This window comes from Alosa sapidissima, chromosome 1 (assembly GCF_018492685.1).
Source record: "Alosa sapidissima isolate fAloSap1 chromosome 1, fAloSap1.pri, whole genome shotgun sequence".
Taxonomy (NCBI): Eukaryota; Metazoa; Chordata; class Actinopteri; order Clupeiformes; family Clupeidae; genus Alosa; species Alosa sapidissima.
In genome coordinates, this window is record NC_055957.1 from 51,839,246 (window position 1) to 51,963,128 (window position 123,883).

Sequence of the window (123,883 nt, forward strand, 5' to 3'; positions counted from 1 at the left end):
ATTGGTTGGTCCACATTGATACATGCACACCAACCTTACTCAAAGGGCCGGGCCTGAAGACCTGATACTCCCTGTGGACATGCGCCTCAGCTGGTCAGCTCTAGACTGCGTAAAGATGGAGGATGGGCAGCTCAAGTTACAGCCTCTCCAAAATGGACTCCTAGTAGTTTTGTGAGTAGGACTCTATAAATAAATACAGGCTAGTGGGTTAGCTGATTGCCAGAGACAGCTGAAGAGTGCATTCACTCTGACACATTCTGGCATGGTCTGTGCAGTTGGTCTCTCTCTCTTTTTTTCTCTCTCTCACTCCCTCATTTGCTATCACTCCCTCTTTCCCTCCCCCTTTCTCTCTCTCTCTCTCTCTCTCTCTCTTTCTTTCTCCTTTCCTCTGCCATTTTCTGAGTTGAGCTGTTAAGTCTGTTCTGCTGTGGGAAGTGACCAGGACACTCTCCTGTTCAAGCGTACGCTCACAGTGCCAGAAGTCTGTACCAACATGGCGGTGGCGGGAGTGGACCCGGTGGAGCAGCCACGCATGTACCAGCAGACCCTGTTGCAGGATGGCCTCTGCGACCTGTTGGAGAACGACAAGTTTGTAGACTGTGTGCTGAAAGTCAAGGATCAGGAGTTCCGCTGTCATCGGCTGGTGCTGGCCGCCAGTAGCCCCTACTTTAAGGCCATGTTCCTGTCCAACCTGGAGGAGAGCAAGAAAAGGGAGATCGTCTTGAAGGACGTGGACCCCAGTGTCATGGGCATGGTGTTGAGGTACCTCTACACATCTGATATCAATCTGACGGAGCAAAACGTTCAGGATATCTTCATGGTGGCCAACATGTACCAGATCCCCTCCATCTTCAGCGTTTGTGTGTCCTACCTTCAGAGCAAGTTGGTGCTAAGTAACTGCTTGGCAATCTTCAGACTAGGGCTTCTACTGGACTGTCCACGTTTAGCCTCTGATGCCCGGGATTTCATCTGTGAGCGTTACGATCTGATTGTGCGAGACCAGGACTTCCACCAGCTGGGCCCAGGCGAGTTGGCGGCCATCATCACCTGCGACTCGCTCAATGTGGAGAAGGAGGAGGTGGTCTTTGAGTCTCTTATGGACTGGGTGAGCTACGACAAGCAGGAGAGGCTGAAAGACCTGCCTGACCTCCTGCACTGTGTGCGCTTCCGGCTGATGTCGGAGGACTATTTCACCAATAAAGTGGAGGGACACAAACTGATCAAGCCCAACACGGAGCTCAAAAAACAGCTTCAGCTCATCAGGGATGCTCAAAGAGGAATATTCCCGAAGCCCATGAAGTCGGAGAAGGGACAGGAAGATGAAGAAGAGGAAGAGGATGGTTTACTCCCTGGGATTCTAAATGACAACCTGCGCTTCGGCATGTTCCTGACAGAGCTCATTCTGATGGTCAGTGACACTGGGACGATAGCGTACGACCCGGTGGGAAATATATGTTACGTCGCATCCACATCTACTGAGGTCCCAAAGAATCACTCCAGCCTGGTGACCAAAGAGAACCAGATCTTTGTGGCAGGGGGTCTTTTCATCGATAAGCAAGACAAGGAGGAGGCCTTGACGTCCTACTTCCTGCAGGTGAGAAAGCTTTCAGATTCAGAGTGGCTTTCAAATTCAGAGTGTCTGTTTTAGGCTTTAAATAAAAATGTCTCAAACAAAAGAATGTATCATACAATGACAAATCAAGACTTGAAGAATGTATTATACAGCGACAAGTCATTCAGGACGTAAATAATGAAAATGGGTGTAGGCAGATAGACAGATAAACAGACAGACAGAAAGACAGAGAAGACAGACATTATATTGCTTTTGATATCCAGCTATGTCCAAAGCCAGCTGAAAGCTGTCTCTGTAGTACCTCAGCTGAATATCAACAACATGAGTGGTTACATGAGAAAAGAACCTTTGGTAATAACAATGTTTGGTAATTGCTCAGACTTGTTTTTGTTCTGTGACTCAGTTTGACCCGGTGAGTCGTGACTGGCTGGGGATGCCCTCCATCCCTGACGCCCGCTGCCTGTTTGGCCTAGCAGAGGCCGAGAACTCCATCTTTGTTGTGGGAGGAAAAGAGCTGAAAGAGGGAGAACATGCTCTGGACTCTGTCCTGATCTACGACCGTCAGTGAGTAAAGAGCTGTCCTGATCTGAACTGTCCCGAACATACCTGAACATTCCATTGTGAATCCATATTTATTTTACATCATCAGTTTGTGTGCTATAAGCTTTATTGGAGTATTTTGTTTTTCTTTTGTGCAGATCTTTCAAGTGGGGAGAGTCGGATCCTCTTCCCTACACAGTGTATGCTCATGGAACGGTGTCGCACAACGGAATGGTCTATGTCATTGGGGGCAAGTCTGAGAGCAAGTAAGTGTCCTTAGAACGGCCCTGGATTCAACAATTAGGGATGAATATGGAAACATTAAAAAAAGATCACATAACAGCTAGGATTTAGAGATGGGATCTTGACAAATATTCTGATATTGTGTCAACTGTGTAAGTACACAACATAACAAAAGAGCACAAGTGGGGTTCACTTACAGGCTTTGGAAAAGGAACTCTTTGCATCAATTCATAATTTTCTTCATCATTTATGACAGGAAGTGTTTGAAACGGGTCTGTGTATATGACCCTACGAAGTTTGAGTGGAAGGAACTGGCCCCAATGAAGACCCCTCGTTCTCTGTTCGGCGCCGCTGTGCACAACGACAAGATCTATGTAGTGACTGGTGTTACTGATGACGGCTTGACCAGTAGCGTTGAGGTCTACGATATCGCCACTAACAAGTGAGTGACAATCCCTTGTGTCAATAAAAAAAAACACAACATAAGGAAGGGAAATTTCAGACTTGCTGATCATGAAAGCTAAAAAGAATGAATCTGTTGTCCCAGAATGGTAAATAAGCACTGCTCCACTTGTTCTCAGGTGGTCGGAGGGCGTAGAGTTCCCGCAGGAGAGGAGCTCCCTCAACCTCACCACCCTGGGCGGCGCACTCTACGCTGTGGGCGGTTTTGCCATGATGCCCAGCGAGGACAGCGAGAAGCTCACTCCCACTGAGATGTACGACATCTGGAGGTGAGTGACTTAATTTTCCTTCTGAGATTCATTCTAAAATACATACACACATAAACACGGAGGAGCTATAACAGATGAGGTTAAACAGGTTTAAACATAAACATTCGCAAGCAAGTCATCAAAGGTAATTCAATGTGTAGACATCAATTTGGATTAGGCATGTTGACACTATAGCAGAATTTAAACTGAACGGCAACTCCTTGAATCAGTTATCCAAAATGTTAAGTGTGGAGAGCTAATGGACTGTTGATGTAACCGTGGTAACCTTTCGCCTCTGGCAGGTTTGATGAGGAGGAGAGGTGCTGGAATGGCATGCTGAGGGAGATCAAGTACGCTGAGGGCGCCACGATTCTTGGGGTGCGACTCAACGTTCTGCGTCTTGACAAGCTGTGATCACCATGCCGTTGACTTCAGGGTGGTTGCAACATGTCAGGAACACAAAAGAACAACAGCAGTAATGGAGCGCGCAGGAGAGTCCACAGTCACAAGAGGCTGTGGAAATTTGGACTAGCATTATATTGTGCCTTGGCTTGAGTGGTAAAATGGCTTCCTAAATGTGCTCATCCACTTGTTTTAAACACATAACACTGGGGCAACATTTTATTGCATGGGGCTGTTTAAATGATTCGTGAAACAAAAGGTTTGGAATATGAAGCTGCAGAAAGCATGATCTTCATGCTGGAGCTCCCTGTTAATGTTGTTCCCAGGTTCTAACAGCAGAGGGAGAGAAATAGTCAAGTCATGTGGATTTGACAGGTTCTCTCTTGAAAATCATCTAATTTCTGCTACACAAATAAAATTGAAATTTGTGAAGGGAAATTACTTTTCATATGTATTTTCAAAACAATAAAAATGTGTATGTGTGTATGAGTGGGTCTTTGCTATTTGCTTACTAAGTGATATGAATATTTGGATAATGTGAAAATGAATATGTTGTGATTCTTAATTACTGTAAGTACACATTTTACTACCATGACAACATTGCATTAAACAAGACAAGACCATATTTTAAAAAAACATGTTGTGTGTGTGTTTCTTCTTCACTGTTTACTCTTGATGTGCCAGCACATCATATGTATGACTGACCAGCAATGCAGCACTCCAAGTCCGATTCAAATCATGACGGAAAGCCTATAAACGCTACACCAGTAATACTACTACTACTACTTCTACTACTACTACTACACACAGATACACATAAACACAAAGTAAACAGGGAAAATTATACATAATGAGAAATATCATATTTAATTTGCATCTATGAAACAGTGGGAAGAACACTTATTTCAAAATTACATGGTATATTTTGTAATACAGTATACTTCTATTTTTCCTCTCTTGAACATATAGTTTACAAATGAACACACATATGCCAGAATATATCGACCAATATTATTAGCACCTCTAGACATTACACACGTGGTGTTTCCAAACTCTAACACTTCTGTTAATATAACAAATTAACCACTTATTGAAACAAAAATATATGCACGGTCATAAACAAGATTATGGTTGTTGAAAAACAAACAAGTATAGGCCTACAAACACACAATGTTAGCTGACTGAAATATTACTGGACTTGTGGAGTCATTGCAACAGGTAAAATAAAGAAGAAAAGAAACAAAGATTTATTTGCATGTGATCTTCCAAATGATGCTAACACACTTTGGCCTCTCAACTTAAACAAAACTGCACGAGACTATTTGTGTAATTTCCTTATAGCCTCCATGCTTACAGTATGTGTCATGTTTTACTTTTGGTCAGAAGACTCATAGCAATCTGCTCCACCTAGCATCAACAGCCCCACTCCTCATCATAATGTTTAGGGTATCTTGGAGTTACAGTATCCTCAGACAGAGTAACATACATATTGTTTGATGTGATTCAAATTTTGTCAAGATTGAATTTGTTTGGGAAAGGAGCTGTTCCACATTCTCTACATAAATACAACTGCCACCATAAATGTAAAGCACAACCACAATGTGTTGTCTTAAATGTAATCCTCTAAATATCTTTTGGGTTTATACAGTAACTGGTTTAGTAAGCTTTTTTTCTCAATTTACAAATGAGAGCTACATACATATGAATATTATGTGCAACATTATTAAAAAGAACACAAGATCAAATGGCAATAATTGGCATATTAAAGTGCTTATGGGCTGGAAATTCCTCAAACACAAAATATAGTTTCCTTCAAATATAATCCTAATCGAATCATTCATTTATGAATAAAATTATGTTAAAATGCAAAAAAAAAATCCAAATTCATATTCATAATATCGGTATTCCAAAGTAAGATTCCAAAACTCTGTAATGTGGATGATTAAACCTCCACACAGCTACACATACAGTAGCTGAGGATGAGTTCACACTGCATAATCTGCTTTTGCTAAATGAGCTGTGAATTCTGATACATCAGTGATTTGTCCATGATGCTTTGAGACCAAATATCAACTGTGTTTTTGTAAAAAACTTCACCGGCAAGCAGTTTCCAAATCCTCATAACATAAAAGCACTGGAAGTTGACAGTTAGCAATCTCTTCACTCAAGTCCACTTGACAGCACCAATCATTCTTTTGAGATTCTAAAATTAAGGTGTTCCCTAAAACAATCATACTTTTCTGCAATTGGAATTTGCCAGCAGCTGCAATATCAATAGTGTCCTTCATCTCTATTACTTAACCACAGGCTTCTGTCAGGCCTATCTCCAATAAATAGCACACATTGTCCTATTGCACAAAGTTAGCCTAATGTCTGTGCATTACAAATTTTGCAAAGCAACAAATTACAATTGCAGACTTAGTCATTATGCATCATGCTTTCTGACTTCACTAAATTTCAAGCAAAGTGCCATTACTAAAAGGCCAATTCGCTACTTTTGAGATGTGTTCATTTCATCTGAGTGCACCGCTTCAGCTTCACCATTACATGGCCTAAACTGTAAAAACAACTGTATGACAGCAAATGTAATGCTCCAAAAGATTCCATCTAGATCAATTTACAGACTAAACAATCATATAAAACTAACTGAAGGAGATGTGTATGGGTAAGTAACAAACCTAAAACAAAAAATAGTTTTAAATGCTTAACATAAGCACTGCCATAACATAGCATACTGATTTCAGAAACTTGCCAACTTTCTGCTTATAGGCTCCCACATGCTTCATAGATGACACTGATCTACTGTTGCCAAAGTGAAAGCTCCGTGTAACAACCTTATAGTTTGGTACTGCTCTAAGGAAAATACACTCTTTAAAGCTGTTAACGGTTAAACAAGATTTAAGCCTGATAGACTTTTTAAGTCTAAAAGAGCATCTAAACTGCCAACAAAGGCATTGCATGCCATTCAATAACAAAATCAAAACAAGCAATACATGCCATTCAGTAACGATTTCCAATTGCTCTGCACTGCAACAATCTCTTTTACATTCAAAACCCTGTGAATTTTACATTTGTCCTGAACATATGAAATGCAGATAGGAAATGTTTAAGATCTCACGATAAAACTGATTTGTGTGCTGACATACTTCATAATAACCACCATATTGGAATATCTGTGGTAAATCTGCATCTACCATGTGTGACCTTCACCAAGCCTGTGCTGTGCTCTGTAATTAACACAGATCTTATCGAGACGGAATGTCAAATTCTGGTTAAAGTGCCATCTAGATATCTCTAATGCTGATGCCAGTGCCAGTGAGTATAAGCATTTGAATTTGCCAATGAGTAAATGAATTACATTAACACTACGCAGTAACAAAACAAACAAACCAGCAGAAGTAACTTGGACTAATCAATGATATGAGTAGCAAGGATATCAACAGTATAACCAATAAGCTCCTATGAGAATCATTAGGTAATGGGCTTATCATATTGGCTTCACATGGGCATGGCGTTGCCCTGAGGAGTCTCTGGACTGGTAAAGTGCCACTGCTGATTGTACGAGGAAAGGGGTGAGGGTTGCAAAATCCTACATTTGGATATCAGTCTTACTGAAAAGCAATTAACAACACATACAAATAAACTCAATTAACATCAACTCATCATCAACAGACCTTAGAGGAACTATTGTAAAATCCCTAGAAGATGAAAATGAGTGTAATGAAACAGAAAAAGTGCTTAGTATCTAGGGTTTTGCTACATACATTTCTATGACATCAATGCAACACGCAGGGAACATAAAGTCACAGACTAGCTTGTAAATACTACAGACTGACATAGTATATTTGGATTCACGGTATAAAATATAGAGCTGTTAATCACTTGATTGTTCTCAATAGATGCTATACTTTCCTATATAGAGTTTGACTAGAAGTACCTTATAGAGTTCCAGGGCTACAAAACGGAGAGTGGAGTGGTCAGTGGTCCTCAGCGTGGAGCCGTCCGGAGGAGAACATGGAGAGAGACGGCAACCCCAAACTCCGATCAGCTGGCGGCAGCAGCGGAGATGGAAACGCCGCTGTGCTGTGATTAGAGGACCCCAATCCATCTTCAGTCAGGGGAGTCATTTCATTGGCCGAGGCCCTAGGGCCAGAGGCAGGCGCCCAATCGGCCTCTGTGGCGGTGGGGTTGGTCACTCGGAAGCACTTCTCCTTGTGCGCCTTGAGCATGTTGGAGAAGCGGAAGCGCTGGCCACACAGGTCGCAGGGGTACGGCTTCTCGCCGGTGTGCGTGCGCCGGTGCCGCTTCATGTTGGGCCGGCTGGTGAAGCTCTTTCCACACATCTCACAGATGTATGGCTTCTCTCCTGTAGAGCAAAGACACATGCAACCACTAAACCAGTCGAAAGGCCTACACATGTATGCACCTATCTCTTTTTTTTTTTTAAGTATTTTTTTGGCCTTTTTGCCTTTATTTGGAAAGGACAATGAGTGAGTGGGAGAGAGAGAGATGGGGTGGGATAGGGACATGACCACAGGTTGGACTCCAACTCGTGAGTGCTTTGACCCGTTCATGGTATGGGCACTCTAGCCTGCTGCACCACAGTGCCCCCCCCCCATGCATGCACCTATCTCCTTTATGCCAACTTCTAAAAGTCATGGATAAGAATCAGGTGAGAGAGAGAGAGTGTGTATGTGTGTGTGTGTGCAAGTGTGACTCACCTGTGTGTGTTTTCATGTGCTCATCAAAGTACTGCTTCATGTTGAAGTCCTTGCCGCACCACTGGCACATGAACTGCTTATGGCCTAAGTGGATGCTCATGTGGGAGCGCAGCTGGTATTTGTACTGGAAGCGCTCACTACAGTTCTGCAACAAGAGATGCTTTTCAACATGTGCACTTGTAGACCTTTCAGTGCCAATTTCAGTCAATTTCCTTCCATTTGGCAGAGAGTGGGATGCTGCAGTAGGAGCATTGTTCTTACCTCACATTTAAAGGGTTTCTCGCCTGAATGCTGGAGGGAGTGGACTTTCAGAGACATGCTCCGTTTGAAGGACTTTCCACATGTCTCACAAGTAAATGGCATTTCTTTTGTGTGTGCTGTCAGTAGGAACATAATGGCAAGGCTATTGTGAGCCATATGATAAAGATTGTATCTTAGGAGAGAATGCTAAAGAATGACTTTCACTTTCACAATCTCTATTGCGCTAAGTGACTGCATGAAAAATCTAGTTTTGAGTAATTCTCAATTCTCAAAAGTTGACAGAAAGGACAAACCGTTTTGCACGCCACTAGAGGGCCACCATATTTCACCAACATGCTTGAAGAAGTATCCAGTTAACTGCAATTCAGCGACCTCACCACTAGAGGCTACTGTGGCATTCAGAAAAAGAAGAGCCATCAGTATACTCACCAACCATGTGTTTGCGAACATGGGCCATGGTGTAGAACTTTTTCTCACAAATCTCACAGGAAAATCTCTTTTCGGCATAACCATGGACAATCTTGTTGTGTTCCTGCAGTGACCACAGCTTCTTGAAGGCCTTTCCACAAGTACCACACTACAAACAACAATGCCAACCACAACACATCAACACCAAAGGTTACATAATACACTCCCTAAAGTATTGGATTAAAGAACCTTCTCTTCCACACCTCCTGTGGCTTGGCTTCATATTCTGATAGTACATGTAGATGCATGTGATAGTGTGTATGTGTGTGTGCGCATGTGCATGTGTGTAAGTGTGCGTAATGTTTGTGCGAGGCCCCTGTGTGTGCTCACACACCTGTATGCTCCTCTCACAGTTGGTCTGCTGATGGAGCTGCAGCTCGCTCTCCAACAGGAAGCGCTTGCCACACTTGTCGCACACCTGCATGCGGTGGTGCGTGGCGCTCACATGCTTTTCCAGGTACCAGTGATTGTTGAAGCTGCGTGGGCAGCGAACGCAGGGGAAGGTCTGCCTCTCCTCCAGCCGCACCTTCAGGCCCTGGCCCTCCGGCTCCTCGGATCGGACGCCGCCACTGATCAGCTTGCCCTGCTGGCCCGCCAGACGGCTCCTCAGGGGAGATGCTCCGACAAACATGGCCGCCACCCTGGTTTGTCGCTGGGGTGGACGTGGGGTGAAATCTGCTATGGCTTGATCGCTGTTGTGTCCGTCCTCCTCTTCGCTGGACCCTCCTTGGTCGTCCTCCTCTTCCTCGGTTTGCGCCGCTTTCCCTTCTTCCATGTTCACGTCTTCGTTGTCGTCGTCGTCATCGTCGTCATCTTCCTCGGCCTCTTTGTTGTCTTTCTCCTCGTCACGTCCAGCTTGGTCCGTTCCTGGCTGTCTGTGTGCAGAGGGCAGCAGCACTGGGGAGGGCTGCTCTTCCAGGCCTTTGGACACATTGAGGGTCTGATTGTTCAGGTTCAACTCCACGATGATCTGCTGCGTGTCTCCAGGGACGCTCAAAGCCCCCTGCACCGCTGCGTCCTCCCCTTCCTTTTTGAGGAACTGCACAGGCTTGGCGTTGCCCGGGTGTTCGCTTTTCAGCGGGCCGTCCTCCACATGCAGGGTGAACTGGGTCCCTCCGCCCTCCCGTCCGTAGATTTTTGCGCTGGCTGACTCCATTTCCTGCTTGACGTCCGCGCGGTAGGCAGCCACAGCAGCGGCCCTCCCGCCGTCCCCACCACCGTTGGTCCACAGCTGTGCGCCCTGCTTGGCCTCCTCGTCCCCCGCCGCACTGGGCACCCCGGCCAGGGACCCGTGGCTGAGCAGCTCCCGGCAGGAGGCGGCGATGTCGGTCATCTGCAGCACGGTGGCGGCCCGCAGCACATCCTGCACGTTGCCGCTGGTCAGCAGCAGCTTGGAGGTGTATATGAAGTCCAGGATCTGCTGTAGGCCCTGGGGCTGCAGGGCCTCGAGCGCCAGCTCCACGCGCTGGAGCTCCTTGCTGTGGCCGAACAGCGAGTGGAAGAAGGGGCTGTACGCCGCCAGCACGCCCTTGTGGGCCTGGAAGGTGGCCTGGTGCCGCAGCAGCACGATGTCCACGTCGCACAGGTCCGGCTGGAAGAGGCGCTGGTCATTGAGCCGGTCCATCAGGAAGGTAAAGTGCAGGGCCACATCCTCCAGCAGCGAGAACTCTGCAGTCGGGTGGTCAGCTGTTTTCTCCACTATGAGCTAAATCAAAACAAGACATCAAAAAAAGACCAACAACCAATCCAAGGGAATTATTCCATGATGCACATATTACTGCCATTATCACTAACAAACTGTTTTAATCTTACAGACTGCAATTACACATTTATAGGTGAGTAGTTACAACAGTGAAGAGTGTCAAAAAAACAACAACTTTAGATTTTGCATTTATTGTGTGTTTGTTATGCATTTTAATAAGATGCTTGCTTCAAACTATTAACAAAGAGAAGTCAAGATTAGGAGTGTTTGATATTTATTTCGTACATTACAATAGAAGATCCCATGCTACAGTAAGTCATACCACTTTCTCAGTTTTGCCTTTTGGAATGGCACATTATGAGGATTTTCCTTCACAGGTGATTAAAATGTCATTAAATAAATGTTTGCTTGTTGAGCGAGGAGAATGTTCAGTTTACATATTGAATCCAGTTTTGACTTTTGGAAACATGCCAATGTTCAGGGAAGCCAGAGCTGACCTAGATATTAACCCATTCCTCCAGATGTGAGGGCTGTGTAGAGGTTACGCAACCCCACAATGTCACTCAGCTGCAAAAACATTCAGTGTCCCTGAATGCCTACAGATGTATCATCCATGTCACCTATCAAGGCTGAGGACAGGCTATCGAACGAGAAGAGTGAAGAGGAAGCGTCAGTGTCTGACCCAATCACAGAGAACCATCAGAAGCCTGATGCACCAGTATTCCACCCACACACTCCTGATTTCTTGTCACCCTCCCATTCCACCCTACTAGAGGCTACTGTGGCATTCAGAAAAAAAACCTTTAAGAAGAGCCAACGGTCAACATTCAGTGTCCCTGCAAGTATGCAGAGGCTGCTTCTGACTGGCTTTTTCTATCCCCAGACATTCAGCATTCTACCCTCTATTCATCCACAGCCAATTGCTACTGTAGGCTGTCCTTTTCTAGCTTGAGACCTTCAGCTATTTTTCTAGCTATTGCACAGCACCCAAAAAGCACAGGGCACTCCCTGACCATGGCCCTTCAAAAGGATCTCTTAAAGGCACCTCAATATTGTCCACAACAACCTTGTACTTCATACTCCCAGTGAGAACATAGCACGGAATGTGCAATGAGTGTCAAACAGCTATCAACTTTCAGTCAGGTTTTAGATATGCCTCGGGACAGATGCCGGTACTGTTAGTGCAGACACTGTTGATCACAATATGATCAGAACTACACAGACTATAATATTGGGTTGGACTTTCAGGCATAGTCATGGCAAAAATCATGTAACCATTTGTTCAAGAAAGGTAGAAAATGAAAAATGATTTCCAATCCAAGCTTGATTGTTGCCTAATGACTATGGTCTCCTTTAAGCTCTGTCAATGTATTGGCCAAATTAACACCTGGATGTCTACATTTTTTAAAACTGTAAATAACTGTAAGTAAAAACGGTAAGTAATTCTGTTTGCAGAAAAAAATGTGCAAACCGCTAAGACTGCCCACTGTGAACTATATGTATGCATTTAGCGGGCGCTTTTATCCAAAGCAACTTAAAAAAAGAGAACTAGCACATAGGCTCCATTCTGCTGCTTGCGCCATATGCAGATATATGGGTGCAGATGAACAGATCAGTGCTTGCTTACCATTTTCACACTACCCTTGCTCACCATAAAAGTGTGTAAACCTACTTCTACAACTAATCAAGCATATGTTTAATAACAAGTTGCAAGTGACACTGGCATTGCATTGCCAGTCCTGGGTGTTTTGGTAGTGGAAGAAAGAAAGAGGCTGAGGAGAAAAAAAGTGAAACTGTGTTATCAGATCCAGTCATCCAGAGACAAAAGTACCAGAATGGTATCTACTTACTACTTAAGGCAGTGGTGCTCAAACTTTTTATGTCATACCCCATTTTGGAGGTGGGGAATTTTCAAACCCTACCTGATCCCATCACAGCACAATGGAAACGTTAATATGATTTTTGCATTGTGCTTCCACATCACATTTCCCATCTTGGTCTGCTGGATCTGATGTCGTTTTAATTCATATGTCGGCCTGTCTATGACTCCTATGTTTGTATGTGGCTATTTTGTTTTAATTTATATGTAGGCCTGTCTATGACTCCTATGTTTGTGTGTGGCTATTTTTTTTTTGAATGTATGATCTTCATTGTCAAAAAGGAAAGGCATTTATAAAGCATTAATAAAGATAGGCACAACTAAGACATTCTCTCGGTTGTTGGTTGCAACCCCCTGTTCGTCACACCCGACCTGACATGTCTCTATTCCCCATTAGTGGGGCCTGCCTCACACTCACTTCAAGAACCACTGACTTAAGGGAACGTCTGATATCTACACTATCCTTTTTAGCAACAGGTAGGCAAGCTGAATCAGAGCAACCCTTCTCCCGACCTCTCCGATGCCTACATGTTGAATCAGCTGCAAACAAGCTAAATTAGGTCTGTCACACTGATTGGAGCCACAGATTGACTGTCCTCCAACGTTATCAGACGTCGGACCGCCGGCTGGGTCTGCAGTACCCACTTAGGGGATGCAAAATGCAGCAGCTATGTGAATTTGTTATGTTAAATCAACTGATTACATGACTCCAATACTCCCTACACTGGCTTCCAGTAAATCACAGAATTGACTTCAAAGCACTGCGATTTGTTTAGAAATCAGATTAGATGCACACTGTGGTTTTATGTCTTTTGATTATGATATGATATTCTTGCTTTTATTTATGTAAAGCACATTGAATTGCCTCTGTGTATGAAAAATATAAACTTGCCTTTGCCTTGCCTTGGATGGTCCATACTGCCACAAAAGCCTATCACTGAAGATGATCACCTGTAGCTTTCAGGGCACCTTACTGTCAGCTTTTTGTCCTCCTCCGCCAAAAACGTTGCCCATTCGACAGTTTAGGTAATCCAAACCCAGATGATATCACTGCTCTCCATTTCCTCAACTCTATCACATACATACACACACGCTGACCCCCCCCCTCACATACAACAGCCCAGCAGAAGTGTTAAGTTCCCTTGGTTGAGGTCTAAACGTTTCTCTGGGTCAACTTTTGCATCCATGCTATAGTCTGGACTGTGATGAAAACATCATTCACAGTTTCATCTTTCTATACATGATAAGATTGTGCAATGATAATGCCAGTTTAGTCAAATTAAATAAGCCTACAAAGCACATTAAAGTCTGAATCGGATATTCCCTCTTTTGGCTGCAGCATAGCCATCACATTGCAAGTTGTTAAATGTCATATTTTTTTCTGTCATCACATAGTCTACTGTACAATATTTTCACTAACGTCCCTTTCTACCACATTCACGATAATCCAAACAGCATAATTTATGGAATATTTTGCGGGTAGATCAGGGTTGTTACATGCATATTACTATTATTAACCTCATTATCAAGTTTTATAGGCCTACAACATTCCAAACATTTGTAAGACATGATATACCCAGCATGCTGAGAGCCAAATGGATCCCCTACCATTGTGATCAACTGTTTGATATGCCACAGGAGTTCCGTTTACCCTCCTTTTTAACACGATTACGCTTCTCCATGAAAACATCTGTCCTTCACATCGCTACTGTACGTCAAGCCGCAGACATATGTCCTCTTTCGCCATGTTTGCAAAAAACGACAAATTCGCCGTCTGCCTCTCACCGAAGTAACTGATGATTGGAGCACCAAAATCATATGGGGCGTTTTGTCTGGAACGTTAAAGCGACAGGGACTCGATAATCAAAGGGTTTCCTGACAGATGTAAGCTACGGTATGTATTTTATTTGGCCATTCGTCAGCAAAGCTTATCTTTTGAATTAGCCTAAGTGCATTCCGATACGTAGCCTAAGGTTTGATTATTGGTGCACGAACGAGACTACCACCCAATCGCCCATGTTACCGCGGAGGTAAACAGTATTGCAGACAGAAGCGCGCAAGGTCATCGAGTCCATGTTGGAGTGACTCGGTTCAACACAGCGGTGAACGCAATGAACTGGAGCCTGTGTTGTATCGTGAGAACTAACCTGTTTATGTCACAGGGGGGCGCTAGCATACAACCGTTATCCATCCAAGGCTCACACAGATCTGACCTCTATGAACAATTGCTCGGCGCATGAGAAACAGACAAACACCATTCGTCTTTAACGGCAACGATAGTTTTTATAGCCTAATAGCCTACTGTAAGTTTAGCCAACCATAAAGATAAAATCAACAATATTAGCTGAGGGAGAACAACTGACAAAGACATGCTAGCCTATAACAAGAGGCTTAACATTAGTCTAAAAACAAAGTCAATAATCCAGACAACAATTAGTCACATTTGTCAGATCAGAAAGGTAATTCTCAAAACTGTTCAAACTCCATATCATCTTATCACTTGTGCACATCATTTTAGCAGTTGCTTCCCATTTTGAACAAATAGCAATGCTTTCGTACATCCATGCAACTGATTTTGTACAAATGTCTGCTGTTTTTATTTTTAATTGCTAATGTAATTAGTCAAAATGCACTATATAGTAGGGGGGCCTATGTGTCAAATTTGGGGGCTTGTGGGATTCGCATGTTAATTTTTGGAGAGTATTATATCTTTGTTCTAGGGGTTCTTAAGAGTAAAACGGTTGAAGGTTTTGAAGGACCCAAATCAAAGGTCAAATTCAGAAAAGGTCAAATTTGGTGTTTTGTCCATAAACCTCACATTGCTGGTATTATAGCATAGGGTTTGGTGCCAAAAAGCAAAGATATTCTACAAGGTAGTGTGCAAAGGTGGACCACATAAACAATACAACATTATAAAACATTTTTTCAGAGCACAAAGTGCAGAGATCTCTGTTAAATCAAGTTTAATAGACTTTTACATAGTACCAGCTGAAGTCTGTAAGGCCTTCCTAAGCCTAAGTGTGAAGAAAAGAAAGGGTAAAGGATCAGCTAGACAAACAGACAGGTGTGTGTGTGTGTGTGTGTAAGAGAGAGAAAGTGAGACACTACCAGCATGGACGGATTATGAACTTTCAGGCCCCTGGGCCCAGATGTATTAAGGGATTAAATTGTTGCACGGGACATTTTTTAAATTTATTTGATGTGATTTCCTGTATTCTGGTGCATTTTGGGGATGGCCAATACTTTATTTCAATCAGATTCATAGCCTATGTGTTGATATGATGTGTTGATATTGAGGCAATGATTCCATGCAATGGCTTGGGCCCTCTGACTCCTTGGGCCTCTGGGTTTGGGCCCGGTAGGCCCGTGCAGTAATCCATCCCTGACTACCAGTGACAGTTGGCTGTTGATAGCTGGCAGTGATAGAATTTAGAATATCGAATAACTTGAAGCACATAGTGTTCTGTTCTTCATGGTTGGTGATATTAGTGACCTTCTAGCCTTCTACATTTGAGCAAGCACATTTTCATAGTTCATGGTGGCACAGTCTAGTTTCTGAGGTGTGTCTTTCTGTTAGTCAGGTGATGGCACACATATTCTAAAAGAAACAGATTTTGGGCTATGTATCCAGTGGCAGATATGTGTGGACTGGTGAATGACCCATCACTAGAGACAGATGCCAAATTTCTTGTTTTTGTCCATGAGAGAGTATGGAGATAGGTATCACAGATCAGCCAACGATTACATTGTTACAGTGCAGTTATTTTACAACAGAACAAAGCAGTTTGGCACAGGAACTGCTACAAATCCACCTGTAACAGTGAGCATTTGCAGCATGCTAAGATTCGCTACTAGAAATCATGTGAAGCAGGCAGGACTCAGTGTCTTCAGAAAAGACGCGGTAGACCATCTTCTGAACCTGCAGCAACACCTGCAACTGCATCAGGTCCATCTAGAGGGACACTTGTTCAGCAGCAGCTGCTGCCAGCATAGACAAGTGCTTCTTCTGTCAGAAGCAGACAAAAGAGCGTTTTCATGAGGTGTCCTCTTTCAATGCAGGCAACCAACCAAGAACTATAAGTAATATTTTGAAGTCAATGACTTTTAACAGGTAGCCAGTGTAAAGATGCTAGGATGGGGGAAATATGTTCATATTTTTTGTGTGTGAGCAGCTGCATTTTGTATAAGCTGTAAGCTCTTTAGACAGGTATTATTACAGCCAGCATAATAGCATTGCAATAGCATTGCAATAGTCTATCCTTGAGATGACAAAACATTAATTTCTCGGCATCTGGTAAGGATAAGTTGTTCCTTAAATGGTAAAATTAAGTTTTGGTGATCTGTTTTATGTGATTACTTGCTAGGTCCTGGTCAATTATAACTCCTAGGTTTTTAACACTTGTAGATGAGGTCAGTGGAAGATCACTATATGTAGCCTGTGATGTGGATAGGATATCCCTCATCTTTTTAGAACCTAAAACCATGACTTCTGTTTTATCTGAGTTCAAAAGCAGGAAATTATTCGTCATCCATGTCTTTATATCTGTTATACATGTGTCAAGTTTGACGGTGTTAATTCATCAGGTTTTATGGAAAGGTATAGTTATGTATCATCTGCTAAACAACAGGGGCCTCAGTACTGAGCCTTGAGGCACTCCACATTTGACGATAATCTGGGTAGATGGTTTATTATGGACCTGTACAAATTGTTGACGGTTAGGAAGGTATGATCTAAACCAGTGTTTTTCAACCTTTTTTGTGCCACGGCACACTTTTGACACTTAAAATGTCCCACGGCACACTAACACACTAATCCTGTGTGAAGAAAAAATAAACATACCATAGCCTAAAATTTCAAATAATACACAGATATGGCCTATGGCTTCTATGCAAGACCTGCTCAATATAACAAGCGCCCTCTGTTTAATTTGTAGGTGACTATATCTAATTTAATTGTTGTTTTGAACTGGATATGTGATGATTCTGTGAATACTGGATATGGGCCCCCCATTGTACAATGCCTGCATACCACAAATAGTGCAATCATACAATCAATGAGAGTATGTGGTTATAAATTATTTGATGCAACAGTTGCTTTTCTAGACCAGTAAGTGACATTTGGGTAATTTTCTGCGGCACACCTGATGATCTCTCACGGCACACTAGTGTGCCCCGGCACAGTGGTTGAAAAACACTGATCTAAACCAAGCGAGTGCTGAGTCTTTGATGCCTATCAAATTTTCAAGCCTAAGTAGTATGTCATTGTCTATGGTGTCAAAGGCAGCGCTGAGGTCCAGGAAGACCAGTATCGATACAAGGCTAGGTTTTTTGAGGGAGGGCTTAATAACAGATGTCTTAAACGACTGCGGTACATGCCCTGATAGCATTGAATTATTTATAATCTAGAGCAAAACATTATCCAGGAAGGGGAGAGCAGTCTTAAGAAGGGGAGTAGGAATAAGGTTTAGTAGACTAGTTGTAGATTTTGATGAGGAAATTGTGGAGGTGAGATCTAATATGTTGTGTATATTTAAATGAAGTAAATGTTGTTTGAGGTCTCATCTATGATTTTGTTATCTTTCAGCAATGGAGTATATGTATTTGGTGAAACTGAAACTGGTTATTGATCTTATCTCTAATTGTTTGACATACAATCATAATACTGACATACAATCATACTGTTAAAAATAAGAAAATAACTGTTTTGTGAACTTTATTCAACATAGCCAGTGATTTCAGCTAAATGTATGGTGTTAATTATAGTGAAATATACAAATTCACAAAAATAGGGTTAAAACAGGTAAAAAAAAATGGAGACTCCATTTCTCCATGTTCAATGACCTCTAAAGACAGTCCAACCACTCTCCAAAAATTAACATTTCAATCCCACAGAAACCACATAGGCCCCCTGACTAATAGGCCTACTGGTAAATCACACACAGCATTTCATCACCCCACACACACCCCTTTACTCCCCCCTCAACACCTCCCCGCTCCCCTCACACACACACACACACACACACACACACACACACACACACACACACACACACACACACACACACACACAGGTATCAGGTGTGGAGAACATAGTATAGTATATATCTCTAGTATGAGAAACGTTATATCATCATTGCTCACATAAATTCAGTTCTGCATTCTTCTGCATGTCTTTTTTTTCAGATTATGATGGGCCTTGAAGCAGTTGGGGAGGACTACCATAAACAACAAGCTGCGCCGTCGTCAGCCAGATATTAGTAATATAATGGACAGGATGAGGCGAGGTGATGGAGATGTTCCCTTTTCTTCAGGTGCCAGAGCTTGTGAGTAGCAAAGCCGTATAGTAGTATATTACTATAATGTGATTTCAGTGCTGTTCAGGTGTAAGTTCTATAACAATTTATTGGTAACCACAATTTTCTCTGTTTTGTTTTGTTTGTTTATTTGTAGATGCATCATGAAATGAAGTTGTGGATGGACTGGACTTAGAGCTAAGCCTGAAAAACACCCTCAGTATTGACCCCTAAGGGCAAGGTATTTGATATTTTTAACATTACAATTAACATTGCTTTATGCTGTCAATTCACATCTTAGACTCTTACTTAGACTCTTACTAATTCACATCTTAGACTCTCTCTTATTTCTCATTTATATGGAACCACTGAGCGTGTTTCCAACCAACATTCCAACATAAAGATGGATGGCATCACAATAGCAAGTGGAGAGATGGATGTGCCACATGCCCTTGCCACATGGAGTACCCCAGGCAGATTAAGCACACGCTGGCTTTTGCAGAGCATTATTTGTTCATGATACCAAGTCAAAAAAGAGTCTCCTGTATTGAGACTTTACAATCAAATTAGCTAGTCTTTGTTAATATTACCTTTTATTGTATTATACATTTAATACATTTGCTTGATTATTTCTAAATCTGGCCTTCCTGTTCATGTTTTATGCATAGAGCCAGGCACAATTCTTTCATAGTATTACAGGGCTTACAGCATGTAAACAAAGGTTTGTGTAGGTTTCATTTAAAGTAAAAACATCCCTCTTTCCTAAACAATTTTACAAGTATTATTGATAATCACTATACAATAGGCTATTCATCAGTGATCACTAGTAATAATAATAAATACTACTAATAATAATACATTTTATTTAAAAAACACCTTTCAGGACACCCAAGGTCGCTTCACAGATAAAACAAATGGAAGAAAAAAAATATATATCAAAAAAGGAGTAAAATTATATATATATATATATAAAATATATATGAAGAGTTCAGATGCAAAACCCTCTAAATCCGTCTGACCACTTTTCTTTTAAATGAGCATTTAAATTCAGGCCCCTATAGGATATTTCAGACCAGGAAGAGAGTGGTATTTAGTGGGTTTAGAAGTTAAATTATTTGATTAGTGTATACTATGTGTGGAGAGCATCCCCTCACCATCTTTATCTCATTTTTGACATAGGTGGCATTTAGAGGCTTTTGCATCTGAACCCTTCATATATAAAGTCCATTTAGCCATATCACAGTCCATAGGCTAGTCTAAAGAGATATGTTTTCAGTTCCTTTTTAAACTGGGCAGTGGATTCACACTGCCTGATGTCGTTTGGAGGTGAGTTCCATAGCTTTGGGGCTGTGTGGGAGAACGCTCTCTCTCCCATGGTGCTGAGGTTCATCTTGGGCACCTTGAGCAGACTAGCTGATGAGGATCGCAGCGAGCGGGAAGGGGTGTAGCTCTCCAAGAGGTCGGTGATATAATTGGGAGCAAGGTTATGCAGGGCCTTATATGTCAACAGTAGGATCTTAAACTGAACTCTCTGGGTAACTGGTAACCAGTGTAGCTGCAACAGTACAGGTGTTATGTGGCTTGTGGACTTTCCTGGCTACTATCCTGGCTGCAGAGTTCTGAATTATTTGGAGGCGGTGGAGTGATTTCTGTGGAATGCCAGAGAAGATGGAATTGCAGTAATCAATGCGGGATGTAGCATAGGCGTTTACAAGTACCTCTGCACTCTGCTGACTGAGGGAGGGGCGCAGTCTTGCGATGGTGCGCAGATGGAAAAAGGCGTTGCGAGACACACTGTTAATATGGGCAGTGAATGAAAGTGTTCCGTCTAGTATAACACCAAGACTCTTCACCTTGGTGGAGCAGGGAATGTTGGAGCCATCTACAGATAGGGAGAGTCTGTTTTCCATCTTTGCCAGCAGTGTTTTTGAGCCAACAACAAGGATTTCAGTCTTGTTACTGTTCAGTTTTAGGTAGTTTTTAGTCATCCGCAGATTTATATCATGCAGACAGGCAGTCATCGCAGCAGGAGGAAGGGAGGCAGTCGGTTTGGTGGACATATAAAGCTGGGTGTCATCAGCATAGCAGTGAAACTGAACACCATGTTGCCTCATATATATTTCCCAGTGGGAGGAGGTAGATGATGAAGAGCAGGGGCCCCAGAACAGACCCCTGTGGCACTCCCTTCGTGACAGCAGCACTCTCCGACTTGTGGTCCAAAATCTGGACAAGCTGTGTCCTGCCAGAGAGATAGGAGGTGAACCATTGATGAACACTGCCCTGCACTCCAATGCTGGTAAGACGCTCCAGAAGCAGCTGATGGGATATGGTGTCAAAAGCTGCACTCAGGTCAAGGAGGATTAGGATGGAAATGAGTCCAGCATCAGCTGTGCAGAGGAAGTCATTTGTTACCTTCACCAAGGCAGTCATTATCATCATTTATGGTTAAACATTAAAATATGATTAACAAGTAATAAAAGGTTTTGGGGGAATGATTGAACCTCTTGGATTCTATTTAGAACCCTTTTATAAAAATGAAAGAACCCCTAAGGGTTTTTTTTTATATTGAACCCTCTGGAATGGTTCTATATGGAACCTTTTGAGGGTGCCATATGTACCAAGTTATAGAACCCTTAAAGGTTCCATTTAGAACCCTTTGTTTTAAGAGTGTAGTGACTTCACACAGAGGCTTGAGCTTCAGGGCCCCCTGAGCCCTTGGGCCCGGTAGGCCCATTCGCTAATCCATCCCTGGTCTTGTTATGATCTCTTTGTACACAATACTTTGGTTTGTCTGTAGAGACCCTCACCACACTACCACAGAAGTGTAATTCTATTTTGAACATTGTTAGTGGTATAAAAAAGCAACGTGACACCTTGCCGCGTGCGCATCACTCAGCATCATTAACATCACTCAGTGATAATGCAAATAAACGTTAACATAATTTTGCTCTCAATCAAAAGTTTGAAGTTGTTAACTACCGTAAATAGACCCTAGGTTGTTTTTACTCCAGATTTCCACTTTAATTACCTATCCGTTTTATCCCTGCTTCATAAGCTACTTGTACTCAAGTGAGCTGAGAAAGGCTTGGTGAAGGGTTTGATGGTGAGTCAGACCAAAGAAATTGCAAATAATCCTTTGGGGAAATCAGTGATAGGCTACAGCTCCTTGCTCTCTCTTGCTCTCTCCCCAAGCATGGCCTTTTTATTCAGTCTGTTATTTCCAAATTGTCTTCCAAATGATGAGACCCTAATAGGCCTACTGTAGCCTTTTTTATTAGAAAGTTGTTGTTATGAACGCAGAATTCAGCGGTGCATTGATTAGTTGCTTGAGTGGACAGTTTACAGGAGAAATTATATGCCAATAAAAAAATGGAGGTAGGCGTTGAGGGTTCAGTTCCCGGCTACCACCATTTCCTTGAACAAGCCACTAACCCCAAGTTGTTCTGGAGAAACTGGCCCTTTTAAGAATTGACGTATAGAAGTTGCTTTGGATAAAGTGAAGTGAAAGACTGACATTCTGCATATGATGAACCAGCTATAAAGAGGATTTCTAGAAAGCACACAAATCAACAGAGGCTAGATCTTGCACAAGAATTATAGTGAAGACTCCAAGCTAGAGTTTGTTCTAAAATGTAGGCTACAAAAATATGAGTATATGCAGATGTTCCTGTAGCCTAGTTGTGCCCATAGCTCTGAGAATGTCTGCAGCCTGCAGGGTCAGTGCTCAGTGCCCAGTGCCAGCGATGGTGTAGATAACCGATAGGATATGACAGAGACACAAGATAAACAAAACCAGGATCTTTCTCAATATCTCCCTCTCACTCCCGCTCAAGTTTTGAGTGTTATAACAAAGATGTTGGCAAGAGTTTACAAGAAACATCAAAATGTTCTTGTTGATATCAAAAGACTCTCTGCTGTCTAAGCTAGGAGAATGTAATTCTGATAGGGAAGATTCTGTTTTTGTTAAGAAAAGAAAAGCATCTTAAATCTCTTTCTGTCACGTCCTTGCCTGGCTGCTCGGTGACCACTCCCCCTGTTCCTAATGAACCTCCACTTCCTCGTTCTCACTCCCCAGAGTACTAATTGTGCACACCTGTTCGGACTCCCATATAAACATCCTCTCTGCCACAGTTGGTCACCAGGCGTCGTCGAAAGTGGCTTCTAGTTTCTCTGCGCCTGCGGTTTCTCAAGTGCGCTCCTGGGTGAACCTTTTCCCTGTTGTTTCTTGGACTATTTTTGAAAGTTTCTCAGTTTTCCTTGGACTCTGTTTTGGACTCTGGTGGATACAACTCCCTATTTAAGTTGAGTACTCTCTGTTTTTTTATCATTGAGTTGTTACTTTATATTTCTGTTGCACTTTGTGTACTTGAGAGTTTTGACATCTTTTATTTGTACTTTGTGATTCCTCTGAGCTTTTTTAGCTACAAACGTAGCTCTGAACGTTTGAATTTTTGTATTCTTTTGTGACTTTGATTCTGAACTCTGGTCTACTGCTACGACTTCTGTGTGGATCTGCCTTCGTCAACCCTGTGCAAATAAAGCCTGGTCCTTGCAACTAATTCCCTGTTCGCCTTTCTCTCCCGAGTGATTCCCTGACACTTTCCATAATTTTATGAAACAGCAGTGTATATATAAACACAGAATATCGATGAAAATAAAGGAGGGTCTTTAAACAGTGTATTCTGCATTACATATGTATTTGGTGCACATTTCAACTACCAAAATATTTACATGCCATTTACATCACAGAAGGAATGTGTAATGTGTGCATCTATTGACTAACTTTCCTAATTTCCATTATGGAAAATACTGTACATATTGACTTATGAGGTATAAGGTTTTTTTTATGTGCATGCATGCACCCACGTGTACACATCATTACTCTATGATAGAAAATACAGATCATGGACACCCACATTATTTTTTAGCTTAATCTTAACCACAGCAATTGATGACACAAGCGAGAGAAATTACATCACACATTATCACATCTATCACACAGCAAGAGAATTGACAGAGTCTAGATCTATAAAACACTATTATTGTATAATCCACATTCTGCAATCTGCGCCACCAATAACTATATACACATGTTCATGCACTATAAAGTTGTAGGCCTACACAGAACAGTCCAAATTCATACAAACAACCATACAAATACAACCACATCGCGTAAGTCTGTGGGACAAACATACATCTGCTAATTCACATTTGGTTACAGGGTGGAGCTGGCCATGAAACCTAAGAATGTACGGGTCTATTGTGTCATTTACATGTTATTTACACATACAAAATAGGTGAAGCGATGCCTAAAATAGTACTACCATTGTACTTGACATTTCTATTAGCACTGACTAATCAACTCATCTCCAATGACCACATTATGGAGAAAAAGGTTAACCAGAGGTGTTCAACCGGAAGGCATCTGTGGTAGCTAAATCCTGTAATAATTTGAACAGACAGCATTTCTTACTCATAATTGTCAACCGGTCTGTGTGTGTAGAATTGATCAATGGTGTGCTCAGCTTACAATCTCTTTTTAGACGTTTAATTAGTCTAGTTCTAGTGAACCCAGACAAACTCGGTCAGGTCTGTATTTCCATTGAAGCTGATTTCCAAAAGACCAAAAACAAAGCAACCACTTATCCGGTATGGGGCGGGCTTTATGACAGACAGAGGGGCGGGCTTTATGACACAGTCAGCAGCACTGTTCAACAAAACCAGTGGCTGCAGCAATGGTGTCAGTGTTAAACAATACTGACATGTATTTTCTTTGGAATTTGGAAATAAACAACTGTATTTAAATTAACCTTCATTTACAAGAAAAATGTACAGCAAACACATAAGAGTTTAATGTACCAACTTAATTTCACTGCTGGTTATGGCCCTAGGAATTCGGAAGTGAATGAAGGGTCCCCAGACTGATTATCAATTAAGATTAGAAAATCGGTCTGATATCAGACAGGCTAACAGTTAATCCCTAACTGTGGAAAACACCACTGTTTTTCATGTTTGTGATAATCATGTTAAATCCCCTCTCTAAATTCTCAGCTATACGTACAGTTCACAGGGGCACATGATGGCCCTGAATGGAAATGGCTGAGAGCTGGTGTGCTGGTGTCACAGTGTCGTACATGGCATACCCTCTGACACAACGCACCTTGCTTGCACTGCAAATTACATTGCTGCCCCACTTAGTGATAATGTCAATGTGTGTGCCACAGTAATCAGATATGTCACACAGGATGGAGTGAGTGACACTCTACAGAGAGGAGGAAGAGGATGCGTAAGCCATACGCCCGTGTGGGGCACTTCTCCAACCACATGCGGTTTCCTGTCGCAAGAGCCCGGTGTCAGACAGCTGAGAGGTCGTCCGGGCCTTCGCTAGCTCGCCACGTGGTCGGACTGCATTTGGTCATCATGGTGATCTGGGTGCTGTTGTTCCCATTGCTGCCTAGGGACGGCTGCTGGTACTGGTACTTGGTGCCGTTTCCAAGAAACCTTTGCATGTGCCATCTCCTCCATTTGCGTTTGATCTCTGCCTGCACCTGAGATGGGAGGAGAGGAGAACAGGGGAGAGCATTAATAGAGGGGGGGGGGGCACCCTCTGAGGGCTAAGGACTGAGGAGGTCGAATATGGATTATGTCTGTCATGACACTGACAAAAGTAATTAGTGTTATATAATAATAAGATCAAGGTGATTTTGTATTACCTCTCCATTTAGGAAACAGTACAGAACAGCTACCACAAAACCCTGAGACAAAGAGAGATAGTGAGTAACAAAACACATATAATACAATTAAACAGCATCTGTTCATAAATTCACAAATAGCCATTTTGTAAATAGGCTTTGGATCACATAAGCACTTGCTAGTGAAACATATTTGTTAGTAATTTTGTGTTGTTACGTCTGGTCTGGTTTGTTATCTGTATTTATTGGTAGAGGACACATCATGAGTGTGTGTGTGTGTGTGGGGGGGGGGGGGGGGGGGGAGTGAGTCTGGGACGCCAGATACCACTGTTGAGCCACCTGGAGGTGTTGTGGGCCTAATTCAATGAAATGCCTATGAAGGAAGGTGCCTGCGATAACCCCAGTGAAATGCTCTTGAAGGCTGTTCTGTTGGTTGTTTTTGTTAGTGATTTTGGTTTTGACTGTAAATAGGCTTGCTTGTGGACTGGCCGCAGTGTGAAATCCCGTACCTATAGCACAAGGAATTTAACATCTCTGCTGTTTATATATTTGAAAAAAATAAAGAGACCATCTCCCTGGGACAGAATGGTCTGTATCAATTACGAAAGTGACAAATGAGAGGGACTGAGGGCTGAGGCTATAATCAGAGGTCCAGGAAAATGTAAAGCACCAAGATGACATTTAGCATATATCCAGAAATAAATGGAGACTTGTGTACAAAAATCCTACACAGATATTTACTAAGGTAGATAAATATTATCAGTGGACAGTAACTAAGTGGTGCAAAACCACAAGTGTGATCAAATGTGTGGGTTTTAGTTGCAGATTATTTTGTCCCGGGTCAGCAGTTTGGAAAAATATTGGAAATATAAGCAGTGGAAAAATATTGGAATATATTTCTTGGATGGATAAGTGACTAAGACGAATAACACAAACCCCACATTGTATTTATCACACTGATGATTAGACAAGCCGACATTTCAAGAATCTAGACCAAGTCTGCACCCGGCGGGAGGAGTCCCTGAGGCCTTCAAAAGAATGACACATTTGTTTCCATGATGAGGAAGAGAGAAGATGCTGTGCATGCTGTAGTGATTTACCTGAAATGACCCCAAGACCAGGTCGAACACAGGCCTAATAACAGGGGCTAGATTTTCAGGAATGACTGCAAATACTATGTAGTTAATCCCAAACAGAGGAATCAACAGCAATGTTGATTTAGCCAACCTCCTGTGACACAAATAACACTGGAATGAATATTAATGGTTGCAATAAAAATGTAATGATTAGACAGAAACATACAACAAGCGACAAAAAGGCTTATAATAGCCTACTATCGTAACACCCCCAATTATCACCACTTTTGTTCAGAAATTCTAAAACAACAATGTTTTTTAACACTACAAAATCTGGTTTGGTTCTTAACGGGAGCATTTACTGCCTGAAATATCCGGTTTTGTTTACCATGCTCGGAGTTATAGTGCTGGCCTGATGGGTCACCTATTTACGCCGTTTCAACGGCACATGAACGGTTAGACAGAGAATTCTCGTCATGAAATTAAAATTCCACTGGAGCTCCAAGCGGTACATAGCTAATTTAGATACACCTGTGATTGCGTTTTTTTAGGAGTCCGCCGTCTTGGTTTGTATAGAAATGGATATTAAGTGACACATACACGCAAGACGGCGGCAATACGGGACCATAGGTAATAGGGGGAGTTCCGATACCAATGTCATATTGGTGGCACCCACAAAGCTTACCATACTAATGTGTTCAGTAGTATCACATAAAAAAACATCTAGAGTAGGGAAAACTCACAAGTATTGGTTGGACTCATGTCGTCCGATATCTCTGCAATTGATCTTCTGCCGAAGTATCCGTATGATACAGATGAAGAGAATGAAAGTTACCTGCATGGATCAAACACACTGTATGAAAATGTCTGTTTCTCACCCCAACAGGCAGTATGGCCCATGTCAAACTGATACATTACCAGTATAGTAAATATGATGGGTACTCGGATGATCAGCCAAAGATGGTCATCAATCAAATCCCAGCATCTATAACACATGAGTAAAGCTACATGAAATAATGAATAGGCTACATTGCAAATGGATCTGCACCTTAAATTGGATACTATACTTTGATGCAATCATTCCTATTCTGCTGCACACAATATACACTGACATTTTCTGACACTTCTTGCATTATTGCCAGGTTTTGAAGAAATATAGAGTATAATTACTAACAGTCTCTTGATGTCATAAATCTTGAGAATGATCATGACATGATACAATTCTTTATGAAATTCTACAGTAGTAACCACCTCAAGGGTGCCCTGCACTTGCTAAAAATAGCCTTTTGGTGACCTCCTTGTGGAGCCATCGTCCATCACTTCTCAGAGGAAACAGCCTTGAGAGAAACATGCTGAAATTGCATTTACAATGTCATTTGAATCACCGCCAATGGCTGCATTTGTAGAGTAATACATGTTCCTGGCCACATGAAGTGTATTGAATCCTAAAATCTCTAATCTCTAACAAGTGTCATGGGCCTCCTGAGCACTATGGAGCCTCAGGGTTATTTCTTTTTCATCACTCCTTTGTAATACACTTAAGTCTTTAGAGACACACCGATTCAAGTGACACACCACAACGTTGGGTTTCCATGGAGCTGTCTTTGTGGAAATTGAATTTATCAATAGAACAAGAACACCTTATTCCAATTCTGCAAATTATGTTTCTCCAATGAAAGACATCAAGGTCAAACCTACCCAACATCAGTCTGGTGAGCCATTGTGATGCTCCACGCCATGATGAACACTGCAGGAACTCCTGGTCGCAGCCAAGAGAATAGAGAGAGTACACGGGTATACTTCAACAATGGGGGAATTATGCATGCATTCAATATTGTAAACAATACACTGGGAAGAAAAGATGGTTGCTGAACCATGAAATGGAAAATTACAGAACCGATAAGCCACCGACACCGACAAGTGTTTCAGGACTATATTACTTTCAACAATGCGTAGAGTAATTCTCATTCATGAATGTCCCTAGTACAATGAGATTCAAAATCCACTCCACCTACCCCAGCCAATGAGAATGTACCACCAGAAGTATTTTCTCTCGGAGAAGAACGACACCGCTAGAAGGGCATGAAGATACAGTACTTCCACCAGTAACCAAAAGTAACTGGCCATGACTCCATACTGGAAGAACACCACTGCAGCCCTACACCCCACCTGTCACACAAAACACAAGTCAGTGATCAAGTTAATGCAGCAGCGGAAAAATACACTAGTAGCTATTTTCATGACAATATACTGGAGGGAGGTAGATGTCTATGAACAGAGGAATATAAGATCTCTAAAAAATAACGGTGTTTGACTGACAGCTAAACCCAACCCAGACTGAAAGAGGTTCAAAATATTTCTGACACCTGGTACTGACCATTAACATGCAATTCAAAACTTTTGGAGCTTTTCCTGACTGACGCACTGCAATGATTGATATATTTATTCACTTCACACCTTCATCCAAAAAGATAACAAAAAGTTCTGATGCATAAAATAGCCTTAAGTGTTTTCTTAATATAATAAATCTGCCAAGAAGCATGACATCTGCAAACGATCAGCAATTATTACCGGATATACAGTAAATCAATTGCTTTAAATTTCAACCTGTCATACAAAGACAAAGACAAGAGGAGCAGAAAGTGCACTCTCTGCATTTCATTCCTGTTAAAACAAATACTTGAAGAAGATCCCCTGTGTCTGAACATGGTACCCAAGTGAATTTGGAGTCAGACAGACAGACTCCTGTGAGAATATTTATGTTGATGGAAGGTAAAGCAGCTGAAGTGTTTGACCATCAGCAGAGCAGTGGACACCATTATCTTAAACCAGCAGCTGCGGCTAAGCTGCTTACACCATTATCGAGGCATCATTTACACAAATGTCTAAACAAATATCCAAACAGCCACCAACTCTCTGAGTGGAGACATAAAGAGGGAAATATGCATTTCCATGTTATATAGGGTGGCTTTCCAAGGCCAGTCTCCATGCTCTATACACAAACTGCCATTGCTCAATGTTCTTAAGTGTTTAACAAACACCACAGCTCCCCATATCCGGATGTATGTATGCCAGTGTTTTATTAGCAAGCCTTTCTTAAAAGGGATCGAGGACTCGACAAACATAGCTACACCCTCCAAAGCAGCCGCTGTGAAGGAGCACTTGAACCTGTTCCACATATACAGTTAAGCTGGGGACAAAACATTCCCAGGTGGGCTTGTCAGATGCACTGATTTAGAGTGGTGTGACTTGCTGGTGAGACTGTTGATAAAGCATCTTTGGTATAGGTTAATTTCAGGAAAGGGCATGGAACTGTTCTGATATGACTGATACAACAAACAAAACGTAATATCTGAAATGAATCTTGCTTGGCTTTGTTAGGCAGTCTACAGGTCAACTGCACAGGTGTGTGTGTGTGTGTGTTTGTTTGTTTGTGCCTGTATTGAGACTCACTTACTGATTCAGAGGGACACTCCTGGTCATCAAACAGAACCACATCCTTAACAAGCACTGCGACAGCCTTTAGTATGAAGGACATAAACAGGTTGATGTGGATGTAGTTTCTCGTGCAATGTAGTTTCCTGGGGAAACAACAAGATGGGACATTCATCAGAAGTGTCAACTGAAGCATAGTTAACAACACTGAACTACATGTATCCTGAGATGGATTGATGGATTTGTTCTGCATAATCTAGTCTAGACTACAGAGTCCTCCTAGTTTGAGGTAACCACTTTGACAATTTTCCCAACGTCTCGCTTAATTTGATCCGACCTCTTAATGGGCGTGGAAGAGCAGCGGTTTGCTGTCTGCCTCGGGTACGAGTCCTGAATGTTGTGAGTCCCAGTCGCCTTGGATACCAAAGTCTGTTGCTTACCTTTAAATTCCTGTCTGTCCAGTTTCCTGCTGGCCCACCCAGAGTCCCTGCACTACATGATACCCTGGACTTGCTGTTACTGACCACAGTTTGCTAGTCGAGGCCTACTGGTTAGCGCTTCGGACTTGTATCCGGAGGGTTGCCGGTTCAATCCCTGACCAGTAGGAATGGCTGAAGTGCCCTTGAGCAAGGCACCTAACCCCTCACTGCTCCCCAAGCGCCGCTGTCGTTGCAGGCAGCTCACTGCGCCGGGATTAGTGTGTTCACTGTGTGTTCACTGTGTGCTGAGTGTGTTTCACTAATTCACGGATTGGGATCAATGCAGAGACCAAATTTCCCTCACGGGATCAAAATAGTACATATACTTATACTTGATTCCACTTCCTACTCTATCAACCTCTGATTAATGATGGGGGACAAAATCTCAGAACCAGAAGTGGTGCATTTGCACCACACTAAGGGGCTGAAATAGGGACATGCAGGAGGGGGACAGAAACACACTTTACATAGATCAGATCATAGACATCCAACAGTTGTTTCTATTCCTCTTTCCATGTTGATTACATAACGTAACATGTGCAGCCAGTGCAGAAGTTAAGTTTAGGAGCAGCCAAATGTTCTGTGTGAGTGATTAGTTCTGTCCAACTTCACTGAATATGACACAACTGTTTTGCTGTTAGAGAGGCCTGTCTAAACACAGTGTGCTTCATGCATCCCATTTCCACAGTCAAAAGTCTAGACCCTCGCTGAACCCTGTTATTTCTTAGTAATGTTATTGCAGGACTGTGCAATGTAAACATCTCACTCTCTTTATTTACTAGAATATAGACACACATACACCCATAAACAGAAACACAGAGACATCACCACCCGCCCACCCACCCTCCAACCTACCCACAGACACACACACACACACACACACACACACACACACACACACACACACACTTCATGAGAGAGAGGAAGACCCAGACCCAGAAAGTGACAGAGAGAGAGGGGGAAGTGGTGGTTGCGGTTTAATAGTGTGTGTAATGTTTTAAAAGCTAGGAGAGGAAGCTGCAGTGCTTAAGCCATGATTAACAACACGTGCTAAGCCATCACGTCGCTGCAGCTGCCTGCTCTTACAGGTGTCGGCCGCTCTGTGAGGTGCAGCTCCACTAAGTGTTTGATTTTATAGGCAGTCATCTTCACTCTGAGACCGCACTGTGCTTGTGACGGGGGTTGTAACATTAGGGAAAATGTCACGATGTGTTTGGTTTGCTCAAGAAAAGAACAATTCTTACTATGGGAATTATAGACAGCAATTTACTGGGAACAGCAACGCCTTCCTAGTACGTCGTAATTTCTTCACAATTATAGTAGGTCATTTTATTTTATTTTTACAGCATTGTGGTATAAAAACATATGGTCTGGTTTAACAACACCTTACCTAAAGATGCACAGTATGACTATGGCCGCAGTCAGGGATATTAGGGAGACTATATGACCAATGGTGTAGCCAATCCTCACTGATGAGTAGAAATTGCCCTGTAAGACATAAACAGCCATCATATGCAGGGAGACAGTGCACTTGCTGACAAAGCCCATGGAAACCCATTTTGATACCTGCTCAACACCAGGATAAAGAATTGCCATAGAGATGGCCAAGAACACATGGATACAACATAGTGTGGGTGTCAGAGGTACTTACCAGACTCACCACTTCATCACTGAAGGTGCTGTTGGGGTTGTAACCACACGTCTGAGCAATGGCCAAAGTGTTGATCTCTGTCCAGCCTTCCGAGGTGCAGTTCCTTGATATATTTCCTGGAGGCAGAGGAAGCGATACAGTTTTCAGGAATAGGTAGTTTGCAACAAAGGAAACCATACAACTTTTGAGGGACACTTTTGTGGAAATATGTAGTGATTTAAGCCATGGCTTCCCGTGGCTTTTACTCTCTAATGTTCACATGCCAACTAAGAGAGAGAGACATATCCATAACCAATAACACATCTAAATGTTCCTTACTGGAAGTACCTTGACAAATGATTAAACTGACCCACTGTGCCGGGTTTTTCCAGCACTTATCACCACTTGTTACTAAGAAAACACACTGCATCCTCTGTAATGAATGTACACACACTTGTCCTTATAACCTTCCAGCAACCTGAACCTTTCAGAGTGCAAGAGCATTGTACCACTACACTAGCCCTACAGTTCCTCAGTGGCAGCTCAGCAGTGGAAAGTTGACCTCTATAAAGGGGTATATTTCAAGTGCCCATTGAAGCTAAACATAAAGGCATGCAGCAAAGTGCAACAGGTACCATTTTAAACCTGTACTACAAAAAGGCAGGTGGCGTGGAACTGACCGACCATCTGCCTGTCAGACTGTAAGCTGTAGTAAAACAGAATACAATTCATGATCTTTATCATATGCTATAACACATTGTTAAAATCATAAAAATATTTATGCCATTATTATTTTTATAGCCTTATCTTGTTACACATTTACTAATTACAAAACAAATAAAATGCAAATAATGCCCAGCTGTGGTAATATATACAGTATCAGGACATAGACACTATGTCTTGATAAAGCAGGTTGATGGATTCATTCCCAGTTTAGCATGATCAGTCATCTTCATCCATTTTCACCTGATCATACCAACTACACAACAGGGGAATATTTCTTTTTATGTTTGTTCAACTTCAAGCTTACTTGTCTGAAACACAATAATAAGATCCCTATAGGCTATGGCGCCTCATCTCAAAGGACATCTATAAATCATTAGATACTACAATTAGAGAGATTGGAAATGAATAAAACACCAGTAAATGTACCCCATGCCATGGTTGCTCTCATTACGAAAGCATGCTCCCCTCCAGACATGTGTTGCACATCCATATTTCTGTGAGCCATAAACAAGTCAAATGGCACTGATTGAAGCAGTCTTCTTATGAAGGCAAACTACAGCTTTAAATGCACACATATATGCCTTCATGGATCAACTACAATTACCTATATGATGATTTCTTGCATGATCTAACATGAGCATGTTGTAAGATCAGGATGCCTCTTTTTTGCATCACTACTCATAAACAAAGAAAAGTCCTGAGGCTTTGTTGCAGTTCAAGAAAAACTAACAAAAAATAGTCTGTAGTGTTCTAGTCATGTCAGTAAATGGTAGAAACACAAAAATATTCCTGTTATCCAAGGATTTAGGATGACTGTATCTTCAACATATCTGATATTAAAACGGTGAGAACAAAGCCTTTAATCTTGATCAGTGACTACAGGCTTTGGCTTCCTAATAAACACACTTTCAGTCAAAATCATCCTCAATCCACTCATCCAGATCTCGGAATGACATACGCCAAAGACAATTGTGTGGATAATCTCAGGGCAGGGAGGCTAAGATAGGTGAGATCAGCTGCTGCTGTTTCAGTGCACAGCACAGAGAGATTTGTTTTGAATGAAGGCTTGCCAAAAGAATGCTTTCATCATCCCAAGAAACAAGAGGGGGAGGATTTTCAACGACATGCGTGACGCCTCCGTGTGTTTGGCGGGAGGTAATCAACCAGCATGCTGTTGTTGCAGCGCAGCCTTTGAAGGGGCCTCATCACAACACTGCAAAGCATGCTGGGCTGTGGATCTGGGCAAGGTCTTACCACACACGCACACACACACACACACACACACACACACACACACACACACACACAAACACACACACACGTGTACTGTATGTGTGTGAGAGAGAGTATGTGAGTGTGCGTGTGTGAGCAAATGAGTGAAAGGCCAAGAGTGTACAGTATATGTGTGTGTATGTGTGTTTGTGTGTGTGTGTGTGTGTGTGTGTGTGTGTGTGTGTGAGAGAGAGAGAGAGAGAGAGAGAGAGAGAGAGAATGAATGTGTAGGTCCCAAAGATCCCCTAATGAGTCCACAGTTGACCCATGTTAAGGGTACAGATAGCCATGACCATGCTCTCATGAGGTTTGCTGATGAAAGAATAAGACTGCAGTCATTTCTCATTTGTGTACTGTATTTGATCAGAGCTGTTGTACACTGCATCATCATGCATGAGATGTCAAAGCTGCACATCCTGGTTTGTGGTTGACAAGTAAATGACCAACCCAATTTTACAGGTAATTTTTATCAGTACTATGAATACGTAGGAGAAACACCTACAACACACACACCCCAGTCATAAAGTTTTGGCCTTGACAACGGCATATATCAAATACAGTATTTACCCACATGACGATGGACAGAAATCAATCCTCACAATCACCTCACAAAGTCAAACAAACTAGAAGAGAGACAGTAAAGAAGATGGATGACTAGAAACGTTTCCCGTATGAGCTCCTGGCGAAAAAGTTCAAATGTGTTGGGACATGGGAGTCTCCACCCAGGCTGAATTTATGGCATGTCCCTCGACCTGCGTGGCGCCAAGTTGCGTAACACATGTTTTCGTTTCCAGAGCTGCATAAAAAGACATTACCACTCAATTTGAACATGTGTCAAGACCCAGACTTTTCTCTGGAGTCTGTAATACTATAATGAGCAAAGGAGGATTTTGTAGGATTTTCCTCACTGTACAATGATAGTAATGTCTCACCTCTATTACAGGTAAGAAACTTAATTAAACTATTTGTGGAAGGGGGGAATTGATCATTGTACACCTAAGTAGGTGAAAATGTTGGTACACAATCCAAATACAATTACAACCATAAGTTCCAGCTTGAGCACAGAAACCCGTTTGAATGTATTTGGTGATGGATTAAAGACTGAGTTTTGTGTTGCACCTGCTGGATTGGTATTGATACCAGCCAGTGGAAATGTACAATCATCCAGGCATTCAAAACTCATGGGTGTCTTGACGGCACATTTGAGGTTTTATTGGACATCCTCCATCAACCCTATGATTGACAGGAGCTCCCTCTTGCCCTGGTTTTCACTGACATGGAGAGCTCTGTGAAATACACCCCACTCCCCACAGCATCAGCCTCCACATTCCTACAACAACCCGTGTCTGCCTCCTCTGTCCAAGGCTTCAGGAGTCCTGAGCCTACAATAGGGAAACTTTATCCTATGCATAGAAGGGATATATATCTATAGGCATTTAAACAGATACACACACATACATACACACACACACACACACACACACACACACACACACACACACACACACACACACACACACACACACACACACACAGTTATGTGCACACTCATGCATTGCACACACACATGGATCTACAAGTTCATGGATACACTGTGGCTGCATCTCCCTCTAGCACATCTGGGTTGCATCACTGATCTCCAGAGGCTATCTTTACGGTGAACTCCTGGCCCACGTGAAGAAGATAAATCCACCACATTTCACCCCCACAGCATCTAAATCCTTCAGGCCTTGTTCTGGAAGTGCTCCAAAAGCTACTCTCCCAAAGCAAGAATATAAAACTCCATAAAAATGCTAACTCTATCCAAGACTTTGAACTGGCCTGACATCGAAAATGATTAATTTTCCCCCTTACACCCCCCATCATCACAACAGATCAAGTGAGAGCCCAACTAAAGAAAGTGCGCATCAATAAAGCAGTGGGGCCTGACAGACTGTGTCCAAGGCTACCAGGAGAAAGTGGGCGTGGACGATGCCATCACTTATCTTCTACACAGGACACATTCTCACCTGGACAAGGGGAAAAGTGCTGTGAGAATCATGTTCTTTGATTTCTCAAGTGCTTTTAACACCATCCAACCCCTCAGACTGGGAGACAAGCTCTTGCAGATGGGTGTAGACGCTCACCTGGTAACCTGGATTACTGGCTCTGTAGTGGGAGCTGAACTGGAGTGCATCACTTCAATATCTGACAAAAGGACCCTGAACAAACTGATCAACATCTTGGACAATGAGTGTCACCCACTCCACAGCACTATTGTTAAGCAGAAGAGCCTGATGAGCTGGAGACTTCGCTCACTGCCTTGCACAACAGACAGACTGAGGAAGTAATTTGTCCCTAGGGCCATTGAGATAGACTTCTCTGCATAGTCTGTCTGCCTCTTCACCCCCTCCATGTTTGATACTGTCTGTCCACTAGCCACTTGTACCACTGTCTTTCTGCCTCACTGTTTGCGTGCTATATTAGCACATTAGCACATATGCATAACCCCTCCCTCCATGCCACAGCCGAACTGTGGCCACACTTATACCTTTTCTTAAAATAGTTATATATATATATATATATAGATATATATATATACTTATTCTTGCACTGTTGCACTTACTCATTTGCACTATCACCATGACCACTATCACCATTGCACTATCACCGCGACACTCACTCACACAGAGCACCTTACCTTACCTTACTATGCACAGAGAATCACAGGCTCAGTCCCTGCCTCAGTCATTGCAAGCACCTCTTGATTGATTATTCGCCACTATGTGGATACTGTTTTTAGAATTGATTTAGATTAAGTGTTAGTTAGTATAATTTGTATTTTAGTATGTTTAGTATATTCTTTATCTCCTACTGTCCTTTTTGCTTAGTTGTGTTTTTATATTATATACTTTTAATTACTTTTTCTGCTGTTAGTGAATGTGTGTGTGTTGTCTGTATGCTACTGAGACCTTGAATTTGTCAGTCAGTCAGTCAGTATGTAGGTATGTATGTATGTATGTATGTATGTATGTATGTATCTATCTATCTATCTATCTATCTATCTATCTATCTATCTATCTATTGCTTTAAAGCTTTGGCAGGTTTTGATTTTAAATTATGGACTTCTGATGAATTTTGAACAGATACTAATAATTGTAAAACACTTTCATTCAAATTATGCAATGACAAAACACTACCCAATGACTAAAGTATGAAACAAGAAACTTTTAATTAATTTATTTTTTCACATAGTGTTTTTTTTCACATGTTGTTTTGACATTCATGCAGACCTGCCTACACTACACTGTAAACAAACTCTTTTTATCTTCTTCATCTTCAGTTTCACCATACTTAGTCCTAGTCTGCACACACACACACACACACACACACACACACACACACACAGTATGCATAGTATGCACACACATGCATGCACACACACACACACACACACACACACACACACACACACACACACACACACATTTGCCTAGTTAAATAGCGCAGACATAACCATAACAGCCTAGAGACATGCCACTCTGGGGGCAGATACAGAAACAGAAATAGTCATGTACTGGTCCATCTCAGAACTCCCACGCTGGTTGCCATGTATGTTTTCAGACACTGGCCCTTTTCCAGCTAGCAAGGCCCTCCAGCCTCATGAGAGCAGCCCATCAAATTAGCCAGGACGTCTTTCTCCACTCAGGCACCCTGCTGAGCTGCCGAGACTCTCTAATTAATAAACAAGTTAAAAGTTTCACAACACCAGGACAAACACAAACATGCATTCGGCCCATCTCAACATCTCAGCAACCTCCTCAGGTCAGAGTGAGAGTTAATGATCTGCCTGCCAAGGATGTTGGGAAAAACGTACAAACACAAAAAGTCTGCTTCTCCATGCATTGCCCCCACAGCCATCAGGGGCTTGGCCTGAGCTTCTTCTTATTTACTGGCAACGGTTCAAACAAGTAGACACCCCTACCCCTAACCCGCTTTTCACAAAATATCACTGCCAAGAAATGATAATGATGATGCAGATCTTTCTCACTCCCTAAATGCCCTGTATGTGTGTGTGTTTGTGTTTGTGTGTGTGTGTGTGTGTGTGTGTGTGTGTGTGTGTGTGTGTATGTGTGTGTGTGTGTGTATGTGTGTGTGCGTGTGCGTATGCGTGTGTGCACATTTGTCTGAGGCAAAGAGTTTAAACATGAACACTACAGTTTTCATACATGTTCTGTATATTACACCTTTTCCCCATTTAGACCCCCATTCAACTTCCTCTTGTGCCTTATCTTCCGCATTATAGATTGTGACAAAGATGCAACCACATGGGTTCATAAACATGTCAGTATGAGTCACGTATCACAGAAACTGCTCATGTTTTCAAGTTTTCCTGTCACATATCTAACTTCCTGTTCTCAATTTAAGCTGCAAGTCAGCATTTGCAACCAACATGTGCATGTATGGGGGAGGGAGAAAACAACATCAAGCAGTACATCAGTATGACTGCAAATGAAAATGCTTCAGTATCTAGTAGTAACTGCATTATATCCTTTTAATAACCCTTAGATGTGTGAGACACATTCAGGGGACTGTACCAAAATGACAACATTAACACAATCAGTTGCATCACATGTCTTCAATCCTCCAAGGGGGTCTGTTCACTATTTTAAGAGGAAACAATGTGTTCTACCATGCTCTATAGAATTGGTTCTTAACTGGTCTGGCTTTGGGTTCCACAATTTCCCATGTTCATCAAGTCGCGACCCATATTTTGTTTTTAGCGTTCAAGACAACAGATATGGTGAGTTACATGCTAAGACACGCAAAGTGCCTGTAGGCCTATTTGTTTGGAACATGCTGATGTTTGGCATTACATTTGTGAAGTCTTCAACTCCTGATGCACCTTTCAAAGTAGGCTACACGACAGGTTTATCTTTGACAGGGGTGCTTGGTTTCCATGTAACATTTTAATTTTGATGGTTTCATGCTCTCGTGCGAGCAATGCACTGCACACCACACACTTGGGTTTCTGTCCCATTTAGTCCTCAATTTAAGAGAATCCATTTACTACTTCAAATATTCAGGGTCGCAGCCTACTTGTTTACCGCTAAAATTATGTCTAACATGACCTTGCTGCCACATAAACATTGTCTATCTATGTCCATAGCAATGACATATATGAATACAGTTTTTTACAATTGTTTACGCACGTTTTCAAAACTCTGTGTCTATTTTTCAAAACTCCACACACAAAACCCACAACTGCTCACACAAAATGCAAAATGCCTCACATCTCCAGCAAAATGACACACAACATTCAAAATGTCAAAAACACATCTTTAAAGCAAACATTCGCCTCACATTACAAACACTTTTGTCATAATATGACATTTTGGATACATCATGTACACACTGTTGCTCAAAACCTAAAGCTCTTCTGTCTTATGCTTTCTATATATATTTTCATACAAGAGTGAAAGTTATGGTATCAACAAAGAGAAGTTGAAATACACAGTAAAAATGCAAGCAATATTGAAACCAAAAACAGTGATTTTTCCCAAATAATTTGCTGTTGCGTATACAGTATTTTACAGCAAACAAGAAAAAAAGCAAAAAAGAATACAGTGACCACCAGATGTACATGGAGTTTTGAAAACACTGATTTTGTTTTTTTCCAAAGACAAGTGTGTGTGTGTGTGTGGGGGGGGGGGGGGGGGAGGTTCGTGTACAGTATGTATTCATAGGCCTATAGACCCTTTCAACTGCAGAAACAAACAATTCTACAGTAAGCGTTCCTAAGGCATTTCTGGAGGCACAGAAAAATGTATTGAGCTAATGGTACTGTAACATGGGGACAAACAAAAATAGAGTAAAAAGACAAATTTTACATAAAGTCAACTTTTTGTAGAACATTACTGTAAGCTAAAGTCCGATTACTGTAATTTTCAAGTATCTGCATTGGTTCTGAATATTTCAACCGGAAATCCTCTAGGAGCAGATTGAAAGGGTCTATACCTATATAGAAAGTATATCTATTCATAGACCTATACTAAGGCAATGATTGGATGGTGTTCAGTAAAGTAAAGAGTGTTTACACATGTGAAGAGAAAGAGTGACGCACTGGTGATTTAGTGTGGCATTTTGATGGGTTGTGTTTGAAGAACGAAATCAAGTTACTTCCTGTTAGATTTTTGTGTGTTAGGTAGAAAATTGTGTGTGGTGTTTTGCAAAATGTGTTTTAGTCAATTGAAAACTGAGTCAAACACTGAGAATTAGTGTATGGTTTTGCAGATTTGGTGTCGGGTTATGATGTTTGGAGGACATGTTTAGAAAATTGTGTGACAAGCAAAGATTTAGTGTGTAAGCAGTTGAAAAAAACTGTAAAATCTATGAAAATAAAGGTCCAATATTAGATCTGATAATGTAGCATTTTAAATGAGCGATTTCTTCTTTTTTAACACAAGCTCAGCGACCCACCCAGAACAGTTCCACGACCCACTTTTGGGTCACGACCCACCAGTTAAGAAACACTGCACTATAGGGTTTATGATCTATACAAAAAGAAAACAAGGACTCAGAACAGCTAAACGTCTATGTTATTATACCCTCTGATAATTAGAATCCAATCTGAACATTGTTCACCAGCCTGAAAAAGACCTGTTGTGGTTCTGTAATGCAAGCACACAGGCATGACCCAGACTACCCTATTCCATTTCAGTGGGAGAGAAAGAACACCATCTTCAGTGTGTTTTACCTTTGGGGTGGCCAGACACAAAGCTGAAATAATCTGGGCAGGGTATAGTGACCACCTCTTCTACACGAGCTGATGGCCAACAGGCAATCGTGTCCCACGACCCCAGGCAACCTGACAAGAGAAAATTGACATGTCAGAGGATGGGGAGAACACAACAGACACAGGTTGGCAGGAGTTGAGTCTTATCAGTGCAGTTAAAAAGAAATATAATAGACCCATATCAAATCTGATACAAGGATACTGTGGCACTGCCTCCCATATCAAATCTGATACAAGGATACTGTGGCACTTCCTCCAAAAATGTTTAAATGCCCTGGCTATGATTCCAAACCCCCAGCACAGGGTTTAGATGCAGGTGATGCAGGTGAATTTTTGTACAGTACATAGGCTTATGAAACATGTTTGTTGAAACAGGCATTTTTGTGACAGCTTACACAACTGAACACAGACCACCAACACTGAAAAGTGCTCCACTGTTTATCTCATTAGACAACATCACTGCTTGAAGTTTTTCTTTACCACCAGAAAGCACACAATAGAGGGCACTAGTACCTTCACAAGGCTGACTGCATACTAAAAGCTTTTGCTCTTAAAAATCTTATGACAGGCGGCTCTCACTGACTGAGAACCAACTCCTTTGTGGTTGTTTTAGGACAACACCCAACGGCAAACAATCGGGGACATACCACAGAAGAGACTATGAAATCTCAGCTCATTTCATCACAAGCAAAACTAATCTGTGTATCAGCAACATTACTCCTGGGACGAGTCGATGTTGTAATTGACAGCGCATGGTCTCACTGGCGCTGCACTGTCCGTCAGATCTCAACTTGAACTGTGTCCAGTAACTGCTCTGTCAATTATAATCTTAATTACAGTAATATCACACTTGCGCTACTGAGCATGGGAATCACAACACAATCATACACACACAGTGAGGTTAACACTGATAGTGATCCTTATTACGTCTCTGAAGAGTCCAGAACACCTGTTCTTTTTACTGATATACTGCATGTGTAACACGGATATATCTCTAGCGCCAGAGTAAAGAAAATGCAATCTTGAGTGCACTGCAATAGCAAATAATTACTGACTAACATACTGACTATTTAAAATATTCATTCAATCCTCTTGAAGAACACATTTCAATCATATTGTGTTTCACTCAAATAATGACAATGACAAATACAGTTTTTTTCAACTGCTTACACACTAAATCTTTGCTTGTCACACAATTTTCTAAACATGTCTTCCAAACATCATAACCCCACACCAAATCTGCAAAACTATACACTAATTCTCAATGTTTGACTCAGTTTTCAATGTACTAAAACACATTTTGCAAAACACCACACACAATTTTCTACTTAACACACAAAAATCTAACAGGAAGTAACTTGATTTCGTTTTTCAAACACAACCCATTAAAATGCCACACTAAATCACCAGTGCTTCACTCTCTCTCTTCACATGTGTAAACACTCATTACTTTACGGAACACCATCCAATCATTGCCTTAGTATAGGCCTATGAATACAGTAGATATACTCTATATGTATGTATGGACCCTTTCAATCTGGCTCTAGAGGATTTCCGGTTGAAATGTTCAGAACCAATGCAGATATAATACTTTGAAAGGAATGTTCTACAAAACGTCGACTTTATGTACAGTAAAACTTGTCTTTTTACTATATTTTTGTGTCTATGAATACATACATAACCACCATCCATACACACACACACACACACACATACAGACACACACACACACGCATAAACACACACACACACACACACACACACACACACACACACACACACATACACACACACTTTTCTTTAGAAAAAGCAAAGTAATTTGATAGTAGTCAGTCATAGGCAAAATCAGTTTTTTCAGAACTCCATGTACATCTTGTGGTCATTGTATTTTGCTTTGCTTTGTTCTTGTTGGCTGTAAAATACTGTATTCGCAACAGCAAATTATTTGGGAAAAATCACTATTTTTTGGTCTCAATATTGCTTGCATTTTTACTGTGTATTTCAACATCTCTCTGTAGATACCGTAACTTTCACTCTTGTATGGAAATACATAAAGTCTATGAAAGACGAAAGAGCGTTAGTTTTTGAGCAACAGTTTGTACATGATGTATCCAAAATTTCATATTACTGTATGACAAAAGTATTTGTAATGTGAGGTGAATGTTTGATTTAAAGATGTGTTTATGACATTTTGCATTTTGTGTGAGCGATTGTTGGTTTTGTGTGTGGAGTTTTGAAAAATAGACACAGAGTTTTGAAAACGTGTGTAAACAGTTGTAAAAAACTGTAATGACAGTCATGCAGCACACAATGGTGACCCACTACCTCGTTAAAAAAACGTAAATCGTACGTAATTGACGTAAATCTGACCAACAGTTTAAATTTATGTGAAGCCGATTAAAATACTCTCCACCCCTTATAGGTCAATGGCATTCCTTTGTCATCATCTTGGTTGCTTTATCACTGTAAGTCTATAGAAGAGAATAACCCCCTCATTCATCATAATTAAGATCGTACAGGACGGAGGACTCATGGCTCACGCACAGTGGTGAGAACACAAATAATCAGCTTGCTTACAGTAAGATCAGTAAATTACCATGAAGATCTGGGTTGGCTTCAGTGGCTTATGTGTGTGTGTGTGTGTGTGTGTGTGTGTGTGTGTGTGTGTGTGTTTGAGTGAGTGTGTGTGTCTGTGAGAGAGAGAGTGTTTGAGTGTATGTTTCAATATGAGAGAGAGAGAGAGCATACCTGAAGTGACATTCTCCACTCGGGACAAGCACAACTCTCTCTTCTTTTCTACGTCGATCTCAACACCACACGCCTGCACTGAGCTCAGCTGTTTTGTAATGAAAGAGAGCATACACTTATTACACTTATTAGAGACCATGCTGCAAAATGTTACATTTCTATCATCAACCAACAATGGCAGATTAAAGCAGGCTCAGAATTAAAGCACAGACTGCCAGTGTAGTCATGAAACAACATATGAACATTATAGACTTGCATAGAGGTATGCAAGGGCTGAGGTGAAATTTCTCGTTGTGAAGAGAAGCCGAACTCCAGCTGCAGAAACCTTTTTTGCTTGAAAGCAGGTTACTTTCATCTCTGGGTTTTAGAGGGTAAGGACTTGTTGTTCTTTAATCTTTTCATTATCAACCTCCACATGCAGTGGCTGCCATATGAACTAAGATTATGTAAATTTTTTGGACCATTCATCTGTTGTGGAAGGATATTATGTTTGGCAGTACAAATGCAGTTCCACAACAGAGGATCAGTGTTTGATTAATGCCATTGCAGAGCATTATTACATATATAGGTAAATTGGGAATGTTTATCTTCTAATGCAAATATACAAATAATCATGCTCATGTTCCAATAACAATAATATTCAAATATTTACAAACCAAGGTGAGAATATGCTATCATAGATCATCAGAGGGTTTCCCCCTACACTACCGGTCAAACATCTGAGGTCACAATTTCCATTCCACTCCATTATAGACAGAATACCAGCTGAGATCAGTTGCAGTGTTTTTTTTAATCAGGGAAGCAGTTTTCAGATTACATTATGTGCTTACATAATTGCAAAGGGTTCTCGACTGTTGTAGATAGATAATTCTAGGATTGCTTTTATGGCCGGAATCACACTGGACCGGAGCCTTATTCAGATTTATCAGCTACTTTGGCAGATGAGGCGCTTCAGTGGCCACATAAATCAAACCCTTACTACACAGCTATTAGCACCCTGTGCCCATATGGCCACAAAGGACTATCCCTTTAAGTGTGAGTCAGCGTGATTCATTGTCAGGTTAAAACACCTTGCTTAGATGGTACCCTTCATACCAAATGTATAGAACCTTAAAAAAACTGTCTAACACTGGTGCTATTTGTTACTGAACTTGCCACCTTCTATTGGATGGGCTTTGCTGTTACACAACATTAAAGAGGTCAGCGTATATTAGTTGGTCAGGGATCATAAGATCAAATTGTGAACTCACATTAAATATCATATCTAATACGAGCGAATTCGTATTCAAGTAACTGAAGTCACAGACATTTGAGTATCAGGATGAGTTAGTGATAAGTAAAACTGAATGCCTAATCAACAACATCTGCTTTACAGGTGGACAACAATCGTTTCCCTGGTAAGGGTATACTTCAAACTGTGTTGCAACCAGAGGGGACACCATTCCGTTTGTCATTAGTACAAGCTGTTTCATCCAAAAGGGTTTAACTAGAGGAATGTGATTCAAGTCGCACTGTAGTTAATTGCTGTTTTACTACAACATGTAGCCTATGCAACAATTTACACATTGTTAGGCTTGCAAGCCTATAGATTTACACATCTATCTTGTGTTGAATATATTCAGCATTAACCTTGAGAGCATTGTAAAACAAAGCACCGTGTAAGCGTGGATGGTTTCTGTGATTGTGAATGTATTTTAGCTTAATTATTACCTTAATTAGCAACTTTTGTATTGGGGACAAGGTAGCTTTAATATCTGCCCGATTTAACCAGGTCAGTGAAGAATAGGCTAGTTTAGACTGTTCGGCAATAACGAAATAATTTGCTCTGAGTTTAAATGCAGGCTATGACGCCCATTAACTAAATCATACATTATTTACATTAGGCTTGCATTGCATTTAGCCTATATTAAAGTTACCATCATCCAAATGAAAACAATCTGTTCTTTTTCAATTAGCCTAGGCTACTCACCAATCGCAACGAAAACAGAAGAAAGGCAGATATGGCACAAGTATCCATGTCCATGTGTGCGTAACACTTCGACTTCAAACTTCTTCCGCTTTTGTCTGTGTCCTTGCCACGTAATGTCTACTTTTAGATTTGACTGATTGGTTTACTATGAATCTAGAACCGCGTGTTGCCGTCAGATACTCACGTAGGTCCAGGAACAAGTGTTAATCCTTGTGATGGTACACCCTAAATCAGTGAAGTATGCTTTAAGAATGGATCCCTACCCTACCCACATGGATGCGCGCTCCGAACACAAACCTTAAGACTCACGGACGCTCACAATAAAAAAAACAGCCTATGGGGAGGATAAATGCAAGCCATAAGATACAGATTATAGCAGTGTTTCCCAAAGACTGGGTCGCGACCCACAGGTGGGTCGCAGGAGATTTTATTTGGGTCGCCAGCACAATTTATGTTGTCTAATAAATTAAATATTGGTGGTTGCATGCATGTTGCATGTTAGATCTGAAGTGAAATGGGTCGCGATGGTCTGTTATTTTTAAAAAGTGGGTCCCCAGAAAAAAGTTTGGGAAACACTGGATTATAGGCTAAATTCGGCAGGGCCATAATGCCTCGTATGATCGATAATATTTCTTGTAAGCGTCATGTGAGTGTGTCTGTTTCAACCCGGTTGCTAAATGTTTCATTGTGGTGTACCAATAGTATTAGAGCCTATTAGCCATCTGTAAACCAGCGCACCAAAACAAACACCCTTTTATCGTAGCTCAGAAAACCAGTTCAAGTGGAGTTTTTACAAAAACCGTCGAACACAAGCACCTGAAACATTGCTTAAAACAATGCATACGGGTAATTAAATGTCGTTTCCCACGGCTGTGAAAGGTAAAAATAAGACCCGTAATTTATTGTTATTTTATTGCTTGTGTCAACTGTTAATGGGACTGGGACACGGGGCACCAAAGCCATGGACAGTTTTCTCATCACCTGTGACGTATTATATCTTAATGAGGATAAACATATTCCATGCAAAAGTGCATCTTTTGATTCAGATAAGCCCTTATCTTAAAAGTAAGCTAGTTTTTGTCATTTAATTTTTGGTCATTATCATTTTGTTAAAAGCCTTTTGCTCGGATAGTTCTCATATTCTACTACATACAAACAGCCACAGATAAATATCCTCAATATCATTCTACCATTCTTCTATTATGACCGAAGCGCAGCGAAGCGATAGGTTTAGTCAGATTTGTATTTATTTATTTTTTTCTTTTTCGCATGGCCAATTTTCCGTCAAGGATTCACGGGACACTGAAAGACCGGGGTACACGAAACTAGGTGGGCATGTAGCCCCACATGGATAGCATGGAACCATCGTTTTTCGTTTTCGCTCCCCGCTGGACTGGACCCCCGAAAGGAGGGTAGGGCAGACACAGTTTTCTGTGAATATCTCGAGAACCGTAGGGTTTAGGAGTAGCCTACCACCTATTTTTTGTATGTTGATCTTAAGGGGCCATGTCAACCCATTCCATAACCACTCATTTCATGTATAGCGCCACTTCAGGGGCGGAGTGGGGCACTAAAATCCACCGGGAAAATTCTGACGGCACCGCCCCCTCCCCCCCCAATGCAATACAACAAGCCAATCAACCACAAACCAGGCACTTTCAATAAATGTGTAAGGAACTAGATATGCAACAGTGCAGTATAAAAACAGCTTTGTGGGTGGATGGAAATTTCAAGCATCATGCAAGGACATCTCTGGGTATCATAGCACTCCAATAGCTGCCTGTATAAATGTAAAAAGGCCTAGCCTACAGACAATGTCAACCTAATAACACAGTTAATTAAATAATTGAAAAAGAACAGGCACTTTGAATAGGTTTGTATGAGAACGATTAAAGTAGGCCTATATAGGCTTACATATAGACAGTTCCAATGAGTTCCACAAACCATTTATCATCCTGAGTGGCCCACTAATTACCCTGCTGAAAAAAACAGCTAGAAACCAGCTTATGCTGGTAGCTGGTTTTAGCTGGTCTTTGCTGGTTTTCCTCCAGCTCTTGCTGGTCTTTGCTGATGTAGCTGGTTGGGCCACCAGCTAGATATGCTGGCATGACCATCTGAGGAAGCTGGTCATGCTGGTGTGACCAGCCTGTCTTGTGGGATAAAGCTGGTTTAAGATGGTCATGCTGGTGACCAGCCTGTCAAGCTGGTCATGCTGGTTTGCTAGAATGACCAACATAAGCTGGCATGGCCAGTTAAACCAGGAGTGTAGACCAGCAACACCAGCTAAAATGGCCAGCTTGAGGTGGTACAACAAGAAAAACCAGCTGAATTACCATCATAAGATGGGAAAACCAGCTGAAGGTATGTTTTCGCAAGAGTTTTAATGGTCTAGCAGGTCAACCATCATAGGGTGGTCAAACCAGCTGGTTAACAAGCTGGTCAACCAGCAAACCACCTTTAGCTGGTCAGGCTGTTTTTTTCAGCAGGGTAGTCATTAGGCTAGGCCTAGGCTACATATCAACATAAGACTAGCTTGTGCTAGTTTCAATAATGTCAATGCTTTAGCTCCGGTAACCTTTCTCTCTGCCTTCCATCCATATGTAAAACAGCAAGCAACCACGCAAATCCATCAGCTGTCAAAACTCCTGTAGTTTTCCTCGAACTTGATCGTTTGTAGGGTCATGCCATTAGACTAAGGGCTGCTCATTTATCCCCCTACATTTCTGTAAATAGACTTGACCTGCAATCGGTTCATTGGATAAACCAGAAACACATTCCCCATTCCCAGGAGGCTTTGCTCCATTCTAGCCTAGGCTTACGTTAATTTAAGTACAAACAAACAAATTAAATTGTCATTTTTTTTATTTGTGATGAAAGTTCTGTAACGCCTGAATAAGACAAAAATGAATTAAGATAAAAAATAAAGGACAGCCTACACAAAAATCAGCATGGGAGAGATGAGTGTACAGGGTAACCATGAATGACATATAGACAGTGAGCGAGTGGTATAAATATTGGTTGGACTTCCCATCCGTTCAAGTGTAGGTCTCAGAGATTTTCGCGAAAAATTCTTAATGCATCTCTCAGGTCGATGGCCGCGTACGACTCGCGGCCATTAAAGCTCTATGGGCCGGCCCGCACCGCGCAGACTCATTGGCCGGCCCACCGGGAAAACTCCTGATCCTCCCCATTGCCACTCCGCCCCTGCGCCACCTAGTTAAAAACAAAAAAGTATAAATAAGGTGTTGTAATCAGAGGTATCTGTGACCTAATATGGTAAAAACGGCATGAAGTTGGAAGTGTAGGATCATTATGACACCCTCAGAATGCACGCTAAGTTTTGTGGAATTCCGTTCATGGGGGTGGGGGGCACACAATAAATTAATTTATGTTACTGTACACCAACTGGCCTGTAGGTGGCCGGACACAGTTTTCTGTGAATATCTCAGAGAACCGTAGGGCCTAGGAGGACAACCTTTTTTTTTGTATGTTGGTCTTAAGGGGCCATGTCAACCCATCCCATTACCACTTATTTCATGTATAGCACCACCTAGTTAAAAATTAAAAAGCAAAAAATTAGGTGTTTTAATCGCAATATCTCTGGCTGACATGGTCAAAACTGCACGAAATTGAAAGTGTAGGATCATTATGACACCCTCCGAATGCATGCCAAGTTTCGTGGACTTGTTCATGGGGGGGCCATACAATAAATTAATTTATGTGTACATTTAGTGACCGTACACCAACGGAGTTTTCTGTGAATATCTTGAGAACCGTAGGGCCTAGGATGAACAATTTTTTGCGTATGTTTGCCTCCAGGGGTCATGTTAACCCATTCCATATGCACACATGTGCATAAACAGATACATACGCACACACATACATTCACAGTAATCATACGTATGACACATACTCACACGGTAGACATATGTACGCATGCATGCACATGCACACACACAGGCACATACACAGGCACACACACAAGCACATGCATGCACACATACACACACACACACACACATAAACATAAACATGTACACGCACACATGCACACAATTCAAGAAATTCTCAGAATTATGAACAGGCAAGATGGGGTGGGGTTGTATAAAATGTATTTTACATGTGAAATCTATGAACTAATCATGGTACTTGTTGTCTAGCAGATACCAGTGAGAATTGAGTGTGCATAATGCAATTCAGTGAGACAGTTAGAATCATATATGCCTTTCAGCGTGACTTATTTTTGTGGAAAAAATGTGCTGGACTGGGCGGCGGTCATATTTTGTACCGCTCTGTGGTACATCTAGTTATTTGCATATAGTGACAGGGATCAGTAGATGTATTTCAAGGCATATGCAAAGAGAACAGTACAGGTGAATACAGATAATCACAGATAATCCTTGAGCTCCACATCTTTCATATTGCAGGATCAAAAGCCATTAACCCTGTGAACAGAGGTTTGATTGAACATATAGTAGGCTATGGGTCAGGCTTTAAGTGGACAATTGAAGAAATACAGTTTTTCCCACCTGCACAGCAAGGTTATGTCTTCATCAGCATACAGTGTGTTTTAGTGGCCATTTCGCTCACTAAACTCATGTAAAATCTCGATATGAAAAGTCCTTGATCACTTTATTGTTCACGCATATGGTGTGACAAAGTAGCCTACTATGCTCCCATCATTCTGCACTATTTCTGTAAAGTCAACAGTCTCATAAACAGTGGTTGGTTTGCATAACAAATATCTGTTATGTGCACTGAGACCCTGGGAGGATGCATGCCAAAGCCCATCAGCTCCCTACGGCTGGGAACGGAGTCAGGTGGAGCAGATAACATGTTAATTGTTTTCTCTCTGTATTCTCTTGGCCTTAAGCTGGTATGCTGCTACCTATATCAGCGCATCCAGCTCTCCTTGCTGCACAAACATAATCCAGTCCTGCAGTGTAGCTACCCCTGAAGGCGTTCAAGAATACCATCTGCACAGAAAGTATAACTACATCACCGGAGTTTGTACACAAAGATTTTATGCACTGCAATGAATTCACGTTACAGACATTACAGACCATTCAGTGCCTTTCAGATGTAAATGCACTTCAGAGAAGACAGTGCTCAGTTCAAGTGTGTACTGAATGGAAAGAAGCATGATGAATATTCTTTGGCTACTGGACCAAAGTTGTTGTTTTTTTTCACCAAGTTGAATTTTGACTTTTAATGACTGTGCATGTAATGAACATCTGTGAGTGTTGTGATATTTTCCAGAGTGGATCAGGCACCAAATGAATAAATGGTGCATAGCTTAAATCCAGGATCCTAGCCAGCTTACAAGAGACAGTGGGTACTTTCCCAGAGAAGTTGATTTTTTTGGGACCATTTCAGTATGCACTGCAGGAAAAGCCGAGCTTTAGCTGTACACCTCTTACAGTTTTTTTCAACTGCTTACACACTAAATCTTTGCTTGTCACACAATTTTCTAAACATGTCCTCCAAACATCATAACCCTACACCAAATCTGCAAAACCATACACTAATTTTCAGTGTTTGACTCAGTTTTCAATTGACTAAAACACATTTTGCAAAACACCACACACAATTTTCTACCTAACACACAAAAATCTAACAGGAAGTAACTTGATTTCGTTCTTCAAACATAACCCATCAAAATGCCACACTAAATCACTAGTGCTTCACTCTTTCTCTTCACATGTGCAAACACTCTTTACTTTACTGAACACCATCCAATCATTGCCTTAGTATAGGTCTATGAATAGATATACTCTCTATATAGGTATAGACCCTTTCAATCTGCTCCTAGAGGATTTCCGGTTGAAATATTCAGAACCAATGCAGATACTTTGAAAATAGAGAAAATACAGTAATCGGACTTTAGCTTACAGTAATGTTCTACAAAAAGTTGACTTTATGTAAAATTTGTCTTTTTACTCTATTTTTGTTTGTCCCCATGTTACAGTACCAGTAGCTCAATACATTTTTCTGTGCCTCCAGAAATGCCTTAGGAACGCTTACTGTAGAATTGTTTGTTTCTGCAGTTGAAAGGGTCTATAGGCCTATGAATACATACTGTACACAACCCCCCCCCCCCCCCCCCTCCCACACACACACACACACACACACACACACACACACACACACACACACACACACACTTGTCTTTAGAAAAAAACAAAATCAGTGTTTTCAAAACTCCATGTACATCTGGTGGTCACTGTATTCTTCTTTGCTTTTTTTCTTGTTTGCTGTAAAATACTGTATACGCAACAGCAAATTATTTGGGAAAAATCACTATTTTTGGTTTCAATATTGCTTGCATTTTTACTGTGTATTTCAACTTCTCTTTGTTGATACCATAACTTTCACTCTTGTATGGAAATACATATAGAAAGCCTAAGACAGAAGAGCTTTAGGTTTTGAGCAACAGTGTGTACATGATGTATCCAAAATGTCATATTATGACAAAAGTGTTTGTAATGTGAGGCGAATGTTTGCTTTAAACGTGTGTTTTTGACATTTTGAATGTTGTGTGTCATTTTGCTGGAGATTTGGGGCATTTTGCATTTTGTGTGAGCAGTTGTGGGTTTTGTGTGTGGAGTTTTGAAAAATAGACACAGAGTTTTGAAAACATGTGTAAACAATTGTAAAAAAACTGTAGCAGGATGCAACAGCCCACCCTACCAGTGAAATCACTTGTAATGAGTTATGTACAGATTAAACAAGAAACCTGAACTGGAACACTTTACTTTCCCTTCATAATTGAAAGTCTAAGGCCGAGTCACTGTCTTTTGGTTTTGGTGTCTAATATGAAGATACTGGGACTTAAAAGTTTTGCTAAGTGTGTGTGTGTGTGTGTGTGTGTGTGGGAAGGGAGGTGTAGCCTTATCAATCAAACTACTTATGTAAACATCTGTATTGAACTATGCCCACTGCATTCATTTCACATTTGCAGAACATTTTTTTACTCAGTAAATATGTATCACTGCAATACTTACCTCTTCAGATGAAATATGTATTACTAATGACCACGTCTGTTATTGTATGAAATAAAGTTTTCAATTTCGATTCCTGTTATTCTTATATCCAGCTGTTTGTTATTCATCATGTTTCGATTTGAACCATATTACAGATCTTGATAGTACAACAGATTTTTGTAATTTTCCAATTAGACAGATATTTTTTCTCATATCACAATCTGAATATAGTATTACTTACAGTTGCTGTTGCAGTCAAGACAGGGGTTGCTGCAGTTTCTCATTACAATTCATCTGTCTTGGAAAGCAGGGCAAACTTTTAATTTGCTTAACTTTTTTCAATGAAAACAAAGATGTAGCTTGGAGGTCCTTTGGGAAAACATACATCTTCTCTGTGGAGAGATAGCGTGACAAAGAATGTGGTTAGAGACAGCATGACTAATTACCTGTCTTGCCTTCACACAACTTTGCAGAGCCTCTTTCAGCTCTATTCATACAGTTTCACATTGCAAAGAAGTCCTTTGCAGGGACATGGGCGGTGGCAGAGATAGGGGAACCTCTCCTAGGTGATCCATGTTATCAACAGAATCTTCAACTTCAAACACCTGCAAACACAAGTAAGGCCTAGATCTTTGAATTTATTGTCTGCATTGCCACAGTATCTGGAGGTAACATTATATTGCTGATCAAATATCCAGCATTCCAGACACATGAGCATGAGTATTTAAATAATGATTTTATTTCAATTTGTCAGTCCCTGCAAAAACATTAACTGCTATCCACAGCTATACACCTTTTACCCATTAGCCTTCACATCAGACTTCCCATCAGACTTCCCTCTCTGGTGGGTCATCCGGAAGATTCCTTAAATTCCATACCTGTTACAGCTGTCTGAAACCATGCTACCAATGGTTAACCACAGAGCTTAATATATTCCTAAATAATCCCTTCATCGTTGCTGACTCATCACACAATTGTTTTTATGAAACATTTGCATCTCCACTAGGCCTCTCTGTTGCTCAGTTGTTGCTTAAGTCTCTTCCTTAGAACCACCCAATGGCCTCTCCACTGTTCAAGACCCCTGACTCTACCGTGTTGCTGCTCGTCTAAACCTAACTGGATCAGCAGCCTGTCATGTTCAGGTAATCTGTTTAAAGGTGTTCAGACCTGGCTGCTGAGTGCCACTCCTCCCTGTATTCATCGTCAAAGACCTATCTCTTCAAGGCATCTCCAGCGGGGGCAATAACATAAATGGCATTATGAGATGTGAGGGTGCTAATGGCATAGGGGGGTTGGGGGGCGTCTGTGCTATTGTAATAGGCACAGTTGTGTCTCTGAAGGGCTTTGGACAAGTTTAGACTCTCCTTTGGTTAGGCTAAGCTTTGATCTGGTTAAGCCCATTTTGAAATCACAACACCTACAGGGGATTTTGGCCATCCCCCAAAATGCCTGGCATCATTATGTGCAAAAGGCCCATTGCACGTCATCTTAACTGATGCTTACTGCAAAATGATTTACGGACCATTTGTGATGCATTTCAGGCGAGAGAGAGAGAGTTCTGATGGTCCCTTACATGTACGTTAGGTGCATGAATACTGCTTAGGAGTTCCACATCAGGACTCTTCCCAGGTCCACTGTCTTTAGCAAGCCCCACTCTGTAGAAAAATAAATCAAATGCCCATCTGTTGTCCATATGATGACACATTCTCAGTGTTTCAACGTCTAATCATTAACCAGATGAGAGTTCAAACCATTCATGCTAAGCAAATTTACAGTAGGATCTTGTTTCACTCAAATGAAGCTTTCATCTGCTTCATGATTCATGAGTTGAGCTTTACTGTTGTTGTGTGTTTGTTGAGCGCAATGTGTGTAGGGATTCACGTCTCAGATGAATGACTTTCTGTTGTGTTGGAGAACAGGATGCAGCTGATAAGGCTCTGCTACTCAGCGCCCACCCTTTACTCATCATACCTCAACACTTCCAACCAGACGAGGATGGAGGGATACTGAAGTCACTGGTCGCAGCGAGGAAATAATAGCCTGATACTCTTGACCCAGGAGGAGTGTGTGTGTGTGTGTGTGTGTGTGTGTGTGGAGGGGGTGTTTGTGTGTGTGTGTGTGTATGTTTGTGTAGGTGGGGTGCTTATATGTAATGTGTAAAGATGATGTCATGTAATGTGTAAAGTGTAAAGATGGAAACATTTCAATTCCATCATGAAGGTGATCAAACCAGAAACTGAGAGATAGTGTGCTTCAGAGAGAAACATGATATGTTGGACATGGCTAAATGTTAAGATGAATGTAATGGCATCTAGAATCATAATAAATACTAGCATCATTGCACAATTGTAAGTCTTGATATGCCCAAGCAAGCACTGCAGAAATCTTCTGTCTTCCCACTGTCTGTGTAGGGATCACTAAACAGGCAGAGATAAATCATGTGTAGGTGTGCACATGTTGCAAAACCCTCAGCAGTGTAATAGAAAACACATCAGAGCCACTGACTGAACATTACAGAATGAATTATGAATTCATTCAATGAATGAATTATTGTGTTAAGCAGGGCTGGAGTGGGGCCACTTTTCAGCCTGGGAGTTTCAGGTCCAAGACCGGCCCACTTTTTTTAGTGGTGGTGGAAATTGGATAAATAAAACAACAGTTCCGCTCTTACTATCCTGTAGTTTAGAAATAAAGCATTAAATGTATCCCACAATTTCACTAAGAGGCATATTGAACTATTGTTTACTTATCGTTTTTTCTGCATGGGTGAGTTATCATGTTGTTGTTTGGTGATTACTCCTTTACTACACCCACTTCTGAGCAAACAAGGCATATAGGTTGATCATGTATAGCCTACTGCCGTCATATACTGTTCTTTCTTACATTAAATAACTTTAATACATATGGTTAACTCTATTATCCTTTCTACTTGTCTAGTTATAGCTAATTTCGGGCTCATCATTTTCAGCAGGGGACTGGCTGATCTGCTGCTCAGAGGCTACTTTTGTTTTTAGGCCTAGGCTACTGCATACACAGATCAAGCTTGAGATTTGTTATCCATATTTACATAATATTTGCAAAGTATATGAATCGCCATATTGGATGATACAAAAAGGCTAATATTTTAATTAGCCAATAATTAGTATTAGCCCAATAATTACGCCGCTAATAATCATGGCTATGTCTCTTTACCAGTTGCCACTTATGTCTGTCCGGAAGCTGTATCTGGAAGCTTGGCACATTTGGCAGCATTTTCCCCCAATACTTTTCGTCTTTTTTACCTGGCCTTTTCAGCCACGGTAGGGCCGGCCCGGCTATGGTATCTGAAAAAACTTTTTAGAAAAGACGGGCTATATGGACCCAACCAACTCTTCTTGGGAGGGGAGAACAACCCATGCAGAGGCTGCGGTGTTAGGCATAGAATGTGAACGTGTGTAGCCAACTTTAAGAGAAGATAGATCAACGTGGCAAATGTCAATATTTTTCCCTCGACCGGCCCAAAAGTGAAGCGGCCCACCGGGAATTCTCCCGGTTACCCACTCCGGGCCTGGTGTTAAGGCTCAGTGGATGTATTATCAGAACATGTTCAGTAAACCCTAGAGCTTTGTTACTTTAAGTCCTCCTTCAGTAACATTTACATTTATTCATTTAGCAGACACTGTTGTTCAAAGTGACTTACATATGTCAACTATATTAGCCTACAAGGGATTACATTGTGCCCGGAGCAACCTGGGTTTCAGGCTACAGCACGCTAGCCCAGCTCCTTAACCATGACTCTACCACCGCCCCAGTAACAATAACGAAACATCTCATTTGTGTCGGCATATCAATCTCCATTTTCATATTCAATCGCCATTTTCTCAGTTGTGACGTCTCCAAACAAGTTGTGAGGAATCTTTTGTGTTTAACATACTGAAACGGCATATTTGGGTCGCAAAAGATGATGCCCTTGTGTGATTGTGAGGTGTGCAAGCACAGACACAGAGGTCTTCGTCAAGACACTATTATCTATTTCCAACAGTGCTAGATCTAGCAGTGTACTCTACTTTCATCCAGGATGGAGCATATGGCTGTTTTTTGGTGTAGATTAAATCAATGACAGAATTCACTTAATTCTGATTGGAGTGGCAGACCAAGATGTCTTGTCAAGAGGTGCTTGCCAGTAAATTCTTTCAATCAAAATTTGACCACGAAAAAAGCCTCTTTTTCTGCACAATATGCTCCACTGACTTTTATGTGGAACTATGAATGTGAATTTTATATTGTCACCATATCAGCTAAAAAAGAATCTGCACACTGAAACCAGCAGACCATAGAAAGCATGTCTAATGTAAATACAATGTGATAGTTCATCAAACCATACAGGAAAGCGCACAATGGTTACAGCCATCTAGGAGGAAATATGTCACAGGATTTGACCTGGTCTTACATTTGGTGTCAATTATAGACCTATCTGATGATGAACTGCAAGCAGCATTCCATAGAAACACACTGTTTGTGCACACAGATATAAACAAACACTGATCACCATGTTTGCAGGATGATACACTGCACCCATCTATTTGAAGGTTCAACAGACATCCTTTATAGTAGGCCTAAACCATTTAGAGTCCATGTAAGTGTTTGCTCGGAGACAGATGTTGACTTTAGTACAAATACAAATGCATAGTATCTGTTTGAAAATATACAGCTATAAAGACTGTAATTTATCAATTTGTGACATGTTCCCCGGATTCTAAACAGATCTGGTTGCATAGTGAACGAATAAGCACATACAAACATCAGCAGTTGAAAGATACTTGTTTGGTGCCTTTATTTTTGTGATTTTACTGTCCATTGGCAGCCACTTATAATAGAACGCTTTTTTGGTTTGATTTCAGATCTGTCCTATTGTTTGCCTACCCAAGGCCTCAAAGTAGATCAAGATCACTGTTGAGATCCAACAAGATTCAACTGAAGACATGCAGTCTTCAATTTAGGGTTTCAGGGAAGGTTGTTGATATTTTGATAGAGCAGATGGTAACCCTCCCGTGGCTTTGCTTCACAATAACAGGGCTGCTCTATTAGGAGGCATACCTCTCGGAGTACTGTTTGCCACTAAACTACATGGAATAATCCACAGGCATGTGTACAAAAACTGATGGACAGTCAAGAGCAATTTGCTAAAGTCGACAAAAAAAATATGAATAGGAATTAGAATGGCAGACTACTTTATCACATAGCTTCCATGGAGGGCTGATTCATCAATTGTTGTTTCCCCAAGTGTGATTTCATTAGTTGTGTAAAACATAAAGCTGTGTAAAAAAACGGATAAGACAAAAAAATAGGACGAAGACTTGCAACGCTTTACCATGAATGACATGCAGAAATGGATAACATAACATGCATTAAAGCACATTTAAGTTCCATTCAGACCCATCTGACGTGAGGCACTGACATAAGAGTTCTTCACTCATCAGTACGGTCTGTGACTGTGCTGAATATCCTCTGATTATAGCAGATGTCTCTCTGTGTACACAGCAGTTCATTTACGACTGGCAAGGTGAAATCCCCGACACTCACACAGAACCAAGACAAGTAATTTCCCAACATGTTTGCAGCGGTTGATGACTCATCCATCACAACACTGCACTGGCATGTGCTGAAGCAGAAAGAGACAGGCGGTGGAGAGGCTGACCTCCATGGGCCCCCTCCACAGAGAGAAGACCTCATTACATCAACCAACACTGCTCACCCAGGCCTGGCAAACTGGAGAACCTCACACAAGGGCTCACGCACACACACAATGAAGACACCTTCAATAATTATTTATTTATGTAGTCATTTATCATTAATAACAAACCTTCCAGATACCGAATGACATACAAAATAGTTATGGTATATCATCCCTGTATGTGTCGCTGAAGCATCAACTCGGGCTAGTGTTGATTGTGGAGTATATTTAGGTAACGCAGCTGCATAGGGTTTTCTCACTGCTTGGTTTAATTTCTGGCTGTCATTGTAGAGTTACCACTGGAGCCCCGATAAAGTGGCTGCTTCCTGTTGATTACCATGACAACTCGAAGAAAAAACAGCAAACAGGCCAGGATGAGGAGGACACCTGTGAGACCAAAAGCAAGACACAAATCTTAGAGTCAGCATCAAAAAAGTTCATTTGAGTTTGAATTTCACCCCTGTTAAGGATTAAGGCTCATTAGCAGAATTTGCATAGATGATTTTATTTGTACTTGAGGACCAATTTTCAAATAAATGTATTTTTGTTGAGTATGAACATTTCAAGTTCAAATAGGTTTATTGCAAATCAGCTGATTTTGACAATCTCTAGCACCCCCAGAAGGCCACATGCATTACAATGTGTGGGAGAAGTAAACATTATACAATTATAACTTAATCCCACAAAATAATGTGTCTAGACTGTTTAGATTAAGTTAGATACACATGAAACCTTTTTGTCAACCATATGCTAAGCATTAGCGGCATATGTTGAATAAACAATTTAACATTGTAAATGGTTGCGCAGGAAGATCGGGGAGGGGTTGCTGTTCTTGAAAATTCTTTGCTGTTCTTTGGGAATATGCACCCTGATACCAGAAAAGTAGATTATTTAGGGCATATTTATGAGGAAATAATGCTCATTATAGGCAAAGGCCTACCAATTTCAACTTGGGGGAAAGTGTCAAATGTTGCAATGCAAGGACAGAAATGGTAAAAAGCGTTCACTTCAGCTTATCACCATATTACCAGTATAAGTATAAGTATATATACTTGTAACGATCAGACTTTTAAATTCTAACTATTACCATTAAACACGGGTACAAATTGAATTGGCTCTAGATAAATAATAATGCTTTTCACTGACATCGGAGTAGACACCACACATAACAGGTAGACTTTATGTGAGCAGAAATACGCTTGAAAACAAACAAACACTTATTCCCACACAGTTCATATCGCAAACAACGCAACCAAAATGTCCACGCAGCCTACGCACTTCATGTGCTCTCACAGTCCATCCAAACGAAAATTAACAGAGACTCCAAGAGACTCCGACATAAATCCACCGCAAAGAAGAAAACAGTCTGAATAATCCACGTCCAGTGCAACCCATGTAATCCACAAAGAAAACGTTCAATCCGACGAGGCTTTCGGATAGATGCAAAACAAAAAATAGGATCCTTCTTACCGGATCCCAGCGACTCGCCAACGGCGATCTGCAAGCTCAGTCCTGTCTCTCCGGTATGTCTGTGGTTCCGACCTAGAACCACCTTTCGTTGGGATATATTATTTTCACACAAAGTTTGTCCAGGTCTCACGTAGACTCCCTGGGTAGGCCTACTGTCCAAAGAAAAGAAAAAAAACCCTGGCCCTCGCGCACCTCCGCGTTTTAAACTTGAATCATATCAGCTGACGCTTGACAGGTCGCTTGCGTCATCTGACAGTTACCATCAGCTGATCCGAGCTAAGACGTACAACATAATTCAAAGGGCGTTCACGATAGGGCTACAGACTTACATAACATGGAAAAATATAACGGAGAACACTTTTATGTTGGTTATTATTTCATAACACAGACTTAAGAAAAGTGAATCCTAAAATTATGTGGCAGTGCTACATAGACCCCCCCTCCAGCCGGAGGCTACTAAGGTAAGCTACCATAGAATCGTTTCAGATTAACCACATTGACTGTGTCCTCCTTCTGTGGGTTGCTCCACCCTACCCTGTAGTTTATGGGCCCTAGTTGTCTAAGAATCACCACTGGACCTTCCCACTTTGGTGCTAGCTTTGCAGAGAATTTATCACTGGCTTTAGAGAGGGGATGGGACCTTACCCAGACTAGATCACCCTGCTGAAAGTGCTCATCTTTCCTGCAGGAATTATAATACCTAGCTTGTCTGGCCTGGTGCACTCCCACTCTCCGTTTGACCTCCTCTGCCATCTTCTGTTGTCTTTCTACTATATTGTAGGCTTCTTTTTGGGCAGGAGACGGTGATTGATAAATGAGTCGTTCCAGCGGGCCTTTCAGATTCCGGCCCAATGCAAGCTCCGCAGGGGCCTTTCCTGTGGTCTCCTGCTGGGCTGTATTGATAGCGAAGCGGAACTCTGGTAGCCACTGGTCCCAGGTGTTGTGATTCTGGCCTACATAAGAGGCGATCATGGTTTTTATTGTTCGGTTAAAGCGTTCCGTCAGGTTGGTCTGTGGGTGGTAACTGGTGGTGAGTTTTTGTACTACACCCCATGTTTTGCAGAGGTTTGTGAGCAAAGTGGCCGTAAACTGTGGTCCTCTGTCCGAAACCAGGTACTGCGGCACCCCCCAGCGGGTGAAGATTTCCTCCCTAAGAACCTTAATGAGACGAGGTGTTTTACTGTCTCTCAAGGGGAACATTTCCACCCACTTGGAATAATAGTCCACCACCACCAGGAGGTAACAGTTGGCCTTTTTGCTCCTAGGCAACGGACCCATAAGGTCCACGCCCAACATCACCCCTGGAGCATCCACGACTGTGCTCTGCAATAGTCCGGATGGTTTGTTGTTATCCACCTTGTACTGCTGACAGGCTATACAGGACTTGGTGTGTTCCCACACATCTTTACGGACGCTCGGCCACCAGGCAACTTCCAGCACCCTCAGCAGAGTCTTCAGCCGACCCAGGTGACCACCCAAAGGATTGTCATGAAAGTACCCTAAGAATTCTGGGACCAAAGACTGTGGCACCACCAGCTGATACTTTTCCCCCTGGTCTCGGACTGGAACTTTGCGGTAAAGCACCCCTTGTTGCATCTCAAAGGCAATGCGATCAAAAGTTGATGACTGTGATCTGTCCGGCCTCAACTCACACACCCGTTGATCCTTCATTTGCTCCTGTGCAATCTCAGCCAAGGTGGTGGGCAGGTCTGAGTGGCACTTGGTAGAAATAGCAAGACATGGTGAGGGTTGGATTGACAGAGGCTCATATGCTCTGGACAGAGCATCTGGAGCAGAATTAAGACAGCCTTTACGGTAGTGCACTTTAAATGTGAACTGCTGTAGTCTGAGGATCCATCGAGTCAGACGAGAGGTGGTCTTCGGACAGTTGAATGCCCAAGACAAAGCCGCATGGTCGGTGAACACATCAAACTCCACTCCCTCCAAATAATGTCTCCATTTCTCGACAGCCCAGACCACCGCCAAGCATTCCTTCTCTGAGGTGGAATAATTGCATTCGGGCCCCCGTAGTCCCCTGGAGGCGTAGGCTATGACGTGCTCCCCCTCTGGCGTGTTCTGGGACAGGATGGCACCAAGGCCCACTTCACTAGCGTCAGTGAGTACCTGGAAGGGCAATGTTAGATTGGGCTGTGCGAGCACTGGAGGATTCCTCAGAGCAGCCTTCAAGGCATCCAAACTGGCTTGACACTCCTTAGTCCAGTTCCACTCCACTCCCTTCCTCTTGAGATGATTAAGAGGTGCGGCAAGGTTTGCAAAATGTGGAATAAACTTATGGTACCAGCCAGCAAGTCCCAGGAAGCGTTGTACAGCCTTCCCATCTTTTGGTACTGGAAAGTCTGAGACGGCTTGGGTCTTAGCCGGATCCACCTCAACCCCAGTGCCAGAGACGATGTGGCCAAGGAATTTTAACTCAGGTTTAAAAAAATGGCACTTCTTCATGTTCAGGCTAAGGTTGGCTGCCTGTAGCCTTCGGAAGACTGCTGCCAAGTCCTGCAGATGTTGGTCACGTGATTGAGAGTATATGATTATGTCATCAATATAAACGAAACATATCTTTCCTCTCAACTCTGCCAACACCCTTTCCATTAACCGCTGGAATGTCGCAGCGGCGTTTCGAAGCCCAAATGGCATACATTTGAATTGGAACAGGCCGAGGGATGTTATGAAAGCAGTTTTCTTCTTGCTCTCCTCCATCATTGCTACCTGCCAGTAACCGGACTGCAGATCCAATGAGCTGAACCAGGAGGCACCTTCCAATGATTCAAGGATGTCATGGATGATAGGCATTGGATATGCATCCGGCAGAGTCTTCGCATTCACTCGCCTGTAATCCACGCAGAACCTATAAGATCCATCTGGTTTGTTGACAAGGACCACTGGTGAGGACCAAGCCGACTGTGAAGGTTCAATGATGTTATCTGCAAGCATTTTCTCCACCTGTTCTTCAATTACTCTCTTTTTTAGGGGAGACACCCTATATGCCTTTGACCTTACTGGAACTTCGTCTTGGAGGAAGATGGCATGCTTCTCTGCATTGGTCTTTCCCAGAGGTGAGTGAGGGCCAATCCTTCATAAGCTGTTGGAGCCCCTCAGAACAGTCAGTGTCATAGCGTTGCATCAAGTCTTCAGTTGTCATAGAGACACAGCAAGGAGGTAATTCCCCCGGAGGCAAAGCATAGTAGAGGTTAATGCCCTGATGAGTGATTCATTTGGCCTGATCCCACCCACTAGAATTACTGTGTTGTTGTAGGAAGGCATGATAACTGTAACCTTGATCAGTTTTCATCCCATAACTGTTTTTTTCCAGATTAAGGATGACCCCGGTCAGGGAGAGAAAGTCAAGACCCAGGATCACTGGGAAAGCAAGGTGGCGGTCCTCCATTACATGGACTTCCACGGTCCACTGCTTGCCATGCCAATCCAGACAGATGGACTTCTTCCCCAAGGCTTGGTGAATGGTACCATCCGCCAAGACGAACCTCTGTCTTTCAGCTGGTAGGAAGACTGCTTCTGCTAGTGCCACCTGCTGCCACAAAGTCTCCTTCATCAAAGTAAAGGTGCTACCAGTGTCCAATACGGCCTCTCCCTGAATGCCTCTGATAGTGATAGGAACCAAGAGGAGACCATGTTCGTTCTTCTTGTAGGTCCTATGCTGCACCACATTGAGCTCGGCTGGCCTTTGGAAGAATATTTTTTTCTCTGTTACCTTTCTCCCTTGTTTTTCAACATTCGCGTGCACTTTCTGCCAGTACTCTTTAGCTCCGGCGCAGTCCTTCTCCACTATAGAGCCCACCTTCACCAACTGTGTCACGGTTGTCACCGTTCCCCGGAGACACCCAGCCACTTTCGGATTGATGTTGTTCAGAATGCGCCTTACTATTTCTTCCTCAGGCATGTCTTGCTTCCATTTGAGACATAATGCCTGATAATCATAAACAAAGTCTCTCAGACGCTGATCGGGTCTTTGTACTGTAGTCCTCAGTTTTTCCTCCACCTCACTGAGGTAGTCAGTAGATAGGAAGGCTGCCATAAAGGTCTCTTTAAAGGAGGCCCAATCATGGATCCGGCTTCTCGTGGCTTTCCACCAACTGCGTGCGGGTCCTGTTAAAACTGTTGATAGAGCACCTAGCAGTTCTTGATTGGAGAGGGGCCTTAATTCCAGAAAGTTTTCACACTGCTCTATAAAAAGCAAAACTTCAGAGGATTCACTGGTGGTGCCGAATGTTGGAAAATCCAAACGCACAGGAGGTTTGGAGTAGTATGAAGATGCACCAGGAAGACTAGGGGGTGTAGTAGGGGAAGCTATGGAGCTGATGTCAGTGGAGACTGCTATTGTTCTCTGTGCTAATGGGGTACTAGTTTGTCTTAGTTTACTCAGCTGCAATTTCCATTTCTGATCTCTGCGTAGGAGACAATTAGCCACTTCTCTGTCCATTCTTTCTAAACTAGACACTAATATATCTCCCAAGTCAGCCATGTTTTTTTCAACATACTGCCTGAAATTTGTCTCCCTATTTACAGCACTGGTCATGGAATCTCTAAAATCAGTCTTCAGCTTGAGCATCTGCTCTCTTAAATCAGTAACATAGTTTGTTAACCGATCATAATCAGTTTGCTCAGCCTGTGTAACAGGATCTCTCTCCTCTCTGCTACTTCCAGGACCTGACAAACCACCCTCAATGTTTTTAGCAATATTATCTTCTTCGTCATCATCATCATCATCATCAACATCATCCTCATCAAGTTCATGTATATCAGTATTGCCATCATTAACAGGAATAGCATTTTCACCATTGTCAATTTCATCATCATCATGGTTATCAGCAATATACAGAGAACTCAATAAAGATGTTATATCAGTTGTGCTTCTTCTTGTAACAAAAGGCCCAGCAGTGAAGTCTGGGTCACCAAACACAGGCCTAGAGCTTTGTTCAGACAAAGAAATTCCTTCCACCACATCCTGATCCCGTGCTGTATCCATATTCTCAGAAAATAAACTTTTATATCAACAAGATCAATGTGTATCAAGTCCCCGTACGGGCCACCATATGTAACGATCAGACTTTTAAATTCTAACTATTACCATTAAACACGGGTACAAATTGAATTGGCTCTAGATAAATAATAATGCTTTTCACTGACATCGGAGTAGACACCACACATACAGTTAACAGGTAGACTTTATGTGAGCAGAAATACGCTTGAAAACAAACAAACACTTATTCCCACACAGTTCATATCGCAAACAACGCAACCAAAATGTCCACGCAGCCTACGCACTTCATGCGCTCTCACAGTCCATCCAAACGAAAATTAACAGAGACTCCAAGAGACTCCGACATAAATCCACCGCAAAGAAGAAAACAGTCTGAATAATCCACGTCCAGTGCAACCCATGTAATCCACAAAGAAAACGTTCAATCCGACGAGGCTTTCGGATAGATGCAAAACAAAAAATAGGATCCTTCTTACCGGATCCCAGCGACTCGCCAACGGCGATCTGCAAGCTCAGTCCTGTCTCTCCGGTATGTCTGTGGTTCCGACCTAGAACCACCTTTCGTTGGGATATATTATTTTCACACAAAGTTTGTCCAGGTCTCACGTAGACTCCCTGGGTAGGCCTACTGTCCAAAGAAAAGAAAAAAACCCCTGGCCCTCGCGCACCTCCGCGTTTTAAACTTGAATCATATCAGCTGACGCTTGACAGGTCGCTTGCGTCATCTGACAGTTACCATCAGCTGATCCGAGCTAAGACGTACAACATAATTCAAAGGGCGTTCACGATAGGGCTACAGACTTACATAACATGGAAAAATATAACGGAGAACACTTTTATGTTGGTTATTATTTCATAACACAGACTTAAGAAAAGTGAATCCTAAAATTATGTGGCAGTGCTACATACTCTTTTGATCCCATGAGGGAAATTTGGTCTCTGCATTTATCCCAATCCATGAATTAGTGAAACACACTCAGCGAACACACAATGAGGTGAAGCACACACTAACCCCGACGCAGTAAGCTGCCTGCTACAGCGGCGCTTGGGGAGCAGTGAGGGGTTAGGTGCCTTGCTCAAGGGCACTTCAGCCGTTCCTACTGGTCAGGGTTTGAACCGGCAACCCGGTTACAAGTCCGAAGCGCTAACCAGTAGGCCACGGCTGCCCCCTGCATTGTTTTTCCATCAAAGTTGCCAATTTTCCCTAACTCTAAGGTTTTCAGTTAAGCCTACATAATGAACTAGTTGAACCGGAGCTTCCACTGATTTTCTCATGTTCTCTCCAAATTGTCATTTTTTATTTTTTTTATTCATATTTATATAAATACAATGGTACAGAGCCTGCAAAGGGTCATGATGGGAATACATTTTTTCCAGCTTCTATTGCATTCCCTCAGAATAGTTTAGCATTCCCTCTCAATAATTTTACATTTTCTCGCAAAATCAAAAGTATTGCGAGGGAACGCAAAACTACTGCAAGGGAACACAAAACGATTGTGAGGGAATGCAAAAGGATCTCTAATAATATATTTCTTATGCTTATGCTGATAATTATCTTCAGGCACAATCACCCAAGGGCGGTGCCAGAGGGGTGGCTCGGTGTGGCACAGGCCACCCCAAAATCATAGTCTACGATTGGCCATTATGACAGTCTTAAGGCGGGACCTTTCTTGATGCACTTGCAGCGCTAGTTTGAAGTGTCAGACAGACGTCGGAAAATGGCAAACACCTTGCCGTTATACATGATGTTTTTAGCATGTGAGTTTAGGCATACAGGCTACTGCTTGTGCTAACACGCAAATATATCTATTTACCTATCGCATCTGCTATTTATCTAATCACACACACAAGTTAAATTAATTAGTGTTTTACGCAGTGGAGAAAGTGACAGCGCACAGCAAGAATGAAAGAGCGTCCAAATTTACTCATTCTTCTCTGTTGAACTACTCGCGAAGTAGCCTACTCATCACAAAGACATTACATGTATCACATTACATGAAAGAGCTTTTTCTCAACTTTTAAACGATGTTAGCCACTAGTTGCTGGTTCGCGAGAAAAGTAACTTTAATTTACTCATAATATTATACAGTTCTGCGCCCATCTCCCCATTCATCTCGCTGGAATGCTTTGCAAACTCTTCCCATATACAAACATTACATACAAACCGTATATCAGAATAAACAGTGGACCTTACCAATCACAAAGGTGTAAAGCATACCACTGTACAGATAGCCATTCCAGTTTAATCCGGTTTTGAATTTGCAGCAAAATTCGACATGCATGCCTTCAACTTTGGGCTTTAAGTTTCATAGCAGGCCAAATAAAACATAAATGTTAAATATAGCCTAGATATCTGTAAATATTAAAATCAGATGATTTACAGTTCTATGTAATATGTCATGCTTCATGTTTTTTGCATTGTTTCATACAGTGATGCAGGTCTACTGCTGTGAATAGACTATACAACTTTGATCATTTTTATGTCTACTGTATAGTTAACTTTGGCCTTGGTGCCCTGATGTGTGGCCTTTGTGCCCCCTGCCAAACATGCCCAACTGAAGGCCAAGTGGCCTTGCCCCTAAAATTATGAAATTCTGAGCCTCTGGTTTTTATGATTCATCAAACTCACTCATTATAAACACTCGTGGCATCTAGGCTATAGGCTACAGGTAGCGATATGAATTCTGGTGACCATTCAATCAGTCAAGGATTTGTTGTGAAATATTTAAATTTTGAATGACAAATGGGATTGATCCTTAGGGTCTGTAGCATTATGAATGTAACGTTATGTTTAGATTAAGGTTAGTCTTTAATTGGTTTATTAGTCTTTAATTATGTCATTCCTGTTTCATTTTCAAGTATTTGATGGAATTTGTTTTAGCACAGCATAACCCATTGATAGACAACTTAGATTTAATTTGTTTATTTGTACTCAAATACAAAGACATTTTATGTAAGAGTATGGTCTTTGTCCTTGAATTGATGAGTATGGTGTTCGGTGCATGGTTTTCCTAATGTATTTGTGTTAATTTAACATCTTGAGCCTATTTCTGTTTATCTGGATGTTTTGCCTCATGCCACCCTTGAATTAATCAGTGCCCCACTAGGGCCACCCTTGTTAAAAATGTCTAGAATCGCCACTGCAATTACCAGACAAATGCTAGGCCAAATTTGGTCAAGTCAAGTATCAAAAAACAGGATAAGTAGTGTACGTTATGGGTCCAGGTCCTATACTTAATTGCTTAATTGTTCAAATGAAATGTTAAATTACCTTTCTTTGGGGAAGGGCATTTTTAGAACTTTAAATAGACAACCATGGAGTTTAATCCCCAATTTCTATCATTTTGCAATGTTTGGCATTTAGTTTGGTTGAGCATGTTTTCAAAAAATTATTAAACCATCATTATAGCCTACTAATTCTATATGCTAATGAATGAATGTGTTCTATGCCCTCTGATAAACAATATTGTACAGAAAAGAAAAGAAAAAGAAAAGACTGCACTGCTTTGAAAACTTAATAGCACTGGTTCCAAATGTGAAGACTGAATTTATGAAAGGTCACTTCTTGAAATCATCAATGCGATCTGAGTTGTAGAGATGGCTGCATGTGGTTAAGGGCAGTTTGTTAACACCTTACACCACATTCACCACATATGGAGAAATGTATTTAATAGTTTAGACCAGGTTTGTGAGAAAATCACTGAACTACAGAATACTTTGGACCACTAAAAACAACAGATTACAATGCCGATAGTTAAAGATTAGAGGATACATTTTTCTATATCTCTATTGTACTAGGCCTGTAAATTACATTGGGACATTACAGTTTTTTCTGAATGCTTAAACACAACTGTGATTCTTACAGCACAATTTCTAAAACTATTAATACTTATAGCAAAACCACTCACTGAGTTCGCAAAACTAAAAGCACAAACACTGCTTTGCATTCAGTTTGCAATTTTGTAACACACACTTTGCACAACTGTAGGCATAATTCACTGCACAGCACTCTTTTTGCAGAACTGTAAACACAACTCATGCTTTACACTCAATTTCCAAATGATCAACACACTCCTAGCAAATCTATACACATGTATGGCTATTATTTTCACTATTTTGCCAACTCTCTGGCACACTTTCTCATGTGAAAACTGTTTTAGATAATTAGTTCACTTTGCAATCAGCCTAAGCACTATGAATAAGCCACATAGCAATGTACAATGGGTACAATGGAGGGAGTGAGAAAAGTAAGAATTAGAGGAGGCTGAAGAATAGGACGTGGAGGTGAAGAAGTAGGAGGAAGAAGAGGAGGAAGAGGATGCAGAGGTGAAGGACAAGGAGGTGAAGTTAGAGGAAGAGGACAAGAAAGAGCAAGAGGAGGATGGGGAGGGGGAAGAGGAAGGGTAAGAAGAGTAAGAAATAGCCCTTTTACAGGCAAAAAAATCAGTCTACATGTGGGGATATTGTCATGTCAGGCCTGGATACGGCATTCCAGAATATATTTTCCCCGGTGCCTTGGACTAGGACATTGCATGTGACAAAATTTTGAGAGAGACGACCTGATGTAGACTGATTTGTTTTGTCTCAGTGAAATGCTATTTTGTGTTTTGACTTGGAAAAACACACTTGTGTTTGTTTTGATGTGTGTAAATAAACACTAATACTTAAAGTTTGGATCCCTGTATGTTTACAGAATTATGACAAAGTACTGTATGACCTCAAACTGACATTGTGCACAAGGTAGACTGAGAAAGCAAAAGCCAGATGTGTTTTTTTTAGCCAGATGTGTGTAGTTGGCACATTGTGTGCTTACTATTGTGATGGCTTGTGTTTACTGTTTGATACGAAAACACAATTTTTATGAAAGTGTGAAGAGTTAAGCAAGGTGTGTTTTTGCAAGAGAACTACAATGTTTTGCTGATTGGGTGAAAGGTTTTCTTATTTGTGTGTTGAGTTTTGCAAAAAAAGCCATAGTTACAAAAAATGTGCTTAAGCAATCAGAAAAAACTGTAAAGGAAAACTTGGCAGGATTAGTTATATTTCCCCCTCTGCTGGAGAAGTTGTGCATTATTCTATTTCAAACTGTGGAAAAAGGTAACAATAAAGCACATGGGTTTGTTTACAAGCTAGCAAAACGGTTAGCATTAGTTCGGCAGAACAATGTGAATGTTACAAGGTAAGAAATCACTTTTCTTACCGGGACGGTAGTCCCAAAGTTGCAAAGTTGGTTTTCCGCCTGGGGACGCTATGGGGACACTTTTCAGTAGCTAACAAGCGTTTGTCTAACCAGTTGTCATATTTTCAAAACTCTAAACACAATTAGCACAGGATCAGTCTTTTGTGGCCATACCATTCACACATTTCATGTCGTTTTCACGCACTATGCAGTCAGTGAACACATTTCCACAATGCTTACATTTTCTTAACAAACAAGCTATAGGCCTACCTACCAACAAAATTATGGATTGTTTTTGCAGTATTTACGAATGTAACACACAACATCCCACAATAGCAAAAACAATTTTCCAAACCTTAGATACAGTATAAAAACCTCTGCTTCTGCTACCAAGTGGTTTTATGCCAGGTGCATTGCTTTGGATACAGAAATATCAGATGCGATGTTGATGAAAACATGTGGCCTATCCCTGAAGATCGCAGAGATTAGATACAGTAATTTTGTGCTTTTTTTAGTCCCCCCCCCCCTTTTTTATTTGGGCTTTTTGCTGTTGTTTTTTTGTTCAGAATACTCTTGTGTGTTTCATGGATATTTTGTTCACTGTAAGCAATACTGTAAAACTTTTTATGTTCTATCATACTGTAAACAGTAAAGGAAAACAAACTGATTTGCTTTTTAATGCTTTTGAATGTGAATATTACATGTGGACATACAGTTCCCAACCAAGAAATGTAGTGTAAAAACGGTAGATTGCATGTTTTGCATGCAAATACCTGTAAAACTGAAACATAAAAGTCTGTTCAGTTTTTGTAATGTCAACAATAGCCAGTATTTTGAAACCTGGTGTACTTTGATTGACTGCATGTACCTTGTGAAGTGAAAACAAGTGTTATTCTTTGACAGAATAATTTCATTTTGAGTCAGATTTCCAGTGTTTTGGTAAAGTTAGTGTGTGCAGAGAAATATGTGTTAGTATATATTTAACTAAATGTGTTTTTGAAAAGAAAACAATCCATTTGGCCAATTATGTTTTGTAGGTGTGAGTCTGTGTTAAGAGTTTAGAAAAAGTATCTGAAGTATGGGTAAGCACTTGTTAGCGATTGAAAAAAACTGTAAGTTGAAATAGTTGCCAAGTTCCCTTTTAAATTCCACTGAACAATGCTATGGATAGACAACTTTTGAATCTTAAGCTATAGAATGTTGCTTTTACTTTTTACACACTGTACAAATCATACCTCCCATTTTAATTTTGGAGTCAACAAAAGAGCTACAGAAACATTTACTTGACACCTGCAATGGCTCACCTGTTAACTCAGCATTTCGTCCAGGAGCCTCTGGGTCATAGTGTTTGTACACATTACCGACCAGAGCCATCATCACCACAGGATAAATTGTGAGGATGTATCGCACATGTCGGTCAATCACAAAATTCTCCACAATAAACCTACACCCAGGAAAGAAAATAATTAACTTATTAGAGGTAGATTTTCTCATCACACCTGTGCACACAGCAAGGAAAGGAAAATAACCAGGACTAAAATTGTCATAAGTGATAAGAGATGTATGGCTTACCACCCAAGGACCTCAATCAGAAGAAGACAAAGAGAGACTGTGGCCGCATCTGTCTTTGACACTCAAGAGACATCCAGCACGATTGTCAAATTAATGAGTGTGGCGATAGTCGTCCATGTAGTGTAAACAGCAATGCCATTCTGGACCTTTGGGAACACATAATACACATGGTCCTTATTTTCTCAAATCTGAAGGTCTGTGATTGCCAGACCCTAACATAAGACAATGTCGTTACACATACAAGTGATGCACCAGAGGTCTTTGAGGTGATGCTGACGGAGCCAGCTGCCATGCGCACTGAGGCCACGACAGGAGAATAATATCATCAGGTAGTTGGAGAAGGCAATCAGCACTAGGACTATCAGGGCTCATCTGCCTGTGAATGAATTGGACCATCACAAAACTGTAAGGGCATGCACTGTCTAGCGTAGCTGTCAAAAATCCTGGTCTAAGCTACAAAAGTAAACAATGCTTCAGTGTCACTTTACTCTCTGTCTCATTGGAACAGCCAGGTGATGTTTAGAATCATATTAGTGATCCAGGTGAGGAAGAATCCACTGGGAAGAACTGCTGGGCTGCAGTACATCCAACCACTGGAGTCCCTGCACATAGCACAAAGTCACACACATAAGGCTACGAGATCTAGAGCAGGGTGATAACGATGAGCGTCTCTGTGTGTGTGGCCCTACCTTCTGCAAAGCCAGGTGAGGATATAGATAAGCATTATTAAGAGCCAGGTATAGCGCCCAAAATGGAGAAAGTCCATCCCGCAAGAGGGATTTCAGTGTCGTAGCCTACCGGACACATATCCTCTACCATGCAAGAATGGACCTATAATAAAGTACATAATGCTAATGTTGATGATCCACGTGAACAGAGGCTACTGAAACAAGTGTTGCCAGGCTGAAAATGTCAAAACCAAGTAAATAGGCTGTTGAGCATTTGGTGCGACCAGTCCTTACCTTTCCCACGACCTGCCAGACCGTTAACTGCCAGAACCGCGACGTAAACCACAACGGATACTAGGATAATCGCCACACGAGATGGACTGTGGTCTCCCATAATAGCAAAAACAAATCGTGTGTTTAGTGTTTGGAGAAGTAGTGAAATATCCCAACATAATAAGCTACCACTTTTACAGTCACCTTATGTGTTGATTTTAAAGCTGGCTTCAAAGAGAATATTTTAAAAATCGTAAAAAAATATTTGCAAGATTGATGGACTAGCTAGTTTTCTTTCCATCAGCTCATGATGGTATACAAAACGTAGCCTACAACTGTGAAACTTCCTGTTTGGTCATTTTCTGTTTTTGTTTAACTTTTTCTGTTTTTGTCAACAACTACCATAATCTTTGGAGTAAATGTACATCCAAAAATAGCCTTGCCAATTTAGTGCACTCACACCTTCACCTATTTTGTAATAAGAAATCATTAGGCCTACCCTCTAAAGTCACTCGCATCTTAGACTATCTTCTGTTTTCTGAGCATGAAAGCTCTTGTCGTTGCTCAGACCGAGTCCACACCCTTATGCTTTCAAGTGCTTTCTTTTAGGCCTACCCCTCTTTTATCCTGTCACTAATTTGCACACCAATTGCACTGTCTCCGTATCTCGATGTCCTTACAACATATCTGGCAGCGATACACAGACACAGCCCTGTTGACAGATAGGCTGCGCCTGACCCAGTGTGTCCAGCCTGTTAAGTACGATATCGCCACCTATTGGATAACATAAGGAAGACAAAATGGATAAATTGGATAAAATAACAATCGCGATAGAGATAGGCAGGCTAATAAAAATAGATTCGCCTTGACCTAAATAAATTTGCCAACAAATACCTGAACTTTGCAATTCCTTCAAAGAAGATATGACATCTCAGAAAACAAATGATCAGTGTTGGGTCAGATTCCTTTGAAATGTACCTAATGCTACTGAGACTACAGCCTATAATCTGTAACTTAATCCATTGGATTACAAAAATAACGTAACGTAATCTGAATAGACTTCTTCTGGATTACTTCAAAATAAAATACTCAAAAATAAAATAGGCCTATATTAAATAAAAAAAAAATACACTGCCAAAAATATGTTCCTCCAATATTCCTTTTCTTTTTCACTTTAAAACAACCTTAAAATAATGTCAATCTCAGTAGTTTAGTTCATGCTAAACTGACTTAAAATTAACGGAGAATAGTAAGTCTGACATTTCCAATGCACACCCATGCTTTCTATTGCATTATGCAATGTTATTCTCCCGGGTAGGAGCATGACCCTTTTTGTCTGTTTCAGATGAATTGATAAAGGGAAAAGTGTATAGAAAATGCCCTTGACTCTGTGTGTGTTTGCGAGTGTGTGTTGGGATGGCCTACTTGATAGATAAAATTCCGACATTGTGTCTTCTACATTCCGTGTCCATTCACTCCATGGGTCTATCTTAATTTTCTGACTGTCTGACTGCACGATGTAAAGCTATGTTATGTATTGAAAGACATAATCGAAATGTAAAAAAGTAATTAACAACTATAATCTGATTACACATTATTCTAATGTAATCTGGTCTGTTTATAGTTACTTGGTTTTTGTAATCTAATTACGTAATCAAGATTAGCCTACTTGTAATCAGTTACTAACCAACACTGCATATGATATGAAAAGTGTGTGATTTACAATGACCTTGCAGTTCTGGCACCCAGATTCCTCAGACAGAACTACAACAAACAGAGCGAATGAATGCTGCCGCCAGTGTATTTTTCAGGGGGAAAAGGCGATGGTAGAATCAATGAATGAACTAGCATATAAATTTAAGATGTGACTAAATGTAATTTATGACCTTGAATGGAAAATCCGGACGTTTTTGTGACATTTTAAGGCCTAAAATTCTTATTATTGAATTTATGACTTTTTATGATTTTTATGACCCCACAGAAACCCTGATTTCTGAACTTATGAACTGCAATGCAAACTTACTTCAATCATAAACAGTAACCACCTTTACAAGAATTAGACCTGAATTAATGAATCCTATTGAATTCAGGAGGTAGGCTATGCAATTAGGCCTACATCTAGTTTTTGTTTCTTTTTATATTTTATTTTCTTTCCATTGTAACCAGCACTCTGTAAAATATCTTGGACTTGATTTGACTCCATTGTATCCAACACTGTTGACTGGACTTGACTCTGGGGAGACACCCTTTTTATAGAGATGTCTGTGACTTTTAGATTTTAAGTAGGCCTAGCCAATGATTTGTTAGGGGAGGAGTTTTCTCGTACTTCGGGGCTTCAACTTCTCTTACTTCATCTTTACTTTACTGCACTTTAATTTCTTCACTTTCCTCCATTTATCCCCCCTACACATGTTCGACTCTTTCCGTACTTTTCTTTACTCTTTTGTTTTGCCTCATCTCATCCTAGTCGAGCCACCTGCAAGCGCTGTCCACAGAGAGGTCCTGCGCAAAAGCAGCCATGCAAACGCTGGGTGACATTACCGTAACTTACAGTTTTTCTCGATTGCTTTTACCTGCTTAAGTAAACTAGAACCCACTTGGTCTTCATGACTACTTTCTTTGCACAGCAGAAGTCATCTCTTGCGAATGTGTTCATACATTTCCATTGGGTTCACACATTTCTCACACCCTTTTGCAAAACAGATGTCACAGATGTCATTCACAGAAAACACAGATGTCATTCAAAAACCCCAAACTCTATTGGTTTTCCCGTGCTAAACAAAAGGAAAACATATTTTCACAGGTGGTATAGATTCCTTGCATAAGTCTGAATCACTGATTCACCTGTGTAAAACTCCTTTGCACAATTCTTCAATTAGCAATCAGTCACTCTCCACCTATATAGGTGCCACGTCTCTGCCTGTTGTTCTTTGCAAGCATGGATCAGAGAGGTCAAAGGCAAGCGAGAGAGAGAGGCCATGGTAGAGGGGCCCAAGGAAGAGGAGTCTGTATGCGTGGTGGAGGTGTAGTAGGAAGAATTCAAGTGTCAGATGAAATTCGGGCGACAATCATTGACCCTGTAATACACCATGGCTTGTCCTATACAGAAGCTGGTCAAAGAGTACAACCAGTTTTGAGACGGAGCACTGTGGTATCCATTGTCCTAATTTTTCGAAATGAGAATAGGTAAGTCAATGCTGCCATATTGCCTTGTTGGTAGACCAAACTGTCTTCAGTAAAATACAGTAATTGTTCCCTCATTCTCATCATACTTTATAGTCCACAGACTACCACACTCTGGTGGCAGAGGGGAAATATTTACTGTAGTGTCGAACAGGAGGCTGCCATTGTAGACATGCTTGTGGCAAACAATGCCATAAAACTGTGTGAAATACAGACAGCAGTAATTGCAGATCAGGGCACATTTCAAAATATCAACAGTGTGAGTGTGTCTACCATTGACCGTGTCTTAAAAAAGAATCACCTGGCAATGAAACAGCTATACAGAGTTCCATTTCAAAGGAACTCTGAAATGGTGGAGGCCAGATTCCAGTATGTGCAGATAAGGATATGTTCCTGTATTGTAATGCCTTGCATATAGGCTACACTTACAAGCAACTGCAATCATATTTCCTGATTTTGTATTTTCACTTCGAGAATAATGGAACTTGAAGCATACATTTATTTATGTGGATGAAGCTGGCTTCAACCTGTCCAAAGTGAGACGTGGAAAGAACATCATTGGGCACAGGGCCACTGTCACAGTGCCAGGACAGAGGGGCGCCAATTCTTGATGCACTACATCACCAACTGATACCACCTCAACAGAGAGGGCTGCTGAGGCCTGGCATGCCTCTGTTTGTCATCATTTAGGACAATGTGGTCTTCCACCATTCTCGTTTAGTCAATGAATGGTTTGCAGCACAGCCACGCATGATGATGCAGTTCCTCCCAGCGTATTCACTCTTTCTAAATGCAATTGAGGAATTTTTCAGCGCTTGGAGGTGGAAAGTGTACGATCACCGCCCCTATGACCAGATGCCCTTGCTAGATGCTATGATTGCTGCGGCCCAGGAAATAGGCGCTGAATGTCAGGGCTGGATACGCCATGCAAGGAGATTTTTCCCTCGATGCATTGCCAGAGAAAATATTGAATGCGATGTGGATGAGAACCTGTGACCCTTTCGTCGTGAACGAATAGACAATGACTAATTTGAACACAGTTGTTACTGTATATTCCCATATTTTTCCTATTTTTCTCTGTATTTCAGTTTTCAGCCAAAGTTTTGAGAATAATGGCATGGAATTGTTTCTGATTTTGAGTATGTAAAGCAAGGAAATGCCACTGGCATGTCAACAGGACATGTAAGGCTGCACTGGTTCATATTGATGGCCGTATTTTTTATTTGATAAATTTTGATTTTTTAATGATTGATTAAAGAGTGCTTTTGAATTGGCAACAAGTTGTAGTGTTTGAAGGCAAGATTTGCTTTTGCTGCATGTTTTAAGTGTTTTGAGAGAGTAACAGCCTTTTGCAAGCAAAATGTGTCATTTTGTCCAGAGTGCTTTTGTTCAGACACTGTTTTGAGAACGTGATGTCAGAGTTGACACAGGTATCAAAACGATCGAGAAAAACTGTATTATTTTCTATCCCTTCCTTTCCCTAATCTCATTTTCCAATTTTACCAACCATCTCTGGGCAAGGGTAGGCTATTTGTGCCCCTTCCGCAGCAAAAAAGTCGACATGTGAATACATTGTGTCAATCATGTGGTGTGTTGCGAATACATCGTGCCAAGTGTTGTGATCTCGCCGCTGGAGAGAGGGAGTCATTTAGAGCATAGACAGTAAAATGGTGCATACATGGCACTTCGGAATGACAAGGAGCGGCCCCGTAGCTACTTTGTTTTTCCCACAGCAAGTGTTCATGTGCTTTGCCGTCGGAATGTGTGACAAACACGGATGCCACAACAAAGGTTAAAACATACACCACCAATCCTAAATAAACAACTGTATTTGCTTAAAATATAGTGTAAGACGCTTGTGAAAGAAAGATATGCAGCTTTCAAGTGATAAAAAGGGCAAATTTCCAAGTTCACATTAAAACTGTTGGACATGAAAGGCCACATGGACTACAAACGAACTACAACGTGACGACAAAAGTGATGACGAGCCCCTAACTGGGCAACTCTGTTAGCAAAATCTAGCCCCAGTTTCCGACCTCTGACTCACACATTACATGACGTGAATGACGCGGAATGATGTTTTAACTGGGAAAAAGGTTTTTCCGAAGCCCATGAACGCTAGGAAAGATATGGACAGTCATCAGGTAGACGTCAGTCGAGACGGGTGAAGCAAATTTCAACCGTTTCCTATTGGTTGGCGAGGCTTTCTGCGCAGGCTCAGGGGACGTAGATGTAACGTAGGCACGTAGTCTGACTTGTGTATCTCTTGTGATAACTGCACCGAGAGATTGGGTATGTAGCCCCTTACTTTGTTACCACCACTTCTACATTTACTTTTTTTAAATGTACTAGTTGTTTGTAGATAAATGTGATTTCATATAAACAGCACTCATTCATAGCCTACTGTCAATCCATCAGTCCGTTGTGGTCCGATGCTTTCCTTCTTATCCAGAGAATACGGTTATTTTGGTCCTGTGCGACGCTTTCACCCGCTTTGGTTGCATGCTCATTACGTAAATTATGTCACGTTAGCATTGATTTCGGAAAAAAGTTTATTACTCAGCCGGTAAGTCAGTTACGAGGTTATGACGCCAATCACACAATGTTGTATTACTCCGAAAATAGAAAAGTTCATATAAAGGCTTAAAACGCTTCAGCTGTAACGTTATTTGATGTCAAAGTGGCGCCAAATTGAATAGGGTTCAATGGGATGGCTAGGTGGAACTGGTCTACTATTTAGCCTCAGATCCGCCATAGTGTCTACGCTCTCCAAAAGTACGCCTGCCCCCTTGATTTAGAGACGAATGACCGTCGCAGGAAGTGCATCAAAGGGACGCCAGACCCTCTTGTAACAGCTGTACTCTGTGATACTGCAGTCTCGTAAAATTAGTTGTACTGCCGCTGGAGCAAGGTTGGTGTCGTGAAGCCTTGCGCATGTCTGCCGAAATAGATGCACGATAAGTGCCCAAAAAGTGTTGCAATATGGCCGCCCAGTGGAGGGACTTGCCTTAAAGGACTTTGCCTATAAGAAATACTTGATTTAACTTAAGGTTAGGTTTTAACATCCCGTTTAAGGACTGTATAGAGCACAACAGTCCCGCCCCTCCTCCGACAGAGCTTAGTTTCCAGAAGTAATTTTCCCATTCATTTCTCCAATCTACGCCTGGAAAACTCCCATAGACAGTAAAAGAAATGGACAGACTCCGTTGTTTTCAATGGGAGGGCACGGACACAAATTCGAACGTTTGTTCAGTTGGCCTCCCATCGTACTGTGCAGACTCGAACTAACTTTGTGAAGTTAGCCATCAAACTGAATCTTGTAACTCGTCTGATAGATGGTTCACACAGAAATTCTTCACACTTTCTTCGCCTTCAAAGTCATCAAAGTTAAACATTTATTTAGTTATTATTATTAACATCATCTAGCCTGGCGAGCCAGACCCACATTAAAATGTAGGGTCTGGGCACTCACCGTTCGCAGTGCTCAGTCCGAGGGGCGGGATAATCAGTTGTCTTTCAAATTCCCTCTGCACGCAATAGGACGCAATAGGATATTTGTTTTCAAGTAGCAGGGAATTCAAGCCAAACCGTTGCAATTCTGCCATCAATCATTATGTTAAGCCCACCAAACGACTCTATACACGATTTCAATGTCCTGGTTAAGTTTCGATTTCTGGAGCTCACAAGCCAATGGAGAGTTGCTAGACTAGCCCTGGCAGCAAGGGGCGCGTCTAGATTTCTAGGCTAAACATCATCATCATCACAAACAAGTGATATCAAGTCATGTCCATGTTGAAACTAGACATGATCATCTTCAAGCACAGTCAATAGTAAAACAAAAAAAAAGTTATAATCTTCTTTCTGCTTTTCCGACCTAGCCTAGCCTACTGTCAATCCATTGAAAACCTCTGAAATGATTAATGCTGTTTTTTATTAGGTTTAATTGCCTCTATGTAATGCTTTAGGCCTACCTTAACATACAATGGTCTCATAGGTGCCAACTCTCACGCATTGGCCGTGAGACACACGCATTTGATTAGTTTCACACACACGCCACACCCCCGATTTCTCACGCTGAAGTGTCAACCCGGTCGGTCAGATGCCTGAAAAATGAGTTTAGCCTATCTATAGATCTACCTGTTGAGCCACGGTTATGCTTTCAGAGACGGTGAGAGGGTTCAAGAGCACCCCGTTTGTGGAATTTTATAAATTTTCTCTCATTTGCGATGCTACTTCAGAAGCCGTCCCAGGCGCATTCCCCCCGCATTTCCCCGGCTTCCACTGGGTGAAAAGGCTCTGAGTCAAGGAATATTCATAGTGATATATTTCCTGATATGTGTAATATCAGGATATATATTGGTTGATATGCTCCTGATATTTTAGTGCCAATTGCCATATCAGGAGCATATCAAAAGTCCTGAATGGGACTGCGACGACATGCAAGATATCCAGACTTCATATTCTCATCTGATAGGATCCATGTTTCAAATATTAGCTACTTGTATGACCCCGGACACCTCTTGTTCTTGTTCCCATATACCCCCTGATATGTCAAACATGGGACTACGCATATACAGCCCATATACTGCCAGGCACAGCTAATTTCACAGGCATTTATGTGTATGCCTTTATTTGCTTTTCCATAGGCTTTATGCCTTTTTTTTTTTAAATGAATCCTGTGATTTATGTATGGTGATTTATGTAATGGTTTTAAAGGTGAAGACAATAGAAGCTGACCAGACCTGATGAAGGCCTAATCCTCATCCTCCCTTTCTATTGCATATTCAAACTGGGTTGTACACTCCTTCTCTTTGTGTGTAACTTTAAATATGGTAGACTGTTTCTGTATAGTCAGAGAAGTCAGAGAATACTGAGAATCTGGTGAAATCCATGATGGGGTGAAACAAACATGTACTTCTCTCCCTTGAGGGCCACTGGCCCCTCATTGAAAAGAATAAATGCCTGGATCCTGATCTTGCATCGTCCTGATTGAGTCTTAAGAGAAATATGGTAGTAAAAATATACTATCAGGTTAAATGCAGAGACCAAATTTCCCTCACGGGATCAAAAAAGTATATATACTTATACTATACTTGTACTTAAATATCCGGTCAGTATATCCCCTGATTCAGAGCCTTTTCACCCAGTGTTCAGGTATGCTTTGAGTATTATTGAGTATTTTTCACGCTGAAGTGTCAACCTGGTAGGTCAAATACCTGGCAGATGAGGTTCCACTAGTGTTGAAGAGATCAGTCATCCCCCTCACTTTTGATATGGTAAAAAGCCTTATAGGTACGCCAAATAAATAATAACCTATAGGTTTACGCTAGGCTATGTAAAACTCCCCATTAACAGCATCACGTCACTAACCACAGCTAAGACTGCACAATCTCCATTCACTCTGTTGGATATCTGAAGCCAGTTTGTCTACTTAGATACTGTAAATCCTCAAATTATGGTCTTAAGACAAAGTACAGGCCTTTAGGGGCAGGATTGTATTCGAGACAGCCCTTTATTTCTTATGCGAGTTTTATTTTGAGACATGCGTTTCTTGGAGCGGCATACTGGTAGGCCTTCAAAAGCATGACATTTTCGGTTTAGTTTGATATTTAATTTACTTTTGGACTGTTTGATTATATTGTTAAATGTTGGGACTGATGGGCACTGAACTCTGATCTCCGGTTCCGGCGCCGTCAGGTGTGGCAGCCTACTCAGCAGCTCCGTGTCTTAGTGTTTGTTTCTACATCTTTTGTCTACTTTTTGTTTACTTTTTACTTCGCAACTTTTTGGATTACACACTTTGAGGAGTGTTTTTATTCTATCCTATGGATACGGACATATTACAACGCTCCAGCGACAGCAAGCTTGTGTACACAAGGAACCAGCTGATCGCACTACGACGGAATGCTGGCTGTGTTCGCGACAACATTCCAGAGGAACTGTGGTGCTTTCGGGGGTGGCAGAGCGGGAGTAAAAGTGAAGACGAGGCGTCGGGAGAAGAAGTGGAGATGCAAGCCCTCAGTTCCATCGATTGTGATGGGAAACGTGAACTCACTGGCGAACTGGATGCCCTGGTAAGAAACCAGAAGTTGTACAGGGAATGTAGTTTGTTATGCTTTTCGGAGACGTGGCTAACAAGCCATATCCCCACTTCTAACGTTGAGCTGCCTGGCTTCAGTGTAGCTCGTTTGGACAGAGACTGTAAACTTTCTGGCAAAAAGAAGGGAGGCGGACTGGCGCTGTACATTAACAATAGATGGTGCAATCCCGGACATGTAACAGTAAAGGAGACTGTATGCTGTAAGGATGTGGAGTTATTAGCGGTTAGTCTCCGTCCGTACTACATGCCGAGGGAGTTTTCGCACGCAATTGCTGTCTGTGTTTACGTTTCACCTCGAGCTCTTCCGGATACAGCGTGTGACGTCATCCACTCCACAATCGCAAGGCTTCAAACTCAACACACTGACGCCTTTTTTGTGATCTCTGGCGACTTCAATCACATAACACTGGACTCCACACTCACAAATTTTTACCAGTATGTTGACTGCCCTACAAGGAAAAACAGGACAATAGACCTCATGTATGCAAACGTGAGGGATGCATACAGTGCAAACCCCCTCCCCCCACTGGGAAAGTCAGACCACAACCTCATTCATCTCCAGCCAAGGTACAAGCCCAAAGTACAGAGGCTACCAGTTCCCACACGCACCTTCAGGAAGTGGACACCCGAAGTGGATGAGGCTCTGAGAGACTGCTTCGAGTGTACTGACTGGAGTGTGTTACAGAATGGAGAGGACTTGGAGGAGGTCACACAGTGCACAACTGACTACCTGAACTTCTGCATGGACATTGTTGTTCCCACCAGAACTGTACGCTGCTTTCCCAACAACAAGCCTTGGATAACCAGCAATGTCAAGACCCTTCTCAACAGGAAAAAGATGGCGTTAAGAGAGGGGGACATGGCAGAGCTGAGGCGCGTGCAAGGGGAACTCAAATTCAAGCTGAAGGAAGCTAAGGAGGATTACAGAAAGAAGGTGGAACAGAAGCTGCAGGAAAACAACTTGAAGGAGACATGGGACTGCATGAAGGTTATCACTGGCCTGAAGAAGAACAGCAGCTCTGTGGAGGGGGACCTGCACAGGGCGAACCAGTTGAACCACTTCTACAACAGGTTTGACTCCCCTGCTCCAGCTCCAATGGCGGTGGGCTGTCCACCATCCCCCAGCCCCCACCCTCACACCCCCTCAATACCAGCGCAACACTCACCTCCATCATCACAGGCTATCGTACCCCCACCATCACTGGATTTTGCACCCCTCCCCCACATGGTGATCACGAACAATGAGGTGACAACGACCTCAGTCAACAGCCATCAGACACACAGATCCTAGATGCACCCCTCCCCCTCCCCCTCCCCTCCCCTTACACCCCTCACCATTACAACAGATCAAGTGACAGTCCAACTTAAGAAATTGCACAGCAATAAAGCAGCTGGGCCTGACAGACTGTGCCCAAGGCTACTCAAGGCCTGTGCTGCTGAACTGGGGGAACCACTGACGCACATCTTCAATTTGAGCCTACGCCTTGGACAAGTTCCAACACTGTGGAAGACATCATGTCTCACCCCTGTCCCTAAGAAGCCACACCCTAGTGAGCTTAATGACTACAGACCTGTCGCTCTTACATCACATGTGATGAAGACAATGGAGCGATTGGTCTTAGGCATGCTCAGACCCCAGGTACGCCATGCACTAGACCCGTTACAGTTTGCTTACCAGGAGAAAGTGGGCGTGGACGATGCCATCACTTATCTTCTACACAGGACACATTCCCACCTGGACAAGGGGAAAAGTGCTGTGAGAATCATGTTCTTTGATTTCTCAAGTGCTTTTAACACCATCCAGCCCCTCAGATTGGAAGACAAGCTCTTGCAGATGGGTGTGGACGCTCACCTGGTAACCTGGATTACAGATTACCTGACCGAGCGACCACAGTTCGTCAGACTGAAGAACTGTCTCTCTGACACTGTGATCTGCAGCACCGGAGCGCCACAGGGAACTGTGCTCTCTCCAGTCCTGTTCACCCTGTACACATCTGACTTCTGCTACAACACCGAGTCATGCCACATGCAGAAGTTTTCTGATTATACTGCAATTGTGGGGTGTATCAGGAACGGGCAGGAGGAGGAGTACAGGAGCCTGGTGGAGGACTTTGTGCAATGGTGCAAACTCAATCATCTTCAACTTAACACTTCAAAGACCAAGGAGATGGTGGTGGATTTCCGCAGGTCTAAGCCCACTCTGCTACCAGTTCACATTGATGGGGTCAATGTGGAGGTGGTTAGCACCTACAAGTATCTGGGTCTCCACCTGGACAATAAACTGGACTGGTCAGCCAACACTGATGCACTCTACAAGAAAGGGCAGAGCAGGCTGTACTTCCTGAGGAGGCTGCGGTCCTTCAATGTGTGCAGTAAGCTCCTCAGGATGTTCTACCAGTCTGTTGTTGCCAGCGTCCTCTTCTATGCAGTAGTATGCTTGGGTGGAAGCACAAGGAAGAAGGATGTGGGGCGAATTGACAGGCTGGTAAGGAAAGCTGGCTCTGTAGTGGGAGCTGAACTGGAGTGTATCACTTCACTATCTGACAAAAGGACCCTGAACAAACTGATCAACATCTTGGACAATGAGTGTCACCCACTCCACAGCACTATTGTTAAACAGAAGAGCCTTGATCAGCTGGAGACTTCGCTCACTGCCTTGCACAACTGACAGACTGAGAAAGTCATTTGTCCCCAGGGCCATTGAACTGTTCAATGCCTCACTTAAGGGAAGAGGAGAGATAGACTTCTCTGCATAGTCTGTCTGCCTCTTCATCCCCTCCATGTTTGGTACTGTCTGTCCACTAGCCACTTGTACCACTGTCTTTATGCCTCACTGTTTGCGTGCTATATTAGCACATTAGCACATATGCATAACCCCCCCCCCTCCATGCCACAGCCGAACTGTGGCCACACTTATACATTTTCTTAAATAGTTAAATATATAGATATATAGACTTTCCTTTACTTTATTTCTGCATTGTTGCACTGTTGACTTACTCATTTGCACTATCACCATTGCACTACCACCATGACACTCATTCACACAGAGCACCTTAGAGCACCTTACCATACCTTACTATGCACAGAGAATCACAGGCTCAGTCCCTGCCTCAGTCATTGCAAGCGCCTCTGATTTATTAATCACCACTATGTGGATACTGTTTTTAGAATTGATTTAGATTTAGATTAAGTGTTAGTATAATTTGTAATTTTGTTATTTGTATTTTAGTATATTTTTATATATTGTATTAAGTGTTAGTATAATTTGTATTGTAGTATATTTAGCATATTCTTTATCTTCTACTGTCCTTACTGCTTAGTTGTGTTTTTATATTATATACTTTAATTACTCTTCTGCTGTTAAAGAATGTGTTTGTCTTGTATGTATGCTGCTGAGACCTTGAATTTCCCCTGGGGATCAATAAAGTATCTATCTATCTATCTATCTATCTATCTATTTGATGATCACTATTGCGTTCCATGTAGTTGAAAGAGTGTCAGGATTTCAAACAAACCATCCGCTTTCATGCGTTCATTGAACGTCTGGTGCTGTAATGGAAACCTTATTGCGTAGCCAAGTAGCCTATTGAGTTATTTTTAAACTATGCATGATTTACTTTTTATTAATTTCGTAGGCTGGCTTTATTTTGTTATATAGAAGTATCTAAATAACCTGTATGTACCAAAAAAATGTACCAGAATTCAGGAAATTGCATCTAGTCCAAAAACAAATTTCTGGGGGAGGACCCGCATACCCCCCCTCTGAAATGTCCCACCCACTTTCAAAATGCCTCCGACGCCCATGGTCCTAGTAGTAGGCTAGATCCCTTTGATACCAATGTTCATTTAACTCTGGGACCCTGGTCCCTGGGATGGATTACTGCACGGGCCTTCCGGGCCCAGACCCAGGGGCCCAAGGTGTCAGGGGGCCCTGAAGCCCAAGCCTTTGCATGGAATCATTGCCTCAATATCAACACATCAGGATGTAGGCTATGATTCTGATTGAATTTAGATTGAATGAATTGTGTACATGTATTGGCCATCCCAAAATGCATTAAAATGTAGGGTCTGGGCACTCACCGTTCGCAGTGCTCAGTCCGAGGGGCGGGATAATCGGTTGTCTTTCAAATTCCCTCTGCATGCAATAGGACAGCACTGAGTCCCATGCGTTTTCCCACCAGCGGAGCTAGTTGGCTAGTTTTAGCCATCTCAAAACAAGCTTAACTCGTGTCACACTGTTGGCCAACAGCAATATCCATCTTCTTTGTTTTCAAGTAGCAGGGAATTCAAGCCAAACCGTTGCAACTCTGCCATCAATCATTATGTTATGCCCCCCTAACGACTCTATAGACGATTTGATTGGCCTGATAGAAGTTTAATTTTTCGAGGAGAGTTGCTAGACTAGCCCTGGAAGCAAATGTAATTTGCTGCCACTAGGGTGTGTCTAGATTTCTAAGCTACCAAAATGCACCAGAATACAGGAAATCACATCAAACTAATTCTGGGGGAGGACCCCCCAAACCCCCCTTCCACATATGCGACAATTAGTGGGGAGCCCTTAATACATGTGGGCCCAGGGGCCCGAAAGTTCATAATCCGTCCATGCCTGGTCCCTACACCTGAGTACTAAAAATGATTAGCTAGGTTAGCTAAGTCACATGGTTAGCATAGTTACCATGTTAGCATTGCTAACATGCTAGTTAGCATAACTACTAAAAATGAAAACATTAGCTAAGTTAACTAAGTTAAGTAACTTGGTTAACATTATTATCTTTGATAACATAGTTAGCATAACTGCTAGCAAACATTAGAGCCATTTCAACTGTCAGTTATCGTCAATTATCTACCTAAATAATTTAACCATTTAAATTAAACACCTATTTAACCGTCCAATCATTCCAAAGATATTAAACCTTATCTACCAAGCAAATCATTTAACCATATAAACTATCCACCTATTTAACTGGTCAGTCATTCCAACTATATTAAACCTCATCTACCTAGCAACCAATAGTTTGTTTTTACTCTGTATGATATTTTACATCATATTTTTTGCATTTTCATGCACTGTATTTCCTTCAGGAAATGCTTTTCTAGTTAGAGAAATGTGCCTCTGAAGGAGAGTTTTACGAGCAAGTAAAGTATCACTGCAGGCGAAAACGTCCAAAACGTTCAGAATATTCACAACTCCAGTGGGAGAAAGATTGTGGTGATTGCTTTCAGCTGCCGGTCACGTCATAATGCTAAAAGTTGCCGCCACAGCGGTCAATGTTAACTCTATGGGAATTTCTTGCTCTTTTATCTTAAATATCTCAAAAAGTATAAAGTTCACAAATATGAAAAATACATAGAACGACTGTCCGTTACAAGAGCTTTGTAAGAGTCTTTGAATGAGGTCAGACGGTTCAGCGGTTTCAGTCGCATTAAACGTTGAATTTGGTCGGAAGAAGAATAATTATAAGTAGAACAGTGATAATAGTCCATTGCATTTACATGCAATGCAATTATATATATTTTGATATATAAGTTGCAGAACCAGTCAAACTATGAAAAAAGTGTGACTTATAGCAGAGACTTTCTAATGTGGAGACACAGCACTCAAAAAATACTCATGCATGGGGCTAGTTTGTCACGCCAATATGGCCGTTGTCTACACATATCCCACCCCTTCCTTGGCAAAACGTCGACATGTGAATACATTGAGCCAATCATGTGGTGTGATGTGAATACATTGAGCCAATCATATGGTGTGTTGTGAAGACATTGTGCCAATCATGTGTTGTGATCTCGCCGCTGGAGCAAGATTGGTGTCGTGAAGCCTTGCGCACGCGCATTTCTGCCGAAATGGATGCCCGACGAGTGCCCAAAAATCGTTGTCAAATGGCCGCCGAGTGGAGGGACTTGCCTAAAAGGACTTTGCTTATAGTCCGGAAAATACGGTATATATCTATGGATTTCCAGCGAGTGGCATAAACGTTGCCATGTCAACGACAATCTCTACCAATCAAAGGCTCTGCTTTTACACGTTAGGATTTTGGGTAGTGTAGTACTTTTCTGTTAAATCGCGAATAAAACATTTTTTTCTCAAAACAAGGTTGATGCCCCATTAACTTTTGACGTGTATATGAGCATGTACAATCGCTTAGTCATGTAGCTGGTTTTAAGTCTATCATGGACGGTTATGATTTTATGGCTTATACTCCATCTCAATGGAGAAATTGTATGGAATTCTTACTTCCGGAATCGGCAGTGGGCGGGACTGTTGCGGTCTATACAGAAACAACTTGTCTAACAAATTTGGGTGTTATCAGAGAATGTCTAATAAGGAGAGAACTTCCACTCTCGGAACTGAACTGAACCTGAACTGGTTGCGGTTCCTTCTCTGGTTGAGGGCACTCACCGACGAGTGCAGAATGAATGGGAGCTGTGCCCCTCAAAATCCTTTTTTCTCGGGATATAATTTGTTGTCTAGTAATTTGAATGTTGCATTCAAAAGGGGAGGCAAAGAAAATACACACTGTTGAGTATTATATTTTTCAAGTCATTTAATTGTTCTAAAAAGCCTTTCAAACGTGTCAATGACGTTATTCATTAGCACAATGCTAGCGACCCAATCTGTAAGAAATCAAAAGGACACAAGTACTCGTTCATTCAACTCTAGATCTGTAATCCATATTGAACTTGCATAAACTACAATAGAATTTGGGATGGTCAGAGGCGTAAAGTTTATAGACATTAAAGGTGTGGCCAGTCCTCATTCACTAATTTCATGTCGCAATTATGTGATCAAAAGCCGGCCACTTGGCGCACAGTGGTTGTCCTTATGTTTCTTAATCAGTCATGGGTGTGTTTTGGGCGTAACATCATTTAAACCATGCAATGAGAATGACAACCGTCATTCCCTTAAATAAACACTGATCACCATGTTTGCAGGATGATACACTGCACCCATCTATTTGAAGGTTCAACAGACTACATCCTTTATAGTAGGCCTAAACCATTTAGAGTCCATGTAAGTGTTTGCTCAGAGACAGATGTTGACTTTAGTACAAATGCATAGTATCTGTTTGAAAATATACAGCTATAAAGACTGTAATTTATCAATTTGTGACATGTTCCCCGGATTCTAAACAGATCTGGTTGCATAGTGAACGAATAAGCACATACAAACATCAGCAGTTGAAAGATACTTGTTTGGTGCCTTTATTTTTTTGATTTTACTGTCCATTGGCAGCCACTTATAATAGAACGCTTTTTTGGTTTGATTTCAGATCTGTCCTATTGTTTGCCTACCCAAGGCCTCAAAGTAGATCAAGATCACTGTTGAGATCCAACAAGATTCAACTGAAGACATGCAGTCTTCAATTTAGGGTTTCAGGGAAGGTTGTTGATATTTTGATAGAGCAGATGGTAACCCTCCCGTGGCTTTGCTTCACAATAACAGGGCTGCTCTATTAGGAGGCATACCTCTCGGAGTACTGTTTGCCACTAAACTACATGGAATAATCCACAGGCATGTGTACAAAAACTGATGGACAGTCAAGAGCAATTTGCTAAAGTCGACAAAAAAATGGAATTAGAATGGCAGGCTACTTTAACACAGCTTCCTTGGAGGGCTGATTCAAGTGTGATTTCCTATGTGTGAACCATAAAGCGGTGTATAAAACGGATAAGACAAAAAAACAGGACTAATACTGTATGATGCTTTACCATGAATGACATGCAGAAATGGATAACTTATAACATGCATTAAAGCGCATTTAAGTTCTGATGTGAGGCACTGACATAAGACTTCTTCACTCATCAGTGCGGTCTGTGACTGTGCTGAATATCCTCTGATTATAGCAGATGTCTCTCTGTGTACACAGCAGTTCATTTACGACTGGCAAGGTGAAATCCCCGACACTCACACAGAACCAAGAATTGTTTTTTCATGTTTGCATCAGCTGATGATGCATCCATCATAAGACTGCACTGGCATGTGCTGAAGCCGAAAGAGACCTCATTACGTCAACCAACACTGCTCACCCAGGCCTGGCAAACTGGAGAACCTCACACAAGGGCTCACGCACACACAATGAGGACACCTTCAATAATTATTTATTTTTGTAGTCATTTATTGATAATAACAAATATAAAAGTAGAAAATGTGAGTATTGCAAGTTGTGGCTTCTTAAAAATACATACAGTAATTGACCTTTCAAGAAAATGTTATTGAGGTATCAGTTAGTGCAACAAATATAGGCCTGTTAAAGATCAGTAAAATACATGCAAAATAGTTATGGTATATCATCCCTGAATGTGTTGCTGAAGCATCAACTCGGGCTAGTGTTGATTGTGGAGTATATGTAGGTAACACAGCTGCATAGGGTTTTCTCACTGCTTGGTTTAATTACCACTGGAGCCCTGATAAAGTGGCTGCATCCTGTTTTTCCATATCACCATGATGACTCGAAATACAAACAGCAAACAGGCCAGGACGAGGAGGACAACTGTGAGACCAAAAGCAAGACACAAATCTTATGTTTCGAGTCAGCATCAAAAAAGTTCATTTGAGTTTGAATTGCACCCCTGTTTCACCCCTTAAGGATTAAGGCCCATTAGCAGAATTTTGCATGTATGGTTTTTTGTACATGAGGACCAATTTTCAAATAAATCTATTTTTGTTGAGTAGCCTATGAACATTTCAAGTTTAAATATTGCAAATCAGCTGATTCTAAGCTAGCACCCCCAGAAGGCCACATGCATTACAATGTGTGGGAGAAGTTGTGAACATTAGGCCTATACAATTATGACAACGCAAAAGGAGCTCTAATAATACATCATCTTATGCTGATAATTATCTTCAGGCACAATCACCAGACAAAGGCTAGGCCAAATTTGATCAAGAGTAAAAAAAAACAGGATAAATAATCATTTTGAGTGTACGTTTGGAGAGAGGAGAGTTGGTGTTTTTATGCCTTATAGGAACAGGTCTATATCTATACTTAATTGCTTAATTGTTCAAATTAAATGTTAAATTACCTTTCTTTGGGGATTTTAATAACCATTTTCTATCATTTTGCAATGTATGGCATTTAGTTTGGTTGAGCATGTTTTCAAAAAAAAATATTAAACCACCATTATAGCCTACTTATTCTATATGCTAATGAATGAATGTGTTCTATGACCTCTGTTAAACAATATTGTACAGAAAAGACTGCACTGCTTTGACAACTTGATAGTTCTGGTTCCAAATGTGAAGAGTGAATTTAAGGTCACTTCTTGAAATCATCAATGCTAAAATGGTGTGGCCTTAAAAATTAGTAGATCTACCAAGCAATTATTTTGTGCTTACAGTTTTTTTTGAATGCTTAAACACAACCGTGATTCTTATAGCACAATTTCTAAAACTAATGCTTTGCATTCAGTGTGCAATTTTGTAACACACACTTTGCACAACTGTAGGCACAATTCACTGCACAGCACTCTTTTTGCGGAACTGTAAACACAACTCATTCTTTACACTCAATTTCCAAATGATCAACACACTTCTCGCAAATCTATACAGATGTATGGCTATTATTTACACTATTTTGCCAACTCTCTGGCACACTTTCTCATGTGAAAACTGTTTTAGATAATTAGTTCACTTTGCAATCAGCCTACATGTAAGCACTATAAATAAGCCACAGGTAATGTACAATGGGTACCATGGAGGGAGCAGGAAGAGTGAGAAGAGTAAGAATTAGAGGAGGCCGAAGAATAGGACGTGGAGGTGAAGAAGTAGGAGGAAAAGGAGGAGGAAGAGGATGCGGAGGTGAAGAAGCAAGTGGGAGAGGATGACAAGGACAAGGAGGTGAAGTTAGAGGAAGAGGACAAGAAAGAGCAAGAGGAGGAAGAGGAGGGGGAAGAAGAGTAAGAAATAGCCCTTTTACAGGTAAAAAAAATCAGTCTGTGGGGATATCGTCATGTCAGGCCTGGATATGGCATTCCAGAATATATTTTCCCCGGTGCTTTGGACTAGGACATTGCATGTGATGTAGACGAAATTTTGAGAGAGACGACCCGATGTAGACTGATTTGTTTTGTCTCAGTGAAATTGCTATTTTGTGTTTTGACTTGGAAAAACACACTTGTGTGTTTTGCTGTGTGTAAATAAATACCAATACTTGAAGTTTGAATCCCTGTATGTTTACAGAACTATGACAAAAGTATGACCTCAAACTGACATAGTCCTCCTTGTGCACAAAGAAAGCAAAAGCCAGATGTGTTTTTTATTCATACCATCAGTGTGTAGTTGGCACATTGTGTGCTTACTATTGTGATGGCTTGTGTTTACTGTTAGATACGAAAACACCATTTTTACGAAGGTGTGGAGAGTTAAGCAAGGTGTGTTAGCTTTTGCAAGAGAACTACAATGTTTTGCTGATTGGGTCAAAGGTTTTCCTATTAGTTTTGCAAAAAAAGCCATAGTTACAAAAAATGTGCTTAAGCAATCAGAAAAAAATGTAATATGTAGCATCTGAGTTGTAGAGGTGGCTACATGTGGTTAAGGGCAGTTTGTTAACACCTTACACCACATTCACCACATATGGAGAAATGTATTTAATAGTTTAGACCAGGTTTGTGAGAAGATCACTGAACTACAGAATACTTTGGATCCCTAAAAACAACAGATTACAATGCTGATAGTTAAAGATTAGAGGATACATTTCTCTATATCTCTATTGTACTAGGCCTGTCCTCTGAACAATGCTATGGATAATTTTTGAATCTTGAGCTACAGTATAGAATGTTGCTTTTGCTTTTTACACACTCTACAAAACATACCTCCCATTTTAATTATAGAGTCCACAAAAGAGCTACAGAAACATTTACTTGACACCTGCAATGGCTTACCTGTAAACTTAGCATTTCGTCCAGGTGCCTCTGGGTTATAGTGTTTGTACACATTACCGACCAGAGCCATTATCACCACAGGATAAATTGTGACGATGTATCGCACATGTCGGTCAATCACAAAATTCTCCACAATAAACCTACACACAGGATAGAAAATAATTCACTAATTAGAGGTAGATTTTCTCATCACGCCGGCACACAGCAAGGAAATAAAAAAATAACCAAGACTAAAATTGTCATAAGTGATAAGAGATGTAAGGCTTACCACCCAAGGACCTCAATCAGAAGAAGACAAAGAGAGACTGTGGCCGCATCTGTCTTTGACACTCCAGAGACATCCAGCACAATTGTCAAATTAATGAGTGTGGCGATAGTCGTCCATGTAGTGTAAACAGCAATGCCATTCTGGACCTTTGGGAACACATAATAAACATGCTAACCCAAATAACAAAGACAGATTACTCAAAATGAAAAGGAAAGGAACTTCCAACTACAAAAACAACCCTCCTAACCATGTGAACTCAACAAATATATAAATAAATAGGCTAAAATAAAATAAATTATATAAAAATGTGAAAACAAAAATGCTTGATTGATAGCAAAAGCACCCTAACATAAGACAATGTCGTTACACATACAAGTACTCTGATGCACCAGAGGTCTTTGGGGTGATCCTGACTGAGCCAGCTGCCATGCGCACTGAGGCCACGACAGGAGAAGAATATCATCAGGTAGTTGGAGAAGGCAATCAGCGCTAGGACTATCAGTGCAGGGCTCATCTGCCTGTGGGCATGAAGATGCATTGAGATTTGATCCATTTGCACAAGTCAAAATACTATTATTCTGAAAGATATGACAAACAAATTAATTGGACTATCACAAAACTGTCTAGAGCAGTGGGATATACTACGAAGCACGTTAGACATATCTAGGCTATGTAGACATATCGAGGCTTCACAAAGCCTTGACTCAGGGGTATACGTTAAGTGATACTATGATAGCAGTTATGTGATATATTTGTCAAACTAGGCTTTCAGCTCAGATCTGTGTGCGTTCTCGGTGTTGGGATGACTTTTGCCAATCGTGAAACGTGGAGACGCACAAGACCGCCTCTATTTAAAAACAATTACTTCCGCATTCATGAGTGATAGCTTAATCTACACTGCGGTCATTTTTTGTGTATAACCTATAACATCAAATAAATCAATTGTCATCAGTTGTTGTATGGTATGCACGTCCATAGTGGGATATTTGCACGCAGAGCACTATTAAAGCGCATTCGAGATCCAAAATGTTAGTAGAGGCGGAGCTCCACCTGTAAGATATATGACAGAATCCTACACGTGAGATAACTTTGTTTTTAAGACAATTGATTGGTCAGTGGGCGGTAGATTACACGATTTGAGCAATAACTTAGCACATAACCTCCTCCCGACCATGTTTGGTACCAACATACCATGGTGATATAGCGACACTAAAACAGATCCACTTTTGTGTCACAGCATAGCCTGGCTTTGAGCGCAACATACCTCGCTCACCCACTAATCGAGATTCCTAGTATACCCCACAGCTGTCAAAAATCCTGGTCTAAGCTAGAAAAGTAAACAATGCTTCAATGTCACTTTACTCTCTGTCCCATAGGAATAGCCAGGTGATGTTTAGACTCATATTAATGATCCAGGTGAGGAAGAATCCACTGGGAAGAACTGCTGGGCTGCAGTACATCCAACCACTGGAGTCCCTGCACATAGCACAAAGTCACACACATAAGGCTACGAGATCTAGAGCAGGGTGATAACGATGAGCGTCTCTGTGTGTGTGGCCCTACCTTCTGCAAAGCCAGGTGAGGATATAGATAAGCATTATTAAGAGCCAGGTATATATAAGGCCCCAAATGGAGAAAGTCTATCCCGCAGGAGTGATTTCAGTCTCGTAGTTACCAGACACATCTCCTGTACTATTCCAGAATGGACCTATAATAATGTACATAACGTAAATGTTGATGACCCACGTGAACAGAGGCTGCTGAAACAAGTGTTGCCAGTAGGGTTGCCACATTTGATTTGTGAAAATCCAGGGACAATCATTGCCCCCCTCAAGCTATAAGGCTAATCCATAAAACATTAACAATATGCATAATATTGAGTTGTAGTTGAGCCATTCTGTGCCAAATCAGAAAAAATCCAGGAAAATGGTTGCAGCACCGACTCCGATTTTCCTCAAAGTGTATCTACACAATGTTTAGGTTCCATAACTAAAACCTGTAAAATATTTTTATTTTTGTTAAATTCTATTGTTTTCATAGTCTTTTTGCCCTTGGATTGTCACTCTCTAAGAGGCCTTATCTTGGAGGCCATGTTAAAAAGTATTATTCCTAGCTTGACCAAACTTTGTAGAATGGAAGACAAACATGTTCACAGTACGATTCAATCATTAAAAGTTGGTGCCACAGTGTCATTGGTTTTATAGAAGTCCCTAGTTTAAGAAAAAAATCAGCAAAAAATCTGCTTTGTAAAAGGAGCAAAATGCTATATTGTTTTTCACCTGAGGGGGCGCTAAAATCTATTGTGTGTAATAAAATTAAATCTACAATGCTTGCATTTTCTTATCAGACAAGCTATACCTCCCAACAAAAAACTATGGATTGTTTTTGTAGTATTTACAAATGTTAACACACAACATCCCACAATAGCAAACACAATATTCCAAACCTTAGATATAAAAACCTCTGCTTCTGCTCTGCTACAAAATGGTTTTATCCCAGGTGCATCGCCTTGGATAATATCAGATGTGATGTTGATGAAAACATGTGGCCTAACTCTGAAGATCGCAGAGATTAGATACAGTAATTTTGTGTTTCTTTTTACAGTACCCCCCCCCCCCCCCTTTTTTATCTGGGCTTTTTGCTGTTGTTTTTTGTTCAGAATGCTCTTGTGTGTTTCATGGATATTTTGTTCTGTAAGCAATACTGTAAAACTTTTTCTGTTCTATCATACTGTAAACAGTATTTCTACTGTACCTCCTGTAGTAAACAGTAAAGAGAAAAAAACTGATTTGTTTTTTACTGGAATGCTTTTGAATGTGAACATTACATGTGGCCATACAGTTCCCAACCAAGAAATTTAGTGTAAAAACTGTGGATAGCATGTTTTGCATGCAAATACCTGTAAATCTGAAACATAAAAGTATATGCAGTTTTTGTAATGTCAACAATAGCCAGTATTTTGAAACCTGGTGTAGGCCTACTTTGATTGACTGCATATACCTTGTGAAGTGAAAACAGGTGTTATTCTTTGACAGAATAATTTCATTTTGAGTCAGAATTCCAGTGTTTTGGTAAAGTTAGTGTGTGCAGAGAAAGATGTGTTCTGTTTTGAAATGAAGAGTTAGTATATATTTAACAACATGAGTTTTTGAGAAGAAAATTATCCATTTGGCCAATTGTGTTTTGTAGGTGTGAGTCTGTGTTAAGAGTTTAGAAAAACTATCTGAAGTATGGGTAAGCGCTTGTATAGCGATTGAAAAAAACTGTAATGCCCATGGCACGTGTTTTTCAAGATGCAAAAATGAAAGCATTTCAAGGTCTGAAAAAGATGTGAAGACAGAAGATTTGCTCAGACATTTCACAGTCCTTGGTTTTAGGACCCATTGATGAAACAAGGTTTGAACAATCTGAGACGGTGCAGCAACAACCTTATCTGATTTAACACGGAATGACTCAGTTATACGTTTCTTATATTAAAAAGGAGTAAATGTCAACAATGACAAGCCAGCTGGAACCTACCAGCCTCTCTCATTCTCTCTCTCTCTCTCTCTGGTGCGCACTCAAGATGCGTTCCCATTTAGATGCCCAAATATCATCTAAATGGGTCTAATGTTTAATGTGAAATAAAATAAGTAGGCCTAGCCTAAAAGGCAACATTCGAAATGAGGAGAAATAAGGCAAGATAAGAGTAGCCTAATTGGGGAGAAAAACTGAGTAGCCTTGGCTATTTTTAAGATCTTAACGTGAACTTAAAATACAATTTGAGCTGAGACAAGGATGGATATTCCACAGCTGGTTCCTTGAACCCATTAATCAGCAAGTTTAATTTATTTTGTTTAGTTTTTTTTATGTTGACCCGAAATCCTGGAAACCCAGGAATATCACGTGTGTGATATCAGTGAATGCATGTAGGCTTAACTAGATTGTGGTGGATCAATCATATTGCCTTCTTAAATCTGTGGTCTCAGTTCACTGTTGTGGTCTCTGTGGTCTGAGTTCACTGTTGTGGTCTCAGTTCACTGTTGAATGGGCCTAGCCTACCCTATGCTTGCTCAAAATATATGCTTTGTCTAGTAGAGGTGTTTCAAATTGGCGCTTAAAATCACCTGGGCAATTCCGCGCAAAACTGTCACATCCATATTTAGTTGGCGTTGCGTGACAGTGTTGCGTGGTATTGCCCCCGTATCGTTATATAAAGCTCTGTTCTCGCTGTCTAGCTTTCTCCTCTTTGATCAATCGATGATTTGAAAATAACTTAGGCCTACTTATCGTTAACTTAGATATCCATCTGATTGTTCCTCGTCCCGTCTCCTCTCCTCGCTCGTTTCAGGCTATCAGTATCTTCTCCATAGTAGGCCTATGCTACTTTACTCACTGACTCGACTTTATCAGAATTCACAGATTTCACTGGCTGAGTAGCCTAGCAGCAAGCGAAATTATGGTTCCTGAAGCCCCTGAAGTAAATGCTGTTATCCTAACCAACGAAACATTTAGCGCAGCTTTGAAATCTTACGTGAAAATCTAAATTAGGCTAGGTCTGGGTCCGGACTCGGACCGCGGTCCGCCATTTGGTGATGGCTGGAATAGACCCTTTCATTTGAAACTAGAAGAAAGTATAGGCCTAATCAGAAATTCATTTTCACCAAAACCGGGCACAATATTATTAATTATCCGTCACTCAAAAAAGAGAAAAATCCCATAAAATCAGGTACATATGGCAACTAGTTTCTAGGCTGAAAATGTCAAAACCAAATAATTTGCGCATTTGGTGCGACCAGTCCTTACCTTTCCCAGGACCTGCCAGACCGTTAAATGCCAAAGCTGCGACGTAAACTACAACAGACAGTAGGATAATCGCCACACGAGATGGACTGTGGTCTCCCATAATAATAGCAAAACAAATCGTGTGTTTGGAAAAGTAGTGAAAGATCCCAACGTAATAGGCTACCACTCGTTCATGGGCTACTTTTAGTCACCTTTTGTGTTCGTAATAATATTTGCAAGTTTGATGGACTAGGCGTAGTTTTCTATCCATGAGCTCATGCTGTTATACAAACGTGAAACGTACGAAAGTGAAGTTTCCTGTTTTGACATGTTCTGTTTTTGTTTCACAACTACCATAATCTTCGGAGTAAATGTGCATCCAAAAACAATAGCCCTCTTGCCATTTAGTGCACTGCAAGCCCTAGCTCACACCTCCACCTACTGTAGATAATAAGAAACACAACCAGAAAGGCATCTTCTATAGGCTTCTGTTTTCTGAGCATGAAAACTCTTGTCTCGGCTCAGACCGAGTCAACATAATCTGAATAGGTTGTTTTCATGTGAAAAAGAAAAGGATATTGGTGGAACAATTTTTTGGCAGTGAATAAAAATAAAGCTGATTCTGATTGGGGGTGATTGGAAATAGCAGGTGGTTCTTTGGGGATGTTTTAGAATGTTATTTAAACACGAATTTAGTGATTGCTGATACACTTGGGAATGCCTATTTATTACAGTTTTTTTCTGAATGCTTAAACACAACCGTGATTCTTATAGCACAATTTCTAAAACTATTAATACTTATAGCAAAACCACTCACTGAGTTCGCAAAACTAAAAGCACAAACACTGCTTTGCACTCAGTTTGCAATTTTGTAACACACACTTTGCACAACTGTAGGCACAAATCAATGCACAGCACTCTTTTTGCGGAATTGTAAACACAACTCACTGCTTTACACTCAATTTCCAAATGATCAACACACTCCTGGCTAGCGAAGCGGTCATATAGGGATTGTCAAAGTTTTTTATTTTTTATTTTTTCCGTCATCTACATCCTGAATTTTTGGTCAACGATACCTGGGACACCGAAACACCAGGGCACATGAAATTTGGTGGGTATGTAGCCCCACTAGACTCCCCCTCCGCGCTGGGCCCCCGAAACCCAAAAAATGCAGTTTTTCCTAAATAACTACCTGAACCATGGCACTGAGGATGAAGAATTTTTTATGGTATGTTGGTCTCAAGGGCCCACATCAACCTGGCCCATAATCACTGATTTGTGATTTGCACCCCCCCCCCCCCCCCCCCAATAAAAAATGAAAATGCAATATCATTCTGCTTTAATCGCCCCTATCTTCAGTTAAGATGTTCAAAACTGCACCAAATGTTATGTGTATGATTAACCTGGCATTCTCTGGGGCTATGCCAAGTTTCGTAGAATTTCATCCATGGGGGGGGTCTAAAAAAATGTAGGTTATGTGTACATTTAGTGACTGTACACTCATTGGCCTGTAGATGGTGGTGTACACACACACACACACACACATATACACATGCACACACACAGGCACGCACATACTATTGGTATCAGCAATTAGAACGGCCGATACATAATTACAAATTCAGTAGGATTAAAGGAAAACCAAATATTCATCATTATAATCATCATGGCTGCATTTCCAATATTGGCGATACGTAGTCGTTTGTCCACTAGATGGCGCATCATTGCAGTGAGACGTAATTTTGTTGGAAGTTAAAAGTGGGTTGGAAAAACAATGGACGCTTCCTACAAGGACTAGTTTACCGCAGAGAACGTCTAATAAGGATAGGACGATTTTCACATGAAATGTAATTCCCATTTCTTCTTGAAGCCGAAATAAATCTGAGAATGTTTATCGGACATGCTTGGTTTTGCAGGTACGTTAATCTTATAATATCAATAAGGACCTAGGTAGGCACAATAATGTTACCGTTAGCATTGGTTGAGTGATGGAGGCCAATTTGATTGCATTTACAGAAAACTATAAATGCGGTCATACCAAGCAAATTGATAGCAGCACTGTAATTGTATCTTTCGACTGTCATCTCATTCTGGCCTACTAACAAGCTAAGTAAGTTAGCCACAACTTTTCCTAACGCGATGGTTTTCTAATGGAAAATATACCTGAAAGATAACCTGTCTATGATGCAAACACCGGGCTGGGACATTTCTGCTTGCTAAATAGGTTTTTTTCTGCTGTTGATTTGGTCACAGTCCTTGGTGGCCCTGACAGTGCTTTGTAAAGTGTTGCATTAAGACCACAAAAAGAGTGAAAAAGCATCTGAGCTAACGTTCATTCCCAAACCCACACCCACTAGGCTACTTCAATACTCTATTTTCAAAATGAACACACCGGTGATGATCTACATCTAAACCAAATATTTTAGAGCGCACTTTGAGAGATGTATCCAAGGCAGGGCTGTACACATAATCCTAATATTATTTGTTGTACGTGCTACAAAAATCACTCTGTGCAATGGATGATTTACCAACGTTACACCCATCTGATACAGTTTTGTCTATGGCTATACATGCATGAGACGGAGACACGTTTATTTGTTTTAAGTGCATGCAGGGTGTTTTCGATGTGCTTTTATTCCAGTTTGGTAGTTGTAGTCTATGAGATTAAAAAGCATGTGTATGTGAAGTATCCAAACAATGACACCTTCATTATGGCTTTCATTATGGCTGCTTTAGCAACAGACCTTAAGCTACTGTGCAGTGGGTCCCATTTAGAAGTGGCTACTTCATTCGTGCTTTCCGTGATTCATGGAGCTGCGTGAATTTTATTACAACTTTTCGCCATGATGTGGCAGCTTAAGTCCGCTTGATACTGTAAGGGACCGTCCGTTATTTATAAACGAGGTCACCGGAGGGATTTTGAGTGCTTCAATCAAAAGTTGCATGACCCTCCCCTGCCTGCAAGAAAATTTTCAACGACCCTCCAGCAGTCTTTTCAAAAAAGACATGACCCTCCCCGGCCAATCGTCAATACCTTCCACCCACGCTATAGAGCGCTATGATAACACATCGACTTAAACAATCATTCTAAACTCACCCTCTGCTTTCTGATCTTACACATCACACTTCACCAAGATGGTGGCCATTTCAGTAGATTTACTCACTAACATTGTTGTGGAAACACAATAAGCATGGAAACTAAATGCACACTTCCTGCAACTGCATTAGCCTACTTGAAATAATTTACTCCTCTAGTAAGTATTCACATGAAATAAAACAATAAAACATTGAGACCATTCAACAAAGCACACTGGGTAATAACAAATTCAACACATAAACTTGTTGCTATGGACTCGTCTCTAGGCTTCCTTCCTCTAGGCTTTGGCTTCCCAAAGCTGAACATTATCCAAAACACAATTTATCAGACGAGCGTCAATTTGGGAGCTTGCTACACTCCTTCCTTCTCAAATGACTTGAAAAGACCATTTGCACAATTTCACAAATAATCACAGGGACCGAAAAATACCTAACATGCCAACTTTTTCCGGGTTTAGGCCTATCATTTTAACTTTTCCCCGCTGTCTTGCCGTTTTAATATTTTCCCGTAGAATATCCCATATTACTGTAATACTCTCATAACATTAGTCCTGCATTCTGGCCTGTCTCTGTGTTGTCCTGTTGTTACCCCTTGCCCTTCCAGAGAAACAAATGTATTCAAATCATCATTTTGCTTGCTTGAATGCGAACTCAGAGTGATGTTAACCTACAGTAGGCCTATTTAAGTTAACAACGTGGTTGTTGTGAGAGCACGATTCATTGCCGCTTGCAGTGTTCGGCCGTAGGCTATGTCTACGTGCGCACCTGCCAGGCTAAGAGCCAAAGAAATCCCCCTGTATATTCACTCCAAGTTGGCCTACCATAACTTACCAACTCTAGCCTACACTGTAGACCATAAACTGGCTATTTATATGACCAATGTATTTGTATTCTGTATTCTGCTTTATGAAGCAGAATTACGCACTGCTACTTGGAACGTAACACATTTTTGTTGGCAGGAGAGAAAATGACAGCGATTAACAAATTGCACTTGTTGCTGGTTACCAATAAATAGGGCTTACTATATATTTTTTTGCAAACAACAAAAACAGAAATGATGGAGACAGCAAAGCTAGAGATGGGCAGGAACAAGGTCAATTGGTAGAAATGCTTGTCAAAACGTTAGGAGCTGGATGTGTGGATGAATGAAGCACAAGTATGCTTTATAAGCATGCACACTGTTTAAAGTTAGGCTAGGCTACACCTTTTTTAGGGCTGGATAAAGTTGACCAAATGGATATAGGCTGTTAAGCGTGAATAAAGTAGGCTACTTTGTTGCTCCAACCCTTCCAACGTTAATGGGGACGGATGTTTTCCGTATTTTGCGTGAGAAATCTCCCTTATTTTCATTGTTCAATGTTGACAGAGCTATGGAATGAAAGAGAACATTATATGGCGACAGAAATCAACAATCAAAAAAGCCACTTTGATTTTTTGCTGTTTTCATTAATACAAAAGATGGGTGACCCCCCCTCCTAGACAAAAAAAAATTAGGTGACCCTCCCCTCAACAAAGAATAAAAAGACATGACCCTCCCCTATTTTCCTCCGGTGACCCCGTTTATAAATAACGAACGGTCCCTAAGGCGTAAGCCATTGGTTTCCAAAGGAAATTTTATTTGTGTCGCCAGCATAGCCTATTGACAATTTATGTTGTAAATAGGCCTACCTTATACCTGTAGCTTAGGGAAGCTAACAGCTTTCTATTAGAATCTAGTTTGTTAACAGTTACGGTTTTGTCAAACTCCCTGATGCATTTTTGCATTTAGAATAGCCAGAGCGTGGATATCTCAATCGGAAAATTAAAAATATCAGGCGCCTACTGTGGTGTTGCTTACAGGAGGAAAGGTAGAAACTTTAAATGATGAGGAGACGGTATCGTTCAACTTTTTACTGGAACTCTCAAGGGCACACTGGACCACATATCATAGTGCAGTATCAATATATACAATTTAACGGTTACATCACTACAGTGCCACCTGCTGGTGATGGAGTACACGCACTCAAGCATGATAAAGTAATACTGTAAACACCTACCATGGACTAGGCTGGGTAAACCCAGCCTGATCTGCCGGCGATTTATTTTTTGATTTCTTAAAGATTGAGCTTGGTCTGGTGAAAGCAAGACTAGCCATGGACATCAGTTACACAATGTAAGGGAACATGAATCAGACTAGACGCAAACAGTTACAAACAGTCAGGTAGGCTACTTGGCTTCATAAGATGTCGCGTGCGATCGGGAACAAGATGACCAGCGGGCGACGTCGCGTAAAACAGTGTGAGATCGCGAAAACGGCCATGACGGCAGCTGGTGAATCAGGCCAGATTCGAACCGGCAGCGCAATTCGTAAAGTGCCATAGCACAGACGCTGATTAATTCAGTGCTCATTATATACATGATTAGAGTCTCGTGACACCGGCTACTGCGTGTGTAGGTCAAAGTCCGCAGATCGCGGCATTCCCTTATTTTGTCAAATTGATTTTTATTCCTCTGGGTGTTGCAATTGATATCAATGATCAATATGATTGCCCTCAGTAAAAAAGCACAAGAAAAAGGACGCAAACAGTTACAAACAGTCAGGCTCTTGGCTTAATAAGATGTCGCGGCCGATAGGGAACCGGGAATATGGCACAGCGGTGCCTTATCTATGTGTGCCACGTAGACGCTGATTAGGCCTAATGCAGTGCTCATTATATACATGATTAGAGTCTCCTGACGCCGGCTACTGCGTGTGTAGGTCAAAGTCCGCCAATCGCGGCATTCCCCTATTTTGTCAAATTGATTTTTATTCCTCTGGGTGTTGCAATTGATATAAATGATCACGATAAAAAAGCACAAGAAACAGGACGCAAACAGTTACAAACAGTCAGGCTCTGTTTGTAGGCAGGATCGGGAACGTGATGACCCGAGGGCGGCGTCGCGTAAAACAACGCGAGACCACGGAAACGGCCGTAACGGCGGCCGGTGCATCAGGCCGGATTTGAAGAGGCGATGCAATTCTTAAAGTGCTATAGATAGCACAGCGCTGCTTTTTCTATGTGTGCCACAAAGACGCTGATTAACGCAGTGCCTATTATATACATGATTAGAGTCTTTTGGCCTGAGTCTACTGCCTATCTACTGCCTGTAGGTCAAAGTCCCTGCTCGGCAGGATTCCCCTATTTTGTAAAATTGATTTTTATTCCTCTTTGCACGAACAATAACGAACAACAGCTCTTCAACTTGGCCCTTTTAAAATGTGTATGAACAGTCTAGCGACGCATTTCATGAGGGCCCATTTGGACATGTCAGTTATTTGCACCACTTGTTAGATGTAAAACTGCATTTCGTTTCAAACTACTGGTAGGCTACTTAATTTGTGCATTGACAATAAAGTATCACATGAACTAAAGATGACTAAAATCTTATGTAGAAGAATAAACATTCACAAGAAAGCCATCCATCCAAAAATGACTTGTTTTTGATAGCTGTTGAAAACTGCACGGAACTGAGAGATGTTTTTGTTTATAAATAAATAAATAAATAACATTATGCTGATACCTTCTGCTTTTCCCAAATACAATATAGACTACAGTTGTAAGTGACCTTTCATCAATCCAGTTGCAATGGATGAACTGTGATGAACTGCCCTACTTGTGATTGTTTAGAGATTTTAATGGTTTTATAACAATGCTACAACTTTTTTGGCTATTCTACAATCTATTCACCTTTTCAGCACCAGTAGGCTACTTTCTGTGCAGCCGCACACACACACTCAGGCATGCCAAACAAGCATACACAAAAGTTTCAAGAGTGGGGGATGGAGTAAAATATGGAGACAAATTGAGGTGTGATTTATTTTCGCGGAATGGATGTACAGGACTGAGCGGCGGTCATATTTTGTACCGCTATGCGGTACATCTAGTTTTAGGTTATTCTTGCTCAGATGTTCAGCATACTGTAGGCCTATGTCCGATTTATTTTCGGACATACAGTATTCTTGCTCAGATGTTCAGCATCACCGATGGAATACATGAATGTCCACAAGTACGGAGCATTGCTATGAGACGTCTTCCTAGATCATCTGACAAAGATAACGAATTCCCTCGGCTGACAATCTATATCTTCATAGAGAATATCGTCCGGGTAGGCTATATATATTTTCTGGGGGTCTCTAAAACCCCTCGCCCTGCGAAGAGAGTCCCTCACGATTTGCGCTCCAATGTCGTATGGATCATCCAGGTACGCCGACATGTCTCAGGAGAAATTGTTAGTGGAGGGGTGGTACTAAAGGGTGTGGTTAACGGAAACCTCGGGTTAACCAAGAACAGAACCTGGTCGGAGCAGGTTTGAGATGCAGCGTAAATTGCCATGGCAGCATACCTCGGTTAAAACCTATCCACCTTTCGTAGTACGGGTTAATGGGGAAGTTACGCCACACATGATCAAGTTACTCTCGAAGTTACCCAGATAAGCCAGTAACTCCGCTTCGTAGTACAGGTCCCTGTATGTTTACAGAACTATGACAAAAGTATGACCTCAAACTGACATTGTATACCTTGTGCACAGAGAAAGCAAAAGCCAGATGTGTTTTCTATTCATACCATCAGTGTGTTGTTGGCACATTGTGTGCTTACTATTGTGATGGCTTGTGTTTACTGTTAGATACTAAAACACCATTTTTACGAAGGTGTGAAGAGTTAAGCAAGGTGTGTTAGCTTTTGCAAGAGAACTATAATGTTTTGCTGATTGGGTGAGAGGTTTTGCCATTTGTGTGTAGAGTTTTGCAAAAAAAGCCATAGTTACAAAAAATGTGCTTAAGCAATCAGAAAAAAACCGTAAAAGCAGATTCCTGTGTGCGAGGTGGGGCCTCCATAGATTGGACTTGTTTGTCCAGCACATCCCACAGATTCTCGATTGAATTGATATCTGGGGAATTTGGAGGCCAAAGGGGTATTCCAGAAAGGAGGTTTAACAAACACTGAGATAAAACTTAACCTCTGGGTTGTCTGAACCTGTGGCGACTAAACCCGAGCTGTCGGTTCCAAAACACCGGTTACCAGTTAGTTCAATCAACCCTGTGTTAGATAACCTAGAGTTGTGCGCGTTCACGGCGAACTTATAAAGGCATCATCTATTGAGAGTCGAAACCATGAGTGAAACCGGTGAAAGGAAGAGCACCGTATTTTTCAGAGGCGGAGTAGTCGAGGCTTACGAGGAGGAGAGAACTGTAATAACAAAGAAAGAGCAATACTTAAGCGCCTGCGTCCGAGACCTTGCTTGGCAGAGAATAGCCTAACTGACCGTGTAAATGCGTATGTTTAAGATAGCCTATTTAATGTCAAAAGCACAATTAAATAATTCACTGGACTGCTTTCAATGATGCTTTCTTAAACTAGCCTACCTTGTCACAGATTGAGTGGGCCATAGAATTCTTTGAGAATCCCAAATGTAATTTTTTATTTTAACGCGGGTTCTGCAGCTGTGGGCCAAGTTAAACTTTTGCGCACTTCAGTGCACATTTGGAAAATGTAATAAGTGATGCTGACCTGCCAGTTGGTGAAACTACACTTTAATGATCCTCGTGGGTTTGTGTCCAGGAAAACGAATGAAGTTGCGCAGGAACTGCTTTAGGGCAAGGCAAACTTTACGCACCAACCGACAGCTTGCCGATATGCTCTGCGTCTCCAACACTACAAAAACTCCCAGTCGGAGAGCGTGTGTAGCCTATTAAAAAAATATTTTATCCCAAATGCCATCAGCATTCTTAACCAAACTTAGTGACAACATGCATACCCGGCTGAGCTGTACAGCTATATTTAAACTTATTTATTAATTTATAGGCTATGTTTTCCCTTTTTTGTACTGTACTTGTTTTAATTATATCTTCAATGTGTCTGAGATGTTGTTTGTCCATCTGTCTGGTGAGCCAAACACAAATGTCCACTATGGTGTAGCCTAGGCTAGCTAGCCTACGTTAAAGATTTATTTTATTCTATTCTAATCCACCATGCGTAATGTAGGGATGGAGAATGCTTTTCAAGTAGCCTATATTTAAGAGGAGTAGCTTGCGGAATGTCTGAAATGAGTTGAAATAATTAAATAGCCTATTTTGAGTTCATAGAAAGGCCTACAGATGCAACCCAATTCAGAAGTGGGCATATAGATTACAGTAATAAGGATAATTGAATGTTTAAGTAGCCCCCATTGACTGATTTAGTGTATGCCTAATCCAACATTTTAGATGCAACACCATTGCCAAACGCACATGGCAGCAGGTGAAAATGAAACACAAAAACATTATTCAGAATAGTAGGTTTATATAGTTATAGCTTGCATTAATATTTCTTAATTATGAAAACATGTAGGCCTAGCTTATAGCCTTCACTTGGCCTCTGTTTTACAGCTAACAAGAAAAAGGTGTCTTTGAACACTACTGTAGGAGGAAAGGCACTAGAGTGTTTTACAGTAGCAGAGGAGTTGGCCATCGCAAATAATAGTGAAAGTCCGATTATGGAGGGGGTTGAGGGAGGCATTCGGTCGGATTCTGGTGCTGTGGAAATATGTAGCCTTTATCTGCAGGGTACAGTAATATGACATTCAATTCAACAAGTTTGTTAAAATTGTGATTTTAATTTATTAGGCCTACTGTAGGCTATGTCTGATTTATTTTAGGCTATTCTTGCTCAGATGTTCAGCATACTGTAGGCTAGGCCTATGTCCGATTTATTTTAGGACATACAGTATTCTTGCATCACCGATGGAATAGGCCTACATGAATGTCCACGTACGGGCATTGCTATGAGACGTCTTCCTAGATCATCTGACAAAGATAACGAATTCCCTTGGCTGACAATATATATCTTCATAGAGAATATCGTCCGGGTAAGCTATAGCCTATATATTTTCTGGCGGTCTCTAAAACCCCTCGCCCTGCGAAGAGAGTCCCTCACGATTTGCGCTCCAATGTCGTATACGGATCATCCAGGTACGCCGATATGTCTCGGGAGAAATTGTTAGTGGAGGGGTGGTACTTATAAAGGGTGTGGTTAACGGAAACCTCGGGTTAAGAACATAACCTGGTCGGAGCAGGTTTGAGATGCAGCGTAAATTGCCATGGCAGCATACCTCGGTTAAAACCTATCCACCTTTCGTAGTACGGGTTAATCGGGAAGTTACGCCACACGTGATCAAGTTACTCTCGAAGTTACCCAGATAAGCCAGAAACCCCGCTTCGTAGTACAGGCCCCCCGCTTTCTGGAATACCTCTCAAGTCAACACCCTGAACCCATAGCTGTGTTCCTCAAACTATTCCTGAACAATTTTTGCTTTGTGGTAGGGCACATTATCCTGCTGAAAGAGGTCACTGTCATAGGGGAATATTGTTTTCATGAAAGGGTGTACATGGTCTGCAACAAAGCTTAGGTAGGTATGTGTCAACATCCACATGAATGGCAGGACCCCAGCAGGTTTCCCAGCAGAAAACTGCCCAAAGCATCACACTGCCTCTGCCAGTTTGCATTGTGCATCCTGGTTCCCCAGGTAAGCGACACACACATTAGGCCAAGTGATGCAAAAGAAACGTGATTAATCAGACCAGGCCCCCTTCTTCCATTGTCCTGTGGTCCAGTTCTGTTGCTCATATGCCCATCGTTGGGGCTTTCGCCAGTGGACATATGTCAGCATGGACACCCTGACTGGGCCGCCGCTTCATAGTCCGCAAAAAAACTACAATGCACTGTATTCTGACACCTTTCTATCAGAACCAGCATTTACTTTTTCAGCAAATTCAGCTATAGTTTTGTCTGTTGAACCACATGGGCCAGCCTTTGCTGGGGCCAGCCTGCATCAATGAGCCTTGGTCCCCCATGACCCTATCACATCAAGAGTTGCCGATTTGGAGATACTCTGACCCAGTCGTCTAACCATCACAATTTGGCCCTTGTCAAAGTCGCTCAAATTCTTACACCTTCCCACTTTCCCTGCTTCTAACACATCAACTTTGAGGACAATATTTTCAATTGCTGCCAAATCACCCACTCACTGATGCATGCCCTGTTAATGAGATAATCAGTGTCATTCACTTCACCTGTCAGTGGTCATAATGTTATGGCTGATGGTGTGTATTCCAGAGGTCTCAAAATCCTCTCAAAATAGGCTTTGCTAATTTATAGGGTAAATCTGTAGATGAGAAAAGGACTCCCCACAATCATTTGCTGGCCAGAATTAGGAAATAGATTTGTACAAAAAGAAAAGTGTCTGTAAAAAAAACTGCTCGTGAACAGGTTTGGTTTACTGAGTTAACTGACCCAAACAAACTCAGACAATTAACAAAACCTGCTTTCTGCTTTCTGGGATAGGCTTGTTTGTATTCCCAAGGTGTTTACTGAGTTGGTTCTTGTATGAGAAGTAGTTCCAAGGTGGTTCTTGTTCCTGTCAGCTAACAACTTGCCTGTTCCAGACTGTTTTGGGGTGGTTCCTGCTCCTGATGTCCTTTCTGTCCCAAGGTGGTTCCTAACCTGCACCTGAGTTGGTTCCTGATCCAGAGCCGGCCGATGCCTTTCTGAATGTGTTCTAATTGTGCCCCAAAAGTGCTCTTGCTTTCTGGTTGCTTTAGACCAGGGGTTCTCAAAGTTTTGATTGGTGAGGGCCAACATCAGGGACCCAACATTGAAATAAGGGCCGCCAAAGGGACGGGGGGAGAAAAAGAAAGAAAAAGAACCTGGAAAAAAATCATTTTTTAATAATTTTAATGACCAGGTTGCATCTCCACAGTTTAAATTTATTGCATTAAACATATTTTAATTCATAACTGAGGCTAAACCTGGCAAAACTTGTGAAAATCTTAAGAAAAATTGCAATGCACACACAATCCCTAGGGTTCTCTACCCTCAACAGACAAATTTGGGATATAACAGTTCTGGTTGCAGTCCATTTCAAGTATGAACTTATTGAGAACAAACAGTCTCAGTGTGCCTTGCTTCTTATCAGCATAGGCCTTATTCAGGGCCAATTCCAGCTACCAAAGCACCACAGGAAAACCTGACGGCCACGAAACACCACTAAATGGAGATTCATTCTTTTCAAAGCACACAGTACAGTTGTACAGTTTTACAGATGTTATCAGATGTTATCGCGGGCCACCAGAAATGTTTCCGCGGGCCGCACTTTGAGAACCTATGCTTTAGACCCTCTCCATTCTCCATCAATTATTGGAATAATTTTTTGTCAGTTCATTGCTTAATCTTTGTAAGCTTTTGTCAGTTCATTGCTTAATTTCCCCCTAGTTCTGTGATGTGTGCCTTCTTCTGTTTCGCTCACTGTGCCTTGTTCCTGTTTTTTTGTTGCTAATGGTAACAGTGGCCAGAGCCTACAAATGCCACAAATGCCATAAAGGCAAATGCTACAAGCCTGGAGAACTTCAACCGAACACATCTAACAAGTATTCGCTCCAGTATCAGGAAACACTAGGTACTTCTTTGAGGTATTGATACATATTGGTAAGTTGCATTATTTTTTTTAAATGATTCTGATGTACTTGATAACAAAGAAAATTAAATAATGTAGTTTTCTGTTTTTAATACAGCTAATATGGAAGGGGAGTGGCTCGGTAAGGATGCATTATCGTGGGGGATTTTCTCAGCACTAGCTAAAATATTTCCAAAATGTTAGTAGGCTGCTGTTGCATCTCTCAGCATGAGAAGTCTATATTCATCATATCAAATTCTCTTCTAGGGTTTGTTGGACCATGGTTTCGTTACTTCCTCTTCTCTATCTTTCTTCTTGATTTGCTGTTGATCTATCTGAACACCTACCTGTATAGGGATCTGAGAGAACGATCAAGGGCATATATGACATACATGAGATCTACAGTTGTGACAAACATCAAGTCTCAGGAGGAGTCTGAGGATATTTATGAAGATGCTGAAGATGCATTTTGAAAATGTTCTGCTTGATAAATCCGACAAAGCAAAATGACTGCAGGTATTAATTTGCTTAAAGAGCAAAAAAAGATTTGCAGTAAACATCGCTTGACTCTTGTCAGAGTCCTGAGGTTAACATTTTTAAGAAATGTTATCTGCATGGAATATTACACTATATAGGAACTAGAATATCAATTGCTTCATGCAATCTCACGTCCTATGGAAACACACTGATATGTGTTCAATAAATTACATTTGAACTTGTGTCTTAGGATTGCATATTATAAATTGCAGTCTTTGATCATCATGTGAACCTCTGTAGTGTGCCCTCACCACAGCCACCACACCTTGACTGTGGGTGACTTCTTGGGTGGGTCTGTATTATACATGCATTTAATGCAAGACTCAAGCATTATACCCTATCTACCCATTTAATTCTAAACCTTGATGTAAGGATTTTATTATCTTGATTAGAAAAATGGAAGACAAGTTCACGATTTGGGGTATGTCTGAAATGACGTCTAAATTGTGATGTGAATAAGCACAAATGCAACATGTTAAAGTGTTTTTGGTTTTATAGGTTTGGTAAAGGAATTCTCACTGGTCAATCCATCCACTGCATTGGCACATGGTATCACTATTTTCTACTTTCAGTTGGTGACCTTTGCAATGAACCACATACATAGTCTACATCATGTAAAGTTAATTTGTCTGATTGCCCTGTCAGTCACACCTTATTTCAGGAAATCCTGTAGTCTAGAACATGACGTTCCTGTGTCAGTAAGAGCTCTTATTTTTGTACACTTGGTTTGAAGCTGAGAGCGATGCTGTTGATACAGAAGCGCTGACCCCCGGGCTCTGGACCGTCCTCGAACACATGACCCAGATGAGCATCACACTGTCAGAGTGCACAGGGACAATACATAACTGAATTATAGAGGAACAATTTAAACTCATTTTGTCAAATACCAATGAGATAATATAAAAATACATCAAATAGCCATGATATAATTCCAGCTCCATGATCAGTATCATCAAGATATTAGCATTTCGCCATTAGACATATACATCTCATATGAATTTTGGATATTTACCTGCTTACAAATGACTTCGGTTGCTGTGCTACCCAGTGAGTTATCAGCGCGTCGCAGGATGTTGGCATGACTTTCATCCTGCTCCCATGTTCCATGGGCCTCAGTAAAAGATGGCCACCCAGTCCCCGAATCAAATTTAGACACAGAGCTGGAGAGAGTACAGTACAGAGGGACACATTCATCAGTCAAACTAAGGCTCGCTGTTAGTTACATCAGTGTGGGACACATTCATCAGTCAAACTAAGGCTCGCTGTTAGTTACATCAGTGTGAAGGTATGATTCAGAATGAAGAGAATTCAATTAATTTTTAGTCCCAGTTACATTTTCAGTGCATAGAAATCTATACATTATGACAGAACTCATTATGACAGGACTCATTTCCATTCAGCACAGTATGTATTACCTAAAAAGAGGAGTGTCACAGCACACACAGTGGTACATGCCCTCTTCCGAGTGATTTAAGTAGACACCAGTGAAAGGCTAGAGAAGGAAAGTAAAATGCAAAGTGAGAGCTCATTATTTAAGTGACCATGAAGATACCGGACTTCTGCTTCTCAACAGATGGTAGGTTATTTTAGAGTTGAAACAAGCACCACACCCCTCCTCCAACTTCTCTCTACTCAAAAAAAGAATAATTGTCTTGTGTCTATAGACACATGTATAATTGCCAGTTTTTACTGCAACTCAACTTCAATTCATAGTTACAATAGCATGTGTATACTCCATGTCATTGCTATTGGCCTTGTTGCCCTCTAAAGCTACTTACATGGCATTACACGTGAGCTCTCACCACCCTATGTACTCACCTCTTCTGTACGTCTCTCTCTTGTGACTGTGTACTGTTCTGGGGTCAGTTTCTTCTTCCAGTCTGTGTTCGCCCATGACTGATCGTAACGTGTTAGCGACCTCAGCCCTGGGGGCATTAAACCACAGTGTTGGCACCAGGTGAGTGGCGCGGCTCACCTCATTATTATACATTGGATATATTATAAGGATTATTTTGGCACTTCTTTTATTTGTTTATCCTTTTGTACTTTGATATTGACATTTACCAAACCCAGCTATTCAACTGAACACACATTTGCACTTTGGTTCCCCTGAAATCAGCTTTTTCACGAGGTTTTCATGCTTAAATACATCTGATTTGTTTTTCTCTTTTTTTGAGTGCACTGTGGATTTTCATTGGCTGGCACTGAATAGATATAGTTGGATTTTATTTGACAGAAGCCAAATAAAATCTGAGAGAACGAAAATTAAGCAATGTACCCATCAAAATCATACATTTGCATTACGAGAGCTTTACGAACACAACACTCACTTCTACGAACACTTTCACTCAAAAAAAGAAGAAAAAGCCGAATGTCTCTCACCAGAGGATGTGCCCAGTGGTCTTATCAACACTAAACTTCTCTGGGGCAGAGTGGACTTTATAGACACTTCACCAAGCAGCTGACAGAAGCGACTGACCATTCGAGCCATTTTGTGATGGACTCCTCAGCATAGGTTAGAACGCAGTTGTTGGTAGTCAAAAGTGTGTGGATGCAGTCTGCGTTTCTGCTTGCTACTTCTCCGCTGATGAATTGGTTTGCAATAAAGAGGAGGTCAAAGTGTGCTACTGATAAGAGTTCGGAGGATATGTAGGTCAAGATCATTGATGAATAAAGAACAGAGACTTGTGAAAATAGGCGGTTTATTGGTCAGAGGAAGCATTCCAATATTCAGCGGAGTCATGGAGCTGGACTCCAATTCTTTTTGCTTCAAAGCTATGGATTCTTTCACAGCTGTATGATTTGAGATGATTTTTTTCATCAAGTGATATAGAATGAAGCTAAGCGAACACAGATTGTACATGTGTGTTCTCGGTGTGATGTAGGCCTCGTCTCATTGCCAGTGGCTTAGATGCCATGTGTGTTCTCGGTGTGATGTAGGCCTCGTCTCATTGCCAGTTGGCTTGGCAGAGCTGTGACTGACCACACAATCTGGTCTTGATCAAGCTCTCATGAGCATATATGCCATACATGGCCAGAAGTGACACAATAGTTACTGGTGAAATGCATACTAATACTTTTGAAGTATCCAAGTCAATCATAGTATTTTTTTTGTGCCCAGAATAAATACAAACAAATACTGGCAGTGGTCACATGCAGTCACAAATGCACACTGGCAGAGCAAATACTGGGTCTGCATATTCTAGCCACCGAAATGTAGGCTTACGGTCCATTGCATCCCACCCAGGAGCAATGTCTGGTATTGGCATCCCTTTACACAAGGCTGTCTCATTTATAATGAGCTTACAAATGTAACCAGAGGAGGGGTGTCCCTCTATCTTCAGGAGTCTTCACCTTCTACCCTTCTAACACTTGTGTACTGGGCCCTTTTCCTTTCTACTTCCTGATCAGATCGAGTAGACTTGATACTGTGTATTTACTCCAAATAGGTCTCCAAACTCATTGTTGCTTGGTTGTCATTCCTTTGTTATCCACAGTGACTTACAACTGTAAGTCACTGTGGATAACAAAGCTGAACGCTGGTATATGGAAATAATGATTAAAAGAACACACTCTATAATGCCTCTGAAAAGTTATTTGATTCATGGATTTATAAAAACACCTTAAACAATGTTGACAGCTTCCCACTGAAAACAGATAAACTATGAAGGAAAAAGGGGACAATGCAAAGGATGAAATGCAAAATGAAAAATAAATAAAAACATTTTCAGCATATATTGCAACAGATGGTTTCACAAAGGAGATGTGAAATTCTCCTGAAGTATAATGCTATGGCTTCCATATCGAGTAGAATCTTGGGAATTGTAGATGTCTGGTAACTGGGTTCTCTTTCAGTGTGGAGCTTAAGGCACATGACAGACAGGTGAGAGGTAAAGTGAAAACCCAAAATGGCTGCCGGAGGAGAGTCAGCTCTTCGCTTGCTTCCGTTTCTGTATGAGTTCAGCCAGCAACTTATAACGAATCATACACTCCTCCTAGAAAAATAAATGGAAAGACACTTTGGTTAGGTTACAAGGGATTGAAACCAAATGGATGAAATACGATCAAACAATCAATCAATCAATCAATCATTATTGATTTTCAAAGTCTAGAAATGCTAGCATTCCTTCATAAAAAATGCCACTGTGTACTATATAAAAATAACACAAAAACATTCTTGCTTATACTGCTATTATTGTTATTTATATTATGAAGTTATTTATATGACGCTCTTTCAGTTGCTTATTTCCATGCTCTGACTGTGGTGGTGTTTGTCAGCTCGCTCTACTGGTCACCACTACTGGCAGCCGTGGCCTACTGGTTAGCGCTTCGGACTTGTAATCGGAGGGTTGCCGGTTCGAACCCCGACCAGTAGGCACGGCTGAAGTGCCCTTGAGCAAGGCACCTAACCCCTCACTGCTCCCCGAGCGCCGCTGTTGTTGCAGGCAGCTCACTGCGCCGGGATTAGTGTGTGCTTCACCTCACTGTGTGTTCACTGTGTGCTGAGTGTGTTGAGATAAAAGCAGAGACCAAATCTCCCTCATGGGATCAAAAGAGTATTTATACTTATACCAACCTTGCTCTTTCCGGGCACCACTTTAGCGATCCTGTCCCAGCGTTCCGTGGTGCCGCGTGGGTACTGCTGCAGCGCCAGCTCTAGAAGCTTCTGCTGGTTCTGTGTCCACAAATCCTCTGCAGGGGCAGCGCAGGCTTTCTCCTTCTGCGGTGCTGGCGCTTGCGCCCGCCTGTCCTCGTCACTGTCCTCTTCCACGGCGTCAGGATCAAAGTCCCTCTGGCGACGGCTCCGGCTGGGCTTGTCCTCCCCAGCGCCACTCCCGCTCCCTGCCCCCGCGCCGGCTGCTGCCCTCTTCGCCCTCCTCCTCAGGCCCTTCGCCTCCGTCTCCTCGCCGCCGTCTGGCTCCGCTAGCTGCTCCTGGGCCAGTGGCAGCTCCTCACGCTGGGTCATCAGGTTGTCCGGCACCGCCCCTGCTTTGGACACTTTACCCCCTACAGAGGCACCCTTCAGATCGGAGAGCTTCACCAGCCCTGCACGGACAGATCACAGAGTCAGAAATCAAGGACAAAGAGAGTGGCCCAGTTCAAAGCATTCTCACGTACTGTATCAGTATGGCTTTTCAATGCTCTTACCTGGTGTGATGGTGATATTGTCTTTGGCTTGTTTGACCTTTGCAGTTACCTATCAATGATGATAGTTTGATTCAGTTGCATTTATGGCATGGACATAAACATGATACTTGGTTCTGTACTACACAACCGCATCAATCATCTGGGGTTAAATATTAAATATGTGCTGTCTGAAGGTTAAATTAGGTTAAATATGCACGGCATGAAGTCATAGACAGACACAGACTCACACACACACACACAACTGACTCCTGAGCAGTGTTATTTTACATTAATGTTGCACCATTTACAACACAGCCTCTTACTAATGATTCACCACTAGTAACACACTATATGCGTTTTGAATAAAGCCGCACAAATACACACACCTCTGACACGGACCTGCCCAATTCATGGGCAATCTTCTCCCACCGTCCCGGAGTGCCCCCTGGAAACTTCACCATGCACCTGCTGAGCTGGCTGAGGTCCTCCTCTGTCCACTCGGGGACCTGTAGCAAAGAATCAACAGCACGGATGGTTATGTAGGTCCTCTGCAGCATTCAGTAGGCGGGAAATATGTGCATTGTGAGAAAGTGGTACATACTTTCTTTTTCTGAGATTTTTTTTCTTCTAGCCAGTCATCCATCTGGTCCTCGATGTCTTCAATGGACGCTGCCTGGTCGTACGGAGCTGCATAGTTTGTATCGAAGGCGCTGGGCTCATAGACAGGGAACTCTATCTTTGGCTTCTTTACTTTAGGACGCTTTTCCTCTGCAAAAAGTAAATAAAAAATGTGTGCATCTCACAATGGATGAAAAGTCAGGGATGGTCATTACATCTCTAAATTCTGGGTTTAGATTTGTGGTAGAATTATACAATGCAATAACAATGTATTTAAATTGGTTGTATTCAAATATAAGAAATGCATGTGTAAAGATTTATCCACATTTTAAGGTATCTACAGCTGAAGTATTTCCAATAACAATGGCTTACAGCAGCTTTTAAGACATCCCATATCGATTCCTTTCTGGTGTGTCAATAATTGTATGTAAATCGAATCATCCTCTCATAACAATTCCCAAAATATGCTCCTTAAAGGGAGTAGGTGGCTCACTTTGTTGTGCCTCCTGTGCAGCCAAGGCCTCAGCTTCCTCCTTCTCTTTGACCTTCATTGCTTGATAGTCTTCATAGTACTGCTTCACCTCCTGAATGACCTGAGGGAGGGACTTCACGGAGAAGTACAGCCAGATGCTCAGTTTGAGCGGCAGGATGTCATGCCACTGGGGTTTGTCATAGGACCTGATTAATTCAGAAGATGGGATGGAATATAGCTCAGTGTTCACTGGTAGTTCGATGACAACAAGCTGGGTCTATTAAAACGTATCCATAAACAATGACTTCTTACCGCTCATTCTTCTCCTGGTTGACACCCTTCCCATCCTCCGTGCCCTTGTTACTCATCTTTTTCTTTTTCTCTTTCTTCTTTTTACTCAGAAGTTCATCCTGCACAAAAAGATGAGGAAAGTGAAGCAAAAATGCATTACCGAACTAATCTAACTAAACATTAGGACTAGAGCCATTTGGATGGACGGACTAATCTTAAAGGTTGTATCAGCGATAGCGGGGATACGTCACTTCTGTTGATGTTCAAACAAAACAGAGAGCTAGCTCGCTACTCCCTCCCCCTCCTTCCCATGCAATTAAAACTCTCCGAAACACGCATCTTGTTGGTTATTGGTTGAAACACTTTATTTTCCCTTTGAGTGGTTGCTAACCCTTGTTGATCTCGGAGCCTAGGCTGCTTACAGAGACACATTTTTTTGACGGCCTGCTTATGGGACAGGCAGCTAGCGGATCGTTAGGAAAGATTAGATGAATGTGATCATTTATGTTTGGGCCTGAAATCGCTGATACAACCTTTAATATAACTTAGCTTCTACAGCTCTCTCAACTCAACTCAGAATCATTCAAACAGTATAGGCATCATCATCAATTCAAGTCAAGTGATGTACTTGACGTTGTTATTTCATGAGTATCATGAATTATTATACACAATAATGTGCTTTAACAATAAAGAACTACAAATCAAGGGGCAACAATGTCTATTACAAAATCATGTGAGCTACTCACCAGCTGCTTCTCCAGATAAATAGACCATATGACTGCGTAGTGACCGACAGTCAAGATCAGGAAGAGGAGGAAGCCTAGCTCTGCATTGCTCATCTTCCTCACCCGCCGGTAGTAGAACACTGGCTGTCTCCAATCAGGGAGTCCATTGACCAGAATGTCATTGTACCTGTGGATGGAAATCGCGAGAGACTCAGTAGTTTGTTTTTTGAACCCTTGTGACCACAGAGAGAAGTGTAAAAGGCAAACAAAAGACATGATGCATTCGTGCTGACTGCTTAACCAACTGTACATTTCAGTCTATACCGTTTGCTCAACAGCCACATCCAACCACTTAATAGCTTGTTAGCAATCACTGTCTAACAGTGTAAACAGACACTGAGTGGTGAAACAGCAAGCATGCCATAGAAAAAAAACGTACAGTAGATTGTTTACTACCAATAGCTCTAGCTGCCAACCTGCTTTGTTTGTCAGAAGTAGCATCTTACTTAAATATTGTATGAAATACTCAATTACTACCATCAATCATCCCAAGTCATAGGAAGTAGGCTACTTTTTGCCGTAAAGTAAAGGCTGTCTTGTGGACTACATGAGGTAAAAATAGAAAGCAGCAACTCACGTTTGTCTCCTTTCTTCATCCTTCAAGACCTCATAAATTGCCACAAGCTGAAAAAGAATTACCACAAGACGTTAAGGTTTAGTCTCAGCATTCTCCAAACAGCCACACACCACACAAGCATCTTACTGTAACAACAGAATGTTTTCACAGATGTTTACACTAGGGGCCTATAGGACTGTAAACCTGAAATAACACTAACACAATGAAAAGGGTCTAAGTCTTTCAAAGATGTTATTATTATTATTATTATTATTATTATTATAAGCTTTATTTGTATAGCACCGTTCATACACATAATGCAGCTCAAAGATCAGCAGCAACAGATCAGCAACATATCAGAGATACTATATATACAAATGACAATAACTATAACTATATGTAACAAATGCCAAATGCTTAGGTCCTGTTGATGTGGATTCTAAGCGGTCAGCCTTAGTATTTGTTGTGATTATGAATTTATAGACGTTTAAGGAACACTACGACCGGAAGACTGGCAGCCGTAACCCTAACCCTTAACCCTTAAATGTTGCATACAAGACAGATGGCGGTCATTTCAGACTGCAGGGCTTACCTGCCTGAACTGCGTTTCTGCATTTTCATCTTTGTTCTTGTCTGGATGCAGGGTGAGGGAAAGCCTTCGATAGGCCTTCCTAATGTCTGCGGACGAAGCATCCTTGATGGGGAGCAAAGAGAGAGAATGCGTGAGACACATGGGGAAGTAGGGGAGTGTTGGTTGCAAATGGAGTATAGGTGAGTGTCCAGGACAGCTCTTCTCCTGTGCCACATCACTAGTGCCACCTAGTGTATTTTACAGCTTTAGTAGCGCTAGTATGAGTGTGAATAACATTTCAAAATTAATTTGAAAGAAATGGTCCTAAAAAAATTAGAGTGTCGGTCGAAAGAAGCATGATAATTCATCAGAATGGGCACTAGGCAAAGTGTTTGGCATCAGCTATTTCAAAGGGTTGAAATGCTTGCTAGATTCTTTTTGCATCCAAATAGGGTCGGCTGATCGATTTTGCATGCGGGTAAAGGCTCCTTCTGTGTGAACTTTCCACAGGAACAGAGTTTGTAAACAACTTTTAGTTTTTCTCAAGTACGTACGCTTGACATATTTCTGTAGCGTGGACTTTTCAGCCCAGTAAAGACACGTAGTTGCCACATATGTTAGCCTATCTGTTTTGTCATGGAACACTCAAGTGACCAGTCAATCGGATACCGACTGGTTGGCTTAACAGGCCATATCGTGTCTCAGCCAGGGCATACCACAACAATACATGACTAGAATCTTAAGATCTAATGGAGGTGATTAAAACGGCATTAAAACAACACGACTGTAGGTGAAGCATAGCCCATAGTACCCAAAGGCCCTGAGACGACGAAAATAGCTTTCTGTTTAGCATAGGATTATGAAAGCATAGTGCATAGGCTACCATTACGGTTTAGGTCTAGGATACGCGTACATTCTACAACAATGTAACAATTTAACAATATGAGCTCTGCATGTTACCTGATCCACAGACAAGAATTCATAGAATGTTTGCGGTATTTCTTCAACGAGATCGAACAGCTCCAGGTCTGCATCCCATGCAAGTGTGGGGATTGGTTTCTCGATAGAAAGGCAAAGAAGTAAAGCACACATGGAGACCCATGATGAGGTCATTCTTAAAGGTTTCCCTTTTAATTCTAAAAAACTATGGCACTCTAGAAGCCTCAAAAACAACTGATATATCAGATTCTTCTGTTGGGCCTACAAGTCAAGGCATACTCTCTTTTCCTCCTGTAGTCGAACGTGGCTACCACTTCCCCATTGCTCTTAAAGGGAACGTATGTGATTGCCAAAGCTACCACTGAGAATTTCTTCTCTTGGCCCTCAGTGCACCTCAGAAGTCTGCCACAGAGTGTCGCTGCATCTTCCCTATGGCCATGCCATCAGAAAGAGACTGTCCTTCAAGGTAATTGGCTACATAATGCTCACTAAACATATCACCCATCATATCTAAGGTTATATATATCTTCGGCCACAAGACACACACGTACGCATAGAGTAAAACAGAACGTTCTAAAATGAAAGAAGAGGAGAATGAAAGTTCACATACCAAGAACAAAACTTTACTGTGTTGCCCTACGTGGATCCATGAAGGTTGGCATTACTTCTTTCATCCTTGTCCATGCACGAAACGATGCAAAACAACAGCTTATTAAAATATAAAGGCCTATGTGTAATGGGTTGAATGCCCAATGCGTAATGGGTTGAATTTTAATTGAAAAGTCGTTAGTAATGGGCCTAATATCTGTAACTGCGAACAATACTATACTTTAACCTAATATACAGTATTTCAAAAGAGACTAGGTCTAGATTATCAGAGCACTTTGCAAACTGGCAAAGGAATGCTAGGCTTTTTTCCCAATTGAAATAAAAGTGATGGGCTTTGCAAGCGTCGCAAATCATTTAGATCCTTTTGCAAATCTCTTGTCAGAATGTCGGAACAAATAGACCTACCCAACCTGTTCTGTTACCCCTGATATATATATATATATATATATATATATATAAGGTGCAGCCAAAGGCCAGGACTCAACAAAATGCCATCTGTACAATAATCATGCCACAGTTAACTATCAAATATGGAAGATTTAGATTTTTTTTATTATAGGGAATGACTCAAACTCGAATTCCTGGTCTACCCGCACGGCCAGTTTGAGCGTGAACATCTAGCCTACATAAAAAAAAAAATGTAGGGCTATCTGACAAAACAAAATCACTAATAATATTCGTCATTGTCCTTTGGGCGATTTATTTCAAAATAAAATAAATAAACCCCGACCCTGTTGATATTTCATCGAGTTCAAAAAAGAACTTTTGAAGTGGCTATAGGAATTACACACAGCATTAGGTCTATAATTTCAGAACTTGACATTCTTCGGGGGTTTTATTCGCTATCGTGATTTAATTGTGGACAGAGACATGCCTTCAAGGCAGCAGATGAGGGATGCATAAACTCGGGAGTGATTGGTAAAAAATTGACTTTGCCCATGAAAAAAATGCATTAAACGGGATATCCAGATATCAATCGACTTCAAAGCAAGCGACTTTCAAAAATAAAAACCTTATCGTTTCATATGTGTCAGAGTGAACACTACTTACCTTTTGCAATATGCATTGGATTCGGATATCTGAACTGTAAACTATCCCGTCACTTTTGTACGGTTTGCTCACCACAAACATTAATTTACAAGACGGACCATATCTATCCCACATTCATGAACTTAACACTTAATAAAATAAATAAATAAATAATTAACGACACGGTAGGCTAAGTTTCTTTTCATTAATACACCGCTACTGGTTGAAGTGGACTTGTTTGTTATGAAACATGTCTGAAGATGATTACTCACATGCAGAAGAAAATAGCTTTGACTGTTTCAATCATCATCACCCATTTGTCCCAAATCGCAACATTCTGTTAAATTATTCAGCGAGACATTACAGAGTTGACACGGCAAGTTATTTCGCTTTATCTGGCTGAAGACCACATGCACCGTTTATCAGTAAATGTCCCATATTTGTACATTGATCTCTTTTCTAGTGTTGTCTGTGTAAAGCACATTGAACTGCCTTGGTGTGAAATGCACTATATATATATATATATATATAAATAAAACTGCCTCGCATTGCCTTGCCATATGTGATTCAGCTCCAGTAATTATAAATTCTATCCAGGCCTATCCAGACCAAAAACTAAAGGAACTACATTTATTTGAAACGAAGGCTATTGATTGGTGTGGAAAGATTGTATAGTAGCCTAATCAAGTAGGCTCAAACTCTAATTTGACTGCAATAATGCATTTGGATGAACTGAAGACTACACCAGATTGAAACGTGCCATAGTGTGCAAGACAATTATGAAGGCTGTAGGCCCACTGATTTGAGTGAAAGCCATTTTGTGAAGGCCATAACATTTTGTGAAGTAAGCCTATATTTGAAAACTGGGAATGATAACTTGCAAGTGTCAACATGTAATCTAGAGATAATTGTAGTGGTGTTATAGCCCATACTATAGCCAATATATTTATACATATGTACTAATAAAATTATTAATAATAATTTGATTTCTGTAACGCAATATATATATATATATATACCAAGTCTCTCGCTTGTCTGTGAAAGACATTTTCTTCCGTGCACCACTCTAGTAGCCTAGGCTACGCTATGCTGCTTATATCTGCAGCCTAGGATACATCCCTAACTTTGCCGCACGGTCCACCACCTTAGGATATTCCGTTGTTGAACATAGGCTATAGACGGCAATACCTTGTGGTCACCGGATATCACAACTAAACCATTAATTAAAGACCTACAGTCACTTTTTTTGAGTGTGTTTGTAAATATGATTATTTATTTATTTATCGCGGATTCCCGGTCACAAATGTCCTATGAGCGCCTAAACCAAATGGTTGACGGTAACTATCCTGTTTGTAAGTTATTGTGCTGTAAAAGTTCCGTGTAGGCTAACGTAAGCTATAGGTAGGCCTAGTCATATTTGCCTACTCGTCATCTAAACACATAAAACTGAAAGGCTGAAAGGTTCTCGTCGTAGCTCAGGAATCCTATTTCGGCAACAAAGAATCACTCCGTGCAACTCGTTTGGTCTGAATCAAGGTTAGCGGTAGGTTATTGTATCATCAGTTATGTTTAGCTAATAGCGGGAAATGCGTCTGAATTTAAAATCGTATCTAAAAACCAACAGTTGTGTTGCACTCAGCTGTGATCCTTTGTTTTAATCGCAACATGCTCTCGCGCATGACGTCAGGGAACCTCCTTGACTTGTAACTTGTAGCAGACTGCCCCTTCTCAGCAAGCTGTGCGGTCATTTATCGTCATATGCATATGTCTAAAATTAGCAGGCGCGTATATTTCGCACATATTTGCTGGTAGGTTTCAGAGACACTTGGATGAGGTAGGCCTAGGCCTACTGTTTTGCCACATAACAGGAACACCTACAAAATAGAAAAATAAAGTTCTGTGTGAAATGCGTCACATCTCAGCACATAGCCTAGTGCCCTTTGCCTCACTACAACAAACAATTAGGCTATGTAGGGATGGGATTGTAACCTGGGACTAACATATAAAACTTGTAGCCTACAGTTAAAATGTGATAAGTAGGATACTAAATAGGTCTATTTGACTTTCAGACCAAATATAACACTAGCCTAGTTTATCTGAATAAATCCAACGCACCCTTCAGCTATTTAATTAGCCTATTTTAG

At 41.4% G+C, this 123,883-nt stretch overlaps 6 protein-coding genes and 2 long non-coding RNA genes across 12 annotated transcripts; 3 read left to right on the forward strand and 5 right to left on the reverse strand.

Annotated features, from left to right (window-relative positions):
- The first annotated feature begins 265 nt into the window (after positions 1–265).
- Positions 266–3,665, forward strand: klhl40a (kelch-like family member 40a). The gene is made up of 6 exons (XM_042110655.1): positions 266–1,594; positions 1,977–2,137; positions 2,272–2,379; positions 2,613–2,798; positions 2,938–3,087; positions 3,369–3,665. The coding sequence occupies exons 1-6, from the start codon at positions 494–496 to the stop codon at positions 3,478–3,480; spliced, it is 1,818 nt and encodes a 605-aa protein (XP_041966589.1). The 5' UTR covers positions 266–493; the 3' UTR covers positions 3,481–3,665.
- A 681-nt stretch (positions 3,666–4,346) lies between these two features.
- Positions 4,347–14,491, reverse strand: zbtb47a (zinc finger and BTB domain containing 47a). Of its 2 annotated transcripts, XM_042108652.1 has the most exons (7): positions 14,108–14,491; positions 9,253–10,623; positions 8,880–9,027; positions 8,451–8,566; positions 8,190–8,334; positions 7,406–7,834; positions 4,347–7,079 (listed from the first exon to the last, which is right to left on the reverse strand). In XM_042108652.1, the coding sequence occupies exons 1-6, from the start codon at positions 14,108–14,110 to the stop codon at positions 7,446–7,448; spliced, it is 2,172 nt and encodes a 723-aa protein (XP_041964586.1). In that variant the 5' UTR covers positions 14,111–14,491; the 3' UTR covers positions 4,347–7,079; positions 7,406–7,445. The 2 variants fall into 2 exon arrangements, with proteins under 2 accessions (XP_041964586.1, XP_041964585.1); XM_042108651.1 differs by having other exon boundaries at positions 4,347–7,834.
- Positions 14,317–19,423, forward strand: LOC121723016. The gene is made up of 3 exons (XR_006034893.1): positions 14,317–14,393; positions 18,683–18,822; positions 18,950–19,423. It is a non-coding gene; the product is annotated as an uncharacterized LOC121723016 (long non-coding RNA).
- A 4,018-nt stretch (positions 19,424–23,441) lies between these two features.
- On the reverse strand, positions 23,442–45,902 carry vipr1a (vasoactive intestinal peptide receptor 1a). The gene is made up of 13 exons (XM_042072479.1): positions 45,595–45,902; positions 43,626–43,713; positions 40,839–40,949; positions 32,126–32,241; positions 31,865–31,962; positions 30,018–30,141; positions 28,576–28,729; positions 28,259–28,319; positions 27,479–27,545; positions 27,304–27,395; positions 26,585–26,714; positions 25,506–25,547; positions 23,442–25,340 (listed from the first exon to the last, which is right to left on the reverse strand). The coding sequence occupies exons 1-13, from the start codon at positions 45,646–45,648 to the stop codon at positions 25,146–25,148; spliced, it is 1,332 nt and encodes a 443-aa protein (XP_041928413.1). The 5' UTR covers positions 45,649–45,902; the 3' UTR covers positions 23,442–25,145.
- A 12,467-nt stretch (positions 45,903–58,369) lies between these two features.
- si:dkey-29d8.3 (uncharacterized protein LOC556220 homolog) lies at positions 58,370–98,009 on the reverse strand. 4 transcript variants are annotated; one of them, XM_042074419.1, is made up of 8 exons: positions 97,875–97,981; positions 94,462–94,606; positions 94,261–94,374; positions 93,272–93,416; positions 92,899–93,044; positions 92,631–92,770; positions 90,146–90,241; positions 58,370–58,587 (listed from the first exon to the last, which is right to left on the reverse strand). In XM_042074419.1, exons 2-8 carry the CDS (start codon positions 94,494–94,496, stop codon positions 58,559–58,561), a joined length of 705 nt encoding a protein of 234 aa, XP_041930353.1. In that variant the 5' UTR covers positions 94,497–94,606; positions 97,875–97,981; the 3' UTR covers positions 58,370–58,558. The 4 variants fall into 4 exon arrangements, with proteins under 4 accessions (XP_041930353.1, XP_041930267.1, XP_041930187.1 ...); XM_042074333.1 differs by having other exon boundaries at positions 97,684–97,970; XM_042074253.1 differs by lacking the exon at positions 94,462–94,606 and having other exon boundaries at positions 97,875–98,009.
- Positions 98,010–110,110: 12,101 nt separating this feature from the next.
- LOC121694953 lies at positions 110,111–110,869 on the forward strand. The gene is made up of 3 exons (XR_006025958.1): positions 110,111–110,237; positions 110,324–110,347; positions 110,473–110,869. It is a non-coding gene; the product is annotated as an uncharacterized LOC121694953 (long non-coding RNA).
- Positions 110,870–111,217: 348 nt separating this feature from the next.
- LOC121694495 (methionine-R-sulfoxide reductase B2, mitochondrial-like) lies at positions 111,218–113,357 on the reverse strand. The gene is made up of 5 exons (XM_042074708.1): positions 113,125–113,357; positions 112,561–112,667; positions 112,158–112,234; positions 111,755–111,902; positions 111,218–111,558 (listed from the first exon to the last, which is right to left on the reverse strand). The coding sequence occupies exons 1-5, from the start codon at positions 113,231–113,233 to the stop codon at positions 111,451–111,453; spliced, it is 549 nt and encodes a 182-aa protein (XP_041930642.1). The 5' UTR covers positions 113,234–113,357; the 3' UTR covers positions 111,218–111,450.
- Positions 113,358–114,328: 971 nt separating this feature from the next.
- On the reverse strand, positions 114,329–120,438 carry dnajc1 (DnaJ (Hsp40) homolog, subfamily C, member 1). The gene is made up of 11 exons (XM_042072025.1): positions 120,123–120,438; positions 119,184–119,285; positions 118,613–118,659; positions 117,997–118,162; positions 117,272–117,369; positions 116,981–117,165; positions 116,471–116,637; positions 116,256–116,375; positions 115,891–115,939; positions 115,319–115,788; positions 114,329–114,737 (listed from the first exon to the last, which is right to left on the reverse strand). The coding sequence occupies exons 1-11, from the start codon at positions 120,273–120,275 to the stop codon at positions 114,669–114,671; spliced, it is 1,626 nt and encodes a 541-aa protein (XP_041927959.1). The 5' UTR covers positions 120,276–120,438; the 3' UTR covers positions 114,329–114,668.
- Between the last annotated feature and the right edge of the window lie 3,445 nt (positions 120,439–123,883).

Excerpts from the sequence above, each read along its gene's own strand:
- klhl40a (XM_042110655.1), top strand. The coding sequence starts at position 494 with ATGGCGGTGGCGGGAGTGGACCCGGTGGAGCAGCCACGCATGTACCAG. Across the intron at positions 2,138-2,271 it reads GTCCTGATCTACGACCGTCA|ATCTTTCAAGTGGGGAGAGT; the intron begins GTGAGTAAAGAG and ends TCTTTTGTGCAG. Across the intron at positions 3,088-3,368 it reads GAGATGTACGACATCTGGAG|GTTTGATGAGGAGGAGAGGT; the intron begins GTGAGTGACTTA and ends CGCCTCTGGCAG.
- zbtb47a (XM_042108652.1), bottom strand. Across the intron at positions 8,567-8,879 it reads TGTTCGCAAACACATGGTTG|CACACACAAAAGAAATGCCA; the intron begins GTGAGTATACTG and ends TCCTACTGACAG. Across the intron at positions 7,835-8,189 it reads GCACATGAAAACACACACAG|GAGAGAAGCCATACATCTGT; the intron begins GTGAGTCACACT and ends TTTGCTCTACAG.
- vipr1a (XM_042072479.1), bottom strand. The coding sequence starts at position 45,648 with ATGGACATGGATACTTGTGCCATATCTGCCTTTCTTCTGTTTTCGTTG. Across the intron at positions 28,320-28,575 it reads GTACATTCTCATTGGCTGGG|GAGTTCCTGCAGTGTTCATC; the intron begins GTAGGTGGAGTG and ends GGCTGCGACCAG. Across the intron at positions 25,341-25,505 it reads ACTGTTTCCTAAATGGAGAG|GTGCAGGCAGAGATCAAACG; the intron begins GTAATACAAAAT and ends CTCCCATCTCAG.
- si:dkey-29d8.3 (XM_042074253.1), bottom strand. The coding sequence starts at position 97,933 with ATGGATAGAAAACTACGCCTAGTCCATCAAACTTGCAAATATTATTAC. Across the intron at positions 94,375-97,874 it reads TATTATTACGAACACAAAAG|GGACTCCAGTGGTTGGATGT; the intron begins GTGACTAAAAGT and ends TGCTATGTGCAG. Across the intron at positions 93,417-94,260 it reads CTATTCCTATGGGACAGAGA|GCAGATGAGCCCTGCACTGA; the intron begins GTAAAGTGACAT and ends TCATGCCCACAG.
- LOC121694495 (XM_042074708.1), bottom strand. The coding sequence starts at position 113,233 with ATGGCTCGAATGGTCAGTCGCTTCTGTCAGCTGCTTGGTGAAGTGTCT. Across the intron at positions 112,235-112,560 it reads GAGAGAGACGTACAGAAGAG|CCTTTCACTGGTGTCTACTT; the intron begins GTGAGTACATAG and ends TTCCTTCTCTAG. Across the intron at positions 111,903-112,157 it reads TGTGACACTCCTCTTTTTAG|CTCTGTGTCTAAATTTGATT; the intron begins GTAATACATACT and ends TACTCTCTCCAG.
- dnajc1 (XM_042072025.1), bottom strand. The coding sequence starts at position 120,275 with ATGACCTCATCATGGGTCTCCATGTGTGCTTTACTTCTTTGCCTTTCT. Across the intron at positions 115,940-116,255 it reads TGGGCAGGTCCGTGTCAGAG|GTAACTGCAAAGGTCAAACA; the intron begins GTGTGTGTATTT and ends CATCATTGATAG. Across the intron at positions 115,789-115,890 it reads CAATATCACCATCACACCAG|GGCTGGTGAAGCTCTCCGAT; the intron begins GTAAGAGCATTG and ends CTGTCCGTGCAG.